Source organism: Rhineura floridana, chromosome 20 (genome assembly GCF_030035675.1).
Source record: "Rhineura floridana isolate rRhiFlo1 chromosome 20, rRhiFlo1.hap2, whole genome shotgun sequence".
NCBI lineage: Eukaryota > Metazoa > Chordata > Lepidosauria > Squamata > Rhineuridae > Rhineura > Rhineura floridana.
In genome coordinates this window covers 16,134,195-16,256,090 of record NC_084499.1, presented here as the reverse complement: position 1 = coordinate 16,256,090, position 121,896 = coordinate 16,134,195, and the positions used below count along the sequence as shown (strand labels likewise).

Sequence of the window (121,896 nt, the reverse complement as noted above, 5' to 3'; positions counted from 1 at the left end):
TCCCGATACGAACCCGCTCGTACACTACGCTCCACATCGAAGGCCGCTCTCCGAGTTCCGACTCAGAGAGAGGCTCGGAGGGTGGTAACAAGAACTAGGGCCTTCTCGGTGGTGGCCCCTGAACTGTGGAATAGTCTCCCTGATGAGGTGCGCTTGGCGCCGACTTTGCTATCTTTTTGGTGCCAAGTAAAACCTTCCTCTTTTCTAAGGCATTTTAATCTAATTTTAATCTTAATTTAGTTTTAAACTTGTTATAACTGATTTTAGATTTTCATTTTTTTCCATATGTGTTCTTGTTTTATTATGATGGGTTTTATTATATGTATTTGTATTTTTGCTGTACACCGCCCAGAGAGCTATGCTAGTCGGGCGGTATAAAAATCTAACAAATAAATAAATAAATAACGCCCATCAGCCCTAGCAAGCATAGTCAATGGCCAGGGGCGATGGGAGTTTATTTATTTGTTTATTCATTGCATTTATATACTGCCCCATAGCTGATGCTCTCTGGGCGGTTTACAACAACGAAAAACATTTTTTTAAAGTATACAAATTTAAACCATTAAAGCCCATAAAAACTGATAAGCAAGTTAAAAACGCACGTTATTCAAATGCTGTTAAAATGCCTGGGAGAAGAGGAAAGTCTTGACCTGGCGCCGAAAAGATAACAGTGGAGTAGCATCTGGAAGGCCCGAAGCTCTCCACATCTGGACTAGATGTAAAAGGAATAGACAGGGGAGCTCCTTTGCCTTTTCTACACTGTTCTCTCTCTCCCTCTCCACCCTCCCTCCCTTGTGTGACAAGCTGTAGGCTGTTGCGCAAAGTTCCCTGTGTGCCAATATGAAAGGTGGGGAGTGTGACGCCCTTCCCTGGCTCTCACTGTCAGGTTCCTACCTGCTTGTGGCTACTGCCTTTCACTAGGCACCACCAGGGACTCCACCTGTCCGGACTGTCTTTTTTTATGGTTTCTCTCTCCGCTCTAGCACAGATCTCACTAGATCCCCCTGCTAGGCAGCACCACCAGTCACGTTCTATAACCAATGTTCCCAGAGACTTTGTCTGAGCCTCTCTCTGTCTGGTTACTTTTGTGACTCCGTGCTTATGCTGTTCCCAACCCCCTTGTATCAATGTAGATAACTCATATAACGGGGTTGCTCTGGATACTTGTGATGTTATTATTCTCCTCTTCACCGCTGCCACCATTTGTTACTGTTGCCCTTCAGCCTTGGTAATTACCTTACCCTCCCTTCTGGTCTGTGAAACCCCAGCCAAGGATCAGGACTTTGGTAAACCAAAATAGTATTTATTAAATAACAGAAATAACAAGATTACTTTTCTAATGGTACTTAAGCATATGGTTTCATCTATTCCTGTGATACTTGACTTATCATTAACTCAAGTGGCCTCGGTGGCACGGAATGCGTTTTACCACCTTCGCTTAGTCGCCCAACTACGCCCCTATCTGGACAGTGATGATCTCGCCTCTGTTGTCCACGCTCTGGTAACTTCTAGATTGGATTACTGTAATGCGCTCTACGTAGGGCTGCCCTTGAAGACTGTTCGGAAACTTCAGCTAGTGCAAAATGCGGCAGCCAGGCTGTTGACAAGGACCGATCGGTCTGCGCATATAACACCTGTCCTGGCTCGCTTGCACTGGCTACCCATTTGTTTCCGAGCTCAATTCAAGGTGCTGGTGTTGACCTATAAAGCCTTACACGGTGTGGGACCGCAATACCTTGTGGAACGCCTCTGCCGCTATGAACCTACCCGCTCACTTCGTTCAGTATCTAAGGCCCTCCTCCGGGTACCAACTCACCAGGCTGCCAGGAGGACTGTTGTGGTGGCCCCCGAATTATGGCACAGCTTACCGGAGGAAATACGCCTGGCGCCTACAGTTCTTTCTTTTAGGCGCCAGGTTAAGACCTGGCTGTACTCTCAGGCATTTTAATGTCAAATGTTTTATGTTTAATGTTTTAGTTTAATGTGTTCCTTTCTGTTACTGATTTTATTCTATATTGTATTTTAATCTCATTTTGTACACCGCCCAGAGAGCTATTAGCTATGGGCGGTCTAGAAATGAAAATAAATAAATAAATAATAAATAAATAAACTAGAACTCCAATTCCCTCTTTCTCCACACTCTCCTAACATCCACCAACTAACACCCACACACCTCCAATCACATTCGCCACCTCAAAACACCTCTCAAACACCTCCAGATTCAACTGTCATCCTTCCATTTATACTCAGCCATCCAAACACTCAGCCAATCATCCAGCATTCTACTGCTCATCTACTCCCCCCTCCTCTTTCATTCCACTTACCATGTATCTTCTATACAAACAGCACTTACCATATTTACATTAATACAGGAACATCACAGGGAGCCATACCATTAATTAACTAGTTAAGTAACTATTTGGGACAGGAGACCTGTCTGCTGGATTACAAATCCCATCATTGCTGACCATTGGCTATGCTGGCTGGGGCTGATGGGAGGGCCACAGGCTCTTCGCCTCTGAATACAGTGCTGTTCAGAATAGAATAAGACCACACACAAAAAATGGCTGACCCCGCCCTAAGGCATACTGAGTTCAATGGAACTCCTGCTGGGAGGAAAAGCCCGATATACATATAATAATAACTTGCTCCCAGTAGGTATGTATAGATTGAAGCTGGTGAGGCATAGTCTGAAGTGCATAGCGATGAGGACCGTGGAAGGGCCTTTTCCGTGGCTGCTCCCCATCTGTGGAACACTCACCTGCCTGAGGTGCGCGTAGCAGCAGCGGCATTGTTTTCTTTTAGGAAACAGGTAGGCTTTGGGATGAGGGGAACTGCTCACACGCTCTGGCAATTAAGCTGTACGTAAATACCTAAAATCAAAAATAATGTATGAAAAGTTTGACGCTGCTTCTTTTATTATGAAGTGCACTGGAATAATTGTGTTTAAGTTCTTGTGTTGTAAGGTGATCATGTGGTTTATTATGTTGTGAACCACCCTGTAGCCTTTTGGTGATGAGCAGCATGTAAATTCCTTAAAAATAAATACATAAATATTACTGGAATGTACCCACAGTGTCCTTTCCAGGTTTTTGGGGTCTTCCCTTGAGCAAAAGCCCTTCGGGGGCACCCTCCCTGAGTAATCCCTCCTCCTCCTCCCATCATGGATGCTGTTACCATTTGTCCTCTGGGCATGATCCACATCATCACCTCTGATGATGAGGGCAAGGCCAACCGAGGCTGCTCCTGTTCCTTCTAACTGCCAGTGCCGCTCTCATTCCTGCAGGCGAGCAGGCAGAGAAAAGCAAGAGGAAAAATTATAGATCTGAAGGCCTGAACAAAAAATCCCTGGAAAAATTCAAGGGAAAAACAGGTTTTGTTCTGTTTTTTGACTGGGAGGGAATAGAGGGAGATAATTTTTTTCAGAAATTATTTTGGGGAAATGGGGATTTTCCAAAATTTTCCTTTTTTTCCAGGCCTTCACATATTTGCATATGGCAAGGACAGGGCCTCTGGGGTTTGACCTTGGGCCTTGGTTCACCAGACAGTGCCAACCTGATCTATCTGCACATGCCTCATTCTATCTGAATGGTTTTTGTAAGAGGAATTCTGGGCTGGGGAGTGGAAATACGGAGAGATTCATTCTGCGTCTGGGAATGCCTGACTGCAGCATAAAGGCTAAGAGGGAAAAGCTGCCTTTCCCAGTTTGGGGCAAGAAAGCGCACAAGCTGCATCATGGGAGAAATAAACAATTTTCAACAAATGTAGGCTGATGTGACATGTGTATTGTATGTTAGAGTTTCCGTTTGCAGCGAAGTGCAGAAATGACTGATATCTTACGACTGGCAGTTGAAAGAATAAAGGTTTATTGCTACAAAGAGGTAAAGTCATACATGCTGAAGCAGCGATGTGGCTTCCGCTCAGGGAGCCTTAACTAAGTAACTGAGAACAAACATAGGAAGAGAAGGGAGGAAGGACAGAAGCAAAACCTCCAAAAGCAACAAACACTTTAGAGGAGGAATCAGCAGAGGGAAGAATAGCTTGCCTTTCTGTCGCCCCCCACTCATTCAGATCACTTGTAACTTGCATTGGTGCCTTACTCCCAACAGCTTAATTCATCACCCAAGAAATCCTGGGGTTCAGACTGTCATCACCGTAGCAGCCCCTAAATTGTGGAACTCTCTGTCTAAAAAGCTGCATCTATCCATCATCTTCATTACACATCTGGCTTCATAACCTGAAGATGCACCTGCCTTCGACTGGGTAAAGTATTTTGGGGGGGGGACTCACCTCTTCTCTTTTTTATTAATCTACACTTGTGCTGCTTTTGTTTAGAATTGTTTCACTTGTCTTTGTAAACTGTACATAAAATGGATTTTAATTTTGGGATTTGACTGCTGTAACCTGCCCTGGGACCGTATGGTGTAGGGCGCGTAAGTAATCTTGGGTTGTATTCAGCGTTAGTCACACTCAGAGTAGACCCATTGAAATGAACGGATGCGACTAAGGCAGGCTCATTAATTTCAGTGGGTCAACTCTGAGTAGAACTAAGTGGGGTGCAGCCCCTTAAAAATAAATAAATATAAAAATATTTCTAAATATAAATAAGAAATCTTATAAATAAATCAATAAATATAAATGAGAAATGTCATAGATATAGATAAGAAACCTTATACACAAATGAAAACAAGAAATCTCATAAACGAGTCAATAAAAACAAGAATCTTAGAAATAAATATAAATAAGAAATAAAAGAAATATTGTGGAAGAAACAGAGCTTCGCCTTCTGTTTGAAGCAAGAAATATTATAAATAAATTCATATAAATAAGAAACATAAGCAAATAAACAGGAGCCCAATATGTGGAGGAGGCAACGGCTCGCGTGACGCAATGGGGAGGGAGGGGTCTGCACATGCTCAGGAGCAGTCTCTCGCCAATATGAACTTCTCCTGCCTCTGCTACTTAAAATAAAAATAAACATGGGAGGAGGGAAGAGAGAGAAATGTTGCACCCTGGAATAAGTCGAGGAGAACGAATATGCCCATGTAAGGGCAGCATGGATGTTCAAAAGGCCGTGAACAGTGCAGCCTTGGGCTGCAACGGGGGGCTGCCTGCCCTGCCGCCGCGGGGAGGACGGCGCTAGTGGTCTCCTAGCAACGGGCCCCGGGCGGGGCGTGGTTTTCCTCCGGCCACGCCCCCTCTTCCTCCTCGGCCTGCATCCATGGGGCCCGAGCCGGGCTCGCGGGCGTCGCTGCAGGAGCTGAAGCCCGGAGGGAGCCCGGAGGCAGGCAGCTGGTACGCTCGCGGGGCTGGGCTCGGGTGCACGTGGGAAGGCGGTTTTGGAGGAGCAGGGCGTGCAAAGGCAGTCGGGGAGGTGGAGCGGGAAAGCCAGCGCCGCACAGCGACTTCAGCATGCCTGGAAGGTGCCTTTTCGCTTAGGAGAGCCAGCGGCGGTGTAGCGTAGTGGTTAGAGTGTCGGCCTAGGACCTGGGAAGCCAGGGTTCGGATCTCCGCCCCCCCCCCGACTCGGCCGTGAAGCTTGCTTGGGTGACCTTGGGCCAGTCGCGGCCTCTCAGCCTAACCTACCTCACAAGGTTGTTGTGAGGATAACAGGGAGAGGGAGGAGAACCGTGTAGGCCGCCTTGCTTTTTCCTCAGAGTAAAGGTGGGATATAAATGCAAGAAATGAAAAAATAATAAATAGGAACATAGGAGGATGCCTTATGCTGAGTTAAGCCGTGGCTCCGTTCAGCTCAATGTTGTTTGCACAGACTGGCAGCGGCTCTTCAGGGTTTCAGGCAGGGAGGCTCTCCCGGCCCTACCTGAAGATTCAGAGAATTGAACTCGAGAGCTTCTACATGCAAGACACATGCCCTGTTGCTGAGCTATGGCTGTTCCCCAAAATGCAGCTCTGCGGTATTTATTTATTTATTGCATTTATACCCCACCTTGTCTCCAAGGAGCTCAAGGTGGCATACAGACATGGTTCTCTCCCCTCCTCATTTAATCCCCACAACAACCCTGTGAGGTAGGTCCAGCTGAGAGGCAGTGACTGGCCCAAGGTCACCAGGTGAGCTTCGTGGCAAAGTGGGGATTTGAACCCAGGCCTCCCAGGTCTTGCAGCCAGGCTCATAGGCGAATAATAGCACTTACTGGTCCTTGTTCACTTCTTTATTTAATGGGTTTCCTGCCTGCCTTTTAGGGCGCATTCCCTTCCTGCCTGCTGTTCTCCCCCTGTGCTGAATGTCAGAATGTCAGCTGCCCTCTTGCTCTCCGTGGAAGGCCAGGCCCACCAGCCTTTACCAGCCAAAGCTCAGTGACAAGGTCCTAGTTTCAACCCCCTGCAGCCTCTCCAGGGAGGGCTGGAAATGTTCCCTCGCCTGAAATCCTGGAGACTCGCTGCCACTCAGTGTACTGTAGACTGTCCTGAGCTAGATAAACCAATGGTCTGACGCAGCCGCTTCCTGTGAGAGGAGCTTGCCTAAGGCTCTCTGACTGAATTCATGGCCTGGGGACACCCTGGTTCTTTGCTCGTCCTCTTGTTACAAGTCTGTACAAGACAGGCCCGTGCCTGCTTGCTCAGAAATCTCTGTTAACCTTTTCGGCGCCTGCTGAAGACCTTCCTCTTTCAACAAGCCTTTTAAGTAGAGACCTTATCCCAGTCTGCATCTATGTTAGAGTTGCTTTTAAAGATATTTTTAAAGCTTTTCTTAAATCTTTTCTTTCTTTTTTTAAATATGTTTTTAAAGCTTTTTTTAAAAATGTTTTTAAAGATGTTTTGTTTTAATATATTTGAAAGTCTGTTTTTAACAATGTTTTCAAATGTTTTTAGTGCTTCTGTTGGCTGCCCTGGGCTTCTCCTGGGAGGAAGGACAGGGTATAAATCAAATTAATAAATAAATCAGCCCCGCTTTGTTCAGAGGTAGGCCTAGATAAAAGGCCCTCTCTTTTTTGGAACTGCAGCCTTGCTGAGAGCTCTTTTGCTTATTTCTCTGTACCAGGTATTCCCTGCTCCTGCCCGGGGAGAGTCCTTGTGCTCGTGTGGGCCAAAACTCTTTGTATCTGCCACCCACAGCGCCCAGCAGTGGAAAAGGGAAAGTCCTCATTGTCGGGGGAGCAAACCCAAGCGGAAGTTTCTCAGACTCGTATGTCATTGATCTTGGTAAGGGATAGGGAGCCACTGGCGGGGGGAAAAGGACGTCTTGATGACAGCAAAATTCAACTTCCTAAGCAGCCTCAGCTTTCCTTTTTAATTTTTATTTATGTGTTTATTAAGGGAGTAGAAAAAGAGAAAGGCCAAACAAGAGATGGATTGATTCCGTAAAGGAAGCCACAGACCTGAACTTTTCAGATCTGAACAGGGTGGTTTACAGCAGATGCTCTTGGAGGTCGCTGAGGGTCGCCATAAGTCGTAATCAACTTGAAGGCACTTAACAACAACAATTTATTTATATATAGCGCTTAATATTTCAAAAATCTCTTAAGAGGTGTTTTAAAGCAAGTTCCTAGTCCTCATGGCAGCGGTGCAGTCAGGTCTTTTTTAGACTCTGGACTTAGAGGATCGTAATGAAATACGAAAGGCCTCATCAGTATTGGTTGCCAGTTCTTTTCCAGGCCCAGTTTAAGGTGCTGACGTTAGTGTTCAAAACCCTAAACGACTTAGGTCCCAAATATCCTTCCCTACAGACCCTCTCAGGTGTGAAGATCAGCAGAGGGGGCCCTTTTGGTAGTTCTGCCACCCTCGGAAGCTGGGGGGGGGGAATGGCCCGAAAGAGGGCCTTCTCTGTGGCAGCCCCTAAGCTGCGGAACTCCCTCCCCACCGAGATGCGTTTGGTAACTCCATTGTACAACTTTTAGAGAATGCTGAAGATGCACCTCTTTACCCTGGCCTTCGACATCTGAGATGTGTATTTTTATGATCCACCCTATTTCTGTAATTTTGTTCAGGTTGTTTTTAACTTTTTAATTATGTGTTTTAAAATTGTTGTAACCCGCCCTGGGACCTTTGGGTGAAGGGCGGGTAGTAGTGGTAGTAGTAATAATGAAATGTGGAAATGGTCTGCCTTCAAGTTGATCCCGACTTATGGCTACCCTACGAATAGGGTGTTCATGGTAAGTGGTATTCAGAGGGGGTTTCCCATTGCCTCCCCCTGAGGCTACTCCTCCCCAGCTGGCTAGGGCCTGCTCAGCTTGCCACAGCTGCAGAAGCCAGCCCCTTCCTTGTCTGCAACTGCCAGCTGGGGGGCAACTGGGCTCGTTGGGACTATGCAGCTTGCCCACAGCTGCACAGGTGGCAGGGCACGTAACTCCTGAGCCACTCACTGTGGGGTGATCTTTAGCTGGTCCTGGACACCCAGGAGACACAAACGGGGATTTGAACTCACAGACTCTGGACTCTCAGCCAGGCTCTCCTCCCCACTGTGCTATACCAGCTGTTAGTAGTAGTAGTAGTAGTAGTAGTAATAATAATAATAAATTAGCATTCTGTCAGGTCCTGCAGACAGCAGTTCTTTAGGCAAGCATCCCCTGAACTTGAACTTCTGATTTTATTTGTTTTAAACTGTTTTAGTTTGTCATGCTTATTAACCGACTTGCTTTATTGTATCTCTTAATTAAGGATGTATTAATGTGCTGATGGAATGGTTATTGTGTATTTTAATAATGTGTGGATTTTATCATTGATACTATAGTTGTAAACACCTACACCTCCAAAGGATAGGCAGCATCTACCCTTTGGAATTCCCTGCCTATTGACATCAGACAGTTGCCTTTGCTCAATGCTTTTTGGCACGTGCTTAAAACTTTTTTTATATAGGCAAGCCTATCCAGACACATAGGTATTGATGTGTTTTAATCTTTTTAGCCGGTTGCTATTTTAATCATTTTTAAAACGTTTTTAATTGCTTGTTTTCACCGTTTTATTGATCATTTTAATGGTTTTTGTAAACTGCTTAGAGTTTTTTTGCAATCAAGCGGTACGAAAATGTTGCTAAATAAAAGAATAAACAAACTGTTCGGATGCTATTTGGGCATATCAGTGACACATAGTTTAATACTAATAAGAATGTGTATGACTCCACCAATATAAAAATATGGCCCGCTGTTGTGACCAGTGACCTGGTTGGCCACTGTGCAAAGAGGATGCTGGAGTAGAGGGGCCTGACCCGGCAGCCAGGCTCATCCTGTGTCCTTCTGTGTCTTTCTGCATTCCAGATGCACACTGCTGGAGAGCGCCTGGCTGGCAGGGGCTGCTGCCGCGGTACGAGCATGCTGCTTTCATCCCTGCAAGCCAGCCCACAAGCCTCTGGGTGTTCGGAGGGGCCAGTGAAACTGGGAACAGGAGTTGCATGCAAGTTTTGGACCTCCGTAAGTATTCATTACTCCTTTTCTTTGCTACTTCGAATAATATTTTGCTTTACTTAGCCATCTTTAGAAAATAACAATGTAAGATACAAAGCTGATAACCAGAACATAAGAAGAGCCTGCTGGATCAGGCCAGTGGCCCATCTAGTCCAGCATCCTGTTCTCACAGTGGCCAGCCAGGTGCCTGGGGGAAGCCCGCAAGCAGGACCCGAGTGCAAGAACACTCTCCCTTCCTGAGGCTTCCGGCAACTGGTTTTCAGAAGCATGCTGCCTCTGACTAGGGTGGCAGAGCACAGCCATCATGGCTAGTAGCCATTGATAGCCCTGTCCTCCATGAATTTGTCTAATCTTCTTTTAAAGCCATCCAAGCTGGTGGCCATTACTGCATCTTGTGGGAGCAAATACCATAGTTTGACTATGCGCTGAGTAAAGAAGTACTTCCTTTTGTCTGTCCTGAATCTTCCAACATTCAGCTTCTTTGAATGTCCACGAGTTCTAGTATTATGAGAGAGGGAGAAGAACTTTTCTCTATCCACTTTCTCAATGCCATGCATAATTTTATACACTTCTATCATGTCTCCTCTGACCCGCCTTTTCTCTAAACTAAAAAGCCCCAAATCCTATTACGCAGTTTTTCCCAGGCCGCTCCTCTGCGTCCCTTCTGATTGTTTTACTTGAGGGTTCAGATAAGGAAATTACTGAGCAAGTGGCAAAATTCCTGAACTTGGCCATCTTGACCAGACCCCATATGATTGTTAATGGCAATTAAACTAACTGAGTTGTTTTTATAATCCAGTATGCTGTAGTTTGTGTTATTAAGTAGTCTTTTATTTCTTAACATCTAATATTATGTTCTGTATTTGTGGTCATTTGGCTGTAAATAAAGATTTGATTGATTGATTGAAAGCTGATAACCTTACAAATGCAGGATAACAGAAGGACCGAGCGATTCAAGAGGTAGTAAAAGCCATATGCTGTACCAGGAATTTTGTTTGTTTGCTTGTTAGAGCATTTATATCCCACCTTTCCTCCAGCTCAAGGTGGCATGCCAAACGGGTTCTCAACCTCCCAGTTTTATCCTCACAACCACCCTGTGAGGTAGGCTAGGCTGAGATGCAGTAACTAGCCCAAGGTCCCAGTGAGCTTCATGGCTAAGTGGAGATTTGAACCTTGATCTCCCAGGTCCCAGGCCAACACTCTAACGGACCACTACGCCACACTGGCTCTTGTAACCCATAACTCCTGCAGTGGTTGACCTACTTATTTCATCTAGCAAAAAAATATATATTGTTCCTTAAATCTGATGTAAAGCTTTAATTTTCCCATTGATGCATACTCCCGTACTTTGTTACACCATTCTTTTCATAGATGGAACTGCAGTTGTTCTCCACTTTCCTGCATATAAAACTCTTTCAGCTGTCAGCAAGTCAGTTCCACAAGCTCTCATCTTACTGAACCCTCTAAATAATTTGGAAAAATACTGCTGGTTGCCATGGCACTTCATAACCCAAAATTCTGTGGGCATGAATCTTAATTCCCCCCCCCAGGTCCCCCCCCCACCTATGATAAAAGTCTCATATTACTTTTTAGTAATTGTAATGTTAAGTCAGGGTAGTTTTTGTTGATCTTACTGATTTTTACCGGTGTAATATAGGAATAATTTTTTAAAAATATTTCTAGTATCTTTCAAACAAGTAGCTGCCAAACATCCAAATTTATTTATTTCCAACATTTGTACACCGCTGTCCAAGGATTTCACAGCACCATGCATAGTTCTCCCTCCCGTTGTATTCTCACAACAAGCCCTGCGAAGTAGGTCAACCTGAGAGACTGTGATTGACCCAAGCTCATCTGGTGAGCTTCATGGCTTAGTAGGGATTGAAATTGAAACTTAGTAGGGATTTAAACCAGGGTTTCCCCAGTCCTAAAACAATACTCTAACCACTATACCACACTGTCTCTCTGTTAGATGATGATGATAATTAAAAAAATCTGTAAAATAACAATAAAAACATCTAGAGGGGTAGCCTGCTGCGGCAGAAACAACAGTGACTCTTGTGTCACCTTAAAGATCTAACAAATTTATTATGGCCTAAGGTTTTGTGGTGTGCAAGCTTTATTCCCGTGGTTTGCGATATGTCTGCGTCAAATATTCATATTGATTTTTACTTGTATTTTATTGCCTCTTTTCTTCCTTACATTGTATTTAATTGCACTACAATTTGAATTCAACGGCATGCAATTTGTAATAAATTATGGTATAAGAAATAAAACAAGTGATAACGTTGCAATGGAAAATCATGCATCATCTAGCATAAGCACATTACAGTTGACACGACAGGCAGAAAAATCATGAAGTGGCCCACCAAGGCCATCTGCGGTTTTCAAGCGGTCTGTGTGGGAAAGGGTTTGAGAAGCCCTTGCCTACCGTCTTCTTCCAATGCATGAAACGTTATTGTGAGTTACAGGGGATGAAGAGATGGAACGATAAACAGTGAGGTCAGAAGAAAATAAAATGCAGAAAGTACAAACACTGATAATTGTGTTGATAACATCTTAGCATTGGTGAGCAAATTAGCACATGCAATGTGATTAAAAAAAAAAAAAAAGTTCCGATCAAGTCCAGAAGTGACAGCTTTGAATCCCATGATGAATTGCAGTTCAGTGGTTTCAAGCTGCAGTTTCTCTTTGACTTTCTTTTGAATAAAAATATCACTATATTAGCCTTGTATTTAAGCCTGGTAGCAAAAGGTGACTAGGGATTCCATGGTTTTCTCCTGCATGCCACACTAAATTCCCTCCTCCCCATTTTTGTGGATTGTATCCAACTAAGAGTTAGACCCATTGAAATTAAAGGACCTAAATTAGTTATGTCCATTAATTTCAATAGGTCTGCTCTGAGTAGGACAATTGTATCTCTCGCTAATTTTCCTGTGTGCAATCCCTAATTTTTCAGTCTTGCAGTTTGTAATTCTTGTTTTCCTTATTAGAAACTGGAACTTGGAAGAGCCCAAATGTGATTGGCACTCCACCATCCCCTCGCACGTATCATACGTCCTCAGCAGCGATTGGGGACCGATTATACATCTTTGGAGGAGGCGATAAAGGGGTGGATCCAGTCAGAGACCAGCAACTTCACGTATTTGATTCAGGTAAACATGATCAAGTTGGAGTGTTGATTTTTCCAAAGTCGAAAGAGTTCCTCTGTCTGAAATAATTGATGGTGTGGCATATTCTGCCCAGTGTTGGCCACCCCATCTAAAAAAAAAAAAGATGTTGTGCATTTGGGAAAGGTGCAGAAAAAAGCACCGAAAATGATGGGGTCTGGAGCAATTTCCCAATGAGGAATGAATACATAATTTTTCATTTATAAAATAGGCATCTGCGGGGAAGTCTGATGCAGGTTTATAAAACTGTGTGGGATTTGGAGAACATTGAAAGCTGCCTTATACTGAGTCAGACCTTTGGTCCATATAGTCAATATTGTCTTCACTGGCTGGCAGCAGCTCTCCAGAGTTTCAGGCAGGGAACATTCCCAGCATGACCTGCAGATGCCTGGAGATTGAACCTGGCACCTTGTGTATGCATTTGCCAGATGCTCTGCCGCTGCAATTCATTGAAAACCAAAACAAGGTTCTAGTTCTCATGGCGCAGAATACATGGACAGAATTAAAGGGGAACACAGAAGGCTGCCTTTTACTGAATCAGACCGTGGGTCTGTCTAGCTCAGTATTGTTGACAGTGGCCGGCAAGGGCTCTCCGGGGTTCTCTGTTCTTTTGGGGAAGGGCCGTAGCTCAGGAGGAGAGCAGCTGCTTTGCGTGCAGAAGGCCCCAGGTTCAACCTTTATGGCATCTCTGGGTAGGGGCAGGAGAGACTCCCTGCCTGAAATCCTGGACAGCGCCTCCCAAGTCAATGTGGACAATCCTGAGCTCGGAAGGCCATGGCTCTGACTCCGTCCAAGGCAGGTCCCAGCATTCCTAGTATGGAGGGGCTTTGAAGGGTTATAATCATGGGGGGGGGAATCTAGAAGAATATCAAGAGGCTGGCTCCCCATTCCTGTCAGCAAGAGGAAAAGCATATGTGGGGGGAGGAGGTCTTGCAGGAGGGGGGTTGCAAAATGAGTTTAAAGAATTACAAGCCGAACCATTGCAATGTGGACTCTTCAGGATTCCAGACAGCCATTTGTACCCTTTTCTAAGATACTCCATTCCATTCCACTTCCTCCCCCCCCACAATAGTCCATCCCCCCTCTCTAAATAGTCAGCCAATATTCTGTGCCTACTGAGCATGCTTGCCTATGGCCATACTACCCTGATCACGCCCAATCTTGTCTGATCTCGGAAGGTAAGCAGGGTCTGGCCTGGTTAGTACTTGGATGGGAGACTGCCTGGGAATACCGGGTGCCGTAGGCTTAGAGGAAGGCAATGGTAAACCACCTCTGAAAACCTCTTACCATGAAAATCCTGTGAATGGAAATGGACTGCCTTCAAGTTGATCCCGATGGCTACCCTAGGGTGTTCATGGAAAGCGGTATTCAGAGGGGGTTTACCATTGCCTCCCTCTGAGGCTAGTCCTCCCCAGCTGGCTAGGGCCTGCTCAGCTTGCCACAGCTGCACAAGCCAGCCCCTTCCTTGTCTGCAACTGCCAGCTGGGGGGCAACTGGGCTCGTTGGGACTATGCAGCTTGCCCACGGCTGACCAGGTGGCAGAGCACATAACCCCTGAGCCACTCACTGTGGGGTGATCTTTAGCTGGCCCTTGACACCCAGGAGACATGAGCGGGGATTTGAACTCACAGTCTCTGGACTCCCAGCTAGGCTTTCCTCCCCAATGTGCTATACCAGCCCTACCCTGTGAATATATATATATTTATATATATATATATAAAAGATCCATAGGGTCACCGTAAGTCGTAATCAACTTGAAGGCATATAACACCAACAACTCTGAGTAAAACTTAGTTGGCTACAACCCTAGGTGTATGTTGGAGCAGGGGCCTTAAGGTTGTTTCTTTATCATCCTGATGCATTTACTCTTGCCATACGTAGCTACGCTGACATGGTTGCAACCAGAGGTTCGCGGCAACCCTCCTGCTCCTCGCCACGGTCACGTTGTGGTGGCCATCAAGAACAGACTGTTCATACACGGTGGTTTGGCTGGTGATACCTTTTACGATGATCTGTTTTCCTTTGACATAAGTAAGTACTCAGCGGTGCCAACTTCGGGAAAGGACTGTTGGCTCTCAGACTTGTCCCTTTTTAAGCCTTTCTTTTTTTAAAAGAAAAAGAAAGTGCAGATCTCTAGCTCCCAAAAGTCACACGTTATAAACCCTTGAGGGCTAGGAAGATGCTGTTTGAGAAAAGAGAGAGGGAATATTTAGAAGCCTGGCGATCTGCAATTTCCATCTGTGAGTGGTGTGCCCGCAGAACTGTGGCAGAGCCTTAGAGCAGGAATGGTGTAGCAGTTAGAGTGTTGGAGTATGAACAAGGAGTCCCGTGTTGAAATCCCCACTCAGTTATAATTATTTATTTTATTTATTTAACAAAATCTATGTACTACTTACCAGAATGAATGGCCTCTAAGCAGTTTACAATAAAGGAAAAAAAGGCATTAAAATGCCAATAAGTTACATTAAAAAAAAAGGTTAAACATAAAATAAGATCAGTAATGATAAAACATTTATACTTATTAAAACCACATGTCAAGATGGCATGTTAAAGTTTCCTGCCTGGGTAGGTTTGCTGGAACAAAAACATGCTTAGCAGATGCTGACAATAATACTGTGAAGGTGCCTGCCTAATATCAATGGGCAGGGAGTTCCAAAGGCACAATCTAGCAGCCTACCTCACAGGGTTATTGTAAGGATAAAATGGGGAGGGAGAAGAGAGAATCATATATGTTGCCTTGAGCTCCTTTGTGGAAAGGGGGGATATGAATGTTAAAAATAAATGATACTAAATAATGCTCAAACCTCCTTTGGCTCCTGCCATTTCCCACCTGCGGTGTCTCAACCCCTACCCCGCCAATCATCTTTGACGCCATGAGGGTTAGAAACTTTTCCTCACCAAATTTTAGACCAATGCAATTGCAGGACTGCTGAATGCGCATGCAGCCCGGCCTGTGTGTTTCAAGCTGTTTGCTTAAACTTTGCACCGGATGAGGATCGATGATGATCCGTTTTGTCTGCTTGCAGCCGAAATGAAATGGGAGCCGCTGTTGGCCACAGGATCTGTCCCAGGAGGGCGGGCAGCCCACTCAGCTGCTGCTTTTCAGGGCCATTTGTACATCTTTGGCGGAATGGACCCAACAGGAGAACTGGACACAATGTACAAATATCACATAGGTGAGTTTTCTGAAGATGTTACTTAGCTTCCATTGGGTAGGTAAGATTGCCGCCACTTTACATGGGCGGCGCTGCTAGCAATTTTGGAATGACAACTCCAACCATATAACGCTTGTGCAAGCTGGTGCCCTCCAGCTGGCTTGGATGCTGGCTGGGGCAGATGGGAGTTGTAGTCCGTCCAAAGCAGCAAACAAGGGCAAAGAGCCTTTCCTTGGCCTCTAGTTATACCAGGTGTGGGGAATGGGTGGCCCTTCCAGTGCTGCTGAACAACAACCCCCATCATCCCTAGTCTGACTGTGCTTGCTGGGGCTGATGGGAGATGTTGTTCAACAACATCTGGATGGACAAATGTTCCCCACACCTCAGTTATGCAGTGTGGCCGCTTTCCCCCCATTGGGATCGTGAATGCTGTCACCCCAGACCCAAGTGAGGGACAGCAGATGAGAGTTCATGCTTTTGCATGCAAACAAAGGTCCCAGGTTCAATCGCTAGAATCTCCTGTTTAAAAAAGAAAAATGGAGAGAGGAATCTTGGGGAACAGATGATGTCAAAGGCCTCTGCCTCCAAACCTGTTGCCAGTTGAGTGTAGACATGCCTAGGCTTGGGACCACAATACCTGACAGAACGCCTCTCCCAACTCAAACCCACCCATACGCTACGCTCAACATCCAAGGCCCTCCTCCGGGTGCCTACTCTGAGGGAAGCTCGGAGGATGGCAACAAGGGGGAGGGCTTTCTCAGTGGTGGCCCCCAAATTATGGAATGTTTTCCCTGACGAGGTGCGCCTGGCGCCAACACTGTTATCTTTTCGGCACCAGGTCAAGACTTTCCTCTTCTCCCAGGCATTTTAGCATGTGTTTTTAAATTGTTTTCTTAAAAGTGTTTTTAAATTGGTATATTTGTTTTTAATGTTTTTAATTGTTGTAAACCGCCCAGAGAGCTTTGGCTATGGGGCAGTATACAAATGTAATTAATAATAATAATAATAAATAGGCTAGATGGGAAAATAGCCTGATAGGGTGTAAGGAAGCTTTTATCAAGACCCTCTGTAGCTTAGTGGAAGAGCGAACGCTGGGCACGCAGAAAGGCCTCACATCGTGTCTGACTCGCTTTTAAAGTCATCTAAGCTGGTGGCCGTCACTACACGCGGTAGTGAAAAATCTCGGAGGGCAAAGGGAATGTCAAAGCTGCTTTTGCACAAAGTCGAACCATGGGCACAACTCGCTCAGAATCGTCTACACTGGCTAGCGGCGTCTTGCCAGGGCTTCAGGCAGGCAGTCTCTCCTGGCTCTGCTTGGGAGATAGATGCCAGGGATTGAAGCAGAGACCTTCTGCATGCAAAGCAGGTGCTCTGCCATTGAGCTGTGGCCTTTCCCTGGAAGGTGCATGTGAGGCTTCGTTCCCAAGCCTTCCCCCTCTCCGTAGAAGCTTCAGGGCCGTGTATTATTTCAGCTCCTGTGTATTTCAGGGACTGACAATTAAGGAAACGGCGACCCCTTAGTTTACAAGCAGCTGGTGCAATTTCTTCTTTTCTGCAAACCATTTTCCCAATGAATTTTTCGTGCTCTTTTTTAAAAAAAATAAAAACCTGTAGCAAAGGGCTATTGGACACGATTGGAGTTCAAGACTCCTGCACCCCCCGCTCGTCTAGATCATTCTATGTGCATCATTCGTTGGAAAGCGCCTTCCAGTGAAGACAACAGCAGGAATGAAGTAGCTGAAGCGTCTGATGCAGACAATCTGTCTAAAAGCTGCCCTGAGGAACACCTGTGCTTAATATTTGGTGGAATGGACATTAAAGGGGAGATCTACAAGGATTGTGCTGTCACCCTTCTTGAGTAAAACATTCTTAACCAATGTAGTTGTGTCATCTTCTACAATCTCGCTGCCCGCACAATCCAAAGTTTGCAGAGGGTTGTATCCAACCATGTAGATCTATTGAAATGGATCCAAGTCCCTTATTTTTGACCAATCTACTCTGAGTAGGCCTAAAAGTGGATACAGCCTGGGCAATCCACATTGCGTGCCAGAGGACTACGAGTGAAGTATCTGCATTTGTGCATAATTCTGCTTCTTGGAAAAGTTTCAGCTTGTCTAGAATATTTGGAAGGGGTGGGTTTCTCCTGATGCTGCAACTAAATGGTCCTCTCCATCTTACAGCCTGGGAAGGTGTAGGGTGACCACTCAAATTTGGAGGGGGTAGGATGAAGGTGACAAATCCACAAATGCATTTCAAAATACTTGCAAGTTTTGAAAGCACTCTTAAGATGGGGAAAATCAACCTTTGCCAACTTTGGTGCTCCCTCTAGGTGTTTTATAGACTACAGCTCTTAGCAGCCCGAGCGGCTTATGGGAACTGAATTCCAAAATATCAGAAGGGCAAAGGCAGGGATCATCTTAGGGTAGATGGCTTGCTGTTCTCCCTCCAGAAGGCAATGCTATCTATCATCTCTTGATGCAAAATGTAGTACTGAAGCAGTCACCCTCGGACAATGAGCTCCCTCAACAGCTGTCAAAAGGCTCTTGGTTCTGACCTTGGTCTGCAGCTTGCAACAGCCCCAGCCACCGTGGTCAAGGATGAGTTGGAGTCGAACTATCCATGGAGGGCTCCATGTTGCACCCTGGCCAAAAATTAAGCCATTTTGCAAATCGAATGAGCTTACTCCAGAATTTCCTCTGCTTTGGATATGGATGGCTGCCATTGGACCCAGAAGTTAAAGAACTCCAGTGTAAGGTTGTAGGCTACATATGCTGGATTGTGGCCTTTCAACTTCTGGGTTTCTTAAATGCCATGGCAAGTACTTGATGCATCTATTCTCCCCACACACAGGACAAGGAGCTGGCACCACTTCTTAGCTAGATGCCTGTAACTTGTGCACCAGGGTGATCTACTGCTTTAAGTGTGGTAAAATGGTAGCCACAAAAAGACTTAAGGCTATTTTGTGAAGCACAGTGTGGATCTAAAGCCTTGGTCCCCTGCTTCTCTCTCGACCGTTTTCCTCTTGCCACCAATAGGTTTTCCCTTCTGAAGGCTCTTCACAATTTGTCAGGCTCCTAGATGCTTGTCTGTTATATTAAAGATGCCCCCCATTCACCCTCCGCTAGTTGAAACCACTGCTTGCATCTTATAAAACTGCATAAGTGTGACACCAGAAAGGAATCTCAGTGTTAAAGGGACTCTGGGCTATGGTTCAGTGACGGGGAGAGACTTCCATCTCAAACACTGGAGACTGGGCAGTCAGTCTGGACAATACTGCACTAGGTGGACCAATGGTCTGACTCGCTGCAAGACATCTTCCTAGGTTAGCAATTGCCCATTTCCATGGATCACAAATACACATTTGTGACCCTCGTGTGATGGGGTGCAGATAGGGAAGTACCAAGAACTCCTACAAAAGGCACATGGGAAGCCACAGATTTTGCCAGTGCAAGATCTGTTCCTAGCCCATAATAGCACAACATTACAAGCCCAGCTGTAACCCCTTACAGTAAGGAGACGGCCTAATCACTGATAGCCCTTCCCTTAGTGAGGAAGAGGTACCATTGTATTTGCTTACATTCAGACATACAGCAGAATGATAGTTAATATCCTACCTAAAAGGGACACTGAGCGGGTTGCTCTTTTGAGTGGTCAGAGAATCCCAGGAATACGTTTAGCTTTATCAAAGACCAAGTTATTCAAGATCACCCCTCCTGCACATCTGGTACATAACAGCTCTTGTATACTCTGAGGCTTGCATCTATTTCTTGCTATCAACTGGTGGGCTATAGTATAACTGGTACTCTCTGCTGTGAGGAAGGAGGCACTCCAGGGGTTAGACTAGGGAGAATGCTGACAGGACCACAGCTCTGCAAGCCCTGCTGTGTTCCTCACAACATTTGCCCAACTATGTACCAATGAGACCCAGATCCAGTGTAAGTAACAAATTTATTGTTGCCACTTGGAGAGTAGAAAAGTTCCACAGAATGCACACAACCCACTTGTTAAATAGAATGGAACACTTCTCCACACCCTTCTCCTTGTCAAGTTTGTTTTCCCCCCTCCCCCTCCCTCCCCCGGACATTTATCAGCTGCTAATGAAAAGCAGTATACAGCCACTTTTGGGCTAGCATTTCCAACTCCACTCAAGTGAAGATTCTGATCGCATTCCAGATCTAGAGTTCAAACAGTTTAAACAAAAGTTCCAAGTCCAATATTTACAGTGTCAACACCTAGGAAACAGGCCTACAATTCATCCTTCTCGCCTGCTTCTTCCTCACCAGGGGGTGGGCCTGCGCTGCCATACAGCTTGCCTACAATTGGCTGCACTATCTCTTCCAGTTCCTTCTTTTGTGCTTTGAAGTCCTCAATGTCTGCATCTTGGTGACTCTCTAGCCATTCAATCTTTTCCTCCACAGCCTTCTCTATTGTGTCCTTGTCTTCAGAGGACAGCTTGCCACCTAGTTTTTCCTTATCCCCGATCTGGTTTTTCAGTGAGTAAGCGTAGCTTTCCAGCTCATTCCTAGCATCGATCCTCTCTTTGAGCTTTTTGTCTTCCTCTGCAAATTTCTCTGCGTCACTGACCATCCTCTCAATATCTTCTGGAGTCAGACGGTTCTGGTCGTTGGTGATGGTGATCTTATTTTTGTTGCCCGTGCCCTTGTCCTCGGCTGTAACACGAAGGATTGCGTTCACGTCGATTTCAAAGGTGACTTCAATCTGAGGGACACCACGGGGAGCAGGAGGGATTCCAGTCAAGTCAAAAGTTCCCAGCAGATGGTTATCCTTTGTGAGAGGGCGCTCTCCTAGGGGGGGGGGGGAAGGAAAGCATTTACACAGAGGTACTCTAGAAATCATGCAGGATTACCAACTTAATTAAAAACAAGACAAATATCTTTCCCTTGCATTTCTGGGAATGATCAGTGGCCAGTGATTCCCCAGCACATTAAATGTACCCCACAAGGGGCTGATGCACACCTTGCTAAATTGAGCTGCCCTGTTGGAGTCACCTTTTACTTGATGCCCAGGAGATGCAATACAATAAAGCTTCCAAGTTCAATTAACACAGGTCATTTACCTTCATAAACCTTGATTGTCACAGTTGGCTGGTTGTCAGAAGCTGTGGAGAAGATCTGCGATTTCTTGGTGGGAACAACAGTGTTCCTTGGGATAAGTTTGGTCATGACTCCACCAACCGTCTCAATGCCCAGGGTCAGAGGGCACACATCAAGCAGCACCACATCACCTAGTAATGAAAGGAGGGTACAGTAATGAAGCATCATCACTGCAGCTGGGTTTGGTATCATCCCTACAATACACACGAACAAGACTTTTCCATGCCAAAGAGATGTCAGACATACTGAGAATAACCCGCTTCTGCCAAATACACCTCATACAGCATTTAAGCCACTCTGACTTACCGATGCCTTCATCTCCAGAAAGTACGCCAGCCTGGACAGCAGCACCATAAGCTACAGCTTCATCAGGATTGATTCCCCGAGAGGGTTCCTTGCCATTGAAGAACTCTTTCACAAGCTGCTGTATCTTGGGGATGCGAGTAGAGCCACCCACAAGCACAATCTCATCAATGTCAGACTTCTTTAGGTCTGCATCCTCTAGGACCTTCTGAACAGGCTTCATAGTAGAGCGGAAGAGATCCTAGAAGCAGAATTAAGAGACCTTCAGTTGATGGAAAGAGCTACCTGCTTATCCAATGGCAAGGCATGACTACTGAACAGTGCGCTAAGGCTACAGGAGGGTCCAGATACCAAGTTATCAGATAACATTCCCACCCTCCAAGATGGCTTTGTGTTCCATCACATGATGCGAGACTGGCTTTTCCACATAGCGCCTCACAGTCTTATTTTGGCCGTAACTCACATGTGCTGCATGTAATCCCATTTCTATAATCTTAGTTCTCCCCCTCATTTTAGTGGCATATACAGCATCTCCCCAAATGGTAGATCCATTTTCTCAGAGAGGATCCAGCTTTAGATTTGAGGTACCTACCATATTCAGTTCTTCAAACTTTGCCCTAGTCAAGGTCTCAGAGAAGTCTTCCCCTTCATAGAAGGATTCAATCTCAATTCTAGACTGATGCTGAGAGGAGAGGGCTCTCTTCGCTTTCTCCACTTCTCGGCGCAGCTTCTGGACTGCTCGGTTGTCTTTCCGAACATCCTTTCCAGTTTTCTTCTTGTACAGCTTTATGAAGTGTTCCATCACACGCTGGTCAAAGTCTTCTCCACCCAGGTGAGTGTCACCATTGGTAGCCACAACTTCGAAGACGCCATTATCAATTGTGAGAAGGGAGACGTCAAAGGTTCCACCACCCAAGTCGAACACAAGGATGTTCTTCTCACCCTCCCTCTTGTCCAGTCCATAAGCAATAGCAGCAGCAGTACTGGAAGAAACAGCAAAGGTTAGAGTTGTTCACTGCATCTGCCCCATGATGCCCACAGTAGAGTGTTCAAAGCCTACTTACGGTTCATTGATGATTCTCATGACGTTCAGTCCTGCAATAGTACCGGCATCCTTCGTGGCCTGACGCTGCGCATCATTAAAGTAAGCTGGCACAGTGACAACAGCATGAGTAACCTGGAACACAAGAATAAGCCTGGTTGCCAAATTTGCACCACCACTGAATACTGTTCCTTTTTTGGAAAACATCATTGTCTGGAAAGCACTTTCCAGGACTATTAGTTGTGGCTTATCTGTGGCCCTCTGGATGCTGGACTTTCATCAGGCTCAGGAAGCATGGTCAAGGGTTAGGGATGATAGAAACTGTAACCCAACACTGGTAAGGCCACAGGTTAGCCACCCCCAACTTGGAGACCAATTTCCCTCTGAACTGTATGTCCTTGAGAAGCCTAAGTACAGACTCTCCATGTACAATTAAGCAGTCAAGCTTGTTAAGATGGATCATGACTCAGTGGTAGAGCACATGCATTGCATGTGGAAGATTCCAGGTTCTATTCAGAAGCACCTCAGGATCAGGAAAAGGCATCCAAGACCTCCTAATCAGAGCAGGCAGTATAAAACTAGACCAAGCACTGGCCTGACTCTGTATAAGGCCGGTTCCTATTAATACATGGCAAGCCACCTAATACTGATGTGCCAGCTTTGTTGCTCATATGCTTCAACTGCAACATCTTACCTTCCTGCCCAAGTAGGCCTCAGCAGTCTCCTTCATCTTAGTCAGAACCATAGCTGAAATTTCTTCCGGGGCAAATGTCTTCATTTGTCCTTCTCCAATATCAACTTGAATATGGGGCTTGGCCTTCTTTTCAATGACCTGTTAAAACAATTGAACACCGTTACAAATCAAAAGCACCCACATCTACAACATTAATATTTGAGCGGAGACATGAGGTTCCATTGAGAAAGTGTAAGGACCAAGGATCTCCCCCACAACAACCATTAAGGAATATGCTGCCCTGGCAGAGGCCAAAACTTATAACAGGTCCAAATACTGTCCCAGATCTGTCTAGGACTGGTAGTTGTACGCAGATGATACTCTGAGAAATATGACACGATGGCACCTGCATTTTAGCACATTGCAAGCTATTGCCATATTTGTAGCCCAGGTATGGGGAACCTTTGGCCCTCCCGCTGCAACTATCATCAGCCCCAGCATGACCAGAGATTATGGGAGTTGTAGTTCAGCCACATCTGGAAAACCAAAGGTTCCTCATTCCCGATCTAGCCCTCTGAACTACAATTTGTGAGCTACCAAGTCAAATGCAGCCCCATCCAGTTGTCAGATGCATAATAACCTATTTGGATTTTGCAGTCTCAAGCAGATGAGGTCATACTGAGCCCCTGGAGAATTGCCATATGGCTTGGGAGCAGAGCTTGGTGAACCACAACTTCTGGGAACTGCAGAAACACTTCATACACAGTGTACTAACCGAGTATTCCAAGGACAGTGTTAAGGCAAGATTTAAATCCCAATTCTGCTATGAATTAATCCCTTAATTCTGCTATGAAGTACATACCTTAAAAGGTAGATATTTGATATCCTGCTGGACAGAAGGATCGTTCCATGTTCTACCAATCAGGCGCTTGGCATCAAACACAGTATTCTCGGGGTTTGAAGTCAGCTGGTTCTTTGCAGCATCACCTATAAGACGTTCCCCCTCTGAGGTAAAGGCCACATAGGAGGGGGTAATTCTGTTACCCTGGTCATTAGCAATTATCTCCACACGTCCATTCTTGAAGACACCAACACTGTGGAAGAAAATACAAGCCATTTTTTGATATGTATATGAGGTCTAGTCCTCTGGGTGTTTCACAAAACAGAAGTATACTCAAACATACAAGCCTATATTAACGCTGTCAAGAAAAACCAAACCTCAGCGTAAGCAGTCAAAACGTGCATAAAACCAGCACAGAGTAGCTAATAGCAATATAAGACTGTCTAAATGAGCAACATATTGTCAGCAGGGTAAGTGCATCAGGCACAGCAAGCTAACAACCTAAACTGTCTGGGTAGCTGTGAAGAGATGCTGCATGGAAGTTTGCATCCTTTGGGCTATCTGGCTTAATGCTGACTTTTTGGCCAATGCTCATGTTTTTAGTTGCACTATTGACACTGAAGCAAGGTGGTGTATCAGTTTGACCTGAGGCTTGTGCCAAATGCACTAAAGGAGTAGTACAATAGCAGTTTGTGTGCACTAGCGCAGCATCATAGTTCAAAATGATGCATCAGATCTTACCAACTTTTTGCACCCTCTACAGCAAACCATAAGCTGTTCAAGACACCCAGAAACTAGCCCATTAAATAAGCTCCCTTCTTCTACATACCAGGAGTACGTGGTTCCCAGATCGATGCCAACCACTGTCCCCACATCTTCCTTTTTATCGTCATCATCAGCCAACACGCTGCCGATGAGCAGCAGACAGACAAGTGCGTACTTCATGCTGTACTCGTGGTAAGTCTTCCCAGCCAGAAAAAAAACCTCTGTGGGAAGGAAAGTCAACCATCAGTTGCAATGCAAGCAACAAAGACATCAGAAAGCCTGCTTAACTGAAATGGCAGCAGTTTCACAAAAGTAGTATTTCCAGTCCCACACATCCCTAGCAAAGCCTGGGAGGGCAAAACATGGCAAGAGGCTACCCAGGCCCCATGCTGCACCAAAAGCACAAGGACAGAAGTCGTGAGAATACTGTAGATGTCAGGCAGTTCAAAGGGAATTGCTTAGATTAGCTCCCACCTTATCTTAAGGAAAGCAGGCCTAGAAAACATTTCTGTCCGTACAGCAAAGGAGTAAGGGGAAATGCACCTGGGTTCACAAAAACCCCACAGGCTTAGAGGCCCAGTATCATCTACCATCAACTGTAATTGGCAACCAGTGATTAGCACAAGGACAGGCCCAACCTTTCCTACCAGCAGGCACTGAGAAAAATCATGGGGTAAGGCACAATGGGAGTGCTCCAGACCTAGACCCAGCATAAAAATGGAAAGCTACCAAGCCCCATAACCTGGCCCAGACAATCCCAGCATTAAAGGCAAAGCAAGCTGGTATCCAGAGGCACAGATATCCCATCTCCCCTCACCCCATCCCCTCGGTTTTTGACAAAGGATATCACTCTGAACCCAGAGACATTTCAAGCAGGGAATTAACATTGCACATGGCAGAGAGCCCACTGCCGTTGCAATCTCATAAGGTAAACCTAACAAGAACTGGGAGATGTGGGGCGCTTGTGTGTGTGTGGAGAGATCAGAAATAATCCCACACACATCCACAAAACAATCACTATTATCCTCTCCCCTCCCCCCCCAAAAAACAGGCAGGTTCTTAACGTACAAACCCACAGCATACAGAAGCACTGGATAAGAGCCTTTTACTTATATAAAAAAAATCCCCTTCCAGATTTCTCTCTCTCTTGAAACCCCCAAATGTGACACAAGCAGATGTCCATATTTCGCCCTATATTTTTATAGGCAATCTCATTCGTATTCATTCAAACCTTCATAGCAATTTCTCATTTATCAAGTTAGCAAGAAAACAAATAGGGATGCACAAGACCTGCCTGGGAGACTACAAAGCGTATACGTCGGACCTAATTAATAATAATAATAATAAGGATGAAGGCCTGGAGAGTTCTAAACCCAAATGGCCCCCACATGCACCAAGAAGCCCCTCCTTACTTTGGGGGCGCCCCCTCCCCCGAACCAGGCCGCACCAAGCCTCACCTCTGTTATGTCAAGATACCCGTCCGCACAAATCGGCCTCGTCTCCCCACGTTATATCCGCCGGGAACAATAAAAAAAAACCCCAACAACTTCTATTCCAACCGGTTTACCCACGATTAGCGCTCAGGCCCAAGCGCCCCTCCGCTCTTATATACCTTCCCGCAGCCTTGCGTGGAGGCCTGCGATTGGCCCTTTCCCCCTCGCTGGAGCTTCCTGATTGGTCGCTTGCCACCAAGCTGGCCGGAGCCGATTGGCCCTGTCTGTTTGTGACGTTGCGCGCCCCGTCGCGCGCCGCACCGTCGCGTCGCTTTCCTTTCCCCCCCCTTTTCCTCCTTTTTTTCCCTGTTCCTACCGCCCATGAGTGTCATTGGGCCGCCCTACCGGTGTCGCGGACCAATTATAGGCCGCAGTATGGGCCAAGCGGAGGGATCCCATTGGCTGGGAGAGGATATCATCTTTTTTTTAAAATCGCTAAGCAGGGCTGGGTCCTCCTGAACGTTTCTATGGTTACGAGGCCTAGGGGCCCGTTATTGACGGGGGCAGAGAAGGGAATGAGCTCCTACGGCTATGGCCGCCAAAAGGTGCCCGTAAACAACACTGAGGGCTGCTACACGTAGGGCGAGGTCGTGGGTAGCCTGCAATCCAATGCATACTTACCTGGAAGTAAGTCCCACAACCCAATGGAGGTTCCTTCTGAGTAGGCAGGTACTGGATTGCCTCTTTAGTCTAGGCCTGGGGAGGCTCAGGTCTAAGTCTCCCCTCAGCCATGAACCTCACATGACCTTATGACACCTTCCATGTGGAAGAAAAGAAGGAACCTGAATGAAAGCCGTCACACACAACTATCATGCACACATGTACATTAATGTGCTGCGCATAGGCTGAGAAGCCGCAATCAGCCTTCACTTTTTATAGATGTGTTTCCATGGCTGTGTAGTCGTCGCATGTATCTACCCATAGGTTTTGTGGTGGGTTTTGCCTACACAGAACTGATTTCATGTGGCGAACCACACAGCCATTTCCCATTGCTGGATCCTCGTTCCTGAATCCTGACTAACCCCCACTGTCTTGTAACTTAAGGGCACTTCCAGGCTCCTGCTATTTTGGGGTGGGATTCAATCATACCAACCAATTCAGATTGCACAATTACAGCTGATTTGGAGGTTTTGCACAACAAACTCCCTCCCTCTCCTCCCCCCATTGGACTTTTTGCAACAAGGAAAGTGACCGGAGAATTTACTGGAAAGTGTGCTATTGCACTTGGTTGACGCAACATTGTGTAATCTCCCTGAAAAAAAATGTGGTGTAGTGGTTAGAGCATTGGATTGGGCCCTGGGGGACCAGGATCCAAATCTCTGCTTGGCCATGAAGCTCACTGGGTGACCTTAGGCCAGTTGCTGTCTCTTAGCCTAACCTACCTCACAGGGTTGTTGGGAGGATAAAATTGGGAGGGGGAGAACCATGTTTGCATGCCACGTTGAGCTCATTTGAGGAAAGGCGGGATATAAATGTAATGATAACAACATACATTTTAAAATGACAATGAATGCTCAGTAAATAGCCAACATTGTCTTATTCTCTTCGCAGATTTATGCAAACAGATGAAGAACGAATAGTCAGTAAACAGGTAGTCTGAAAGTGATCTAACTGCTCCTGCGAGTGGCATCTTCAGCAAAGCAGTGAAACAGCCTGAAGATCTAAGGTAGGGAAACACAACACTGTAGCAGTTTCTCTTGCAACCAGAAAAATAGCATTGCAATTTTCTCCTTAGTCACAGAAGTAGCGGCTGCAACTGTAGGTGTGCACGACTTCAAACAGTAATGGCAAAACCAACATATTTTTAAACTGTAACATTAACACTCACTTCCTGAGGCCTGTCTTTCCTGTAATGCATGAAATTGTCCCCAAGGGTAAGACAATGTTGCCTATAGGTTGCATATGCACTAAACATTTAAAGCACATGACTTCCTCCAAATAATAATGGGAACTGTAGCCTGCCCTTCACAGAGCTACAATGTTCAGCAAACTACAGTTCCCAGAATTCTTTGAACCATGTGCTTTAAATATATGGTGTATGTGCAGCCTATATGTCTCTGCATGCATGTAGATGGGACAAGGAAAATCCCACAAAGATAGTTGGGGGAGGGGAAGCATGGTCAATTGTAGCTTCTTGGTGTGCACACACATATTTTAAAGTGCACGTGTCTTACCCCCAAACACGATTTTAAGTCACATATGATTCATTACATGCAGGCTTTCCATTGACATGTGGGGACACTGTTTACTTGATCCGGAATGTCCAGTTGAAACTCCCTATGAGGAAAAAGGAGTCACCTCATCCATTCAGAGGACACTTTGAGGTGGAACTATTAAAGTTGCAATCATAAATACACTTACTAGTGAGTAAGCCGCATTGGACACCAAGAATGATATCTAACTAGGGTCTCTTCCAGGAGACCTGTTTATTAAGCATTCCTACTGAATTGTTTGCACAAAATTGGGGGGGCAGTTAGACAACTTTAGCTATTTACTGAGCATCCATTCTGATTGTTTGTGGGTAGGCTGCATGATGTTGCATCATGCAATTGTTGTCCCTCAGTTTCCTGTGCATTTCCACATCACTTTACTAATCACAAAAGGTGAGGAAGAGAGTTTGTAGTACAAGAGAGCCAAGCCAACTTTAATTGCGTAATTGTGGGTATGTGATTGAACCCCACTTGAAAATTGCAACAGTCTTGGTAGAACCCTAAATCATACTCAGAACAGACTTACTGAAATCCATGGACTAAGTCATGAGTCATGACTAACTTAAGCCCATTGATTTCAATTAGTCTACTACACTGACTTAAGCGAGATACCACCCAGTAGGACTAATGTCTGAGTAAACATGAATAGGAATGCAAGATGAGTCACCTCGCAGTTTCTTAGAGTTGCACCATATCCTGTCATATAACTTCCTATCATTAATTCAGGCAAAGGATGAGATGCGGTTCTTCAGTTACGTGAACATAAACTCCCTCAACTGGTTTAGCTGCCTTCAGGGAGAACCTGTGAAGACTGTATAATCAACCAAACTGTAGACCCATAAAATGGAGCAAGACATGTCCAAAAAGACAGGTTAGATTTGGGTTAATGTCACTAACACACAGCTTATCCTCCGAGCTGTTGTCAGCGATCTGTAGGATAAAACAGAAGCAGTGCCATTTTTTTAAAAAGGACAGTCTCTTTGCATATCTCTCTCTACAGAATTAGATAGGGTTAGGGACATCATCTTTTTTTGAGGGAAGTCAGAGAATTATAGCTCTGTGGTGATGGATGATCTTTAACAGAGCTGACTCTGTTCTTCCCAAATTACGATTCCCAGAATTCTTTGGAAGAAACTGGTTGAAGCATTTATAAGCTTGTTGTGCTGCTAGTCCTTCCTCAGATTAATTACTTCTGCCCTACCGCACAGGAGAGCTATTTTTTATTCTGAGGTCGATCGCACTGTCACTCAAGGGCAAAGAGCTACAAACAACAGCTGGATGTTACAGCAATTATTTAACACCAAACTACCCGGCTGCTGTGAAATTGTGCTGTGGCAAGAGAACAGCCTTCAGTACTTGCATCTGTGACCTGCGGGTCCAAAGACACCACTGAAGGTGGAGGCTGGTGCCCTTTTGGGATTGGCAGGGCGGAAGGCAGGGAGCCCAACAGTAGGTGGAGCCAGAGCCAATCAGAGCGAGAGCCAGTGACAGGCAAACAGAGCCAACTGTTGGAAGTGGGGCAAGAGCAACTCCTGTTTTGTTTTGTTTGTGCTCCAGAAGGAAGATAGAGCTAGGGTCCTGCAGATGGATAGGCTTTGTTTACCTTTTACCTGTGATGCTCTCTGACTGACTTCCTTCTGTCGCTAGACTGTGACATCTTTAGGGAAGCTAACCTGCCCCTCCTCCTTCTGCCCTTTCCATTCCTTTGTTCTCCAGCTGTTTAGGAGAGAGGAGACATCCCTTTGTCTCTGCTCTCTCTCTAAGCATGGGGCTGACTCCCACACCTGGGCGTTATGCCTCCAACTTAGCTAGTTAGTCAGAACTAGGTATGCCTTTTCTATCTACTATGTATTTCTCTAAATAAAGTAGCTTTTCTTATTTTACTAAGTCTCCAGTCTCAGTGATGCTGTTGCAGGGTAAAAGCCTGCTTTCTCAGGCAAGCGCATGCACACGCTGGCACACTCGCATTTCAACATCTGCTGTTACTCTCTGCTGCTGTGGTGCTGCTTTTAAACGAAATTAAGCAACACAACTACACACAGCGCAACACCAACTAATTCTAGTTTTTGCCCCGTCCTCTTTTCTGCTAGGTTCTAAAGAGCAACACTGAGACTAAGGAGGAGGAAGCTGACAGCCAGGACCACCCTCTGGATTGGTTGCAAGTAAGAAGGCAGGCAGGTGGGGGGTAGCTGAGGGCATACCGAGATTGGTCGGGCAGCATCCCATTTGTCTTAATGCGGCAGCCTCCCCTGAGGCCACAACCCAAACAGCAAACAGTGTGCAAGTCTTTGAGTCCCTCTACAAAAACAAGATCGCAATCATCATACATTAGGCAAGAGGTGGGACAGAGTCGCAATTGGGATCAAATCTGCTGGTAAAGAATAAAAGAACATTCATACACCGGGAACTTGTCACGTGATTGTTTGTAGCGCCTTGCCTAGAACCGACACTGGAAAACAGCAGGATCCTCTTGGACAGGATGGTTGGACAGGGTTTGGAACATGGCCCTATCAGAGAGATTGGCCTGTCATCACAGGATACTCAGAGGAGTAGCAAAACAGGATTACGTTTGATGCCATTTTGTTACCCTTCTTGTCTTTCATGAATGGAGATGGAAATACGGTGCACCCGCCACTGACGCACATTTCTATGTGGAGGGGTAATATTCGGAATGATGCTCCCCAGTCTAATGAATCTGAAGGCATATAATACTTGACTCACACTCTGTATTGACTATTTTGATTACTTTTATTGTATACAAAGGCTTTTTGTACTCTTGTTAGGTTTTGTTCGTTGGTTTATTAGTTATATATATTGTTAAAAATCTAATAAGAAGAAAAAGAAGAAGGAGGAGGCAAACTCTGTTGGGTCAGACCAAAGGCCCACCTAGTCTATTACCCTGTTATCCCACAGTGGCTACTGAAATGTCTCTGGGAAGCCCATAAGGAGGACATGTGTGTAATGTACTACCCCTGTTTCCCAGCAACTGGCATTCAGATGCATGTCTAATCTTTGCTCCCTGGCTGAAACTTTAAAGCAGCCTTCCCCAACCTGGTGCCCTCCAGATGTTTTGGACTGCAACTTCCACTAGCCCCAACCAGTGTGACCGTGCTGAGAGAGGCTGCTGATGGGAGCTGTAGTCCAAAACATGTGGAGGGCATCAGTTTGGCGAAGGCTGCTTTCAGTCATGGCTTGTCAGAGGATATGGTTGGGTAATGACTCTGCAGGTGGGAGAGATTGATTTGGGGTGTGTGTGAGGGGGTGGTGGCTCTACCCACCATCTGCTCTGGCCCTGCCGACTGGCCTTTTAGATGATCAGTCCCTTCCTATGCACATCTTGTCATATTTTCAGCCATTTTGCTTAGTGCCGAATTAATTTAAAAGCCTTAATGATATTGTAAACACAATAACAATTGTAGAATCAATTCAGAGTAATGAGCTGCATTCTTCAAGAGTACTTTGCGTGGAGAGAGAGAGAGAGAGAGTGTTTTTCTGGGCATGCTTTAAACCAGCTTTGCAAAGAATGCAGAATTCTGAGAATACATCACAAAATAATTATTTTTCATTCAGGCTATTTTTCATTCATGATACTGAACCCTGGAGCTGGGAAGATGCCTCTTTTTTCTTTTCTGGATCAAATGCCAATTTGTCTTTCAAGGTGCTAGCTCCTCCTACCAGCCCAACATCTCCAAAAATAGACCTACGCCAGGAGAAAAAAAGGAACACTAACAGGCACTCAGAAAATACTATATAAAGAAGGTGTCAAGATGGGAGCTGTTGAGGGGATGGGGAGGGGGATTGTTCTGTAATTTGAGGGAGAGCAAAAATTGGTGTCGGGATGTGCACAGAGCTATTTGCCAATTTAGGAAGCGGAGTCAGAGAATATACAACTCGCATTCAGTTTCTGCAGCTTTCGATCTCTATTTTAGGTGCTGTAGTTAATTATGTGTAGTCCTTAAATCACAGGTGGAGATGCTGCGACTCAGGGGCCAAATATACAGCCCCCAAACCCTATTCAGCTGGCCCTCAGATCTCCCCCCAGAACTTTCCTCTCCCCACCTCATCTCCATGTCTTGAATGCTTTTTTGCATGGCTAGAATTTACCCTTGAATTGTGATAAGCCTGTTGCTTGTCTGGATGGAGGCTAGAGAGATGGTGTATGTATGTGTGTATGGAGCAACCTCTGATTTTGGCACAGCTAGAATGGAACCAACTGCGCAAAAGTAAGAGTCACATCTGTTGCCCTGCCCACTTGTTGGCTTTGGTCCCATCTACGTTTTGCCTGTGGTCTGCCTTGGTCTCCTGGTTCATCCAAACCAGGAATGAGGTGGTGTCCCCTGACAAGCCATGATTGGGAAGCCAACAACAAACCATGGCTTAAAGTTGGCTAGGAATTGTGGGTTATCCGGCAGCAACAAATCATGGTTTGGATGTAGCAGGGCTTCCTGGTTTATTGATCTCGTTTGGGCTGGGGAGAAGCAAAGCAGGAGCAAATTGGGCTGCATGAGCTAGCACGCTGCTCATTTACAATAAACCATGACAAGCCAGAAAGTCTGACTTGCTGTTATGTGCAAATGTGGACTATGTATGCAGTGACAGCTTGTTGTGCTCTGTGCATCTGGGGCTGTGATTCTGACCAAACATTTATTGAAGGAAGGGCCATAGCTCAGTGGAAGATCATCTGCTCTGCATGCACAAGGTCCCAGAGTCAATCCCTGACATCTCTAGGTGGGGATGGGAGAGAAATTTCTGCCTGAAACCCTGGAGAGCTGCTGCCAGTCAGCGTAGGCAGCACTGAGCTAGATGGACCCGTGGTCTGACATGAGGCAACTTCCTCTCTTCCTAACTCCCTGAAAGTACTAGTTGTTCCTCGGTGGAGCAGACTGACCTAGAAGGTGGCAGACTCTCTTTTGTTAGAGGTTTAAAAGTAGTGGCTGGATGGCCAGCTATCCAGGATGTTGTAGCAGAAGATTTCCTGCATTAGCGGGGGGTTGGACTAGATGATCTTTGAGGTCACTTCCAACTCTATCCTCTTTTTTCTTTCTTTGCAAACTGCCATACAATTATGCACTGCCTCTCCCCCAACCCTTTGCTGTGGAAGAACTCAAGCTGAGGACCCACCAAGTTTTCTGTAGTTTGAATGCATCTTAGCAAGCAAGAATGAGACAGAGAGCCTTTGTAGTTGCCCTGTGATGGGTGTTGCCTTTTTGGCAGACTCACAGCTTATATTTGAAATTTTAATACACACCTGTCTGATCCCTTACAAGATAACCCTTGTCCCCAGGCCCTTGGAAACCCAAAGTAAGAATATAAAATCTTGAAATGTAATCCGTCACCATAGCAACAGATTCTGGAACTTCTGCATATGCTAGCCTTTTCTCACCTATTTCAATTTATTATTTCAGAGTGGTTGCTCTCTCACCCTTCTTGTCTCTGTCCCCTCAAATAATCCCAACTAAAGGGGCCACAGGATGACCGTTTTATTGTTTTTGCTGTGAGATGCTAGGTCTTTGGGATTGGCTACATTATTGATTACCCCCATATATCTGCAAGGAGGAAGCTAGCACCTCAGGGAGCAGGCTGAGTGAGGGCCTTTCTCCCTGAGGTGCTAGTTTTCTCCTTTCTTTCCTTGTTGTGTTTGGGTTATTTTGTTGTTGTTATTAACAGCGGGGAAGCTTACGTGCCTACATGGTGTAGGACCAGGTTATTTGAAAGATAAACTGCACCCACATGAGCCTACCTGGGCCTTACAATCGGATTCAGAAGCCCTATTCTCTGGCTTGTTACTTAGTAAGATCAGACTGGTTAATGGAAAAGAGGATAGGACTGCTGCATTTTTAATACTTATACAGAAGAGAGAATTCAGCAAGTACAGCTTGCATGACAAGCAACAGGGGTGTAGGAGAGTTAGTACGGTGTAGAGCAGCCTTTTCCAACTTTTAGGCCCCCAGATGTTGCTGGATTACAGTTCCCATAATTCCTGACCATTGGCCATGCTGGCTGGGGCTGTTGGGAGTTGTAGTCCAGAAGCATCTGGGGACCCAAAAGTTGGGAAAGGCTGGTGTAGAGGTTAGGGTGTTAGACTAGAAGCTGGGAGACCAGGGTTCAAATCCCCACTCAGCCAGGAAGCTCACTTTGGGCCAGTCACCACAGTCTCACAGCCTAACCTACCTCACAGGACTGTTGTGAGGATACAGTGGGGAGGAGAACCTACCACATACAGCACCTTGGAGGAAAGGTGAGATATAGATGTAATAAGAATTTGTAACATGCCATCATTTTTTAAAGCGCTGTACATATTAAAAACTAAGGCAGTCTCTGCCAGCAGGCTCACAGTCTTAATTATCCACAATACTAAAGGAAGTGGGGATGAGAAGGGAAGGAAAGCAAGCATAGTAAAATTCCAGCATTCCCCTTTCCATCCATCCTGAAATGGAACAGCCCACGCTACCCACCCAACTCAAGAGGATGCCACCACTTCCATAAAGTAATAGACAACCACCTCCCCCAACCCCTACACACACTATATATTTATCCATTTGCATTCTTCTCCTTGGGATTTGATACTGTAGAAGCAAAAAGCCCCTATTGCAAACCACCAACTGTGTCTAGATACCATTCTCCACCCCCCATACTTCCCAGCCACCAGCCAGCCAAGAATCCTTATTATAAAGAAACCTCCGGCACTGAATTTATTTATTTCGTGTATACCCCACCTTTTCCCCCAAGGAGCTCAAGGTGGCGTACATGGCTCTCCCCCTCCACAGTTCAGTCCCACAACAACCCTGTGATGTAGGCTGAGAGGCTGTGGCCCAAGGTGTCACCCAGTCAGCTTCTTCATGGCAGAGTGGGGGATTCGAATCCTGCTCTCCCAGGTCTTAGTCCCGAACTCCAAACACTGCACCGCACTATCTATCGATCTATCTATACATACCTACATTGTTGTGATATGCCTTCAAGTCCATTATGACTTATGGCGACTCCCCTCCTCAAAAGCGCAAGTAATTCCTTCCTCTCTCCCTCCTTCCTCCCTCACACGTGCGCGCACACTCTCTGTCATTGGGACTACATTTCCCAGGCGCACTTGCGCTCCCCTTTCTCCCCTGCATGCGCAGTCGCGAGTGTGCGTGTGAGCGGGTTGGGGGTTGGGTGGCGGCGACGGCTCTTCTGTGGAAGGAGCTCGCGCGGGGCGGCGGCGGCGGGTCCGGAGAGGCGGCGGCGCTGTCACCTCGCAGGTGGGTCCCCTCCGTCAGGCGCGAAGGCCTCTGGCTAGGCCTGCCCTCCTCTCGACCGTCTTTTCTCCCCTTCCCTGCCCCCCTCCAGTGGGCCTCGCGGTGGGGCCGGAGCCGGGGGCCGGCGTGAGGGGGGCTGCCCGAGCTTGGCTGGGGAGGAAGGGAGGCGATACACACTATGGGGGCAGAGCCCGGCCTGAGCAAAAAGGGAGGGCCTGGCCTGCAACGCCCCCCAACCCCTTTATCTCAGGATATCCCTGCCCCACCTTGCCATGTCTGACTCTTTCTCCCCCTCATATTTTGCATTGACATTTCCTTTTCTGTTTCTCCCTTTGGCTACAAAACAACCGCAGCCTAAATTCAGGATGTCGCTGCCTCACCTGGCACCCTCCCCCATACCTTTGCCTGTGTTGTCTCCCCCCCTTTGAACCCCTTCCCCGTTTTGCATTGGTGCCCCCTCCCTTTCTCCCCGCCGTCAGCTGGTCCACACTCTTCCCCCCTTCAGCCTAAAATCGAGGTATTACTACCCTACTTTGTGGTTGCCCTCACCCCCAGTTTTGTTCCCCCCTAACATCCCCCCCAGCCGCAGCGTTTACAGCTTGCATGCGACTTCCCCACCTTTCAGTGTCGGGTCAAACTATTCGCAGAAACACACACATCTTGCATTGACACCCCCTTCTCCACCCCCCTCGAGCCTAAAATCAGGCTAACCCTCCCATATTTTGCATTGACGCTCTGCCTTGCCTTCCTTACAGTTTTCCTTTGCCCTCCTCGCCTTCATCACGTGAACCCCCCATATTTTGCATTGATGCCCCCCATTGCCCTTTTCCCAGAAGTAGCTTAGCCTAGCTTATATGTGTCTTCCCCTCCCCCATATTTTGCATCGGCACCCCTCCTTTCCCTCTCTACACCCTCTTCAGCCTAAATTCAGAATATTATTCTTTTCTCACCCCTTCTTGCTTGCCTCCCTTCATACCTTCCAGTGACACCTCCTTGCTCTTATAGAAGTATCTTAGTTTTCCTCACAGGTGTCTGCACCACCCCAGGTCAGGCAACTCACCTCAAATATTGCATTGACACCCCCCCACCGCATCTACATTCCTGTCAGACTTAGGCATTAATTGGCGCTCCCCTTTCCCCTTCTCACAGAAATTGCACACAGATAGGTGTTACCAGCCCCATCTCCAGGCTGTTTCTCCCCCAAAATTTTGCACGGACGCTCCATCCTTCCGCTTGCGTTGGCCTTGCACCAGGGCATTCTTACTTTCTCTCTTCTCCCCCCTCCCCATTGAGACCCCCCTTGTCCTCACAGAAATAGCCTACTGTGGATCTTCCTCTCCCCCATTATAACTTGCAATAACATCACCCTCCCCCCCCACACCTTTGCAGAAGTGTCTTAGCTTAACCCCCACTCTTTTAAGTCTCAGGTCAGAGTATTCCTTCCCTGCCTTATGTGTTTGTATTTCCATCCCATCTCAACTAGCTTAGCCTGTCCTTCGCCCTCCCCCCCTTGAGCCTAAAGTAAGAATATCTCCCCATGTCAACTGGGTTTGTACTTCCTTCTCCCCCCCCATTGTTCTTTGACATTTCCCTCCCAACCGTCTTGCTGAAGAAAAAGTTTTTCTCCAACCTGATGAAGATGTTGAACTTTTAAGGTTCTGAAGAAAAGGTGTGTGGGGAGAGAAAGGTTAAGCTTAGAAGTCTTCCAAATTGGAGGGTGGGGGGTGAGATGGGTGCTGCTGTAGAGAGAGTCAGATGTGCCACTCCGTGTTAATTTCTTACGCACAGTTTTACACATTTTAGCAGCACTTTGCTCTTACCCAATTCTGTGTCGAAGTCTAATTTTGGAGGTTGGGATTGATTTCTAACACCAAATATATTTCTGTGGGCTCATTCTTAGAGTGTTTCCAATTTAAAGGATCTCAGGCAATAAAGCTCAGAGAGCCCCCCCCTTTTTTTTTTTGGAGATGGGCTCTGTAGTCTGGCCCAGAATCAGGCAGCTTCATAAAATCAGTCCGTGGTAGGTTCAGTGCAGGCAGAAGGAAGTCCTGTTTCACACAGCTTGTGATTAATGTGTGGAATCCAGTGCCACAGCATGTGGTGGTGATGGTAGCCTCTTGCTTAGATATCTTTTGCAAAAGACCATGGGGGAGAAGCTGGGCAATGAGGCAGGGGCTGTATGCTCAGTGGCAGAGCACGTGCTTTGTATACAATGCCCCCCAGATTCAATTCCCTGCATCTCCAGTTGAAAGGATCAGGTAGCAGGTGATGGGGAAGGGCTGTGCCTGAGATCCTTGAGAGCTGCTGCCAGTCAGAGCAGACAGTACAGGCCCCAAATATCTGAAAGACCACGTCATAGGAACATAGGAAGCCGCCTTACACTGGGTAAGACCACCGGTCCATTTAGCTCAGTAATGTCTGCAGCGGTTCTCCAGGGTTAATTGCCCTTTATCTAAAACAAAGTAAGACGACAGTCCTCATGATTCTGAATAGAAGACGCCATTGGGGATTGAACCTGAGGCCACGTGCATGCAAAGCAGATGCTCTTCCTCTGAGTTATGCCCTTCCCTACAGGCGCTCTTGGGTGTTGTGATTGGCAGAAGGGGCTCTCTTGGTAATTCTACCACCCTCAGAAGTTCAGCAGGTTGGGGGTGGGATGAGGGGCTTCTCTGTGGCACCCCCTAAGTTGTGGGATTCCCTCCTCACAGAGGTGCTTCTGGCACCTTCATTATACAGCTTTCGTTGTATGCTGAAGACGCACCTCTTCATCTAGCCTTTGGCATTTGAGATACATATTTTAGGGCCCTCTCTAGTTGTGAATGTAATTGTTTTAATCTTTTAATAGTGTATTCTATATTATGACCCACCTGGGACTTTCTGGTGAATGGTGGACAATAAATATTATTATTATTATTGGTTATTATTATCTGTGTAAGCTTATTTTATATTTTCACATTTTGCTAGCCATGATAGCCAGCAGAAGCCTCCATGTTCAATGGCAGACTATCCCTAAATACTAGATTTTGGAGGTGGGGAGGGTTACAGCTTCCTTCATGCCCTGCTTGTAGGCTTCCTGGAGGTGTCTTGAGTGGCTGCTACTGGAAACAAAATGCTTTGTCTTACACTGCCTTCCTTAATCTTGGACCCACCAGATGTTGCTGGATTTCAGCTTCCATCAGTCCCAGCTAGCATGGCCAATGGTCAGGGATTATTGGAGTTGTAGTCCAGCAACATCTGGAGGGCACCAGATTGGGGAAAGCTCATCTACTACAAGTCTGCATCAAAAACAACAGAATGTTGTGTCACCTTGAAGATTAACAGATTAATTGTGGCATAATCATCATCACATATGGGGTCTTAACATCAGTTCGCATATATTTACAAATATATATTTATAGGTATGTGGGAGGTGGCTATAAAAGCAGTGGCCAAAAGGAAGTAAAATTCAAGAGGCACAGCCCATGACAATTCTGTGCAAAACTCATGTGTGCAGGATAAGCATGAACACTCACAACAGCAGCAGTTGGTGATAACACAATCTTCCCAACTTTGCTGTGCTAATTTAATGCCTGTAAATGGGATAACACTTCATGCATTTGATGAAGTGGGCTCTGCTTCATGGAGGCTGATGCACAATAGGTCGTTTAGGTCTTTAGAGATGAGGCAAAATGGTCTCCTGAGATTTCTCCATCCTGTTTGCAGGCAGTAAAACTGGCAGTACTATTTTGCCAAAAATTCTCAGGGCAGGGAGGAGAAATTACCCCACAGTTTCTTGGGGGCAGAGCTGATCCTTTGTGGCATGGCTTCTTTCTTTTTATTTGCAAATGCTGTGTTGGCAGTGTGGCTCCCGTTTTGCAACACCCACAATGCCATGGATGGTAACATTGCTCCAGGGTTTTTTTGTGTTTTTTTGAGGGGGTGGAGTAGCAGAACTATTTGGAGAAATGGCTCTCTGTTTGGGGTCATAATTGTTCTCTTTTTGTGGGAGAGGGCAAAAAAGTTATCAGAAAAATATACTGTGAAATTTTGGCACAATTCCATTTGAAAGTGCCACTAGAGTGTTGTGGGTTTTTGTTTTGCATATTCTTGGTATTCTAAGCAGGGCATGGAATTATTGCTCCCCGAGAAAAAAGTGGCAAACCTCACACATGCGTACTTGCCAGGAAAGACTGAGAATGGGGAAGAATCCCTGGCTATTTTAAAGTGGTAACTGGTTTGTTTGCATTGAAGAGATCTTGAATACCTATCCATGAAGTGCAAGCTTTCTTAGGCATGTGCTGGCTGGGGCTGATGCGAGTTGTAATCAAGACATCTGGAGGGCACCCGGTTGACGAAGGCTGATAAACAAGATTCCCTGACAGTCTCCCATCCTGACACTGAGGAGACCCAAAACAACTTAGCTTCAGCAAGGTGGTTGCTTCATGTGCCTTCAGACACAGCCCCAAGGACTTTGTGACAAGGGTGGATCTCTGGACCTGAATGATCTTCCATGGGAATATAGAGGAAAGGTGTCACTCCGTGTACATGGTTCATAGTCCCAGCCTATGGTCTGAAGGCACATGAGGCCACCACCTTGCTGAAGCTAAGCAGGTTTGGGTTTGGTCAGTGCCTGGATGGGAGAGCACCTGGGAACATGTATGCCGCCTTGGGTTCCATGGTGAAAGAAAGGTGGGGTATAAATGTAATAAATAAATTAATTAATAGTAAATGTTTAGATTTGGATCCTTTTTGCTCATCACTCTGTTTAGTAAAATGGCAAGTTGTACAGCAGAGACTAAGGGTAATATGGTTAATTGATCTTCTGCCTTACTTGAAGGAGCTGACATATACCACAAAGGAGGTCTTAAACTTAAAGTAGCTACTTCTGTGTTCTGGGCGGTAAGCATTTGTCATGTATTATAAAATTACTGCACCATCAACCACAAAGGCAAATTAGTTACCCTTTATCTACTGGCACATAACATTTGAGTCATGACAGATTTATATCTACTGTCCTCTAGTAGTTACATACCTTAACCTCTCTGAGTAGAATGGAAATGATACTACTAGCTGTGGGTTTATGAGTGTCTTTTTAAAATTGTGTTGAATACGGTTGTGGCAAAATATCCTGTCTTTTCTTTCTCTTGATGGTTGGAGATGGGTTTGTGACTAGCCACTTGCCTAGTCACCTTTGGTAAATACTCATGCAGGTGACCAGCAGGAAACACTTACAAAAATGGCTTCTCTTTTTCTTTTTAGCCACAAAACAATTTGTATAGTCATAGTTATGTATGGCCAGACAAGTGGTGTAAACTTTTGAAGGCTGCAATTCTATACACTTACCTAGGAGTGAGCCTCAGCAAGGCTTAGTTCTGAGTAAGCACATTTAGTATTGCACTGTTAGGCTAGAAGCTTTTTGGGTAACTGGTTGTTGTGAAGACATGTTCTGGTTTTTCCCTCTCCAGTTTAATTTTTGAAGGGGCAACAGTTTATGCTGCTGTAATGAAAATATCACAGTTTGTTCAGCTGCGCTCCGCTGGACCATGTAAAAGAAAAGGAAGAAAATGCAAAGCAAGTTGGAAGGAAATTAGAGCAACATTCCTTTCATTTTATAGCCTTCTCATCCAGCAGTGAACTCGGAGCATTGCAGATAATGAAATTGGGGATGCCTTTGGGGGCAACAAGAGTTGCATCCCTTGGAGTGTTTCTGGATAAAACATTGCTCTGGGCTGTGCAGACACCATGGGCTCAATCCAGCTGAAGCTGAGCACTTTGATTTAAGTAGAAAAGGTCAGCATGTGCTTAAATTCTCCAGTTAAATTTAGTAAGCTTCAACTTGGCTGTATTATTCCGTCTTCACATCCTGTTTTTAAGAGTTTTCTGCTTTCATTTTTAATCCAATCATACGGAAATGCACAGAATCCTAAGCTCGAAACTGTCTGGCTGGAAAAATATTTTCAAATTCCAACACACCGGTATTTGATTTTTAGGTGCCAGAATCAAATATATAGACATCTCTGCGGGAGGACAGATGTTCAGGTTTCTTGAGTGCTGCCTGCAAAGTTTTTAGATGCCCAGGATTTTCTTGGCCCTGCATAACTGATACCAGCATCTTACTATGATGATATTGCTGTCTATTGATGGTATGCTTTTGCTGCTGAAGTTTTTGCTACTCTTTTACTGGGTTTGTTTTATAGGTTATTTTATGGCTTTTATTATAATACATTGTTGTTCCTTTTTTGTGTGCCATGATTTATGCTTTTAATATTTTGTAAGTTGCTTGGAGTTTGTGTCAAGTGACTAATATATTGAATAAATAATAATACTATCCTAGCTTAGGACTCTGGCTGCATTAGCCAAACATCCTCCACACTCTGATATTGGCCTCTTGTGAGTGTGGCCTAGTATACAAACTATAAGCCTTGCCAACAGACAGACAGCTAACAGGGCTTTGGGGGGGGGTTCAGATATGTAGGAGCCAAAGTTCAGGGTGATAGCCACCCTACAAAAGCTAGCTAATTGGGGTGTTTTACATTTTTGTACATTTCTGTGTTTCAGCCTTGCAAATAAGTCTATAAAATTCGCTAGCCTGCTTGCCCCCGTATACCTGTGTTAGTCACTGATGGCAAGCTGACGTTCTGAAAGGGAAAGTACCAGTCCCGCTCCAGCTTGGAAATGTTCTCGCTACCTAATTTTCTTGTGGCAGTTCTTCTATACCACAGGCAGCTAGACTGGCAACTAACTTTTATGACTGATGTACTTAACAGCCTAGTAGTTGGGTGGCACTGGGATTAATAAGAAAGCATTCTTTTATTCAAAAGGTGAATTGTTTTGGTAGCACTCAGTTCGGAATTAATACCAAAAAAAGTCATTTTTTTAATTGCTACGGATATCAGGTATTGAAAAGTGGAGGCGTTATCATTAAATGATTTCAGTTGGAGCAGATGGGTAGGGGATTGTTTCAGTTTATTTTTAAATAATTTATTAACAGAACAACAAGTACAACTTCCACTATCAATAAGACATACAGAGTATATAAGAGAAAATTAACCAGGTAAGTCAAACAAAAAGTAACATGCCAAATCCCAACCCTCCCCTAATTCAATTGATATATTTAGTTGGGAAAGTTATGTTGTATAAGTCCGTTTCAGGTTTTTAAAAGAAAAGCTTCATACAGATGGGCTGGTGCCAACACTGCTTTATCTTAGTCCACTTTGTATTTGACCTGACCTCTTTTGCATCGGTAGATAAATCTTATATTGGCTGCTACGGCCATGTGGCATGAAGCAGAAAGATTCTAGGGGGAAGAAAACCCCATAATTTTCAGAGGGCTTCTTTAAGAAGAAAGGGTGGGGAATACTAATCAACTTTGCTAAAGTCTTGTAGTAAATCATAAACTGTTGCCCAATGCAACCCAACAGGTTATTGTGCCAAAGAGCAATCCCTTAGAATCCTCTGTGATAACCATGACTACAGTGGTGGATGTGCAGGGTTTTCTCTACAGATAATACTGAAAAGTGTCTCCTGGAGGTAAGAGATGTTGGATACCATCCTGGTGCAACTAATGTCTTGAGTTTGAAATGTTAGTGTGCTGTACTCTAGCCAATAAGATTTCAGCAAGGCAGTAGTGAAGAAAGTGCTTGAGAACTGGAAGTGGTGGAAATCTAGTACGTTGTCAGTTGCAGAGAGCAAAAGCACTCTGTGCACACATGGAGCTTCTGTGACCAGGGATGTGTCCTGATGCACTTGGCTGTCTTCTGAATTGCAGACTGTGCATATTTAAAAATAAAATCAGATTGTCTGGTGGTTGTCATCTGGTGGTGTAGTGCAGGGTGGTGATTGTCTTTGCCTTTTGAACACAAAAGAATAAGTGATACAAAAACAAACATTACAGATTTACACACAAATGACTAATAGTTCCTCGCTCCTTTTATTTGCATTGAGCTCATAAGCTGATGCTGGACTAGTTCCGTATTCTTTTTCGAAGAAACCGCCAACACATTTCATACCACTCTTAAAAACGAGTATAATCAATTACTTTTTCCAGCATAATACAAGTACAGCATGTAAACTATTTGTAATATCTGTTGCAGAAACCTGATGAAAGAATATCCACTGTCTTTCATATTGTGGCTGTAGTGATTATTCTTAGGGGATTTTCCACAGCAGACCATTCTCTCAGTTTCTGCGTAGACAACAGTGAAAGTGAGACCGAGGCACACAGTAATCTCTTGACAGTATTTTTTTCTTTTGGGCTTCCCATTTCACTGAATTCAAGTATCACTTTTGTTCACACAGACAATTTCTAAGCACTTCCAAAACAGCATAGGGTTGGTCTTGCAGCTCTGGATTGCAACTGGCAGCATACAGGTAAAAATGGGAGATGGGTAAAGGTAAAAATGCAGTGGAGTGGGAGAAGGCTTAGCTCCTGGGGCCAGAACTCGACTTTCGTTCTTTTTCAGATGCTGAGGCATCACCAGAGGCAGCCTTATGGTGAGGAGCAAAGGTGGCCATCTCAGACAATGGGTTTTGAGCCCTTAGAAAGGTTTTGGTGTGGGAGACTTGGATCTCGTCTAGAGGTGCAAAAAATTTCTATGCTCCCATATGTTTCAGTGAAGCTTTCACAGGAGGACAAGATCCTTCAAAATGAATGGTGATGCAGTAGAGCTTTAGCATACTTCCTGTGCCGTTTCACAATATGAGATGTCCTGGCTCGAAGGACACTATGTTTTGAGATCAAGTGTGGCAAAGTGGTTAAAATGTTGGACTAGGACCTGGGAGACTGGGGTTCAGATCCTCTTTTAGCCATAAAGCGCGCTGGGTGACTTTGGGCCTGTCACAGCCTTTCAGCCTAACCTACCTCACAGGGTTGTAGTGAGGGTAAAATTGAGAAGGGGAGAACTATGTACGCCACCTTGAGCTCATTGGAGGAAAGGTGGGTTATAAATGCAATAATAAATACTTTTCATTTGGGCTTGCTCTTGAGAGCTTCCCAGTATGCTATCCTGGATGTTAGTCAGGGGCGGGGGTTCTGGTTTTTCAGCCTCAAATGGCAAAGTATTTTGAACCAGGTGTGGCCACCAGGATCACATTTACAGGGTTGTATTCAGTGCTTGTCCTACCCAGACTCATTGAAAATAATGGGCATGACTAACTTAGATCCATTAATGTCAGTGGGTTTACTTTGGGTAGAATCTAGTTGGATACAACCCTTAGGCTCCAGCTTCAGGTCTTTTATAATTGGATCCTGAAAAACCTTTTGACGTTATTGCCAGCCTGAAACGTTTCATAATGGGCTGGATTCTTTTTCTAGTTCTCATTGAGGCAGTGGGGAGTGCATGGTGTGGTGTTTTTTCTCTTCAAAGGCTGAGGATTGTATCTGTTAGTTCTACTCATCGTAGACCCATTGAAGTTAATAGACTTGGCTAACTTAGGTCCATTAATTTCAGTGGGTCTACTCTGAATAGGACTTAGCTGGATATGGCCTTATGGCTTCCATGAGGGGACATTGCCAGGCAGATAAATGCGCTTACCTGAAAAACCAGCAAACCATGACAGCTTTGAGCCCCCTTCTCTTGTCTCTGTGCTCTCTTGTAGAAAAGGCTGAACTGACAATGTCGTGTAATTATTTTTGGGGTGTGTGAGGTTTTGAAGCTGTGTTCCCTGGTGTAATTATACTTGCAAACCGCTCCTTTAGTTCAGTCAGCTCTTTCACACCCAACCTGAGACTTGGGCTGCTTTTGAATTTCATGTTTGTTCTCCTTATTATTTAGATTTGTTAGTTGTAGGTTACCTAAAAGGTCTCCAGGCGACTTACATTTAAATACATAAATACATAATGCCATTAAAAATCCCTATAAAGCATTTTCTCATACAGCCCCCTGCAATTCATGTATATGCACATATATAGAAAAACAACCCTTCCCACCCACCCCAGCAGCAGAACAAAATCAGCTCAGGCCATCAAAAACAGGTGAGGTGGGGGAGTCTTTCCCTGGGGTCAAAAAGATGTCAGAGAAGGTGCCATTCATGGCAAAACCAGGTATCTTACCATCCCGCTACCGTTTCTACCTAGATTTCCGTAGACTTTGTAAACAGAACCCAGCAGACGGATATCTCAGTTCCCCAGCTGGCGAGTTCAAGGAACAGGAGAGGGCTGGCTCAGGTAGTTTCCTAAACGGGTTGCACAGGGCCTGTCCAGTCTGCACCATGAATTGCTTTAAGACAGTGCTTCCATTGTGAGCACGGCTATGTAAAACAGCTTGTTGGCAGGTTTCTATAAACAGGGTTACTTTGGAATGGAAGCAGAGTTTTCAGTAACAGCCTGTATTTGTCAGAAGGGGCGTAGCTCCGGATTGGAAGAGACGCTGTATGTAGGTGGAGAGGCCACAGCTCAGTGGTAGAGGGCACATTCTTTGCATACAGAAGGCCAAGGTTCAATCCTTGCCCTCTTTGGTTAAAAAAGGATTTCAGGTAGCAGAGCCTGCCCAACAGACCTTGGAGAGTTGCTGCCTATCAGAGTAGACCGCGCTGTGTTAGCACTTGACATGAGGCACCTTCATATGCTCAACTGCTTAAAATGCCTGACCGTCTTCTCTCCCCATATTTCAATGTGTGTGTATAGCATGGCATTGAAAAGTGTGGGTTTTTTTTCTTTTTCGTATCTAAGTGAATAAAATCATCCCACACAATGTTGTGCAAGTTCTGAGTAAGTTAAATTATCATAAAAATGCGGAATAGTTGTCCTGAGTAAAATTGTTCTTTTGTGACGCACCAAGTTTTGTTTTGTTTTTAAAAACAACACTGCATATAAGCATTTGCATGCTGCTACTATTTCAAAACAGCCTTTATGAAACCTCTTTAGTACATAAGGGTACAGAAGAAAATGGGATACAGTTTTTGATTTATTTCAGTTTATTTCAGGTATTAAAACAGGAATAAATTAAAGTGAAGAAATTGCCATGCCTCAGAAACCTCTGTGTTCACACATATCAGTAAGCCATGGCTTGTTTTTAACCATGGTTTGTGGAACAAACTGGGATCAATCATGCAAACAAGCATAGTAACTGTAGCTTGTTTTACCTAATGTTGGTTTTGCTTTCTAACTGTTCTTGACATGTACCACTGTAGCTGGGAAAGTTTTTTGGCGTGCAGTATCCAAGTTATAGTTATTTTTTTCTTTATTACTTCATTACTTTTCTATCCTGCCTTTCCTGCACGGTGCTCAAGGAGGTGTATATGTTTCTCCCACTTCCCATGATGGTTACGTTGGGTTCAGATGCAACAAGAAACCATGATTAATGCAAGCCAAGATTTGTAAGCCAACTTCAAACCATGTTTTCATATCCTGGTTTATTGATTGCAACCTTGGAGTGGGTTCAGATGTACGAACCACGGTTAAGCTAAACAACCCATAGCTTAACATTGTGTGCAAAAATGTGTAGATTTTTAGAACAGGTTAGTTTACCACTTACTATAATATCTGTATCCTGCTTGCCTATTAAAATAACCAAAGTGTCTTACAATAAAAGAGAATGCAGGATTGACACCACAATAAAAGTATGTGTCCATTTAAACAAACAATAGTTAGAAACTTCAAGAGACAGCCGAGCTGAAATTTCAGCGAAAACACAAAACATCAAGTCACTGATTACAAGCTAGCTTGGATATATATATTTACCATCCATTGCAAACAAGAAGCTTTCATTGGGAGGGGGTTTGGCAGTTGTGGTGCTGCTGTTGATAATGCCCTGTGAGTGTTCTCTGGTGCTGAGCTGAAGCAAATCTTATTCTGTGTTTCCTTCACAGCGAGTAACCAACATTCTGCTGTCCCCCCTTGAAGATGGTGAAGCTGGACATTCACACGTTGGCTCATCACCTCAAGCAGGAACGGCTCTATGTGAACTCCGAAAAGCAGCTGATCCAGAGACTTAATGCTGATGTGCTGAAGACTGCCGAAAAGCTGTACCGCACGGCATGGATTTCCAAACAACAGAGGATTAACTTGGACCGGCTGATCATAACAAGGTAATGGCTAGTAACATTGGAAACTGAGGCCCTAATATCTGAAATTGTATATAATGCTTTGCATGTTGAAACACTGCAGCTACTATGCATTATAAATGTAAGCTTTCAGGTTGCACAGAACTCTTGACCAGGCATAAAGAAAAGGTAGCTTTAAGCTGAGTCAGCTCAAAAAATGCATGCATGAGTCCGAGGACTGTACCACTTCAGAATGCAGGTGTGGAATTGCATTTGCCAGGGTGTCCCCTGTTCAAAAAGAAAACTCTCGTTGCTAGCATGTTGTGGAGAAGGTTTTTTTGGTCTAGCATTCTTCCTGACATACTTGCTTTCTGTGAGCAGGCAGTTTTTACCTGAAGAAGCTTTCAAGTATGATCCTTTTTCTTCAGTCAAAAGTGGTACCTACTCTCTCCCACCCCACTCTCCCGCCTCCAGCGCACATATTTGAATTGGTGCAAGATATATACAAACATAGGAAGCTGTTGGACACAGAGTCAGATAATTAGTTTATCAGTGTATTGTCTACACTGACTGGCAGCTGTCTTTCCCAGCCCTGCCTGGAGATGCTGGGGATTGAACCTAGGACCTTCTGAGTGTAAAGGAGATGCACCTCCACTCTATGAATATGATAGTAAAGCTGATTACAAAAGCAAGGTGTGTGTGTTTTTAAAAAAATGACACACAAAGGAAAGATGTTTCACTATCTTTAACCAGATACAACTTGATAATTGATGGTAGCCTATATAACTGGGACAAAGAAGTGCTTTCCATATATTTATTCATATTGTTCATTTTATTCTATAGAAAATTTAAAATCTGTGTTTATTTAATGTATAATGGCACGTTGTACCTTAACTAGGTTTTTTTTTTTTAAAAGCCTGCTTCTAATGTATTTGTGGCCATTTTTTCTGTCTGCCTTGCAAGAATTTTAAACTTGAATGGCTTGAGTTCATGTTTCTCCATTTGTATGACCAGCATTAATGTGGAATGTGCGAGAAGCCTTAACATTAGAAAATGATAGATAGGAAAGAGAAGAATTAGGGACCGAGAGAGGAGTAGGAATAAGAGACACTTTTTCCTGAAAACATCTAAAGATTTTAAACCTCAGTCAAGGCAACCTGTTTAAATTAGCTTCTGATCTCAGATGTGCTCACACAGCAAAGCAAAAAGTTGGTGTCACATGTACTTTGAATATGTTAACTGAGGCTGCATGCACACCATGCATTTAAAGCACATGCCTTCCCCAAAACAAACCTGGGAAACTGTAGTTTGCCCCTCACAGAGCTACAATTCCCAGCACCCTTAACAAACTAGAGTTCCCAGGATTCTTTGGGGAAGATCATGTGGTTTTCATATATGGCATGTATGCAGCATGTATGATTGTTAGGGGTTAAGGATAAAAACCCTGCATATAATGCATTCCAGTCCCATTGGTCTTGATTAGGGTTAAGCACGTATAATCATTGCTTGGACTGTGTCACTAAGCCATTAGTTATATCATTTTTATATGTTTCCTTGTCCTTTTGGTTTGTGGTTGCTTTACAGCATTAAAATGACAGTAAAAACAATTCCTTGTCAAATAATAACATACATATTTAGCAATACCACAGCAGTCCATTCATTACAGAAATTTATAGCAGATATTCTTAACTGGGGACTAACCAGTGATCGGTGGTCTTCAAGTGCTGTGGGACTCCTAACTTCCATATTCCTTTGCCACTGGCCATGCTGCTAGGTGGGGCTGATGGGAGTTGGAATCGCCAACATTTGAAGGGCCCAAGGTTTCCCAGTCCTGGCCTTAACAGAGCCTCAAAAATCAATCGGGTTTATAGTCTTCTGGAAACTACTGAGAGGACTTAGCTGTGTCATCTTCTTCATTGATGAGACTTAGAGAATGTTCAGGGGTTCCCTGTGTTATGTGTCTGGATGTACTCAACAAAGTTCAGATGATTCTCTTTCCCTTGATTTTGTGGCTGTTCACATGGACAAGCCTTGAGAATCCAGGTTTGGGGTGTTAATGTTTCTAAATAGTTTCAGTATATAGATATTTATATTTTTCCTAGTGCTGAAGCTTCCCCAGCTGAATGCTGCCAGCATGCCAAGGTCTTGGAGGACACGCAGTTTGTGGATGGGTACAAGCAGTTGGGCTTCCAAGAGACAGCCTATGGTGAATTTCTTAATAGGCTGCGTGAAAACCCTCGCCTTATTGCATCCTGCCTGGTTGCAGGAGAGAAGCTCAACCAGGAGAACACACAGAGCGTCATCCATACCGTCTTCACCTCCATCTACGGCAACTGCATCATGCCAGAGGACGAAAGCTACCTCCTCCAAGTCTTGCGCTACTTGGTTGAGTTTGAGCTCAAGGAGAGCGATAACCCCAGGCGGCTTCTCAGGAGAGGCACGTGTGCATTCAGCATTCTGTTCAAACTCTTTTCCGAGGGGCTCTTTTCGGCCAAGCTCTTCCTCACTGCCACTTTGCACGAACCCATCATGCAGCTGCTGGTCGAGGATGAAGACCATCTGGAGACCGACCCCAGCAAACTGATCGACCGCTTCTCACCTGCCCAGCAGGAGAAGCTCTTTGGGGAAAAGGGCACGGAAAAATTCAGGCAAAAAGTCCAGGAGATGGTGGAGTCCAATGAGGCAAAGCTGGTGGCCCTGGTGAACAAGTTCATTGGCTACCTCAAGCAGAACACCTACTGCTTCCCACACAGCTTGCGGTGGATCGTATCCCAGATGTACAAAACGCTCTCGTGTGTGGACAGGCTAGACATTGGGGAAGTGAGAGCCATGTGCACGGACCTTCTCTTGGCTTGCTTCATTTGTCCCGCAGTGGTCAACCCAGAGCAGTGCGGGATTATTTCCGATGCCCCAATCAATGAAGTGGCAAGATTTAACCTGATGCAGGTATAGCATCCTTTGAAATATATATAAGCAAACACACAAGCATGGGCACACATACCTGTGTATTTTCTAATAAGGTGGTGAGCCTGCAAGAAAATAGGAAAAGGGTCTGTGTCATCTGCAGATCTTAAGGGTTGCATTCAACTAAGTTTTAGTCAGAGTAGACCCATTTAAATTGACCTAAGTTAGTCATGGCCATTAATTTCAATGGATCTACTCTGAGTAGGACTAACATTGAACATAGAAGTGATAGGCCTGTGTCTAAAAGGCAACATAACACCAGCTCTTTACAAGGATGGCACCTGTAATGTCACAAATGCATGACAGAACACTGGAAAGCGTTCACCATCTTGAAGAAGACATTGTGAGCTGGGAGGGAGCGGCCTTATTGTATCCTCTTGGGCAAAATTGAGGGAGCCACCAGTCACCCACTACTTGAACTACTACCCTTTGCTACTACGGTCAGAGGGAGGAGGGCTTGTGCCACTCATGAGGTTGCCTGGGTTACTCTTCTCCCTCCAAGGGCAAGTTAGTGTACTGGTCTGCGTTTTGCCGCATTGACCAGCTTTGTAGCTGATTGGTGTTTATACTGCACCATCTGTGCACATGACAGTTTGCCGAGAGTTACTTAGACCAGGGGTTCCCAAGCCGCAGTGGTCCATGAGCTTCACCCAAGTGGCCCACAGCATGTCTGTGAATTTGTGGCTGGAGATGGGAGAGGGCACTTCTATTGCATTAAATGTTCATATTGATTTTTAATTGTATTTTATTGCTTTTTTTATTTCTTATATATTGCATTTGATTGTATGACAATTTGAATTCTATGGCATAAAATGCAATGTATAAGAAATAAGAGAAGCAATAAAAGTTATGTTAAAAGCCATACAACATATAGCACAGCACATTACAGCAGCAGCAACAGGCAGAAAAATTAAGTGGTCTGCCAAGACCGTCAGCAGTTTTCAAGTGGTCTGTGGGGGAAAACAGTTTGGGAAACACTGATTTAGATGACATAGATCCCTGCTGCCAAGGAGATTACAGTCTAAAATAGACAGTGCAGGAATTAGGGAGGGGAAGAGGATATGGTGCCTAAAACCTAGTTACAGTTGGGAATGAGGATGAAGAGGATCAGCCAAAGGCCTCCCCGGGAAGAGATGGTATCATGTTACATGTGTAGGGAAGGAGTTCCATGCATGTGAAGGATGGGCACAATGGAAGGACACTTAGACCTTTCTCCTTCCTCAGCTGGGAGCTAGGCTAGCGATCTAGCTGTGGGTATTCAGGGTTGCCGTCGTTCTAATGAACGCGCAACTTAAAAAACATCAGCACATGTTATTTTGCATTACGTACCCTGCTCTCTTTTGAGGGTTTTTTGTGTGTGTGTTGTGTATGTGGAATTAGCACTGGTGTTGCAGTCTAGAATGCATCGGGTCAGATTTTGGTGGGCAGGGAAGAGCAGGCATGGAAGAGGGAGAGGCATGCGTACAGAGCACTGCCAGCCAGTCGTGTCGTGTCTGGCCCTCTGGTTTGTAACTCTTCACTAGATAAGCAGGCAGTGTTGCAAGTCTGATCCCTGCAGATGTCAGAGCAAGAGGCTTGTCCTTTATTTTTGGAAGAGCCAGATACCCATTGGTGTAATGGTGTGTGTGTTTTCTCCTCCTCCCACTGAGAGTCATTCTTTACTCACATAATTATAGTGCTGGTCTTTGACCATAATAAATGATTGATTCATTTACTCACATAAAGAACTGCAGTTGAGGGGTGCATTGGCCTTCCCAGAGGGGTGCAGTCTTTACATTTGCTTTCATAGCAGCTTTTTGTTTTGTATTGTAGAATTCAGTGTTGACCCATATCTAGCCTACCATACTAAGGGACACTTTTTGATACTGACCTGCTGTCTTCCTCCTTCTGCAAAGTGCTGGTCACACTGCACTTCCTGTCTGTGCATACCCTCTGCAGGAGAAACTGACACATTACACTGGAAGTGCAGCGTGGCCAAGAGACAAATTGGGATTTCTGGCTTGTGTTCAACGAAGTTTTACTCAAAGTAGACCCATTGAAATTAATGTACTCAAGTTAGTCATGCCCATTAGTTTCAGTGGGTCTACGCTGAGTAGGACTAACATCAGGTGCTACCTTGTGTGTTTATATAAATATGGTATAGGTTCAGTGGAGGCTGATGGAAAGATGGCCTGGTTGGTCTTGGTGGGCTTTTGGTTCCTCCCAACTCTAGACCATAAAAGCTGTGATTTTTCCTGCCAGATTTGTTTATTGCCAGATGCTTCTTCTGTGTTTATGTGAAAACTGCACGGAAAACTCTTGAGCTTAATTCTTTGGCACCCATTAAATAGGTATGGAAATAGGCTTATCATCCGGCTGGTATCTGTGGCTTGCAACCATTCTCACAATAGTACAAATAGAAGTAAGAAGCTGCTCTTGCTGCTAAGATGAAGCAAACTCTTTTGAGTTGAGAAGAGATATCCAAAGTTTTCATAAGGGGAGTAGAAACTCTGTAAAGGCATTTTGCTGTGGAATTTTTCCATGCAAAATACTTGTAATGTGTGGAAAGAAAAGATTACTGCTGTCTTTCAAACCTTGGGCAAGCTGAGTAGGAATGGTTCTTTTTAATCCAGTTTTGATTTGGAAGGTGGAGACAATTTTCTCTCTTTGTGGTAGTGTTGTAATCCTGTCTTTAATTTGTTTCCCCGTTGTAGGTTGGGAGACTTCTGCAGCAGCTGGCAATGACTGGATCTGAGGAAGGAGACCCCCGCACAAAGGGCCACCTGGGTAAATTTGACAAAGTAAGAGCCAAGACTATGAAGCCTTTATTTCCGTGCGTGCCGATGTTTTCTCTTTCTTTGTAACTTAGACAAAGGCACCCTCACACACACAAAAAGACTTTTGCCATGTCTGTGAAAAGATTCAAGCAAGCAAATGGCGACCTTAAGGGAAGAGGCAAATGACGCTTTGCGCCAATAGAATCTGGAACAGGCAAGCAAGATAGTTAAGTGTAGAAGAGCTTCAGGGCATTTGCATGAAGAAGTGAGGTCTGGCATTTTTTGTGTTTCATTGTTTGTCTTTTTAACTATTAAAAATGTATAGCTGCTTCTTGCCATGCTGCCTGTTTAAAATCATTATTATTATTATTATTAATTCAATTTCTTACCTGCCCTTTACTTTGCTGAAAACCTTTCTTTGCCACCAGGCGTATGCAGATAATTAAGAAAAACATTTTCCATAATAGTTAGCTCGTTATCTGTTTTATTGTATTATAACTGTTGTGAGTTTTGTGTGGGTTTTTATATTGTAATAGGTGTAAACTGCTTTGATTTTTTTTAAATGAAATTGCAATATACAAATATTTTTATAAATAAGGTCCCAGGTTGAGTTGCAGCAATTCAGAATACAGTATTAAAATCAGTCAAAAGCAAATAGAATCAAGAGAATAGGATGGGTCTGTCTATGTGTGTATGTATTCGTACACAGCTGCCATCTCCTTAGTAGGGGCGTAAAGGTTTCAAGTTGAAACGCCTATACTGAAACGGTTCGCTCTCCCCTGTTTTACCCTTGCAGGGTTGTGTGGCCGCGTTCTTGGATGTTGTCATCAGTGGGCGTGCAGTGGAAACCCCTCCCATGTCCTCAGTAAACCTCTTGGAAGGGCTGAGTAGAACCGTGGTTTACATGACGTACGGCCAGCTCACTGCCCTGGTAAATATCCAAACTCTTGGGGAGGGGGGGTCCAGGAGGAGACGAGCTTGGGTATCTGTGGTGGGCATGCGTTACTTCCTGCTTTTAACAGTACCCATATTTTTAGGTCAGCTTTATGCGGAACGTTATGTCAGGCGACCAGCTGAAGGAAGACCACATGGCCCTGGAAACCCTTCTGTTAACCTTACCCCAGAACAAGCCAGGAAAAAGCAGCAGCCTGGAAATGACCCCATACAACACCCCTCAGCTTTCGCCTGCAACCACGCCAGCCAACAAGAAAAACCGGTTGCCTATAGGTGAGGAAGGCAGAGGATCAGGCTTGGCGTGGCGATGTGTCCTTATGCGGAGTCTCCTTGACTCATGCCAGTCAACGTCACATTGATGGCATGCAGCAACATTTCCCAACCTGGTGTCCTCCTGATGTTTTTGACTACAACCCCCCTTCATCACTGATCAATATTATATTTATTTATTTGATTCCATTTATGAATCGCTTCCTGTAAAGTATCTTTAAGCAGTTTCATAGTATAGACATCAACAATCCCAAACAATTTCAAATCCGATATAGATACAGACTGGAATAAAGGTCTCCATTTTAAAAGGCTTGTTGGAAAAAGAAGGTCTTCAGTAGATGCGAAAAAGGCAATGGAGATGAAACAGGAGGGTGCTGGCTGGAGCTGATGTGGGAGTTATCATCGAAAACATATGGAGGAAACCAGGTTCAGAAAGACTGGTGTGTGGGCTTGTTTGGTTCCAGGACCAAAATGGCAAAAGTCCAATTATTACAGCTTCCTGTTCTTGTCAGTTGTTCTTCTTAGTAGAAGGTGATGAATGGCACACTCTGTTATAGCAAACGTCACATTTTTCTTTGGGGAATTAAGGAAGTGGTTTGGGGCGCAGGCTGTATTAATCCTGTCCCCTCCATAAGCTCGGGATTGTGTATGTGGTCCAATTTAAAAAAAAAAGGTTGAAAGCTGCTTACTTGCATGACTTTTGCATAATTTATTCCACTGGTTAAGGAGAAGGGCAGCAACCCCCTTGGGGACGGGATTCCAACTGCTGTGCCCACTAAACATTTCATTCAGCAACTGTGAATCTGTAAGGTTTGTGGTATAAGGTCTGTGACATTTGTGACAGGCAGAAAGAAGTACTACTTCCCACAGTGCACAGTCAAAGAATGGAATTCACTCCCACAAAAAGTAGGGATGGCCATCAAGCCTGGATTAGACGGATTTGTGGAGGATAAGGCTGTCTATGGCTACTAGCCACAAAGGCTAAGTTCCGCCTCCACTGTTGCTGGGAGAGTGCTGTTGTGCTCAGGTCCTCCTTGTGAGGTTCCCAGAGACGTCTGACTGGCCACTGTGAGAACCAGATGGGTCCTCTTACATTCTTAGTAACTTGCCTCAAATCTCTCTCTCTATAAATGCTCAAGAAACTGGAGTTTTGCACCTAGTATTGCCTTCTGTGGATTTTCTGCACCCATACACAATTGGAACCAGGGATGTGGAGTCGGAGTCAGGAGCAATTTTGGGTGGAGTCGGAGTTGGAGTCAGTAGAAATGTACCGACTCCAACCTCCAAATAAATTTTGATTGACAAGAAGCAATTTTGGGTGGAGTCAGAGTCAGACAGTAGAAAAACAGAGGAGTCGGAGTCGAAGGTTTGGCGTACTGACTCCACAGCCCTGATTGGAACTTGCACACAGCCCTCTGCAAAGCCGCGCCTGACTGGTTGCAAAGCCAGATCTTTCCAGTCTCAGATAATTCCTGGCTGCCATTCCCCCCCCCTCCATTGAACCCTTTGTTATATCTGTGTATTTTACAACTGAACAATGTTTTCTCTCATCCAACGGCTTGACTTCTGTTTCTGTTTTTTAACGCTGCCAACTCAGGACACCAGTTGGCAGCCATCACTGCCTGGGATACGTCTGCTACCAACCTGACAGCTCACATAAACCTAGTAACCCCATTTGGTGGGTAATGGAATCCTTCCTCTTTCTTAATGTCTCTACGAAGCCATGCTTTGCATGCATGTTCGTGTCACACCAGCTGCTCTTTTCAAAAGGCATCTTCTTTTGTTCTGTTTGGGAGCTTGCTTTCTGTTTCCTAAGCTTTTTTTTTATATATATAAATGAAGTGTTGGGAAAGTCCAGTCAGTGCATGAACAAACTCTGCGTTAGAAATCTTGGGGTCTTGTCTAAGTTCTACTCAGAGTAGGCACATTGAAATTAGTGGACCTAAGTTAGGTGTGTTCCTAAATTTCAGTGGGACTACCCTGAGCAGGACTATCGTCGAAGGCAACCCTCGACTTTGAGATTGTTGCAAGGGGGGAAAAGGAACCTGGATTAAAATATTGGGTTGGTATTCTAGAATTCTGAATGGACCTTGCATGTTCACCCATGATCCAAAGAAGTGTCAAAGCATTCCCCAGGCTGTTGTGATTCGTGTGGTTCATTGGAAGCCATTCCCAGGCTCCTTGTAGTTCCCAAGAGCAGCTTTCCTGGTTCATAGGAACACAGGAAGCAGCTTTATACGGAGTCAAACTGTTGGCCCATCCAGCTCAGTATTATCTACACTGATTGGCTGCAGCTGTCCAGGTCTCAGGCGGGTCTGTCTCAGCAATCCCCTGGGGATTAAACCTAGAAGTACCTGCATGCAAAGCAGGTAAGATGCTCTGCCACTAGCCTGGCAAGTGTATTTTTCTCTTTTAGTTTTTTTTTAACTAACGGGGACCTGTTCTCTGTATATCTTTTTTCATTTATTTAGAAAAATGCATGATCAGCGTTTCAGTATCTTAAACATTCTCAAAACAGAATCCACTGGCAAAAGCTGTTTAACTTTTCTGTTGCAATGATCAGCTACTCCTTGGGCCAGTTTATACAACTGACAAATTCAAGCTGTTAACATTTTACCTGGATTGTACTTCTTTAGGCTGCAGATCTGATGGAGTGCATATTTGCACTTTGCCCTATAAAAAATCAAGCAAACGAAAACTCCCTGCATGCAGAAAATTGCCATGTGAGGTGGAAAGGTTCAGCCTAACCTCACAGATGTATTCTCTTTCTACCAGCGGGTATACTCCTCCCCCCCCCCCTAAAAATGGGGAATGTTCAAACATATAACTTACTCCTGCAGCTTGAAATGGTTCACTACAGGAAGAAAGAATACTGCTTAATTCTGCTGGTCTGTGTAAAGTGGCCTTTCGACTGCTCCAAGCTGCTAGCTCTGGAGAGTCACCCTTCTCTTGAAGTCCAGCAGTAGTTGTGTGCTGTTGCTCTATTTTGTGTACTTAGATGTCTGTCCAAAATGTTAACGTTCTGAAAAGTTTCTCTGTGCGCATGTAAAGCATTGCATGTTTTATTCCAACTTTATGCTTATGAGCTGATGAAAAGAGCTTTAAAAAAAAAGCTGAAGAGCCGCTGTCGTTTTTCTGCAAGCACCCCAAAGGTTCAGACTCAGCTGTTTTAGATTCATGCTGGTCCTGTGTCTGCATTTAGATGCTGCCCAAGATCCAGGCCCCTTCCTCTTTGTGACACGGTGATATTCGCATGGAGTTGTTCAAGCATCTGTCTAAGTAGCAGGATCTGAATTGCTGCCAGTGTGACTCCCTCCCCCCCTTACCATGAGAGGATGCCCTTTTAATCATGAATTTGCTGCTGTTGGAGGGATGGGAGACAGCACACTGGCCATTACTCATATCGAGAGCTGATTCTCTCACATTGAGGTGGCTTTACTAAAGTTACTCAGATTTCCTCCCATTTTCTGGGGGATTCCTGTGGGTTTTTCTCCCCATGAGTAGTCTACACACTGGGTGGGATTTCTTTTTTGTCCACTGCAAGGCAGGTTCTTCTAGAACAGTCTCCCCTAACCTGGTGCCGTACAGATATCTCTGGGACTACAAGTCCCATCAGTCCCAGTCAGCACGGCCAAGGTTCAGGGATTATGGGTGGCTGCAGTCCAGCAACATGTGAAAGGTACCAAGTTGGAGAAGGCTGCTGTAGAAGAAAGACTTGGCCAGGGGTAGGAAGCTCCATCCACAGCCTCGTTGGAGCAGGTTTTTCCTGCCTTTGTTGGAGATCTGTAATGGCAGAAATGTTTGATAATGGGTTTTATCTCTGGGGGTGGGTTATCTCCCCTACTGTATTCCCAAAATAAGATTGTAGTGAGATGTAGACTTTAGGAGCAATGTCTGCTTACACACTGTACCATTAAAGCACTTTTCCACTACCACCAAAGAATCCTGGGAACTGTGGTTTGTTAAGTGTGCTGGGAATTGTAATTCTGTGACGGTAAACTATGGTTCCCACAATTCTTTTTTTGGGTGGTGGTGGGAATGTGCTTTAAATGTATCGTGTGTACGCAGCCGATAAAAAAAAAGTCAGATTATTTGGGTAGTGATAATACAAAGGCGTGTGTTTGTGGGGCGGGAGAAAGACGAGTCATCCAAACAGACGCGTTATCTTTTCGGAGAATAAAGAATGAACAAAACAGGCAAGTGGGAATAATTCAATTGCAGCTTAAGTCTCTGGCATTTTTACAAAAGGAGTAGTAAATGCCAAAAGGAGTAGTAAATAAGACACAAGGAAAGCATGGCCACACCTTTCGAATGACTTGAGCGGATGCCCCTGGGCTTTTAGTGATTGCAGGAATTTTGGTTAGTGTATTTTCTCCTGTTGTGCCACCCCACCCTCACCCTGGGCAATACGGTGGCAAGCCCCACCTGCCAAAATTGCTGCTTCTGCACAATTAATGTACAAAGTTCCTGTCCATACGACCATTGGAAGAATCTGTAAGACACAGAAATTACTGTGGTCAGTGGCTTGTAGCCAGAGGTTTTTCCTCGCCCTTCTTGAAGAATTGCAGTATGGTAGCCAGATACTTGCAATATGAAACACACACACACCACACATACTTTTCTCAACAACTGGAGGGTAGCATAGCATAGTCTGCCTGGTGCCAGTCTATCAATGCCATTTTTGCCTTTTCTTCAGCATGCATGCAGTAGACATCACCCTCTTGTATCGAGTTGGCATTTGCCTCTTTGTTTTTTTTAATTGAATGTTAGGAATCCTTCATAAAACATCCCCCCCCCCAATGTTCCAGCTACTCGCAGCAGGAGCCGATCGAATATTCAAGCAGACCAGCATGCGGACCATGATGGATTCTCCCAGGAGACGATACAGGAAGTTCAACCAGAAGAAGTCTTGGTTATTTCTCTTGGGACGGGGCCCCAAATAACTCCAGGAATGATGTCGGAAAATGAGGTATTGAGATTATTGAGATCTGTGTGGGTGGAAGTGGTGCTGTTCAGCACAGGGTGTTGGGCCTCTGATGTGGAGGCTGCTAGCTGCTGTGGAATTCTGAGGACATTAATGGCTTTTTTCACACAGCTAGCACATAACTGGCCCTCATGGATCCAAGTCTTCAGCAGTCATGACATAGTACTTCTTTCACTTGTGTTATGGTTAACTGCCGTTTGTCGTGTTGACTGGACCCACAAACTGGTTAATATTAAAACCAGTTTGGAGTTGGCTTGTTTTAGTAAGTTAATGTTAAGCACAGTTTTGGGTTCAGACAACACAAAAAACTATGGTTAACCAAAAGCAAAAGCTTGCAGACTCTGCCAACCATGTGGGAGGAAGGGAGGGGGAAGCACAGAAGCCTGAGAGGCTCGTTCACATCACCATAAACCTTGGTTTAGTGTGACACATGAACAGCCTTTAAATGTAGGCTCTCTGGGCGAGGTGTCTTATCATTTCTATATTCAGTATGGTACTTGCATATCACTGGAGCTAAGTAAATGTCATGAAGTACCAGTGTTGTACCTACATGGCAAATTGATAACATTAAATCAATTTAATTTAAGTATTTATGCTCTGTTTTAAGACTCTGAACAAATTGGAGAAACATTCCTGACACCAAACAGCAGTTTCTGAAATGTTTGATGGCAAGAAGCCAGAGAGGCTCTAGAGAAGTTAAAAATTCTGGCTTCTATCTAATGCTTGTTCTACTTAGAGTAGACCCCCTGAAGTTAATGGGCATGACTAACTTAGGTTCATCCATCTGAATGGGTCTACTCTGAGTAGAGTTTAGTTGTATAAAGCCCACAATCTTAAGGTGTTTTGACACACGGTAAATCTTCTTGGCTGCCGATTTCAGAAGGAAATTCTGACTTTTGTTTTCTTCCCTTCTCTGTCCAACTTGTCCTAGGTTTTAAACATGCAGCTTGCTGATGGAGGGCAAGGAGATGTCCCTGTTGATGAAACCAAACTCCACGGTAAACCTGATAAAACCTTGCGCTTTTCCCTCTGCAGTGATAATCTGGAAGGAATATCTGAAGGTGAAGGGTCACTTTAGTACCTTGTCTGTCAGGCTATATATAAAAAGAGCTTCTTTTCATTGTAGTTGGTGTTTTATCTCAGCCACTATTGTAACCGCTATGATACCCGCTCATTCCATCGACCAATATGCGTTTGAAAACAACTTTTGGGGTTTTCTTTTTTTCCTTTTTCTTTTTTTGGTCACTTTGCCTAGTGACTTTTGTTTTGTCTTGAATTGCCTTTGTTGCATTTACTGGGTGTATCTTTCTGTTGGCGGGGGTCAGACTTAACAGTGTCATCTCCTTCCCACAGGCCCTTCAAACCGCTCTAATTCCGTGTCCTCCCTGGATTTGGAGGGGGAATCTGTCTCTGAACTCGGTGCAGGCCCCTCAGGAAGCAACGGAGTGGAAGCTCTGCAGCTTCTGGAGCACGAGCAAGGTCAGTGCTTGGAGATGCACGCCGCGCAAAGAGGATGGCCCCTCGCAAAAGATAAACTCAACGGGCTTTTATTTGGTTTGCATATTTATTTACTTAGAAGAATTTTTAGCCCACTCTTCACTGAAAAAAACAAAAAAGAAGGGCTCCCAGAGCGGCTTATAAATATTAATGTTAAGACAGTCCCTGCCCTGAAGTTTACAATCTAAAAATGCATGACACAAAAGGGAAAAGAGATTGGGAAGGTTGAGGAAAAAAGCAAACTCAAGAACTATTTCCACCCTTACTCTAAGAAACCCAGTGCAGCGTACATGATTTTCTTTCCACCCCACCCCACCCATGTTATCCTCACAATAACCCTGTGAGGTAGGTTAGGCTGATAAGAGCGTGACTGGCTTTAATGCTTCATGGCCAAGCAGGGATTTGAATCTGGGCCTAGTCAGACACTGTAAGAAACACACCAGCTCTCTCTCTCTTTAAAATGGCTTTGAACATCAGATGTTATCTAAGTCAGTAGCCATCAGCCTCTTCAGATCTTGGACCTGGTTTTGACCCCAACCAGCAACATGGAACCCAATCTTAACTTCTCATAGGTGTCCATCTTGGTCCTTCTGTTTGGTAGGGAGTTGTCCTGGTCCACCTAAGGTTCAGACACAGCATCCATGCTCATCTGTGACTGCTGAAGGGAGAGATCCCTCTTGTGTGCATGCCTTCGTAATGTTCTCCCTGATGAACTTGTGCCGCTTTAGAGTTCTCATCCTCTAATCTTCTATGATGAGCTTCCGCCGGGCCTTGAAGACCTGGCTCTTCAGGCAGGCTTTTGGGGTGGGTTAGGTTTTGACTGTTATGGTTTTAAATTTTAACGTTTTAATGTATTGTTTTATCTTGTACGTCGCCCAGAGTGGCTGGACAACCAGCCAGATGGGCGACTAATAAATTTAATAAATAATAATAATAAACCTCATCCAGCTGTTTTCCCATGAAAACCTGGCCAAGACATCTGTGCCGTACAGTGGCCATACTTAATGGCTGGATATTCCTAGAACACTAGACCATGGTTAATCTAAACCAAGACTTGTAAACCAACAACAAATGATGGCTTATGAGTGATGTTTATTCCTGGTTAATAAGCCATGATTAAGACCTGGAGACAGAAAATAGGGATAATCGCATTAATGGAAAAACTATTGTAACAGTTGAGAGCCTTAAACGGCAGCCAAGGGGATGATGACTTTATTGAATTATGGTACAACTTTATTATTATGTGAACTCTCAAGATCACACATTGCATCCTCCTGCAACCCACACTCATCTGTAGAGAGATATCCCGGTTGAGAGAGTTACCATGAATTGTTTCATGTACTTAACTTTGAATAGCCTTACTATGGTTTGTTACATGCATCTGGGGGGAGGGGGCGGGAGGGGAGAGGAGGTGGAGGAACTTGCTATAATTTACCTTGTCTGAAAATCAATAAAAACGTTTTTTTTAAAAATAAGCCATGATTAAACTACTTGGCCAGCTTCAGATGATCAAATAAACGACGGTGCGCTGCTAAGCAAGAATAAAGGTACAAGAGCCCTTCAGTCTTCTTTGCATCTGATCGTTCTGCCTGTTGTTTGCCTCTGCTTCCCCCTCCCTTTTTTTCCTCTTTAAAAACACAACTAAACAAAAATGAAGGGTTATAAAGTGTGTTGACCCAAAATGTCATCTTTTTTTTTTTAAAATAGCCACCACTCAGGATAACCTTGACGACAAGCTCCGTAAATTTGAGATCCGTGACATGATGGGGTTAACGGACGACAGGGACATCTCTGAAACTGTCAGCGAGACGTGGAGCACAGACGTTCTGGGGAGCGACTTTGATCCCAATATTGATGAGGACCGCTTGCAGGAAATTGCAGGTAGCCAATCCTGTCGATGCAATGAAAGCAGCGGGCTTTCTGTGAAACAGTGAAGTGCCTGTACTCTGGGTTGTATCCAGTGCTAGAGCTACTCAGAGCAGACCCACTGAAATTAATGAACGTGACTAACTTGTATCCTTGAATATCAGTGGACCTATTTGAGTAAAACTTCATTGGCTACAACCCTCTGTCTCTGGCTGCGTCTTAGGAAACAGGTACATGAAAAGAGCCCTGTGCAATTACCGTCATTCTTTAAGGCCTCAGCCATACATTTACTTAAGTCAGCCGCTGTCTTCCAACTGATCAGAGCTGGGAGATGCCTTTTAATCAGCTACAATTAGTAAGTTAAGAACAAAGAGTGGCTACAGATCATGGGTTGTTGGGAGTGAAACAAAGCAACAATCCCTGGTTTGGACATAATGTCAAGTGAGGGATTGTGGTTTGTTTCCTCCTCGCACTGGCAGGGAAGATCAAAGGAGAACATAAGAACATAAGAAGAGCCTGCTGAATCAGGCCAGTGGCCCATCTAGTCCAGCATCCTGTTCTCACAGTGGCCAACCAGGTGCCTGGGGGAAGCCCGCAAGCAGGACCCGAGTGCAAGAACACTCTCCCCTCCTGAGGCTTCCGGCAACTGGTTTTCAGAAGCATGCTGCCTCTGACTAGGGTGGCAGAGCACAGCCATCATGGCTAGTAGCCATTGATAGCCCTGTCCTCCATGAATTTGTCTAATCTTCTTTTAAAGCCGTCCAAGCTGGTGGCCATTACTGCATCTTGTGGGAGCAAATTCCATAGTTTAACTATGCGCTGAGTAAAGAAGTACTTCCTTTTGTCTGTCCTGAATCTTCCAACATTCAGCTTCTTTGAATGTCCACGAGTTCTAGTATTATGAGAGAGGGAGAAGAACTTTTCTCTATCCACTTTCTCCATGCCATGCATCATTTTATACACTTCTATCATGTCTCCTCTGACCCGCCTTTTCTCTAAACTAAAAAGCCCCAAATGCTGCAACCTTTCCTCGTAAGGGAGTCGCTCCATCCCCTTGATCATTCTGGTTGCCCTCTTCTGAACCTTTTCCAACTCTAGAATATCCTTTTTGAGATGAGGCGACCAGAACTGTACACAGTATTCCAAATGCGGCCGCACCATAGATTTATACAACGGCATTATGATATCGGCTGTTTTATTTTCAATACCTTTCCTAATTATTGCTAGCATGGAATTTGCCTTTTTCACAGCTGCCGCACACTGGGTCGACATTTTCATCGTGCTGTCCACTACAACCCCGAGGTCTCTCTCCTGGTCGGTCACCGCCAGTTCAGACCCCATGAGCGTATATGTGAAATTCAGATTTTTTGCTCCAATATGCATAATTTTACACTTGTTTATATTGAATTGCATTTGCCATTTTTCCGCCCATTCACTCAGTTCGGAGAGGTCTTTTTGGAGCTCTTCGCAATCCCTTTTTGTTTTAACAACCCTGAACAATTTAGTGTCATTAGCAAACTTGGCCACTTCACTGCTCACTCCTAATTCTAGGTCATTAATGAACAAGTTGAAAAGTACAGGTCCCAATACCGATCCTTGAGGGACTCCACTTTCTACAGCCCTCCATTGGGAGAACTGTCCGTTTATTCCTACTCTCTGCTTTCTGCTTCTTAACCAATTTCTTATCCACAAGAGGACCTCTCCTCTTATTCCATGACTGCTAAGCTTCCTCAGAAGCCTTTGGTGAGGTACCTTGTCAAATGCTTTTTGAAAGTCTAAGTACACTATGTCCACTGGATCACCTCTATCTATATGCTTGTTGACACTCTCAAAGAATTCTAATAGGTTACTGAGACAGGACTTTCCCTTGCAGAAGCCATGCTGGCTCTGCTTCAGCAAGGCTTGTTCTTCTATGTGCTTAGTTAATCTAGCTTTACTAATACTTTCTACCAGTTTTCCAGGGACAGAAGTTAAGCTAACTGGCCTGTAATTTCCGGGATCCCCTCTGGATCCCTTTTTGAAGATTGGCGTTACATTTGCCACTTTCCAGTCCTCAGGCATGGAGGAGGACCCAAGGGACAAGTTACATATTTTAGTTAGCAGGAGCCAGCTTAATAACAGGAGCCAGCTTAATAACAGGAGCCAGTTGTGTGGTCACTTCCCTTGCCAGTGACCCACTTTCATCCCATAGATGTTGCTGTGGGAACTGTACAGTTTGGCAACCCACATGGAAGACTTGTCAGCAGTTCATGGGCTGTGACCCATATTATATATGATAACTATTGCAAAGTGAGGCTAGGGGCAGCTTGATGTTTTGCTAGTGGACAGGGTCCCCCTCCAAGTCTGTGTTCATCAGCAGGCAGCCTGAAGATGAATCCTTCCAGTGCTAGGTTGGGGGTGGGGAATAGATGAGGTTGACTTTGGGTACCTCCTTGCCTTTTGACAATTTCAGGGTTACTTCCTCAGGTGCTGCTGCAGAGAATATGCTGGGAAGCTTGCTGTGCTTGCCTGGCTCAGGATCGGTGCTATTCGACCCCTGCACGGGCTCAACCATCTCGGAAACAACCAGTGAGGCTTGGAGCGTTGAAGTGCTACCAAGTGATTCAGGTTAGAATCCTCGATGTAAAGAGACGACATCCTTATGCATTTCCCAGATAAGCAAGGCAGCTGCTGTGAAGGATGCAGCCCTCTCGTTTCTGCTGCTAAGGAAGTTTGAGTCATGTCCTTTCCCTGCCTTCCACTCCCATATCCAGTAGAAACTCCTTGTCGTTAACTTTAAAACTCCCCCTGATGTTTCTCCTCTGTCTTTTGTCCAGATGTTCCTAAAAGCACCTGCCATGGTGCCACTTCTCTTTATGCCTTCATTCCCTTAATCCCCATGCCAATAAGTGTGGCAGTATTGGAACTCCCTGCCCGTTGATGTTAGGCAGGCACCCTCATGGTATCATTTTCAGTGCCTGCTAAAAACTTCTTTGTTCCATCAAGCCTACCCAGGCGTGAGTTTTTAGTAGGTATAAGCATCTTAAAATTACTGGCTTCATTTTATTATTTTTAAATGTAACTTGTTTTTAATGTTTGTTATTGGTATTTTAAATGAATATTTTAGATTGTCTTGTATACCTCTTTGTGGGGGGGTTCTAGCAAGCAGTATATAAATTTTGTACATATTGCTGCAGGTGCCTACATCCATTTCACCTCCCCATCCCCCACTTTATATTGCAGGCAGGGATCTCTCTGTTGCCTATGAATTTCTGTCAGGCACCATGTTAGCTGAGGGTGCCCTTTTTCTAAGCGATACAAGTAATGCCTTTTCTCGCCAGTTCTAGACGTCTGCAGGTGCTCGCTGCATGAAAATGCAATTTGTCCACATGCACACATGTTGTTTTTCATTATGGTGAAGGAGGGTATCCTCAGTTTTGGTTGCTCCTCCCACTCACTCCAGAAAGCAGGGCTATTACAGATCAGACAGCCATGCAGCCGTTGGGCAGCATCCAAGGTTAGACTCCTGCTCAGAGTAGACTCATTAAAATTGATGGACATGACTCACTTAGGTGCATGGATTTCAGTGGATCTGCTCTGAGTATGATAATATCATTTCTGTACTCCAGCCTTGCGTGCTAGGGCAGGGGTTCATTCAGGTGGTCCACAGCGTGTCTGTGGATTTGTGGTTGAAGACGGGAGGCGGCACATCCATTGCGCTAAATGCTCATATTTATTATGTTGTATTTTTACGGCTTATTTTATTTCTTACACTGTACTTCATTGTATTAGTTTGAGTTCTGTAGAATTCAAACTGTAATGTGATAAAACGGCAATACATAAGAAGCGAAAGGAGCATTAAAATGCTGTTTTAAAAAAATCACGCAGCATCTATCAAAATGCTTTACTATTGCTACCGTAGGCAGGAAAAAAACATTATGTAATCCGCCAAGACCTTCAGTAGTTTTCAAGTGGTCAGTGTGTGTGTATGTGTGTGTGTGGGAGATTTGGGAACCGCTGTTCTAGGGAATTCTGACATTCTTCAGGAAGTTCATCCAAGGTTCCTCAGTGAGATGATTATTAGCAGCATGTGGGCTTCCCTGAAAGGCATCTTGCCTGCCAGTACAAATCTGCAATGCGCAGCCATAAGGGAGTGTGGTGAGTACATCTAAGGCAGCCTTCCCCAACCCAGCACCTTCCAGATGCCGTTGGACTACATCTCCCATCATCTCCGACCATGTTGTCTGGGGCTGATGCCCAACAACTTCTGGAGGGCTGCAGTTTCTCCCTCCTTGGGTGTTCATGTGGGGCTGATGATGAGGCCCAAAAGCCCAGCTCAGCACGCCACATGGATTGAGCCCAGTGGAGGCTAGGCGACTGGGGCACTGCCCCACCAACTTCAGTCTGCTCTCATCCAGCCCCCACCTGCCTGCCTTATTTCTTACAAGTAGTCCAGGGGGGACACTGCCTGTCAGTGTCATCGTTAGTTTCCAGGGCTGTAGAACCAAGCAGGGAGGAGGAAGGTGGGGACAAAACTGGGATTAGTTGGTTCGGCCTCCCTGCCTTCTGTTCTGCCCCTCCAGTCTCAGTGGTCTCCGGCCACCACTGAATTTAGCGTGTGCAAACATGTCCCGGAGTCCATAGTCCTCTTGGTAGTTCCACCACCTGCCAACGCTCGGGGGCAGAGGGCATTCCAAGTTGCAGCTCCTAAGTTGTGGGACTCCCTCCCCAGAGAGATTTGTCTGGCAACTTCACTGTACAGTTCTTGGCACGTACCTTGACACCTGAGGAGTATATTTTTAGGACCCACCCTATTTTTTTTATGATGTTGTGTGTTTAGGTTGTTTCAGTTGTTTTTAATGATGTATTTTGAAACTGTTGTAACCTGCCCTTCGGTGAAGGAAGGGTAATAAATTAAAGGCTGCAGTCCACTACTTGTCTGCTTAGAAGTAAGCTCCATTGGGTTCAATGGGACTTACTCCCATGTAAGTGTGTAGTGGATTGCAGCCTAAGATCATTATCATCACTGCATGGCAGAGCTGTATTGGGGTTCCAATCTGATGTGAGAACCCTGAACTTGGTCGAAAGTCTAACAACTGCTGATGTTAACAAGAATACAATATCAAGAAGGTAACCTGTGCATTGTGGGTTCCCCCCCCCTCCCCATTTAGAGGCCCCAGACCTAAAGCAAGAGGAAAGGCTGCAGGAGCTGGAGAGCTGCTCTGGGGTTGGGAGCACCTCTGACGATACCGACGTGAGGGAGGTCAGTTCCCGTCCCAGCACACCAGGCCTCAGTGTCGTGTCAGGTGAGACTTGTTTCCAGAAAGCAACAAATTATTTGAACAGGTGAAACTCCCTTATGCCATGTCAGGCCGCTTGTCCATCAAACTAGTACTGTCTACCCTGAACAGCAGCAGCACCAGTCCAAAAATCTCAGGCTGGGTGGGCTCCCCTAGTCCTGCTACTGGAGATGCCAGATATTTGGGAACTGGGGAAGGGGGCCTTAGCTGAAATGGGCAAGAGTGTGCTTTGCATGTAAAAAGGCCCCAGGTTCAGTCGCTGGTATCTTTCAGTTAAAAGGGTCAGGAAGCATGTTATGAGAAAGGGAGTTCTCCGTGCCTGCTCCGACCCTGGAGAGCCACTACCAATCAGAGTAGGCAATACTGGGCTAGGTGGACAGGTCTGACATGGCATTAAGGCAGTTTCTGATGCTCCCAACTACATGTGTTTCCCGTGTGATTTCTCAGCATCTTTGTAGAATTTGTGGACGAGGCTGTCATCTAGGTGAAGGTCAAGTCATTTTTCTTTGTGCAGTCTGGCTTCACGAACTTGCTTCTCTCCTCTTGCCTTCATATCAAAGGTGGCTCTTGTGGAAGGGGCTCCTCTGCCCCCCACCCCACCATGACAGCCTTTCAAAGCCAGGCTTACTTTCCCAACCATCAGAAGAGCCTTAGCTGGTCTAAGGTACCTGACAGGGCTGGTGCCTGGATAATGAAAAGCCAGTGAACATTCAGGACGGTGGTGGGTGTATATGTTTCCTGCTTTAAAGGAGGAACAGTTCATGCTCTAAGTGGTTGAGAGTTGGCAGAGAAAGAGAACGGAGGGATGGAAGTTGATAACGTGGGAGGAAAGTAAGGAAATGGAGTTAACACCTTCCTTCGTTTTGGTCGGGGTGAGCATGAAAGAGTTAAGCCCAAAGCATTAATTGCAACCTCTCTGCTTCCTAGACTGGTCAAATCCACATATGAGACTTGCACCGGGAGGGGCAAGGGGAACTTGCTCCTCCAGCCCCAATCCTGGTCAGCCTTATCATCCAGCTGTAAAATAAAGGAGGAGCAAAATTGCATCGCTTCAGTTGCCTTCTGGGGATTGCAGATTGTGACCTGGGTGAACAGAAGTCCAAGTTCCAGAGAGAAGGCCCCTCGGCCTGTAAACCTGGCGCACTCGTTGCTGGAACCAACATCCACTGCAGTGCTCTGGTTATAACTGTGCCCAATAGACTTGGTGGTTTCCCTGTTAATGAGTTCTCTTCCTTGTTCTTCTCAAGGCATCAGCGCGACCTCTGAAGACATCCCAAACAAGATTGAGGACCTCCGGTCTGAGTGCAGCTCTGACTTTGGCGGGAAAGATTCAGTCACCAGCCCCGACATGGATGAAACAGGTCATGGTACGCGGAGGCACGGCCAGTGAATTTGCCAGCCTCATTTACAGAGGGCTTCTGAAATCAGATCAAGGGGCTACTGATAACCTATCCTTGCATTAATTTTATTTATTTATTTACTATTACATTTCTATCCCACCTTTCCCCCAGCAAGCTTAAGGTGGCGTACAGACATGATTCTCCCCCTCCTCATTTTATCCTCACAGCAACCTTGTGAGGTAGGTTAGGCTGAGAGGGAGTGACCGGCCCAAGGTCACCCAGTGAGCTTCATGGCTAAGCGGGTATTTGAACCCTGGTCTCCCAGGTCCCAGTCCGGCACTCTAACCACTACACCACACTGCCTGTCATTAGGGCTTTCAGGGCTAAAAAACCCTTTGAAGTGAGAGCCACCGAAGTGACGTTTGAACCTGGCAGGAAACGTCTGATGCAGAAGACCTTTATTTAATTTGGCTCTTTGCTTCCCTTTCCTCGGAAGGAGCAAGAGGAGGATTGCAACTTGTCCTTAGGACTTGTGAGAAGCAGGGGGCTGGGGTACAGGCATGAAACGTGGTGAACTTGCTTTGCTCTGAGTGACGTCAGTCCATCGTGTTATGGGAATGCAAATCCTGTTGCGTGTCAGGAAGTCGGCATGGTGGAGCAGGTGACCTCTGGGAATATCCCCAGGCAAGGGTGGGGAACCTTTCTCAGCCTGAGGGCCTCATTCCCTTCAGGACAACCGTCTGGAGGCCACATGCCAGTAGTGAGACGGGCCAGAGGCAAAAGTGGGCGGAGCAATGAATGTGAATTTTACCTTTGCGCAGTAAGCTAGTTCCTGCACGCACACTCACACACACCCCTCTCTGTGTTTAGCCTGGGGAAGCAAGAGGCACAATCAGAGTTCAAGGACACATTCCAACTAGGCAAACACACTCCAGGAGGGTATAAAGTAAGGACGTGGCCTTGAGAAGAGTCTTGAGGTCCAGAGAGGCTTAGAGGGCCACCTTCAGCCCCCAAGCCTCAGGTTCTCCATCCCTGGCCAAGGGGGTTCATTTAGCCTGTTTGCAAAATATATATATCTGATGCATTCTAACCCACTTCTCCCTGTTTCAGGAGCCAGCCAGCTGACCTCACCCCCTTCCCAGGCAGACTCCTTGCTTGCCATGTTCGACCCCTTGTCTTCTCACGAAGGTAAACTTGCAGGGTGTGGGCTACATTCATATAAACTGCAGCATGACCCCAGTTTCAGTATCGGAACTCTCTCCATAGCCACAAAGCTGTCGTGTGTTTCCTATGACTGCAGAGAGATGTGAAAGAACAGCAGTGGCAGTAGTAGTAGTAGTAGTAAATTTATTACGGTCAAAGACCAGCATATAAATACATAGCATTAAAACAATAGGGTATAATTACAATTCAAACATCCACAAAGCTAAACAAATTCTAGTGCTGCTGCTGCTGCTGCTGCTGCAGTGACACGTCATGCTTTGCTCAGTCTAACGCCGACGTTTTCTCCAGCAGTGGTGAGGCCTAAAGTGCACTATGCAAGACCTTCGCACCCCCCACCAGACCCCCCGATCCTGGAAGGGACCCTAGGAGGCAACGAGGCAAGGCTCCCCAACTTCAGCTCCCACACAGCGATACTCATTGACTCCGAGGCGTTCAGGCAGCGGTACTCCTACCCCGAAAGACTTGTGCGGAGTAGAAGTTCAGATATAGTGCCCTCGGTTCGGCGGCCGATGAGCGATCCTGGCTGGAACAGGCGTGCCGGTAACGAGGAGAGGGAGCTTTCCGCGCCTGGTGGGAGTGTTGGAGGAGCTCCTTTGATTGCAGCCCCTCAGTCCTCTTCCTCGTCTCCCAGCAAAGATTCCTGTCGAGGAGAGGTAAGAGCAGACAAGCGAAGCCTTTAAAGCAGGTTTCTACAGCTAAATAACGCACACGTTTTTAGGTTCCAACAGCATTATCTATCTAAAAGCATTGTGTGTATTGGGGCCATATTCTTATTAGCTTGGATGCCACGGCAACAGTCTCTTGAACTGGAATTGCATGCATGTTGTATTGGGATGTGGTATTGCCTGCAGAATTCAGCTTCCTAAGAATCTCAAGATTTTTTTTCTAAAGCAAATTTGTAGTCCTTATGAAGGTTTTAAAAGCAAGCCTCTATCCCTGATGTGAAGGTATGTTTGAAAGCGTATGGCTAATAGTTTCCTTGCCCCTTTCCGTAACTAGCCAAAGCAGAATAAACTATGCGAAATGTACATGTTCACTTAAGTTGCAATGTTTTAACACAACTAACAGAACTCAGCTTTCCTCATAGAATTCTGTAGGTTTTTGTAGCTCAGGGTAGATACCACTCTGCCTTTTAAACCAGCTCCTCTTCCTGTGGGGAGACGGCAAAGCAGCTGTGAAAAGATAAGGAGTCAATCACCCTTCACCTCTGGGTTCCCCTCCCCCCCAATCCTTCTCTGAGGCTGAGCCAGGGAAAGAGAGGCGCCACCATCCCTTTAGTTCTGTACAGAAGAATCCACTATCCCTCCTTTCCTTCATATGCAAGCCTATTGCAAGACCCACCAGAGCAAGTGTACAAAATGATGCGTGGCATGGGAAAAGTGGATAGAGAAACGTTTCTCTCCCTCTCTCGTAACACTAGAACTCGTGGACATCCAATGAAGCGGAATGTTGGAAGATTCAGGACAGACAAAAGAAAGGACGTCTTCACACAGGCCATAGTTAGACTATGGAGTACACTTTCTCAAGAGGCAGTGATGGCCACCAACTTAGATGACTTTGAAAGAAGATTAGGCAAATTCATGGAGGATAATGCTATCAGTGGCTACTAGGCATGCTGGCTGTGCTCTGCCACCATAGGCAGATGCAATGTGCTTCTGAAAACCAGTTGCCCAAAGCCGCAGGAGGGGAGAGCGCTCTTGTGCTCGGGTCCTGCTTGCGGGCTTCCCATGGGCATCTATTTGAGCACTGTGAGAACAGGATGCTGGGCTAGATGGGCTACTGGCCTGAGCCAGCAGGCTGTTCTTACGTTTTTAAGAACTGCACAAGCTGAGCCTCTTGGCTGGCCAGGGGAGACTTGGCTCTTTCTCCCACTGGATATGGGGTTGTGTGCCAACAATCTCTTTGCATAACAAGAGAGAGAGAGAGACCATGATTTGTGCAGAGGGCTAAGTTGCAGTGGCTGCACATGTCGTGAAGCATTAGGGGAAGGATATCTTTAAAGTAGCCAGTGCTCTCAAGCAAGCCTGGGGAGCCTGTGGCCTTCCATATATTGTTGGACTACAACTCCTATCATCCCTGACCATTGGCTGTGCTGGCTGGGACCAATGGGAGTTGGTGTCCCACAACATCTAGAAGGCCACAGGTTGCCCACCCCTGATCTCACGTATTTAATTTAAATTTGCTAATGTGCAATTTGTATTTGAACAGATTACTTGGTTGAAAACTATTTTTTTAAATAAACCTTAACATCTTGCTTGTGGGAACCAGCCTCCAATCAAATGTTAACGTTACTTAAACTTAAAATGTTTTAAATTTGTTTTCCCTGGAGAGTTGCAAACACAGCAGAATCTGATGAGCAGAATGAAAACAGTGGGTTGGATCTAGTCATAAGTTGAACTTGGCTTCCTTTGAAATCAATGGGAAAAGTTGGGGTTGTATCCAACTAAGAGCCAGTGTGGTGTAGTGGGTAGAGTGTGTGACTGGGACCTTGGCAGGCCAAGGATCAAATCGCTGCTCAGCTATTTATTTATTGTATTTATATACCACCCCATAGCCAAAGCTGTCTGGGCGGTTTACAATAACTAAAAACATGAAGCTCACTGGGTGACCTTGGGACAGTTGCTGTCTCTCAGCTTAACCTACCTCACAGGGTTGTTGTGAGGATAAAATGAGGAGGGGGAGGGCCATGTTTGTTCTCCACCTTCAGCCCCTTGGAGGAAAAGTGGGATGTAAATGAAATAAATAAATAAAACAATATTCTACTTGGCGTAGACCTGTTGTAATTAATCCTAAATTAGTTATGTTTATTAATTTCAGTGGGTCTTCTGTGAGTAGCACTAGCATTGGATACATCCTATTATTATTACTATTTCCCCCCTTTCCTCCAAGGAGCTTGACGTGGCGTACATGGTTCTCCTTCCCATTTTATCCTCACAACAACCCTATGAGGTCGGTTAGGCTAAGAGACAGTGACTGGCCGAAGGCCACCTGTATGAGTTTCATGGCTGAATGTATACATTGGATACAACCCTTACTCATGACTTTGTTCCCATTGATTTCGATGGGACTGTTCAGCCCACTTAGTCAGGACCCAACCCAGTGCATCTCTCCCTCTCCAGGTCGAGGATCGAAAAGACAGCGATGATGAGAAATCTGACCGGAACAAGCCGTGGTGGAGAAAGCGATTTGTTTCAGCCATGCCCAAAGGTGAGGTTTTACATCTGACTTCTTTGTGTATAATTTAGTTATAATTGTTTTATTCTTGAATCGTAGAGCTGGAAAGGGATCTCAAAGGGCATCTAGTCCAACCCTCTACCAATGCAGGAAATTCACTAGTACAGTAGTCCTCCTCCCTTTTCACTCCCAGGACTCACCTTTAACCCAAATGTGCATTTGAGGATCCGTTTCTTTTCTTTTTTACCATGTATTTGTATTTATTTATTTTAAAGTGTTTATAAACTGCTTTATATTTTTAAAATCTACAAGTGGTGTGCATATAATTTTTTTTAAAAAACCATTAAAATGCAGCCTAACAACCCATAAAATAGCGGTATAAAGGAACATAAAGCAGGAATGTGCATAGTGGCAGTCCCGATGCTGTGACCCATCTTCAATCAGGAAGTAACTCAGTAGTAGGTCCTGATCAACCTGTTGAAGACTAGTGCACTAGTCTATTGCCAAAAAAGAGCAATCATTATTATTTGTATAAAAATTGGACTTGTGCACGGTTTCAAGTGATATTTGCTACAGAAAACAAAATAACTTCAGTCATGTAGAGGGTTTGTGTGCATTTGAAAAATTGGTTGTCTTTTCTCTGAAAACAGCTAAGTTTGTTTAGTTTGCTGCTCCTGTCTTGCCTGTCTTGCATTATAGCCTTCTTGCAAGAAGACAAATATTTTGATACCTGTATACAGCCCTGATTTACTGCAATATTGCTGAAAACATGCATACTGCAAGCTTTTTTCATACAAATGCTAAAATTCGTCTTTTGCATCCCTGGGGAAGGTTCATAGCTCAGTTCTTAGATCATCTGCTTTGCGTTCTGAAGGTCCCAGGTCCAGTCCCTAATGGCATCTCAAGACAGGGCTGGGAGAGATTCCCTGTCTCAAAACCCAGAGAGCTGCTGCCAGTCAGTGTATACAGTACTGAGCTAGATGGGCCAGTGGTCTAGCAGCTTTCTATGGTATCCCCCCCCTCGAACCATCCTCCTTTCTTCCATTATTGTGGGGTATAACTCTCTTTTTGATACACATGTGGAACCGAGCTGTCATGATTCATTGAAGTTCCTGTTTTGAATTAAGATATTGCTCAATCTGACTTTTTCCCACTCTCTCCCACATTTCCAGCTCCAATCCCATTTAGGAAAAGAGAAAAGGAGAAGGACAAAGAGGATTTTGTGCCAGATAGATACAACTCCGTTCAAGGTTAGTAGCTGCTGCTGTTTTTGACTCCTGTGTGCCAATTGCTGTTACTCCTCATGAACATGCTTATTTCCTGGGTTTGCTTCCAAGTCTTTTTAAATTTAATTGGACTTAAGTAGTGAGCGTTATAATTCTCTTGACTTTAAATAAATAAATAGTTCTTGAGGATCCTTAACCATCCTGATCCAAGGGTACAGAATAGGATTTACCATTTTTTTCTATCTGAGGAGAGTCACCTGGGGGCCATTTAATAGGACTGTTTTCACTGCAGGCTTTAGCGTGCGTGCGCTTGTGATTCTCTGTAGAAAGAGAAATGGCATTTGCTAACACAGGGATGAGGCTGTGGTTGTTTCCTTATGTGTGGGGCACTTGTAAGCTATTGGCTTTTTTTGCATTGCATGCAATTCCTATCTCCAGCCGAAGTTGGTACAATCCAGGGAATGCTGTACCACTTACTTCTGACGACCCTAAACTAGCCTTTATGTTTGTTCCACATAATACTCATTCCACACTTCTAAGAAATCAATCTTTTATTGTAGCAGCACCTACACTTTGGAACTCCCTGCCTATTGACATCAGGCAGGCACATTCGCTATACTCTTTCCAGTGCCTGCTGGAAACATTTTTGCTTAGGCAAGCCTATCTAGGCATGTAGAAGCTGAGATTAAGCCTTGGTCTTTTTAGCTTACTGTTGATTTTAATTAACTTTTGAATGCTTTTAAGTACCTGTTTTGAGCTGTCTTAATGTTTTTTGTAAACTGCTTAGAAGCTTCAGTACAATCAAACAGTATGTAAATTTTGTTAAATAACCAAATAAGCCTAATATGCTTCACCTGGAATATGTTAGTATCAAGCCTAGCAGTCTGTTTTAGAAGCTGAAGTTGTATCTTGAAATTTGGGTCTCCCTCGTCAAGAATTTAACTGAGTTTTCTTTTGTTTGCTGCTCTTGCAGGCTGGCTGGGGTGTGCTTCTTTGAGTATGCTTTCATAGTTAGCACCATTTTCAAGAGCCATTTTCAGTGTTTCTGGTAGCCGAATGTGAGCCCCAACTGTTATGAAATGGGTTCAGAGCATTGTTTCAGAATTTGGCCATCCTTAGAGCCAGCATCTCTAAAACTGAGCTCTGTCTATTCGCTGATCAGTTTCCCATGGCTTTTAAACAGCTGGGGTAGGGCGAGGAATTGAGTTTAATTCCTTGGTTTAGAAACCGATTTTAAGATGGTGAGTTTTCTAATTGCAAGAAAGTTACTAGTATATGTATAGATATGTAAAGCAGGGATACGGGGGACCTCTGATCTTCCAGATGTTTGTTTCTACAAATTTATGTACTGCTTAATCATAAGGCGGGGGCAGGGAGGAGAACCAAAGCGGTGGACAGCAAGAAAAGTATAAATATATACAATGAATATTGGAATAAAATTTCACAAAGCAATAAAGTAGTGAACAATGGTGGTTGTGGCTGGCAGGAGTCGAACAAAATCTAAAGGGCCGCAGGTCCCCCATTCCTGTGCCGTGGAGACAAAAGGAGGGAGCCTCAGATGTTGTTGAACTCCAGGTCCCATCTGCCCCACCAGCACAGCCAATGGTTAAGGGAGGATGGGAGTTGTAGTCCTCCTGCATCTGGCAGTCTGCTGCTTCCTCATTCCTGTTTTAAATACATATGTGTGTGATGACCTTATGCCATAAGACAGGTCCACCAGATGCTGGACTCCAACTCCTAACATCACCCACCACTGGCCGTGGCTGACGTGAGTTGGGACCCCAGCCCACATCTGGAGGGCCCCGGGTCCTTGACTCCTAATTTGGAGAAGAGAAACGCTTAAATGGGACATCAACTGATATGAAGAGTTTCAAAGTTTGTTGTAAACCGCCCAGAGAGCTTTGTCTATGGGGCGGTATATAAACGCAATAAATAAGTAAATAAAGTGCAAGTTTGCATCGGAAATATTCCGTAATTCATCTGTTTGACTGTTAACCACTTTGAGTGTCTGTAGCTATGGGGTATAACAATAATATAATTAAAAAATACTTTTTCCTCAATTCTTGTTTCTGCAGCCATCTTCCCCACACATCTGATTGAGGGGAAAGTGACATGGCCTCTCTGCAGGCTGGGTGAGACCCTGGTGGCACATTTTGTGTTCTCTCATACGCAGTTATGTTGGTAGCTGCTGCATGGCCCCACCTGCCGCATGACGCCTTTGGTATTTAAACTGCCTACATGACATGCAGACGACCCTCCTCACCCTCCACCATGTTAATTCCTCTGGGTTTTTTTCCTGCCATTTCAGATGACTCTGGCCCTAGGCTGAGCGCTCAGGCCCAGGCAGCAGAAGACATCCTGGACAAGTACAGGAATGCAATTAAGCGGACCAGCCCCAACGAGGGGGCTGTTGTGAGCTATGACAGTACAGGTGAGGGTTTTCTCTGGCCCCGGTGCTGGGGGAGGGAAGGAGAGAAAGAGTATGGCTGCCCACCCGCTGATAATGCAAGAACTCTAACTCATTTGGTGGGATGGGTTTAGATGCCATCGGCGATGGCGAGAGCATCCATGACTCTCCGCGGGACGACGCCTTGCAGAACATGTCTGCGGATGACCTCCCAGATTCTGCCAGTCAAGCGGCTCAGCCCCAGGATTCTGCTTTCTCCTACAGGTGACTGAACCGTGTGGGTGTGTCCCTGAGAGATGTTAGCTGCCATAGTCCTTGGGAGGGAGGCTAGAGCCAAACACCGTCTAGGGTTCTGCATTTTGGAAAGAAAGCCCCCTGCTTCCTGTGTAGTGGCTAGTGTGTCAGGAATAGTCCTGCTGTGCCATATATCCCCCCTTTCCTGATGGGTTCTTGCAGAGGATTTGGGGTCAGACCTTATAAACTGTATTCCAGCAAAATGGCTAAAAAAATAACCTTCCTGATTGAGGAAGTGGGGGGGGGGAGAGAGTAGATTTTTATTAAACTGAGAATTTCTGTGTGAGGCACTGGACTCCACTGATGCTATCTCCCCTACCCCCCCCTTTTAAAAGCCAGTGATATGAAATGTATTGAATATATAGACATGCTGATGGATTTATACCCTGCCTCCCAATGCAAAACCAAGGCAGAAATGAAAGTATTTTCCTTCCCTGCAGAGATGCAAAGAAGAAACTGCGGCTCGCCCTGTGTTCAGCAGATTCCGTGGCCTTCCCCATGTTGTCCCACTCGACACAGAACGGCTTGCCAGACCACACGGACCCTGAAGGTAAAGGCCTTTTGACTTCCCCATCCCTGAGTGTTTTCCAGACATCTGATGGCTGAAGCACACTTGCCTCCTCTGAATCAAACCGAGAGGTGCATATTACTCTTAACACCACTTCAACATAAAATTTCTGGAAATCTTGAAGCTGGGATTGGGAAAATTGTTTTTTTTTTCTGGGGTGGGGGGGAAATGGAATTTTTGGGGAAAGATGGGATGATGGGAGTTTTAGTCCAGCAATCAGGGGGACAACAGTTTGGGGAAGTGTGTGTGAGAGGGAGGGGGAGGGCCCCCAATTAATTAGTCTAGTTGATGCCAGCTATGGAAGATGGCAGGGAGGACAGAGGGGGAGTCCACCCTTCAACCCAGAGGACCCCATCTGTGAAGGGAGCATTGTTTGCACCAATTTTTCTGTGGTGTTTGCACCCAGATCATGCTCAGTTGAGGCAGCCATCCCTGAGATGCCACGGTACTCCTTTATTCAATCTTCCTTTCCCCCTTCCTCTCTCTCTGCCATCTTGACCAGACAACGAAATTGTCTGCTTCCTAAAAGTCCAGCTTGCTGAAGCCATCAATCTTCAGGACAAGAACCTGATGGCCCAGCTCCAGGAGACCATGCGCTGCGTCGGCCGCTTTGACAACCGGACCTGCCGCAAACTGTTGGCCTCGATCGCTGAGGATTACAGGTATATCTCTGGTGTCTTTCGTTGGTTTGGGCCCATTTAAGAACATAAAAACAGCCCTGCTGGATCAGGCAAGGGCCCGTCTAGCACAGCACTCTGTTCTCACAGTGGCCAGCAAGAGGCTCCAGTGGGAAGCCCGCAAGGGCAGCGTTTTGTTTCTGTCTCGCTTCTTGTGGGGCAAGGGCATTAGAGCCACCAAATAAGACTCTTTGACATCCTAGAGCAGCTTTCCCCAATATCCGGTACCCTCCAGATGTTTGGGGCTGCAAATCACATTTTCCCAGACTCAGTTAAAAAAATAAAATGACCCAGCACCAAAGGAATACATCACATTAAGCTCAAGTTAGGGTGGGCCAGCAGATACGATATATATTATTTTTTATTTTATTTTACTTTTTAAAATTGATATCCTGCTTTTCGCTATCTAGGTCTCAAAGCGGATTACAGCGTTAAAAAATGTACAATACACAACATTTAAAAACATAAATTAACCCTCAGAAATTTTAAAATTTCAAAAATTTAAAGGGATGAGAATATTTTTTCAGTTTTGAAAATGTAAGCTGTGAACAGACCACTGAGCGCCTTCTTGCTCTCAGTTTTGGGTAGGTGGGGGCTCCATGCTTTGCTATGGGGAAACCTTTGCAGCTGTGCAGTTGGGGAGAGATTACAAACACACACACAGCGGTGGCACACTTCCTCCAAATCAGTTGTTCACTCCTGGTTTTCTTGGAATGCCGTGGAGTAACTTTATGTCCCCTTCAAGGCAGGCGCAGAGAGTGACAGCACGAGAAAGGGCCTTCTTAGTGGTGGCTCCCTGTTTAATGGTGTGCAGTCCCAGGAACACATGCCTGGAGCCATCACTGTTTGTTTTTAGGCACCAAACAACAAAAAAAGAACCCTGGTCCATACGTCCTCCGAGAATCTGTCTGGAAAAGTGTGCTTTATAAACATATGAAGCTGCCTGATGCTGAGACCACTGGCCTGTCTAGTTCAGTATGGCCTGCTTTGACTGGCAGCAGCTTTCCAATGGCTGAGATTCTGCTACCCAAGATCCCTTTTAATTAGAGATGCTGGGGGCTAAAATGGGGGTATTCTGTATGCAAAGTATGTGCACTGTCATTGGAGCTGTACATCCTCTCTCCTCCTCCTCCTCCCCAACCCCAGGAAAAGGGCTCCGTATATTGCGTATCTGACGCGGTGCCGCCAAGGCCTCCAGACCACCCAGGCCCACCTGGAAAGGCTGTTGCAAAGAGTCCTGCGAGACAAAGAAGTGGCCAACCGATACTTCACCACGGTGTGTGTGCGGCTGTTGCTGGAGAGCAAAGAGTCAAAGATCAGGGAGTTCATTCAAGGTACGCATATCTGGCATTCTGTGGGAGAGCTAGAGCAGAGTGCACAGTGTTGGGCCAAGGGGATTTGGGTTCAAATCCCCACTCAGCCACAAAGCTCTATTGGGTGACTTTAGACCGTTCATTTTAGCCCAGGGAATGGTCCGTGTCTTGTTAAGATAAAAGGGTGAGGGGCAAGCTCCTCTTTGGAGGAACAGTGGGATAAAAATTCAATAAGCTGAAAGGGAGGGTGAATTGAGAAATGCTTTTGTCTAGTTTAACAACTTTGGTTGACGAAGACAGATGTTTGCCTATATGTCACATGTAGAAAAGCACTTTATGCTCTAGCTCTAAGGAAGCTCCGAAAAGACAGAATTAGTGCAGTGTAGCAGGTTGCGTCTGAGAGGTTTAAGAGTGTCTACATTGGGTTTCACTCTACTGCGCCATTATACTTTATTTTAAATTTTTCCTTATTGCATTGTTTATTTTTGCTTTATTTACTGGAAATTTTTGCAACGTATTTTAAAGCTGTCAAGCCCAATTTGCTGGTGATGCATAAGGTGATTTAGTCCACCATTGGCTGCATTTGGGTGAGCTGCTGTGATGTCACAGAGGGGGCTTCTAGCCCTCTCTGTGCCATCAAGCCACTTATTGCAGGTCTTGGTGTTTGTGTAGAGTAGAGATGTGAAGGCCCAGAAAAAAACCAGAAAAAATTGGGATGGAAACCAGGTTTTCCCTGAACTTTTCTTATTTCCCCCCCCCCCCCGGGCCTTCGCATCCCTATTGTGGACCCATTTCCCCCTGGAAGTGTTCTTTGCTTACTTTCCTTTGCAACGTGTGCGTGCACTTTGCAGACAGAATGGCGGCACACGTTGCACTGTAAGGTTCGATTTGCCATGACTCCCCTGGAGGAAAACCTGGGGATGGTAATTTTGGGGTGGCTTCTAAGAATTTCCGTGTGCGGGGGGAAAGGCATGCTCCTCCCTCCCTCCCCCCCAGCTCTGCAGTTCCCCACTCTCCCTCCCCAAAGATTTCCAGAAGCTGACGGCAGCAGATGACAAAACCGCCCAGGTGGAGGACTTCCTCCAGTTCCTCTATGGGGCGATGGCCCAGGATGTCATCTGGCAGAACGCCAGCGAGGAACAGCTCCAGGACGCCCAGCTGGCCATCGAGCGCAGCGTCATGAACCGCATCTTCAAGCTGGCCTTTTACCCGAACCAAGACGGAGACATTCTGCGCGACCAGTGAGTGCCACCTAGCGGTTGGTTGCGGCTGCTTTTGTTCGGGCTCGAGCAATAGCCGGAGAGGGCAAACAAAAAAAACACACCTCTCCCTTGCGTGTCTGCTCTGCTTCTGCGCTGGCCCACGTTGGCCTCTGGCTGCTTGTTTTAAAAATTTCCCGATTCTGCTCTCTAGTTCTCACGTGTTGATTAATGTCTTGCTTTGCACAAAGTTGTTCAGTTTGTACACTTGTTCTGAACTTGACACTGGATCTTTTGTTAGGGCTGGAAGCTTTACTGCAGAGGTGGGGAAGCTCTTTCCAGCCTGAGGGCTGCTTTCCCTTCTGGGCAACCTTCCGGAGGCCACTTGCCAAGGGTGGGTGGAGCAGTGAATGTAAATCACCCCTTTGTATAGCAGGATAGCTTTTACACCCACACACCCCTCCATTCAGACAAGGGAGAGGCATTATCAGAGTTCAAGGACTCATTTCACCCTAGCAGAAAAACTCTCAGAGGGTGCAAAGCAGGGCCAGTGAGGGGTGTGGCCTGAGGAGAGTTCTAGGGGCCAGACAGAGTCCTGGAGGGCCGCGGTTGCCCCCTGAGGTTCCCCACTCTTTCTGTATCAAATCAAATCTTTTATAGAGCTTTAAACATAGATTATATGGTTGTTGTTGGTTTTATTAAAATCCCCTTCCTTGATTTGGGGTAGGGTCAAAGTCTCTGGGTTTGAGATTCAAAGCCACTGCCCTGCAGATGGTCAGTCTCTTCTGTGCCACATCTGATGAAAAAGAGACCAATACGGATATTCCGATCTGCCTCTGACACTAGCTGATTTGTCTTTAAATGGCAAGTTATTACATCCTTCCGTCAGAAACCTCAACAAGTTACTTTCACTGAGGCTTTGCAGTGTGTACATTTATATTTAAATATAAGAAGCCTTATAGTTAATCAGTTGACAGCCCAGACTCTTTTGTAGGATATATGTTTGCAAGGGGTGGTGCTGAACATACATAAGGAAGCCCCCATTACTAAGAGTGTTCACTACTCAGCACCCCAGATTCTGCCTCTTATACCAGTTGAATTGTTCCTTTTCCCACCCACCCCTTTAGGCTTCTCCATGATCACATCCAGAGGTTATCCAAAGTGGTGACTGCGAACCATAAAGCACTTCAGATACCTGAGGTAACCTACTCCAAAGACCTTGGCACAGGGTATGGCCTCTGAGACAGCAAAAATGTGTGCTGAGCTGTATTCCTTCTGACTGAAGGTGGAAGCTCATGTGATGGAATGCTCCTGTTGTGGCCTGCACACACTAAACCAGTTTGCATATATATTGGGGTGGGGGGAAGGAAGACCCTTCCCCCAAAACACGCGAGTTGCCTCTGTGGAAGTAATTTTCTGCATGGTTGAACATTCTGTTGTGGGGCTGTAGCTGAGTGGTACAGCATCCGCCTTGCACACAGAAGGTCCCAGGTTCAGTCCCCGACAGCATCTCCAGGTAGGGCTGGGAGAGATCTGCCTTGAAACCCTGGAGAGCCACTGCCAGTCAGTGTAGACAATACTGAGCTAGATGGACCAAGAATCTGACTGAGCACAAGGCAACTTCATGTGAGCTCTTTCAGAGCTTGTGGGTCAAATCTGCCTGAAGAGCACCCAGTAACTCAGGCCTAGTTCTGACTGAGTTGGTAAATGTATGAGAGGGTTGTACCACTTTATATTTATTGGTGTAAGTTCTTCCTCCACTACAGTGAGGTCAGAAAGTGGTATAACCCCACCCGCTCTGGTCCTGGCTTTACCCGCTTCATCCTCTTGGCCTAGGCTTGTTGGGGGAGCATCTCACTCTTGGTTGGGTAACTAGTCTCAACTATCCCACGTGCCCTATTCTAGAGTGGGGTGTGTGGGTGGAAGCTTCATTGTCATCTGTGTGCCAGTTTCCTATCTTATTTTGTACTAGCAGCCCTGTACTCTGTTATTCAGGAATTCTAAGAAGAAATCAGTGCAGTTTTGAAATTGGGACTTAAAATCAGTGCGGTTTTGAAAGATTCAGTCGCCATCTTGATTCAAAATGGTGTCCAATCGTATCCAAACACAGACAGAAACCTGCCACTTGATCTCAAGGGCCATCATGTAAAATTTGGTTACGATAGCTTAAGAGGTGTCCAAATGCATAGCAAAACTTTCCAAGATATATATATATATGTAGTATAACAAATGTTACATTGTTAAAGCTCATTCAAAGCACTTCACGTGCATGCTGTAGTCGTAATCTTTCCAACAATCCAATAAGATAAGTCAGTGTTGTCATTTCCCCATATTGCAGAGAGTGTTGGGCTTGTCTAAGGCCTTGTGGTGAATTCATGGCCAAAGTGAAATTTGAATGGGGGACTTCACTACTGAAGCCCTCTAGTCTAGTCTCTCAAGTCATAGGTGTATTAATGGACTTGCATATTTAACACATATACAGTGTATGTACATATTGTTGGATGCGCTGGGTTCATCCCAGAGTGCAGAATGTGGAATAATGGGCTCAAGTTACAGGAAGCTAGATTTCGGCTGAACATCAGGAAAGGCTTCCTAACTGTTAGAGCAGTACAATAATGGAACCAATGGCCTAGGGAGGTGGTGGGCTCTCCTACGCTGGAGGCCTTCAAGAAGCATCTGGACAGCCACCTGTCGGGGATGCTTTAAGTTGGATCCCTGTATCGAACAGGGGGTTGGACTCAATGTCCTTTTAGGCCCTTTCCAACTATTCTGTGATTCTGTCATGCTTTTATGTAGGTTTTTTTCTTAGTTGCTGTACTTGTTTGAGTTGGTTTATGTAGAAGCAAATCTCCTCCTTTCCTTGTAGGTCTATCTCCGCGAAGCACCGTGGCCTTCAGCACAATCCGAAATCTGCACCATCAGCGCCTACAAGACCCCCCGGGACAAGCTGCAGTGTGTCTTGCGGATGTGCTCCACTATCATGAACTTGCTGAGTCTGGCCAACGAAGACTCGGTCCCCGGGGCTGATGACTTCGTCCCTGTTCTTGTTTTTGTTCTCATCAAGGTAAGGGGGTGCTCCTGCCCAGAGGTAACTTCCGGCGTCAGCTCCCCTTGAAATGATGGACTGAAGCAAGTCAGGCTGCAGACCAATTTTGAATATCTCCACTACATGGAAAAAGTCTTTGCAAGTTTTTTCCCCTAAGGAAACCAACATAGTTAGGAGCAAGCTTGGCTTGAGCCATTCTCCCTGATCTGCTAGTTTATTTGCATTGGAGCAGTAACGTGGCTGAAGTGGGATAGTCTGTTCTGCCACACCATTCTGAGTGAAAGGGGTGCAGCTCGTTCTTCTGTGCCTGCTCAAAATCGAGCATATTTGCCCTCCCACCAGCAGGTGGCAGGTCTGTGCCCAAGAATAGTAAGGGTGGACAGGCATGTTGTGACTTCAGAGGTGGCTCTCCACACCCAAGAACCATGCAAAGATCATGCAAGGTTTAATGGTAGAAGGAAATCTTCTCCAGTGAGGATGGAAAAGGAGACCCTGTTTTTGGCAGGTCTCCAGTACATTGCAGAGGTTATTGAAACAAATCACCTTCCCTGTTGAAGCTTCAGGCGGCAGCGTTCAGAGTTCAGCTGTATTTCTAAATGAGATTTTTGCCTGCTTTCTAAGTTGCTATAACTGGTGACTAACCTAGTGCCCTCCAGATGTTGCTGGACTACAGCTTCCATTGTATTTGATGACGATGATGAATTTATATACAACTTAATGCTAAAATAGGCTTCTCTAGGCAGTTTACAAGAATAAAAGCCAGTTCCACAAGCATTAATATATCAATATCCACAATTAAAATATGCAGTACAACAATCCCATTAAAACAAGGCAGGAATTAAAATAGGCGACTCAGATCCAAAGATCAAGGATATGCCTGTGTAACCAGGGTTGCATACACACCATACATTTAAAGCACACGAATTTCCTCAAAGAACCCTGGGAATTGTAGATTGTTAAGGGTGCTGGGAATTGCAGCTCTGTGAAGGGGAACTGCAGCTCCCAGGATTCTTTGGGGGAAACCATGCGCTTTAAATACGTGGTGTGTGTACAAATCCCCAGTGTGTCTTCAAAAGCAGGCGGAGTGCCAGTACAGATGGGGCTCCTCATGTTTCAGTAGGGAGCGCATTCCATAACGTGGGTGCCTAGTGGGGGGAAAAAAACATGCTGGCCAGGGCTGATGGGAATTGGAGTCCAAGAACTTGTGGAGGGCCACAGGGTTAGCTGCACTCCTGACATACACCACCTTCTCTCCCCAGGCCAACCCGCCCTGCTTGTTGTCCACTGTCCAGTACATCAGTAGCTTCTACGCCAACTGCTTAACTGGAGAAGAATCCTACTGGTGGATGCAGTTCACGGCGGCGGTGGAGTTCATTAAGACAATAGACGAGCGCAAGTAAACCAGCCCAGTGTCTCTGCTAGGAACAGAACTGCCCACAGAGAAGACCTCTACGAATGTATGTCACCTGTTCCCTGTTCCTTCCAGGCTACAGGAAAACGAGAAGGGCGGGGGAAAGACTCCCGTGTATAATATTGTACAGAATCCAAGCATTTTAAAAAAAAAAACTTTACTAATCAGACTAATTCCAATAGGGTGATTTGGGGTTGTTATTTTGGTCTCCCTTTTTTTTCTTTTCAAATCCTCTTCCCCATAGAAACTAGCACTGTGTCATGTCACAATTAAAATTAAAAAGGGACCACATTGCTAAGGTATCCAGGCCTTTCTCCTGCCTCAACCTCCACACATCAACATCTTTTTCTAACAGTTAATTTTCTTTTTTTTTTAAATAGTCTTTTTTAAAAAAAAAAAAATTGGGGAGGAATAAATAAGGGTAAGCACTTTCTAATGATCCTCATTTACCTAACACATTTTCTTGGTGAGAGGGAAGCCACCAGCCACATGGAACTGTTTGCAGCAAGTGAAGGGGCAAACTTGAATCATGAAAGAACAATGTAAATAGATAACAGTAATTACACTTTAACAAACCTCTGCCATAGTTGGCCTTGCTAAGCCTGCCTTTCTGCAGCAAGCAGGTGACCCCTTTTTATCCAGGTAAATTCTGTGACCCTCAGTGGAATTTTAGCTACATTGGGGGGCGGGGGGGAGAGAAAGGACTGAAGACTCGGTATTTATTAAAATGTAAATGCTTAGCAAATGTTTACTAAAAACTGGAAATGATTCATAGGGCTTTTCTCATTTGCATCTTTCTAATTTTGAATGGGGCATTAGAGTATTCATCTGTTGCACAAAAGAGGTGAGGGTTAGGGGGTTTATAAAGGGATTGTTTGAAGATAAATTCTAATATAAAAAAAAGAAACATCAATACCGTTGGTTTGTTTGTTTTTTTGATTTGCTTTCCTTCCTATTTTGAAATACTGTGTATATTGTACAAACCCCGAACGGAATTTTCCCCTATGAAACCAGAAACTGTAATATATATTTTGATTATTCATATTAAAAACATATGCCAAGGGTTTAGATGAAGTCTTTGTTATGTGTTCTTTGAGTCATCATTCTCTCTATCATTTGTAGGCTTAGCTCTTTTTACCTAATGCAACACTCTTCTTTATTTCAGTAAAAAATCAAAACAAGTATACACACAGGGGGTTTAATAATATCCAAATCATAGGGCTTTTATAAAAACAGCCCAATCAGAACTAAGGTCACATCCACACCATACATTTAAAGCACATGGCTTCTCCACAACGAATCATGGGAGCTGTCTTTTACCCCTTATAAGGCTACAGTTCCTATGATTCTTTGGGAGAAGCCAACTGCTTTAAACTGGTGGTGTGGGTATGGCCTCAGTGCATACAAAATGCTGACTGACTTGGAGGGGGAATGAAATGGAGAGGGGGGAATGGAGTATCTGTGAAGAGGGCATGGCTGGCACCCTGAACAGCAGGACTCTGCAGGTGTCATAACTCATGTGGTTTATTTTATATAGAGGGAAGGGCGAGGCAGATGGAAGTAGGCCTGACCAGAGGGAAAATATGCAATTTTCTGTGTGCTTTAGGCTTAGTTGTAGCAAGTGAGGGTTGAGCCTGGGATTCCAAAGGCTTCATGGAAAAGGTGAGTGTGCAGAGGGTTGTATGTTAGTAAGTAATGAGGTGTGGTCTTTTAAGAGGCATTCTGGGAGACAGTTGCAGAAATAGAACTTAAAAACTCCCTGGCTATGGTCTGAAGGCACATGAGGCCAGCTCCCTGCTGAAGCTAAGCAGGGTCAGGTCTGGTCAGTGCCTGGATGGGTGACCACCTGGGAACCATATGTAAGCCACCTTGAGTTTCTATGATGAAAAGAAAGCCGGGGTATAAATGTAATAAATAAATAAATGCTGCAAGCTTCAGTCAAGCCAGTAAACCTTGACTGTTCTTTATAGCACAGGAACAAAAATGTTTAAATGAGAACTCTGGAAATAGGGTTATGAACCCTTTGCTGGAGGAGACAAGGGGATATATACAGGCAGGGATTCATAGATCTCTCCACAAATAACAGAATGCAAAAGAAGTGTTCAGAAGCATGGAAAGTGCTACAGGGTGGAGCTATAAATCATACAACACAGCCAGCTCTGAGGATGTTTCACGCCAGCATCAGTGTGTGATAGCCACATTGTAGAGAAGCCGCAATAAGCAGATGCAAAATGGCCAACGAATTTTCTGAAGTCCTCCAGGGCCTTTTATTACCTGGCAAATGAGGTTGCTTGCAATAGATCTGACAAAATGGGCAAATCTGCTTAATGTGTCAAGAGTAGAGCATTTACCAAGACTCGGTTTTGGTTCATAAAAAAGAATTTTGATGATTTTCATTTCAAAAATGTGTGTGCGGAGTCTTGAATATGCATGACAAAAATAAGAATTATGGGGCAGGGATGTGGGGAGCCACTTTTTTCTTTTGGCCAGATCAAAAAGTGGCCAACCCTCCACAGGCCACATTTGATAGGTAGGCAGGTTCACTTACCTGTCAATCACCTGAAGTCCTATGATATCGGGTGGATCTGATCCTGCCAGAAAACAGTGGGGCTTGCATACAGTGCTGAATTTATACAGTGCTGAATGCAAGCCCTGATGGAAAGGAACAGTCAGGATGGCACTCTTAAGCTGGGAGCTCCAAAACAACAGGGCTTGCTGAAAGCATTGAAAGCAAGCCCTGCTACCAAGGAACAGTTGGGAGGGCAAGGCTTAGAGTGCACTCCTCCTGGATCCTTGGCAGCTGCAGCTTTACCTGTTCTGCACTTGAGACGTGACATCAAGTGAGAGATGTGGGCGTGGTCCACCAAAAACAGCCACACAGACCAAATTGTGTAGGCTGGTGAGCTTCATTTGGTTGGCGTACACACTGTAAGTTCCCCATCCCCTGTTAAAGGGTAAAGAATTTAAAAATGAAATTCAAGAGACTACAAAAGAATAATCTCATACTTTTATTTTCTGCTCTCTCCCCCTGTCCGCAAATATTTAACAGCAAAGTGAAGCAAAGCAGGATCCATTCCCTGAAGATTAACACCATCTCAGGTTCATGGCTTGTGCTGAGCTTCCAGAACGTTCCTGCCATCGTGTTGGGTACAGGTATTTTGCTTTTTGGGTAAAAGTCCGAAGCAGACTGTGTAGTTAACTGTTAACAGGTACCTCCCTTCAGCAGGAGCCAGTCTTCTCTGTTCGCTTCCTGATTAAGGGCCGCACTTTCCCTGCTCACGGTGTCCAATTAAATGCAGATCGGCTAGAGTAAGGTGCACAACCTTCAAAGGGGGGGACGACAAACCAGAGATATGGAGTTATGAAAAGATGGGAAATGGTGGGGAGGGAGAATGGAATGAAGTAGTCTGAGAAAGGGCATGGCTGGCTAGCTGAAACGCTCACCAATTGCATTCCACACTGACATTTTACGGCTGGCTCCACTTGCACATTACATAATCTTAAACATATCAGTCTTACATTTTTAAAACAATTTTTCTTGTTTCACATTGGCTTTAATACATCCCCACCTTCCCAATGTACCTTCCCAATGCCTTAACATTTGGAGACCCTCCTTGGTGTAGGAGGAGAGAATGGTGAGTACAGGAAGCAGGATGGGGGGGTGTCAGAGAGGTGTGTGGACAGGTGTACTTGTAAAGCCAGGGTGGGGAACCTTTGGCCCTCCAGCTGTTGCTGAATTACAACTCCCATCAGCCTCAGCAAGCATGACTAATAGCCAGGGATGATGGGAGTTGTAGCTTACCCACCCGTTTTAGAGATATTTGCAAACCTAAACTAAGTGGCTCTCTGTACTGCAATCTGAAACAGAGGCCAAGTGGTTTGGGGTGTGCCATGTGGCTTGCCGTCCATACCTTCCTGTTTTCTGGGTCCAGGTAGTCTAAGACTCCTTCCGGGAACACCATTCGAACCAGGCCCTTCAACTCTTGCGGATAAATGTACGTCAGGTACTTCGCTTTCGATAAGCCAACTCCTTCCCTCTTTCAAAAACAGGAACATGAAAAAGTGCTTAAAACTCTGGTGCTTTGGTGTATTTTTAATCATCGCCCTTGAATTTGGGCTACCCTGATTTTTGAGTGATGGCTGCAGCTGTTGCTCAAAGAGCCAGGGTTCGCCATGAAAAGCGTGACCCTCGTGAACGCTGGGCAGTTAAGCCACTGGTATCTGGCACAGAACTGAGTATCCTAAAAATAATCCTTAAAAAAAAAAGTTTCTAGCCCTTATGATGAAAAAATGCTTGCTCTCACCAAGCTTTTGTAGATGAGTTTGTATGCCTTATGCCATCTACTCCAATCGCAATCCTCAGTAGCTGCTTGGACTACCACCCAGAGGGGAATCCTGTAAGAGAGGCAGAGTTTGTGTATGTATGTATGTCTATCATATATGTAACAAAATGTTGCCGCACAGCCTCCCTTTCTGTTCCACCAGCTACACTCCCTTGCAACATAACATTTCATTCTCTCAGCCCTGTTTTCCACCTTTCAAACTGACACTCCACATTTCCATTGTGACTGAGCATTTTCAGACCTCAGGGTTGGGCAGGGTTGCATTTTTTAATAATAATTGTTTGTTGTCTGCAAACCTTGTTGATACCTCGCTGTTGTTTCTCCTGTGGGCCCTATCTTGACTCCTTTTTGGCTATTGGAAGATTGCAACTCTATTATAAAATCTCACATATTACTCTTATCCCTTTTTATTGCCAAGAGCCATATTCACCCTTGCCAAATCCTCCAGGGGCCACATAGCAGCAGCCATGGGCAGAGGTCAATGTGACTAATCTCTCATGCACACGTGCATGAACGCACACTAATATATGCAACCACACAGACCCCCTCCTCATGATTCCTGTGGAGATTGGCTTAAGAAGTTGGCCATTTCCTCCACTCTGTTTGTAAAATAATAAATCTGATGACAGCAGAGGGGTCAATGTGCATCCCAATCAAGATCCTGGCTTCTGCCTATCCCAGCTTGTGACTGTGTATATAGCTTTTTGTATCAAAATCATAAGATGTAGATCTTATCATTTTGATACGAAAAATATATCTTTGTATGTTTTTCAGTGCTTGAATTCACACATTTTTATAGTGCTTCAATTATGATAGCTTAATTCTTCAGAAAGTTTTATCATTTGATATATATTCCATCTGGGAGAGCCAGTGTGGTATAGTGGTTAAGGTGTTGGACTACGAGCCGGGAGACCAGGGTTCAAATCCCCACACAGCCATGCAGCTCACTGGGTGACCTTGGGCCAGTCACTGCCTCTCAGCCTCAGAGGAAGGCAATGCTAAACCCCCTCTGAATACCGCTTACCATGAAAACACTATTCATAGGGTCTCCATAAGTCGAGTGTGACTTGAAGGCAGCACATTTACATTTATATATTCCATCTCTTGTGAAGTGTGTTGTGAGGGTTTGTACCCTAAAAGGCAGGATATCAGTATAGTGAAGGAAGGAAGAAAGGCATTTATTTTGGTGTCATCCCTGGTGAAAAGCAACCACTTAAAAATGGGCTGGGCATCTAAACAATTGCTGGGGTGGTGTGTGTGTTTAACAAATCCTAGCTCGGCACCTTGAGATTTTCTCCTTTCTCTGGACACTCCCAGAAATTCACGCTGCACAATTCACATTGCACAATTATAATCTATTAGGATGTCTTATGAAATAAACCCCCCAAAAGATCAGGGTTTTTTGCAGTAAGGAAAGCAATAAGAAAATGCTCTAGAGGAGGGTTCCCAAACTGTGGTCCACAGGCCACCAGCGGTCTGCAGGCTTAATTCAGGTGGTCCACGTGGATTTGTGGTTGAAGACGGGAGAAGGCACATCCATTGCACTATTCTATTCTAGAGAACAGAAGTTTTAATAGAATAGAAATATAATGTTTCTGATAATAATATGATAAAATGCAACAGAAAATCCAGTAGTTGGTAATAATCTGAATTCTACAGACTGACAATTGCTACAACAGCAGAAAAATAATTTAAGTGGTCTGCCAAGACCTGCAGTCATTTTCAAGCAGCCCTTGGAGGGGAAATGTTGGGCAGCCACTGTGCTAGGAAGTGCAGATGCTTCCGTTAACATGACGTCATGTAACTTCTCCCTAACAAATCAGAACGAATGCTCATTAAATAGCCAGCGTCGTCTAATCTCCCTGCAAACATCAGGATGAATGCTCCATACGCAGGTCATCTGGAAGCACCCCCGCTCTTTTGGGCGTCATCAGTGTTGTTCTTGCACACTCACACACACCCCTCTCCCCCCACACACACTTCTTATTACTTACCCCAGTTGCTGGCAGTGCTGTTCCAAGTTGTCTGTAGGGACTGCGGACCGAGAGGCAATCTCACTGCTGCAGGGGAACTCAAAACCCATCCATCCTTCACGTGTTTTCCCAAAATTCTGACCTTGTTGGCCTGGGGCCTGGATAATATGACGTTTGCATTCCTGGAGGGACATCTAGTGGCCAAACTGCCTTAATGCCACAGGGCTCCCAGTTTGCATGATGGCCTGACCTCTGTGACCATCGGCCGGGGTTGCCTGCCCATCACCCTTTTTCATTTTTTTTTAAAGTAAGACTTTAGCCCTCTTAGAAATAATGGTATGGAGTGAAATGCACAGATGCCATTCTGTACTATTGATGTGAAATGAGCCAGCCCAGCTGCTCCGGCCTGTCAATGTTATTAGCTAGTGAGTGAGTCAGAGCTGTGATTGATAAATTAGTTGTTCGGACACCAGCAGGCAATAGGAATCCCTGGGGTCCTAAAGAGCTGCTGTTTTCCTTTCCCTTTTAGTGCACTTTTCTTGCTTCTGTATGTTTTTTTTATAGTCCTTGGAATCGCCATAGATGCAACCAGGATGCATCTTTCCTGTGATAGGTTCGCTTGAGATCAGGTAGTGCTTAGAAGATTTTCTGCAAATGCTATTACACAACAAGTGTGGGGGAATGTTAAAGAATCCCTCTCCCCCCAAAAAAGGCAAATGTGAAAACTTTTCAAAGAGGCTTAGGCAAAAACCAGGTACTCATGAAGAATTAGTGAACCCAGTACAAGGGTATACATTTATACTCAAGTAAATCATTGGGTTTAGTGGGGCTCACTTCCAGATAAGTGGGTACAGGATGGCAACCTAGGCTTTGGTTTAGGGTTGACCTTGGGGAAAAACAGGGTTCTTGTGGCAGACAGAAATTCAACAAATCAAGCCTTTTCTACTATGGAGCTACATTATGAGGAAAGCTTCAACATGACTCCTGTCTAATTTTGTGTTATGCCCCGCCCCCCGGTGTCAGCCATGTTGTTATGCCACGCCCTTGTGGCAGCCATTTTGTGACTGGTGCCCCCAGCACCCTCTCAAAATTTGAACTGTGCCCTCTGATACAAAAAAGGTTGGCACTCCCTGGTTTAGGGCAATGCATTGCTCAAGGCAGTGCTGTTCAGTAAGGACTGCCCCCTTCTTAACTTTACTACGATTGCACGCTCTTGTGCTGATGCTTGGCAACATCAAAGGACAGATGTGGAATCTAAACTGTTGGTCCATCTCGCTTAGCATTGTCCACACTAGAGATGGGGAACCTTTTTTTTTCAACCCGAGGGCCACGTTTCCTTCTGGGCACCCTTTTGAGGGCCACATACCAATTACAAGTGACCTGAACTGGGGAGGGGGGGCAGATAGACAGAAAGGCCATATATTCTTCCCTTTGCTGATTCCTCCTCTAAAGTGTTTGCTGCTTTTGCAGGCTTTGCTTTCTCCTCCCTTCCTCCTTTTCCTGTCCTTGTTCTCAGTTAATTAGTAATGGCTCCCTGAGTGGAAGCCGCATGGCTGCTTCAGCATGTATGATTTTACCTCTATGTAGCCATAAACCTTATGTTTATTATTTCAACTACCCACCTCAACAGACCAGCTACAGCTGCATTCCGCTGCAATCTCTCTCTCTCTCTCTCTCTCTGTACATACATGGAAACTCTAAACAGGTTGAGAATGGACATGGACTGCCTCCAAGTCGATCCTGACTTATGGCGACCCTATGAATAGGGTTTTCGTGGTAAGTGGTACGTGTTAATTATTTTCATTGGATGTACTCTAACCCTTTTCTCTCCCCCAGCTCTGGAGTTCAGCTCTGGGATCCCAGGAACTGTAGTTTACCCCTCACAGAGCTACAATTCCCAGCACCCTCAACAAACTACAGTTCCCAGAATTCTTTGAAGGACGCCATGATGTGCATTAAATGTATGGTGTGTATGCAGCCTCTGTGTGTGTGTGATTTGCCATCTCATCCCATACCGGGCAGCTGGAAGGATGAGCCCTCTGTGACCTTTGCATTTTGCAAAATGCTGGGCTGTGGCATGAAGTCACTGCCACCACCGCCATTTCTACTGTCAAGTCCCTGCCGTGTGATTGACCTTGAATCTCGTTCGTTCGCTGCCGGCATTTTTCATCCCCTGGAAGATGGCGTTTGGGGACCTTTCCATCATTAAGTGGATTTACAGCAATTTCCGTATGTGTTTTCTCCAAGGGATTGTGTTATGAGAGGCACATTAAATCTCCATTAATACCTCATTATCCCACTGATAAGATTACCATGATAATGAGGCAGAAATTCTAATTGTCTCACTTCTTATTGTGTCTTTCATTAAATCACATACCTGGAAACGTGAATAGGATTTGGGGGGGGGAGGTGTTCTTGAGCCAACAGGCCCCTTGGGAAGACTCACAAACCCACATACCACTTTAGGTGTTTTGAGGGGAAGAGAATTTGCAGAGGGGTTGCAGTAGTGTAGTGGCAAATTCAGAAGTGCAAGGTCCTTCATGTTAGTCACAGCCACACCCCCTCTTTTTTTTGCTGCCAGCTTGAGAATGACATCCTTGTTAATGACTTCCACAACAATAGGAGACAACAAATATGAAAGAGGAGACTGTTAGCTGCTGAGAAGAGTCTTCTCAGTGGCTGACTCACTTCCTTTCATTGTGATTGGCTTCAGTTAGCAGGAAAGGCCAAGGAAGCATGTTAGAAGACTCTTTTCAGTGGCTAACACACTCCCCTTTCATACTGACTAGCTTGTAGGATATTGGAGACATAGGGACCCTGCTGGGACCCTGGTCCCAAAAACGTAAGGGGTCTAAGACATACACCCCACAGCCTGGACAACTACAATCCTGGAGGGGGGGGGCTCTCCCATAGAGCACTGGAGGATTTTCGAGGCTTCCTTCTTTAATAGCTCATAGTAACATAGGAAGTTGCCTTATACTAATTCAGACCATTGGTCCATCTCGCTCAGGATTGTCTGCACTGACTGACAGCGGCTGTCTTGAGTTTCAAGTAGGGAGTCTCTTCCAATCCTGCCCGGAGATGTCGGCGATTGAACCTGGGAGCTGCACGCAAGGCAGACACTCTGCCACGGAGTGAAATCCTTTTTCCTATGCGTTTCGTAGGGGTAGTTTACACATCCGAGAGCTTTTAGTAACGGCTCCCTGAGTGGAAGTGCTCCCTGAGTATTTGAACAAGCGGCCCTTGGGCTGAAAAGTTTCCACACCCCTTCATTACTTTATCAGGCGTCCGTCTACGTGTGTTCTTAGTCATGACTCTGAAACGCATAATGCGCAAGACAGCCCTGGTGGTTGAGCTGCCTGCCTTTTGGCTTTCCAGCCACAGATGGTTCTCTTTTCCTCCTTTCTCAATAAAGGCCATGCCAGCCCTGCTGTGTGGCCTTTGGCAGGTGCTCTGATTGACAGCGGCAGCTCCGGAGCTGGCAGGAGGCCACAACGGCGCGGAGGTCAGCCATTATTCACCGCCACCCTGCCGAAAGCTCCCCATCGGCCTAATAATGAGGCCTGCCATTAGTGGCTCGTCTCCCACCGGCTCAGGCAGCTACAATGGCAGAGCCCTTGCTGGGGCAATGACTGGATTCGGGACAGGACAGCTTGACCCCATGACAGATTCCAGAGCCCTGGAGTTCAGCAGGCTGCTGGGAACATTGTCCAAAAGCCAAAACGAGGCGGGGTTGAAACAGCTTCCAGGCAACAGACGTGTTTAAAGCCGTCCTTCCAAACCAGGCCGTGCAACCGTTGAGCGTGGCCCAACTTTTCAAAAGCCGTGGCCCCGCAGGTGGAAGACCTGTGACCTTATGCAGATTTGTGCTTTGTTTTTTTCCATGCTTTCATGTTTCATGCTTTTATTTACCCAGGCGTACAGTTTTTAATTGGGGGGGGTAGTTAGATGCATCAGTGGCCTTTGTGGTGCTCATCCTTTAAGTCAGGGGTTCCCAAACTGTGGTCTGTGGACCCACCAGTGGTGTGCCAGCTTCATTCAGGTGGTCCGCGGCATGTCTGTGAAGAACAGCAGGAGCAGCAGCTGTGAACAGCGTGCGCAGTGCATTAAATACTCATATTGATTTTTAATTGTATATTCCATCTATTTTTGTAATTTTTAAATTTTTATTGTTGGATTTATACTGTATTCTGTGGAATTAAAATTATAATGCAATAACATGCAATTTAGGAAGCAAAAGAAACAACAAAAATATAATTAAAACCCATGCAGCATCTAGCGCAGTGCATCACAATTGCTGCAACAAGCAGGAAAAGAATATTGTTAAGTGGTCCCTAGACCCTCAGCGATTTTCAAGCAGTCCACGGGTGCACACTATAAGGATGGGAGTGGGGATTTGATTTAGTTCACATTTAAAGCCGAATGTATCAAATCCACACTTTCCGAAACAATCTGAGAACCGAATCACAGCCGTCCGTTGAAATTCGCGCTTATCCTAACGTTGCAATGCAGTTCGCCAACCAAGCAATGTTTACGAAAATGCGTATCGTAGCGGAAAGTGTGCACAAAATGAGTATATTGCTGAAAATAACATAAAAATGCTAGGATAAATGGTTAGTCAAAAAAGTGCATAGAAAAACGTATTAGGAGAAATCTGCACTGAAATGCTGAAGAATTTTCATGAGGATTTTTTTTTAAATTGCGAGGGGCTAACGTGATGCGGAGAATGGAATTTAAGATTGGAAAGAAGAGAGCGCCAAAATCTACTGGGATTTTTTCATCCCTAGCGGAGTGTGTTGTCAGCTGTAGAAGCACAAGGGCCAGTAGGTGGCGCTGTGCAGGGAGGTTGCACGCAGGAAAAGAAAGTGAGATGTTGTTTTTAAACGTCTCCCGCCAACATGGCGTCCTGGCTGTCTGTTAGTTTCACACGGTGTCAGAAGTGGAGACTATTTATATCCCCTACAGTGTTCGGGGCCGGGCAGTGTTTATCCTTGCTACAATTAACAAACAAAGGAAAGGTTTGGAATTAAGAGAGCCTACAATAATCTATAAGGCTGAGCCCAAGTCACCTATAACCCCTTCAACTGCAGTCATGGCCGTCCCAATCCCAGTCTAGGTGTGGGGAAGAAATTTGAATTAGTTCGCATTTCGAGGTGAATCTATCTTATCAAATTTGCACTTTCAGAAAATTTTGCGATGCAGTTCTCCAACCAAACAATGTTTGCAGAAATGCATATATTAGGCCTGGGGATGTGTGCATAAAAAGGAAAATTTTAGTGAAGGCAGCACACCAAAAATACATTATATTAGGGGAAATTGCTGGCAAAAATGGGTATATGAATCAAAATGCCATACACAAATGTGTTTAGCAGGAGAAATTTCCTGCACTAAAATGCTGAAGAATTTTCAGGAGTATTTTCTTTTTTAAAAAAATTGTGAATTGCTGCAGAAATGTGCAGAACTGAATTTAAGACTGGAAAAATGAGAGAACGGAAATTGACCGTTCCTTTCATCCCTACTCCAGACTATTTCCAAGGTGCACACCCAGCAGAATTTGATTTCCAGCACCCTGAAGCCTGGCCACTTTGGATAAGCAGATTCCAAAGGTCCTCCCGGACATCTAGCCTGGATCAGCAGTTGCAGAAACAAGTAAACACTCTTTTTGTAGTATATTATGGGCCCAGCAGAAGAGAATACGTATAATCCTTTCAAGGAGTCTCACAGAAGAAGCCCAGGTGAAATAGTTTGAAACCATCAAAGACAACCTAGTTAAGCACTTCCTGCCTCCTCCTTGCAATGTTTGAGCAAGCCCAATTCCACTCCCACCAGCAAGGGCAAGAAGTATCTTACATCATCACAGCCCTGTAAGCTCTGATCCAACACTGGATATTATGGGAAAATGAGTGAGGAACTAGGGGGGTGCAGAGACTGGTACAAAGGCTCAGAGACGGTCACCTGTCTTGAGATGTTGCAAAATGACCCTGATCTCCCCGTTGGAGACAGCCAAGTCACAGGTAGGACTTGTTCCTTTTAAATATATTGTGGGATGGATATTTTAGTTTTTGTTAGTTGCTGTTTTTGTCTGATTTTCATGCCTTTGTTTTATTTTTTGCTGTGTATGTTGCTCTGAGGCATTTGATTGCAAACGCCTGTGCTGCCCAGAGTGAGAGTCTGGGTTGTCATGTTTTTGTATGTTTCAAAGATGCCCAATACCACTCAGTATGAGAAACTGAACTGGTATCGAGTATGGCCCTACTTGGGTGAGAGGGGGAGAGAGTGGTTGCGTTGGCTGCTATGTATTTTTGTAGGCTAAGCATTTATTCCTTGTTGTGGTTTAGAAGGAGATAAGTTATCTGTATGGTTTGTGGGAATGCATCAGAGTCGGATTTAGACATGGAGGACTGTTAAGGACATATTTGGGAGGGATTGTGTGGCTCCTGGTATAGTTGTTTTAATTAATTAACTAATGATGCTGTTTTGGAAGTTTGTATTTTGTATTTGATTCTTAACTCATAATGTTTATGTTTAAGATAATACTTTTATTTTTCTGTTAATTATGCTGTTTGGAATGTGTCTTTTATATTTGGTCTGAATTTGTCATGTTTTCTTTTAATATTTTATGATGTTTTGTTCAGTGTTTTAATCTAGGTTGTAAACCACTTTGAGATTTGTTTCCCAAATAATATAAAGCAGTACAGAAATTATTTAAATAAATAAACAAATAAACATGAGACATAATAATAATTAATAATAACAATATATTGGTATAAGATTTTTTGCACGTTATGAATGGATAATTCTCTTTACTTGAGAGTTGTTTTTTTCCCTGTTGTTTATGACCATCGTACTTTGTTTTGCTGTCTCTGGGCCTCTCCAGATGTGCATTCATGATGATCTGCACTCATGAGGCTTTTGGGGTGGTCATATGCGATCTCATTTTCGATACTGTTTGTGCCTGCAAAAGTTTCACGGTGGACAAATTTATTCATTTCCAATCTGTGCATATCCCATAACTTCCTGCTAAAATCCCGTAACTTTCCATGCGACAAATGTTCCTGTGTGTGTTCCGTATTTCTTGCACTTTAGCCCAAGAGTGTGACCCTCCAGATGGCAATATAGTGATTGCATTGGAGAAGCATAGCAGGACAACTAATAAAGCAGAATAAATCCACCCTCTATGACACTATTATTGTGTCAAGCACATGTTGCAGAATACTGTTTGGGGCAGCCCACTCTGTAACATTATTCTGCTTTTTCTTTTGTATGTTTTAATATAGTAATTAAAAGCTGTGTAATGCAATACCATAATGTTTGCAACCCTCCCGCCTCTTTGAGAAGCTCTTTGTTTCTTCGCATTTAATAATCCTCACAACACACCTGTGAGGTTGGCAAAGCCAGGAGAAAGAGAAAGAGAAAGAGAGAGAGAGAGAGAGAGAGGTGTCACTCAGTGAACTTCACAGTCAAGCAGGGATTGGAACTTGGGCCTCCCTAATCTGTTCAGTTCTACGCTCTATCCGCCATGCCGATATGAAACACAGTGCATTTCAGAATGCATTCCTCTCCAATAGATCAGTTTCTGCAGGAACTCATGTGCCAAACAGGCCCAGCCTGACATTTAACTGCTTGAGGCGAAGGATAAGATAGTGTGTCCTTTCCCCTTCCACATACAGGAGGTGATTGGACTAGTAGAGTAGAGGTTAGCCCAGTAGGGCAACTGGGGCAGTGCCCCACCAACTTCAGTCTGCCCTTATCCCCTTCTTGCCTGCCTTCTTTCTCACAACCAGACGAAGGGGTGGCCTTGCCATAGCAGCGATACCCTCTTTAGTTTCTAGTGTTGCCCTTGTAGAACTCAGCAGGGAGGAGGAAGATGGGGGCACAACTGGGATTAGTTGGCTTGGCCTGTCGTTGGCCTCTCTACCTTCTGTTCCTCCAGTCTCTTTTTTTTTTTACAATAATTTTTATTCAAATTTTCATAAAACATACAAAACAAAATCATAAAACATTCAAAGACAAAAAACAAAACAAAACAAAAATGATTAAACAAAAAAATAAAATGTTGACTTCCCATTTGTCGCAAATCAAATCAGTTATAGGTCTACAATATATAACAATCCAGTCTCTTAAATTATATTATAAGATCACTTTCCTCCAGTAGTTATCTTAATTAATCATCAAATCTCATAAACATTACTTTATTCTTTCCACAAAAAGTCAAAGAGAGGTTTCAATTCTTTAAGAAATATATCTATCAATTTTTCTCCAAATAAACATGTCGATTAATCCATCTCGTTAATAATAATAATAATCTTATTGTCATAACCATAGTCCAAATAAACATATCAATTAATCCATCTCATCAAAATCTGTTAGGTCCAATAATTTCAATAGCCATTATTCCATTATCCATATTAATTCCATCTTCAATAGTCCTGTTAAGTCCAGTAATTTCAGTGTCCAATCTTCCATTATCAGTATTCCATAATAATCTTGCTGTCATAGCCATAGTCATATAATAAGAGTCTGATGGGAATTTCCTCTATCCCAAATATTTTCTTGCCATCAATTCTGAATAAGTTGCTGAAATATTGTTGTAAAGTCATATCTCTGTTCTTCTTTTTTACAAAATGCACTGGCTCATCTCTTGAGAGTTTTTCCATTGTCACATGGCTGCAGTTAATTCCATAGATTTTCTCTATATCAAGCTCCATCACGTCATTCCAGTCCAGAAGATTATCCAAGCCATTGATAACTTTATCTCTAATATCTTCATTAATTTCTTCAGAGATAACGTTAAATTCCAAACAGTAGATTTTATTTCTAATATCCATAAACTCCAGATCTTTTTCCAATTCCACATTTGTTCCAATCTCCAGGGCTTGTATCTTCCCTTTATTTTTTCTTTTCTCATCTCTGATCTCATTCTCCTCTCTCACAGGATCCCCTATTTCTTTAAGCTCCTGCGTCATTTTGCTCAGTTCAATTTTCAGCTCCTTACTGCCCTGTCGCAGGGTTTGTTTCGTTATCTCAATCTCATCCATTATTTTCTGAAACATAATTACTTCCAGATTCTCAGCCACTTTCTTGATTGCCATTTTTAAAACCACGAAAACAAAACAAAACAAAAATAAAGAAGAACCACTTCTTATTTCAGCAACAATTGAGTTAATATTCCAGGCTTGATGACATCACAGTATAAACAGAGCAGCCTGCCTTATCTCTCTATGTTCAAGAATACAAAGCAAATTTAGTTTCCAGCATCAAAACAGTTAGTGGCGTCGTGAAGAAGCAGATTCGTCAAAATAAAATAGACCAAAAAGAGAATAGTCCCAGACAATATAATGTTCCTCGGAATAGAAATCCCTCTTCTGTTTATATCTTTAGAATGCACTTCCAGGACAGCTTTTTGCAATAGAAACAGAGATAAGCTGTTAATTTCGTGAATAACAGAGAAGAGTTATAGCTCACCCAGAAGTTCTTTAAAGCTGATTCATTTGACAAATCTCTTTTTGCTGCAACAATTTAAACCAAGTAAAAAAAATAATAGAAAGAAGGGTGCTTGCCTGTTAGTCCGTTTTCTCTTTGAAGAAGAGATAAACGTATCGCATTAATCAGATAGAGCTTGTTCGGAAGTCCGTCCGGCATTGCTGGCTGGACCTTTTCTCATAAATTAATGAAATCCAGTCCTCCCAACAAAAACAGGCTTTTGAGGTTGATCTCTACGTTTCTCCCTGCCCGGGAGAAATTTCATCAGTCAAAAAAAAAATGTTCTGACTGATTTATATCTGAATAAGCTTCTTTTGAGGCGGGAGCCCGTCTCAAAAGCAGGCACAAGCGAAGTCACCCTTCCCGGAAGTCCGTTCCTCCAGTCTCGATGGTCTCTGGCCACCACCGGACTGGTAGATGAATCTTACGTCAGTGCTGGCAAGAGGAGAGCATCCCCTGCCTCACCTGAGGGCAACAGCTCACACGGTCCCATAGTTCAGGGGCAGAGCAGTTGCTTTGCATGCAGAAGGTCCCAAGTTCAATCCCTGGCGTCTCCAAGTTTTTGTTACGTGCCTTCAGGCCGACTATGACTTAAGGCAACCCTATGAATCAGCTATCTCGAACAGCATCTGTCGTGAACCACCCTGTTCAGACCTTGTAAGTTCAGGTCTGTGGCTTCCTTTATGGAATCAATCCATCTCTTGTTTGGTCTTCCTCTTTTTCTACTCCCTTCTGTTTGTCCCAGTATTATTATTTTTTCTAATAAATCATGTCTTCTCATGATGTGTTCAAAGTATGATAACCTCAGTTTCATCATTTTAGCTTCTAGTGACAGTTCTGGTTTAATTTGTTCTAACACCCAATTATTTGTCTTTTTCGCAGTCCATGGTATGCGCAAAGCTCTCCTCCAACACCACATTTCAAATGAGTTGATTTTTCTCTTATCCGCTTTTTTCACTGTCCAACTTTCACATCCATACACAGAGATCGGGAATAATATGGTCTGAATGATCCTGACTTCAGTGTTCAGTGACACATCTTTGCAATTGAGGACCTTTTCTGGTTCTCTCACAGCTGCCCTCCCCAGTCCTAGCCTTCTTCTGATTTCTTGACGATTGTCTCCATTTTGGTTAATGACTGTGCCGAGGTATTGATAAGTAGGACTAGGAAAAAGCTCCTGCCTTGAACCCCTGGGGACCCTCTGCCTGTCAGAGTAGGCAGCCCTGAGCGAGATGGGCCGATGGGCCGACTCCGCATAAAGCAGCATTGCCTGCCTAAGCCGTCTGCGTGCCTCTCCCCTGCTTAACAGTTCGAGGGACCTGTGTGCATTGCAGCAGATTCTGGGCGTTGTTCGAGGGCGTGGCCATGCCTCTTTGGGCCTCCGCCATAGCTCTGGGGCAGTTATAAGCACACCCTAGAGCAGATGTGGGCCCTCCAGAGGTTGCTGGACTCCAGCTCCCATCAGCCCTGGCCAGCATGGCTAATGGTCAAGGATTATGGTAGCTGCAGTCCAGCAACCTCCAGAGGGCTGCAATTGTCCCATCGCTGGCCTGAAACGTATCCAAGGTTCTTGAGCGGCTGCACATTACAGGGGAAGGCTTGTCGTCAGTGAGTCTTTCGGAGATGCATGTGGACCATCGCTGATCTGGCTCAGCTCCCAAAGAACTCCAAGACTTCATTAAACATAGGCCTGGTTCACACATAACACTAAGCCATGGTTTGCTTAGCAAACCACAAGCTCGCTACGAGTTGTCCCAGAGACAGTCGGGCTAACCAGAGCCTGCTTCTGCAAACTTTAGTTTGTTTTCTAGGCGTTCTTGCCAAGTGCTGCTTTTTCTGTTTTGCAGCTGTTCTTTATAGCCCAGTGAGTGGGTGGGGTGGCCAAACAAACCGTGGTTAAGGAAGGAAGCTGCATTCACACAGAACACTAAGCTATAAGCCAACAACAACAGTTTGTAAGCTAGAATGTGGTTTGTGGTCAGCACGATTTGCGCATGACGCTAAGCCATGGTTTAATGAAACATAGTTTAGAATTTAATATGCCATAGTTTGGCTTTAGGAACAAATCAGACCATAGTCTTTGAAGGCCACCGCCCTTACCCCCTGCTGGATCTCAGATGCATGGTGCTTTCCACCCCCACCTGTGCCCAAACCCACGGCTGCACCTGTACAGCACAGGTGTAGTTTGACGGATGCATCTCCTCTTCTGGCTTCCTTTTTCTTTGCCAGCCGTGCAGCCACTTAACCAAATCACATGCAGATTCATTGGGTTGGGGTTAATCAACATTCATTCATGTTTCCAAGTTTAAATGGAGCATTTGTTTAATTATGTGCAAGTAGCAATACATTCTGGCCATTATCTAAATCACTATTTTATTTCCTGGATGTGGTTTCACAATGCCCAGCTTTCACACTCCAGCCTCTGCATCATTAACAGAGAAGAGTTAATGAATATAAAAGCATAAAGGCTAATTACACTTTAATTTACAATCATGATCTCATTTTGGGACTGGAAGAAATCTGTTTTGAAAAACAGCTTCTTTAAAAAAAAAAAAAAAAACACGCCCCGGTTTTAAAGACCTGGTGGTGAGGACTGGAGTATGTTTGGAACCCCACCAAATCAGAACACAGGGAAGAGACTGTAACTCAGTGGAAGAACACCTGCTTTGCATGCAGAAGGTCCACGCTTTGGTCCTTGGCATCTCCAGGTGGTGCTGGGAATGTTGCCTGCCTGAGACCCTGAAGAGCCCTTGCCAGTCAGGGTAGACAATACAATGGCCTGACTCAGTATTTAATCCATCTCTTTATTCAGAACTATGAGGACTAGAACCTTACGTTGTTGGTATGGGAAGGGGGACATAGCTCAGTGGTAGAGCACCTGCTTTGCATGCAGGAGGTCCCAGGTTCAATCCCCGGCATCCCCAGGTAGGCATGGGAATGCCCTCCATCGGAAATCCTGGAGAGCTGCTGCCAGTCCATGTAGATAATATTGAGCTAGATGGACGTGGTATAAGGCAGATTCCTCCATTCCTAAGAATGTGCCTCTTGTTTGGAGGGCCTGAGCCAATCAGTGTAAACAACATTGACCTAGATGGACCACTGTCCTGACTGGGCATGTGCTTGAAACCTTGGAGTGCCTCTGCCAGTCAGTGTCGACAGTACTGAGCTAGATGGATCAGTGGGACCCACTTGGTATAAAGCACCTATACATAAATTAGTTTCCACGTGACAACAATACAAATAGAGCAGATTCCTTGCCGCCATATAAGGCACCTTACTATGTTCCTATAGGTACACAGAAATTAGCATCAGCAAATTTTGCGCAGATTGATACCTCCTTTGGTCCGCTGTTTTGGTGATGTGAAAGTGGCAGCAGATGGTAGGAAAGTCTTGAGGCTCTGAAAAGCTGCTGATAGTCGCAGTGCACCAGGGATGGGAGACCTGTGGCCTTCCGGATTTCGTTGCACGTCAATTCCCAACAGGCCCAGCCAGGAGCGTAGCCAATCAACAGGCCCAGCTGTTAATTCGGACTTTATGAACAGGTATGCGAAGACGAAACGAAAGTGACAGCATAACACATTTTTGCAAGGTAGCGCTCCAGTGGGTCAAAGTGGCCTGCTTGGAAAATCACTGCTCAGGGCTCTCAGTTACCCGTCTTTTTCTTCTCCCCAACAGACTATGGCAGTTCTTAGTCTATGTTTTATGTGGGTCCACCACATGATCACTGACATGAATTCAAAACCGAATGGGAAAGCCCATTCCATCGTGGTCCAGTTGCTGATCAATGTTAAAGAATCACTCGAGTTTTTAGGTTTTTCCCATGGACGATTTGAAAATTGCCAGTGGTCTTGCTGGACCACTGAACGATTTATCTGCCTGTTGTAGTAACTGTAATGTGCTGTTCTAGATGCTGTGTGGTTTCTGTTGTTCCTTTTATTTCTTGGATTGAACTACATTGTACAGTAAAACCTCAGTTAACAAAGCTGATGGTTCCCGGACATTACTTCTTTCACAGAATCTTTGGTACCAGAGGTAGGAATAATATGGAAAGAATCGGGATAGGTTCCCACACCACAAAAAAGAAAAGCAGTTCAACATATTTCAGCAATTTTTATTTAAAACCAACAATACGCATATCTGAAATGAAACAACCATAGGTCAAGTAAGCCTTGCTTACGGACCACTTGAAGGCTTCTTCCAAAATGCATCCAGGGATGCCTGCCTTGCCTTTTTTCTTTTATCATGTAGCATCTTGCTATAGCAATCTAAAGCTCTGAGCACAGTCCTGTCCGTATACTCGAGCAGGCAGGCAAGGGGCAGCTGCCACCACCCCCGTGCTTGGTCTCTCTCTTTCTCTCTCTGCCATCCTCCCCTGCGCTCGAGCAGACACGTCTGCAGTAAACAGTGCTTCCAGGGCACCCAAAGCGCTGTTTACTGTGGAGGTGCCTCCACCGCCTGGTAAGGAGCCCCATTCCAGCCACGCGTGGGAAAGCTGCCTGCAGCAGCCGCAATCCAGTAGGCAAGGAGCCACATTCTGACTATGTCGGAGTGTGTGCCTACCTTCACTCCCTGCACCCCCAAAAAAGAATGTGTTAACAAGAGCTTGTTTCTTGGAGGATTTGTTAAGTGAGGTATTAACTGTATTACAATTTGCATTCCATAGCATTCATAGCGTAATACAATAAGATGCAATATTAAAAATAAATCAAGAAATAATAAGACAATGAAAAATCAGTATAAATATTTAATGTGGACATGCTGCGAACCACCTGAATGAAGCTTGCTGACCACTGGTGGTCCACGGACCACGGTTTGGGACCCGCTGGGCTAGTTCTTCTTGGGGTGTGGGGTGGGGGAAGCTGGCTTTGGATGACTCTTTCTTCTGGCTCGCTGTCTGCTATCTGCTCCGCTTCGCCTGCTTTGCCCGAGCCGAAGGCTTCAGGCCCACCCACTTCCCTTGGATGGTGACTATGACTTTCCTTAAGCTAACATGCAGAGAAACATAGAACAAATATAAAGCTAGATGGACTGGAGGGAGATTGTTGTTGTTACGCGCCTTCTATGGCAACCCTATGAATCAGCGACCTCCAATAGCATTTGTCGTGGACCACCCTGTTCAGATCTTGTAAATTCAGGTCTGTGGCTTCCTTTATGGAATCAATCCATCTCTTGTTTGGCCTTCCTCTTTTTCTACTCCCTTCTGTTTTCCCCAGCATTATTGGCATTATTCCCAGCATCATTGGAGGGAGATAGCAGGGATAGAAAGACAACGTTGGCTTTGTCAATGCTACTAGCTCATATGTTTATTTATTTATTTATTATTTGATTTATATCCCGCCCTTCCTCCCAGCAGGAGCTTTTCTGTTGGTTCGTATCACCGTTAATCATAAATGAGCTTATGCAAATATATATCACCTTGCTTTAGATTACTTTATGAGTTAAAGTGCTTTAAGTTGCTCTGATTTCGAGTGTTTTATTTTTTGTCAGTTCTAGAATTATGCTAAGCTTTGAACGTCGTTAAGCTGGTGTGTTCGTTTCAGTTACAACTTTGAGTTTGTGTTTTTTTTCCGTTGGATCTGTTTTACAGACTCTTGGTTCCATTGGGTTACTACCGAGCAGACTGAACCGTGGCTGAGGGACCCAATGGAGGTTAATGCATCGGCCAGGATTTGGCATGACATGCACTGACCCCGGTTGGATCTCCTGATGAACACTAGTAACATCTGGAGGGCCACAGAGGCAGACAATACTAGGGCCGTTTCATACATTTCCAAAGGCTCACACAACACCTCCCAACTTGGTTAGGTGAGTCTCTAATGCAGTCATTTCCAAATTCTGCACGGAGATATTTGCATGATGTGAGAGCGTTTACCACCAGGCTGCAAAAAATATAAATTTTAGGCATCCTACAAAGTAGCTCCCCATGAAGGAGGCTGCCCGCCGCTGCTGATTTGCTGTGATGTTCTGACATGGCAGCAAAACGTGTGTCCTATGTTCCTGCTGTGTTTTTGACTTCCTCTAATTACTCTCCATTTTCAGGTAAATCTCTCAGCATTAGTTGCAGTCAGATGATTCAGTCACCCCGCAAGGCAGACAGGCATAATCATTTCCTCACCCTGGGAGGAGGGTGTTTGTTGGGCCCCTGTTTGAGTCCTTGCTCCAGGCTTGCTTCCTTCCAGTCAGCCTGGATCAGTGGCTCCTGCGAAACACAGATGTTTGCCAAGTTTCTAGTGCTTACTGTTGCAGAAAATAAAAGTTTATGGGTGGTTTAAAAAAAAGAAAAGAAAAGAAGAGCAGGCACCAAGAGCAGTGTCAGGATCCGTGCCCTGGCTATACCTTTGGATCCTTCACTTTGTATGGAGCAGGCCTCTGCTGAGTCCTAACAATTATTCCATCTTTTTCTGATGCTCAGGCTGAGTGATGTTGCTTATGTAACCCAAAACGGCACCACCCACACACAAGACCTCCAAGCTAGATTACTGCAATGCGCTGTACGTGGGGCTGCCTTTGAAGACGGTTCTGAAACTGCAGCTTGTGCAAAATGCAGCAGCCAGGTTGGTAACAGGGACCAGACAGACATATAAAACCGATTCTGGCCCGCTTCCATTGGCTGCCTGTATGTTTCTGAGCCCAATTCAAGGTGCTGGTCTTAACCTATAAAGCCTTACACGGCTTGGGACCACAATACCTGATGGAACTCCTCTCCCAAGACGAATCTACCCGTACACTACACTCAACATCAAAGGTCTTCCTCCGGGTGCCTACTCGGAGGGAAGCTGGGAGTCTGGCAACAAGGGAGAAGGCCTTCTCAGTGGTGGCCCCCAAATTATGGAATGATATTTATGACGAGGTGCGCCGGGCGCCAACACTGTTATCTTTTCGACGCCAGGTTAAGACTTTCCTCTTCTCCCAGGCATTTTAGCATGTGTTTTTAAATTGCTTTTTAAAAATGTGCTTTTAAATGTGTATATTTGTTTTTAATGTTTTTAATTGTTGTAAACCACCCAGAGAGCTTCAGCTATGAGGCAGTACACAAATGCAATAAATAAATAAATAAATAATCACAGGCCAGGGACACATTCCAGGCAAGCAAAAACGCTCAAGAGCGCTCGCTTATTCCCCGTTGCTGAGGATCAGATTTTAACGTAGCGTATTTCTGCAGCTATTTTTGAAATCGAGCTTTTTAATTAAAAAACCCGGCCTCTAAAACATCGATTGTAAGAATGATAACTTATCGATAGTTCCTTTTAATATATTGGTATTTCCTTTAAAAATATTGATATTAGTATCGATTTGGATACAGAATGAACTCAAATCAATGCCAGCCTGTTAGGTTGACGGAATGCTTTCAAACAGGCACCGGTTGATGGATCCCTTCCCTGTTGCAGACGGGAGGTGGAGCATATCCTTGGCACTGTCCATGTTTTTTTCCATTGACTCAATTGGACATAAGAAGAGCCTGGCTGCTGGATCCAGGCAGTGGCCCATCTAGTCCAGCATCCTGTTCTCACAGTGGCCAGCCAGATGCACCAGTGGGAATCCCACAAGTATGGCCTGAGTGCAAGAGCCGGCTCTCCCCTTGTGAGTCCCAGAAAGTGATATTCAGGGTCACACTCCCTCTGACAGCGGAGGCAGAACATAGCCATGGTAGCTAGTAGCCACTGACTGCCTTGAATGTGTCGGATCCTCTTTTTAAAGCCATCCAAGCTGGTGGCCATCACTACCTCTTGTGGGAGCGAATTCCATAGTTGTAAACTAGAAAAGGTCGTCGAATGCAAAGATGCATCACTGAACACCAAGGTCAGGATCATTCAGACCATGGTATTCCTGATCTCTATGTATGGAGGCTAAAGGTGGACAGTGAAAAAAAAGAAGAGATAAGAGAAAAATCAACTCATTTGAAATGTGGTGCTGGAGGAGAGCTTTGCGCATACCATGGACCACGAAAGAGAAATAATTGGGTGTTAGAACAAACTAAACCAGAACTATCTCTAGAAGCTAAAATGATGAAACTGAGGTTATCATACTTTGGACACATCATGAGAAGACATGATTCATTAGAAAAGATAATAATGCTGGGGAAAACAGAAGGGAGGAGAAAAAGAGGAAGGCCAAACAAGAGATGGATTGATTCCAGAAAGATCTGAACAGGGTGGTTCACGACAGATGCTATTGGAGGTTGCTGATTCATAGGGTCTCCATAAGTTGTAATCGATTTGAAGGCACATAACAACAACAGAACAAATTAAACCAGAACTATCACTAGAAGCTAAAATTATGGAACTGAGGTTATCATAATTTGGACACATGATTTGGACACATGATTCACTGGAAGAGACAAAAATGCTGGGGAAAACAGAAGGAAGTAGAAAAAGAGGAAGGCCAAACAAGAGATGGATTGATTGAGGTCGCTGATTCAGAGGTCGTCATAAGTCAAAATTCACTTGGAAGGCACATAACAAAAAAAGTTCTTTCTTTTGTCTGTCCCGAATCTTCCAACGTTCAGCCTCATCAGATGTCCCTGAGCTCTAGCGTTAAGAGAGAAGGTGAAAAGCTTCTAGGGTCCCAGGCAATGTGCCTCCGAATGCCAGTTGTGGGGATGCCCATGAGCAGCGCCTGAACACAACAGCACTGTCCCCATCTGCGATTCACAGGCACTGGCATTCAGAGGCTTACGATCTCTGATAGTGGAGGAGGAGTATAGCCATCTTGGCTAACAGCCATTGACAGACTTACCCTCCATTAATTTGTCTAATCTGCTTTTAAAGCCATCCAAGTTGGTGACCATCACCACCTGTTGTGGGAGCGAATTCCACAGCTTAAGGACGCGCTTTGTAAAGAAGCGCTTTCCTTTGCTCATTGGCCCTCCATGTCCTCTAGATGGCACGAGTGAGCTATTTTAAAGCCTGCACGCTGACAATAGTCTGAAAAGGCAAGTCTTCCTCTGCAGAGCACAGTCAACAGGAAAGCAAAGCAATTTGTACGTTTGGTGACATGAGGACAAGCATGGGGCTGTTCTAGCCCTGTGCTAGCAAGCAAGAGATGAGGCAAATCTGAGCATCCAAAGGCATGAGATGCTCACAATTACAGGCTTGTTGTAAAGATTACTGAGATGATATCTGTGAAGCACATCTATCTATATCTAATACAGGCTGTGTTTGCACATCACAGCAAGCTATGGTTAATGGTCTTACCGTAAATGCGCAGACTGTTCCCGCTGAGCTCCTCCCTTTTAATGAGCGGGAGCAGCAATCATGATTCTTGGCTTAGCAGAAGGAGTGGGGAACATTTTTCTAGCCGGAGGGTTGAGTTCTTTTGGGGGGAACCTTCTGGGAGAACATCAGCCTAGCATGCAGAAGGTCCCAGGTGCAATTCCCAGGTTGGGAAAGGCTCCTTGTCTGAAACCCAGGAGAGCCACTGCCAGCCAGTGCAAGCAGGACTGAGCTAATTTTATTCATTCATTTAGTTGTTGTTATGTGCCTCCAAGTTGACTACAACTTATGGCAACCTATGAATCAGCGACCTCCAAGAGCATCTGTCATGAACCATCCTGTTCAGATCTTGTAAGTTCAGGTCTGTGGCTTCCTTTATGGAATCAATCCATCTCTTGTTTGGCCTTCCTCTTCTACTACTCCCTTCTGTTCTTCCCAGCATTATTGTCTTTTCTAATGAATCTTGTCTTCTCATGTTGTGTCCAAAGTATGATAACCTCAGTTTCATCATTTTAGCTTCTAGTGATAGTTCTGGTTTAATTCATTCTAACACCCAATTATTTGTCTTTTTTGCAGTCCATGGTATGCGCAAAGCTCTCCTTCAACACCACATTTCAAATGAGTTGATTTTTCTCTTACCCACTTTTTTCACTGTCCAACTTTCACATCCATGCATAGAGATCGGGAATACCATGGTCTGAATGATCCTGACTTTGGTGTTCAGTGATACATCTTTGCATTTGAGGACCTTTTCTAGTTCTCTCATAGCTGCCCTCCCCAGTCCTAGCCTTCTTCTGATTTATCGGCTATTGTCTCCATTTTGGTTAATGCCTGTGCCAAGGTACTGATAATCCTTGACAAGTTCAATGTCCTCATTGTCAACTGTAAAGTTACTACATTTATATCCCAACAACTTTGAAAAGCAATTCCAATACAGATGCAGATTGGGATTAGTAATTGTTTACATACATGATATCTTTCAGAAGGGAGAGAGAAGGGCTACTTTTCAAGCAGTAATATTGATTGGGATTAGATCTTAAAAGTCTTGTTGGTGCCACTACACTAAAGGTCCTCTTCCTAGGTTGTGCGGAACGGACCTCCTGGTGAGATGGTATCTGCAGGAGGCCCTCACCTGCAGAGTGCAGGGATCGACTGGGTCTTTAAGGGGTAAGATGATCTTGTAGGTATCCTGGTCCCAAGCTGCGTGGGGCTTTGTACCCCAAAACTGGGGCTGTGAGTTGCCTACAGCAAAGCATTTCCCTTGGCCACACCTGGAGGGGAAGGAGTTGATCTGCCGATCAGTTGTGAAATCTCTTTGAAGCAAATTAAAAAACAAAACAAAACAAAACGCAAACAGGCACTCAAGCCGCTCCCACTAGGTTTTACAGGAAAAAGGGGTGGGTTTGACTAGTGTCGTGGGGCCCCGTTTTCAGAAAAGAGAGGTGGAGATGCATTGGAACCGGCAGAACAGTGAGTGTGTCTCTACTCTAGAACCTTGAACTTGGCCTGGTCGCTAATGGGAAGCCACAGCAATTCTTTCAGCAGTGGAGGAACATGTTGTTGGTACCCCAGTGGGCGGTCGTGCGGCGGCATTTTGCACCAGCTGCAGCTTCCGGACCAACCTCAAGGGCAGTCCCCATAGGGTGCATTACAGTAATCCAGCTAGAGGTTACCAGCGCATGGACAACAGTGGTCAGACTATCCCGGTCCAGAAATGTCCGCAGCTGAGCTAGACAGACTGTCTGCTTTGGTAAAAGGCACCTTTGTTTTCTCCTATGGACGTGGCTTTAGCTGTGCAAATGTGGGAGGTTTCTACGCACATACTCCCCCCCCCCTTTCATAAGAATCTAAGAAGAGCCAGACTGGATCAGGCCAAAGGGGGCCCACCTAGTCTAGCATCCTGTTCTTACAGTGGTCAGCCAGATGCCTCAATGGGAAGCCCGGAAGCAGGACCTGAGCGAGATAGCACTCTCCCCTCCTATGGTTTCTAGCAACAGGCATTCAGAAGCATCCTGCCTGTGACGGTAGAGGTGGAACATAGTCATCGGGGTTAATTGCTATTGGTGGACATATCCATCCTCCGTCTGGGCAAACGAGGCGTTAGCCCACTTCAAGGACACATTCCAGCCAGTAAAAAGCATTTAAGGGGTGGGGGACGTGGGGCTGATGAGAGTTGTGGCCCGGAGAGAGTCCCAAAAGGCCAGCAAGCAAAGGGCTAAAGGGCCACATTAAGCCCTAAACTTCCCTGTCACTAGCTTAACATTACACCCAAATCAGGGAACTTGGTTTTGTTTCACTCAAACCAACCATGGTTGGTAAGCCAAGAACAAACCATAGCTTCAGATTATAGTTTGTAGGCAGCAAAAAAAACCACGGTTCAGATGTAACTCTCAGCCAAAGACTATGGTCTGTTGCTCCTCGTTAGCAGGAAGGAGTGAAATAGGAGTGATCTGCACATTCAAGGTAAATGATTTATGGCTCACTGTGACATACAAATGCAAGTATTGTGTGTGTGTAAATCCACACACACAATTAATTTACCAGGGCTGCATATACACCATACGTTTAAAGCACATACTCCCCCCCCCAAAGAATCCTGGGAACTGTAGTTTACCCCTCGCAGAGGTACAATTCCCGGTATCCTTAACAAACGACCAGTGGCAGTTGGTGGCTCTATGTCAGTGGGGCAGTAGAATCTGCTCTGGGTTTTAGTCCAAACTTTCAAGGAGCTGTCCAACAATCTTGGACAGTTCCCTGAAAGTTCAGACTAAAACCTGGAGTGGATACCACTACCCCACTGATATGGAGCCACCAGCCACCATGGCAAACTACAGCTCCCAGGATTCTTTGATGCTGAGGAAATGTGCTTTAAATGTTGTTTAAATAATGAATCATGGTTGCTGTAGGAGAACCAAAAAAATCTGAATAGAACACTGTCAGCGAGAGTGAAACAAACGAAAACAGTAAAATTAAAAGTTTTCATATGCTGGGAGGAACATCTTAACAGGTTTCCAAAACGAGGACTTTAAAGGTAAATGTGCATATATGCACATTATTACATATTTTGGAAAGTTGTTTGTTCGCTATGCGTTTCGACACCTCTTAAAACCAAATTTTACATGATAGTTCTTGAGAACAAGCGGTAGGTTTCTGTCTGGATACGATTGGATGCCATTTTGAATCAAGATGGCCGACTGAACCTTTCAAAACTTCACTGGTTTTACCACTGATTAAAAACTGTCCTGTTTTGGTTTCTTAGAATTGCCAAGCAACGCCAGGTACAAGGCTCCTAGTATGCAACCTGTAATTGCTTACATACATGATATCTTTCAGAAGGGAGAGAGAAGGCTGCTTTTCAAGCAATAATATTGACTTCCTTGACCATTATTTAACTCCTTCTAGCCACAGGAAGAGACAGAAGGCCATGCAGAGAATCTCTCCTCTCTCCTGAAATCTCCGGTACATCCCTTCCTTGTGCTTTATGAGGGCTTTTTTCCTGACAGACACCCTCCACCAGCAATTTAGCTGTCCAGGATCCCAGGAGGTCTTAGACACATTACTTTTTTGGGAGGAGGGTCCTAGCAGGGTCCCTATGTGTTCAGTGTCCTTTCTTTCTGATTGGAGCCAACCAGAAGGAAAAGAGGCGAGTCAGCCACTGACTCTTCTCAGTAGCTAACACACTTCCCTTTAGTCTTAGTATGGCAACCAAGAAGGGAAACTCAGCAAAGGAAGTTCCTTACGTTACAGCATCTTAATACATTTTCCCATGAACGTGCACAGAAAATAGATCTAGCTGAAAGGCAACACATGGAGATCTGCATTCAGGTGCTGGTTTTGACCTATAAAGCCTTACACGGTGTGGGACCGCAATATCAATACGGTTATCCCTGGATATAAACTATATCGGAAGGACAGGGAAGGACGTATTGGTGGCAGAGTCGCTCTATACGTGAAAGAAGGCATTGAATCCAGCAAGCTCGAAACCCCAAAAGAGGCAGACTCCTCCACAGAATCGTTGTGGGTGGTGATACCGTGCCCCAGGAGGGACTTAATACTGGGAACGATCTATCGTCCCCCTGATCAAAATGCTCAGGGAGACCTTGAGATGAGATATGAAATTGAGGAAGCATCCAAACTAGGAAATGTGGTAGTAATGGGTGACTTCAACTACCCGGACATAGACTGGCTGCATATGTGTTCCAGTCATGACAAAGAAGCAAAGTTTCTAGATATTCTAAATGACTATTCCCTAGATCAGTTGGTCATGGAACTGACCAGAGGGACGGCAACCCTGGACTTAATCCTCAGTGGGGACCCGGACCTGGTGCGAGATGTAAGTGTTGTTGAACCGATTGGGAGCAGTGACCACAGTGCTATTAAATTAAACATACATGTAACTGGCCAATTGCCAAGAAAATCCAACACAGTCACATTTGACTTCAAAAGAGGAAACTTCACAAAAATGAGGGGATTGGTCAAAAGAAAGCTGAAAAACAAAGTCCAGAGGGTCACATCACTCGAAAATGCTTGGAAGTTGTTTAAAAACACTATATTAGAAGCTCAACTGGAGTGCATACCGCAGATCAGAAAAGGTACCGCCAGGGCCAAGAAGATGCCAGCATGGTTAACGAGCAAAGTCAAGGAAGCTCTTAGAGGCAAAAAGTCTTCCTTCAGAAAATGGAAGTCTTGTCCGAATGAAGAAAATAAAAAAGAACACAAACTCTGGCAAAAGAAATGCAAGAAGACAATAAGGGATGCTAAAAAAGAATTTGAGGAGCACATTGCTAAGAACATAAAAACCAACAACAAAAAATTCTATAAATACATTCAAATCAGGAGACCATCTAGGGAGACAATTGGACCCTTGAATGATAAGGGAGTCAAAGGTGTACTAAAGAACGATCAGGAGATTGCAGAGAAGCTAAATGAATTCTTTGCATCTGTCTTCACAGTGGAAGATATAGGGCAGATCCCTGAACCTGAACTAACATTTGCAGGAAGGGATCCTGAGGAACTAAGACAAATAGTGGTAACGAGAGAGGAAGTTCTAAGCTTAATGGACAATATAAAAACTGACAAATCACCGGGCCCGGATGGCATGCACCCGAGAGTTCTCAAAGAACTCAAAGGTGAAATTGCTGATCTGCTAACTAAAATATGTAACTTGTCCCTCGGGTCCTCCTCCGTGCCTGAGGACTGGAAAGTGGCAAATGTAACGCCAATCTTCAAAAAGGGATCCAGAGGGGATCCCAGAAATTACAGGCCAGTTAGCTTAACTTCTGTCCCTGGAAAACTGGTAGAAAGTATTATTAAAGCTAGATTAACTAAGCACATAGAAGAACAAGCCTTGCTGAAGCAGAGCCAGCATGGCTTCTGCAAGGGAAAGTCCTGTCTCAGTAGCCTATTAGAATTCTTTGAGAGTGTCAACAAGCATATAGATAGAGGTGATCCAGTGGACATAGTGTACTTAGACTTTCAAAAAGCGTTTGACAAGGTACCTCACCAAAGGCTTCTGAGGAAGCTTAGCAGTCATGGAATAAGAGGAGAGGTCCTCTTGTGGATAAGGAATTGGTTAAGAAGCAGAAAGCAGAGAGTAGGAATAAACGGACAGTTCTCCCAATGGAGGGCTGTAGAAAGTGGAGTCCCTCAAGGATCGGTATTGGGACCTGTACTTTTCAACTTGTTCATTAATGACCTAGAATTAGGAGTGAGCAGTGAAGTGGCCAAGTTTGCTGACGACACTAAATTGTTCAGGGTTGTTAAAACAAAAAGGGATTGCAAAGAGCTCCAAAAAGACCTCTCCAAACTGAGTGAATGGGCGGAAAAATGGCAAATGCAATTCAATATAAACAAGTGTAAAATTATGCATATTGGAGCAAAAAATCTTAATTTCACATATACGCGCTCATGGGGTGTGAACTGGCAGTGACCGACCAGGAGAGAGACCTCGGGGTTGTAGTGGACAGCACGATGAAAATGTCGACCCAGTGTGCGGCAGCTGTGAAAAAGGCAAATTCCATGCTAGCAATAATTAGGAAAGGTATTGAAAATAAAACAGCTGATATCATAATGCCGTTGTATAAATCTATGGTGCGGCCGCATTTGGAATACTGTGTACAGTTCTGGTCGCCTCATCTCAAAAAGGATATTCTAGAGTTGGAAAAGGTTCAGAAGAGGGCAACCAGAATGATCAAGGGGATGGAGCGACTCCCTTACGAGGAAAGGTTGCAGCATTTGGGGCTTTTTAGTTTAGAGAAAAGGCGGGTCAGAGGAGACATGATAGAAGTGTATAAAATTATGCATGGCATTGAGAAAGTGGATAGAGAAAAGTTCTTCTCCCTCTCTCATAATACTAGAACTCGTGGACATTCAAAGAAGCTGAATGTTGGAAGATTCAGGACAGACAAAAGGAAGTACTTCTTTACTCAGCGCATAGTTAAACTATGGAATTTGCTCCCACAAGATGCAGTAATGGCCACCAGCTTGGATGGCTTTAAAAAAAGATTAGACAAATTCATGGATGACAGGGCTATCAATGGCTACTAGCCGTGATGGCTGTGCTCTGCCACCCTAGTCAGAGGCAGCATGCTTCTGAAAACCTGTTGCCGGAAACCTCAGGAGGGGAGAGTGTTCTTGCACTCGGGTCCTGCTTGCGGGCTTCCCCCAGGCACCTGGTTGGCCACTGTGAGAACAGGATGCTGGACTAGATGGGCCACTGGCCTGATCCAGCAGGCTCTTCTTATGTTCTTATGTTCTTATCTGATGGAACGCCTCTCTCGCTATGAACCTACCCGTTCACTTCGTTCAGTATCTAAGGCCCTCCTCCGGGTACCAACCCATCAGGATGTCCGGAGGATTGTTATTAGATCCAGGGCCTTTTCTGTGATGGCCCCCGAACTATGGAACAGCTTACCTGAGGAGATACGCCTGACGCCTACGGTACTTTCTTTTAGACGCCAGGTTAAGGCCTGGTTATACTCCCAGGCATTTTAACGTTCATGTTTTATATTCAATGTTTTTTACTCTACCTTGTTGTGACCTTGTATGTTTTATTGTAACTTTGTATTTTAACTCTGCTGTTCACCGCCCAGAGAGCTATTCGCTATGGGCGGTCTATAAATAAAATAAAATAAATAAATAATAATAATAAATAAATTCATGGTTGCGATGCATCCCTAAAGGAAAATGCTCCAAACAAAGTAAGAGACTGAAAGCTCATTTTATTGTATAATACTGTATAATTCCATTACACTACTGCCTTCCACAAACTCCCCATACTCCACAGCCAGTGTGGTGTAGTGGTTAGGGAATTGGACTGGGACCTGAGAGACCAGGGTTTGATTTGATTTTAATATTTCTACCCCGCCTTCCGGCCAAAAGGCCCTCAAGGCGGCTTACAAAAAAATATAAAAATACACCAATAAAACATCAATAATATATCAATAAAACATCAATAACACATCAATAAAACAATAAACAAGAAAAACAATACAATTTGTAATACAATTCAAAGTTAACACAAACTTCATATCCCCACTCAGCCATGAAGCTCACTGGGTGACCTTGGGCAAGTCACTGCCTCTCAGGCTAACCTACCTCACAGGTTTGTTTTGAGGATAAAATGGAGAGAGGAAAACCATATACACCACTCTGAGCTCCTTGGACGAAAGGTGATATGCCAGTGTAATAAACAATAGTAATAATAATAGCAATACTTTCAATCTGATTTACTTCACACAGTCTTAAGGTCTAGAAACTTGAGCTAAGAAACAAAACAAAACCCCAGCCTGAGGGATTCTCAAGAACACTGAGTTCTGGCACTCAAATATACATTCAGCCCTAACTTTGAAGAAACGCGGCCGTGCTTGAAGATTCTGAAGCACAATGTAGGTGCTGTTATGATGATTACGTTTTATGCTCCTAGGGGGTTAAGGATGGTGCCAACTCGCCCACAGCAGTCAATTGCTGGTTTGTCCTACAAACATGAAAGGCTTTTATTAGTTCACTCTTTCCTACCTGCTCTCTTTCTCTCTCTCTCTGGCAGAAGTATGTGTCCTCCTGCTTTCCAAAGGCTACTCCTAAGAAGTGGCCGGCCAGCCATCTGCCTAGGTGGAATTTCAAAAGCTCAGCATTTGTGTTGCCCTCCTGAGACTCTGCTGAGCGCACTTTGCAAGCATGTGTCTCCTCTTGACTAATGTGCTGAGCCCAGCAACGGAAGGTCGGTCTGCTCCCTAGGGGCGTCGTTCCCCAAACTTCTGAACACTGAGACACACTGTTCTTTTCCTCTTAAATATATATATATCTATATGTTGAAAAATGGCCTCTCTCAAATGCTGAAGACGTAAGTATCAACATCAGCAAATTATGAAGCATATGGTGTCCATCCTCAAGTACGTCTATGTATATTTTTATTTAGCTATTTAATAGCTTGCTAGCCTGCTTTGCTATGCCTAGGTATTCAAAGACACCCACGATAAATGAAATGTTATAATGAAATTGGAGTGGAAAGCAAGTGTAACATTTTAACTGTTTTACCTTTTAAAGCTCTATTTATTTTAAGACTAGTTACATCTTTTATTTGTTAATTTTGTTACATTTGATTGTGGTTATTGACACTGTATGAAAGTCATTGCATGTTTCAGTGTTTTGTGTTTAGTTCTGCTCTGCAATGGTCTCTGGACGAAGCAATCTACCTTTTAAACAAGCAAGTACAACAATAACAAGTCCTTTAAATGGAGATGCAAAGGACTGAACGTGGGGCGCTCTGCTCTAAGCATTGAGCTATGGCCCTTATGTTTGTACTGAATGCTTAGAGCATCTTGCCTTGCATGCAGAAGGCCCCTGGTTCAGTGCCCGCTATCTACAGGCAGGGCTGGAAAAGACTCCCTTTATGAACCCCTGGAGACCTGCTTCCAGCCAGCGTAGCCAGTAATGAGCTCGATGGGCCAGCGGTCCAAGGTTTCTATGTTCCTACGAGGACACATTCCCTCCCTTGCTTCCATTCCTAAACAATTCTGAAAGATTTGGCTCTGTAATGTCTCTCGCAAGGTTTTGCAATCGTCTTTCTGGCAGCAGTTAAGAGATTTCCAGCTCCTCCCTTATGCTTTTTGATTTGTACGTTTGTTGAAATCATTTAAAAGAACAATGAGAGGTACAAGCAGGGTTTTGTTTTCTGTTATTTCCAATGCCCCCCTCCCCGAGTTGCAAATGGTAAAATGTTTTGCTCTTACATTACTTTGAGAATGTGCATGGTTATTCATTGCTTACTCTTGGAGCTGAACCAGAGAAGAGAAATCTGCCACTGCCTTAATCTGCCCCCAAGACCAGTAGAGGTCTAGGATAAAATGTGGCATAGTGGTTTATTTATTTATTTATTTATTGCATTTGTATACCGCCCCATAGCCGAAGCTGTCTGAGCGGTTTACAACAATTAAAAACATTAAAAACAAGTATACAAATTTAAAAACACATTTTTAAAAAGCAATTTAAAAATACCTGCTAAAATGCCTGGGAGAAGAAAGTCTTGACCTGGTGCTGAAAACATAACAGTGTTGGCACCAGGCACACCTTGTCAAAGAGATCATTCCATAAGTTCAGGTGTTGGACTAGGACCTGAGAGACATGGGGTCAAATCCCCACTTGGCCATGAAGGTCACTGGGTGACGCTGGGCCAGTCACTGTCTCTCAGCCTAACCTATCTCTCAGCCTAACCTACCTCAGAGGATTGTTGTGAAGATTATCAATGGCTACTAGCCATGATGGCTGTGCTCTGCCACCCTAGTCAGAGGCGGTATGCTTCTGAAAACCAGTTGCCGGAAGCCTCGGGAGGGGAGAGTGTTCTTGCACTCATATCCTGCTTGCAGGCTTCCCCCAGGCACCTGGTTGGCCACTGTGAGAACAGGATGCTGGACTAGATGGGCCACTGGCCTGATCCAGCAGGCTCTTCTTTTGTTCTTATGTTCTTATGTTCTTAAATGAGAAGGTGTTTATGCCACCTCAAGCTTTTTTTGGGAAAGTTAGGACATAAATGTAACATACTATGTATCTGGAAAGTTGTTTGTTCGCTATGCATTTGAACACCTCTTAAGATATCTTAACCAAATTTTGTGTGATGGTTCCCAAGATAAAGGAAGAGTTTTTTGTTTATCTTTGGATACAATGAGATGCCTTTTTGAATCAATGTGATGGACCACACCTTTCAAAACGGCACTGATTTTGACTACTGGTTTTAAAACTGCACTGCTTTTGTAGATTTCTTGGAATTCCCGAGCAACACTGGGTATGAGGCTGCTAGTAATAAAAAAACAAATAAATAAATAAGTGGTGAGGAAAATAAACTTTGCACAGGCTCCAGGAGAAGCTTATTGTTTGGATTGGTGCCTGAAAAGTAGGTCCAAGTGCAAAGCACTAGTGAACAACACTGGCTCAAAAATTTACAGCTTGCACCTGCCCTTCGCTTGAGAGGCCTACTTTGCCTGTGTCTCCATATTGATGCGAGAGGTTCTGTTCGTCACCTCGAAGAACCTCGAGACAGTTTGTCATCTGGGCTGTCACTTCGTGACGGGGCCTGTGTCGCTAATGAACATATCAAGCCGTCTGAGTGTTTGTGCTGCCTAATTGAAAGAGCCCGCAATTGGGATTTTTTTTTTTTTTAAATGTGGCTTAGTTGGCAACACTCGGGACAAGAGAGAACAGCAAGAGAAACAATAAATAAAACGATAATCAGCAGGGCTGTGGCTTTTAATTGATTGACCTGTTAGATCCATGAAGGGTTTTTTTAAAAGCTTTCAATCCACTAAAAAGGTGCCCCTAATTCAATCAGACAGCAGATTTCCAGTGGAGGCTGGACGGGGTGGTGCCCCACTGACCTCAGCTTGCCTTCAGCTGGCCCTCACCTGCCTGCCATCTCAGTGCAGGGGGTGGTAGCCTTGCTTGTCATTTTGCTTAGTGTCAGCGTTGCCCCTTGTGGAACTCAGCAGGGAAGTGGATGGGGGGCAGAACTAGAATCAATTGGATCCACCTGCCATTGGCTCTGGCTCCACCTCCTGTTGGGCTCCCTGCCTTCCGCCCTACCAGGAGTCTCCACGGGCAGTAGCCACTGCTGCTACAAATGCCAGG

At 44.9% G+C, this 121,896-nt stretch overlaps 3 protein-coding genes, 2 long non-coding RNA genes and 1 pseudogene across 13 annotated transcripts in view; 5 read left to right on the top strand and 1 right to left on the bottom strand.

The window, feature by feature from the left end:
* Positions 1-4,988: 4,988 nt before the first annotated feature.
* Positions 4,989-17,561, top strand: RABEPK (Rab9 effector protein with kelch motifs). 2 transcript variants are annotated; one of them, XM_061604554.1, is made up of 7 exons: positions 4,989-5,295; positions 7,001-7,161; positions 9,213-9,365; positions 12,353-12,514; positions 14,411-14,560; positions 15,556-15,705; positions 17,299-17,561. In XM_061604554.1, exons 1-7 carry the CDS (start codon positions 5,222-5,224, stop codon positions 17,544-17,546), a joined length of 1,098 nt encoding a protein of 365 aa, XP_061460538.1. In that variant the 5' UTR covers positions 4,989-5,221; the 3' UTR covers positions 17,547-17,561. The 2 variants fall into 2 exon arrangements, with proteins under 2 accessions (XP_061460538.1, XP_061460539.1); XM_061604555.1 differs by lacking the exon at positions 4,989-5,295 and adding an exon at positions 5,327-5,423.
* On the top strand, positions 13,657-13,775 carry LOC133374064 (5S ribosomal RNA; annotated as a pseudogene).
* A 2,054-nt stretch (positions 17,562-19,615) lies between the features above and the next one.
* Positions 19,616-26,016, bottom strand: HSPA5 (heat shock protein family A (Hsp70) member 5). Its single transcript, XM_061604553.1, has 9 exons — positions 25,880-26,016; positions 24,487-24,643; positions 23,679-23,910; positions 22,838-22,975; positions 22,166-22,278; positions 21,694-22,084; positions 21,105-21,342; positions 20,762-20,929; positions 19,616-20,489 (listed from the first exon to the last, which is right to left on the bottom strand). Exons 2-9 carry the CDS (start codon positions 24,600-24,602, stop codon positions 19,930-19,932), a joined length of 1,956 nt encoding a protein of 651 aa, XP_061460537.1. The 5' UTR covers positions 24,603-24,643; positions 25,880-26,016; the 3' UTR covers positions 19,616-19,929.
* Positions 26,017-26,419: 403 nt separating this feature from the next.
* LOC133373704 (uncharacterized) lies at positions 26,420-30,724 on the top strand. The gene is made up of 3 exons (XR_009759738.1): positions 26,420-26,542; positions 27,467-27,581; positions 30,216-30,724. It is a non-coding gene; the product is annotated as an uncharacterized LOC133373704 (long non-coding RNA).
* Positions 30,725-35,176: 4,452 nt separating this feature from the next.
* On the top strand, positions 35,177-86,835 carry GAPVD1 (GTPase activating protein and VPS9 domains 1). Of its 7 annotated transcripts, none has more exons than XM_061603738.1 (27): positions 35,177-35,360; positions 47,145-47,363; positions 49,421-50,264; positions 52,976-53,062; positions 53,835-53,969; positions 54,076-54,265; positions 55,860-55,940; positions 59,071-59,231; positions 60,178-60,307; positions 60,600-60,725; positions 62,451-62,624; positions 65,076-65,216; positions 67,760-67,894; positions 69,136-69,249; positions 70,339-70,416; positions 70,741-71,105; positions 73,572-73,659; positions 74,799-74,876; positions 77,161-77,283; positions 77,394-77,523; positions 77,994-78,103; positions 78,624-78,783; positions 79,945-80,132; positions 81,139-81,352; positions 82,438-82,510; positions 84,177-84,374; positions 85,616-86,835. In XM_061603738.1, the coding sequence occupies exons 2-27, from the start codon at positions 47,179-47,181 to the stop codon at positions 85,754-85,756; spliced, it is 4,449 nt and encodes a 1,482-aa protein (XP_061459722.1). In that variant the 5' UTR covers positions 35,177-35,360; positions 47,145-47,178; the 3' UTR covers positions 85,757-86,835. The 7 variants fall into 7 exon arrangements, with proteins under 7 accessions (XP_061459722.1, XP_061459723.1, XP_061459721.1 ...); XM_061603739.1 differs by having other exon boundaries at positions 35,178-35,360; positions 60,178-60,244; positions 69,136-69,255; XM_061603737.1 differs by having other exon boundaries at positions 35,178-35,360; positions 69,136-69,255; positions 70,744-71,105.
* A 10,735-nt stretch (positions 86,836-97,570) lies between these two features.
* Positions 97,571-121,896, top strand: part of LOC133373796 (uncharacterized) — a 93,059-nt gene continuing 68,733 nt past the window's right edge. For both annotated transcript variants that reach the window (XR_009759755.1, XR_009759754.1), the window contains exon 1: positions 97,571-98,097. This is a non-coding gene — a long non-coding RNA (uncharacterized LOC133373796). The remainder of the gene's footprint in view (positions 98,098-121,896) is intronic.

Excerpts from the sequence above, each read along its gene's own strand:
- GAPVD1 (XM_061603736.1), top strand. The coding sequence starts at position 47,179 with ATGGTGAAGCTGGACATTCACACGTTGGCTCATCACCTCAAGCAGGAA. Across the intron at positions 53,063-53,834 it reads ACCTGGGTAAATTTGACAAA|GGTTGTGTGGCCGCGTTCTT; the intron begins GTAAGAGCCAAG and ends TTACCCTTGCAG. Across the intron at positions 67,895-69,135 it reads AGGCCTCAGTGTCGTGTCAG|GCATCAGCGCGACCTCTGAA; the intron begins GTGAGACTTGTT and ends GTTCTTCTCAAG.
- HSPA5 (XM_061604553.1), bottom strand. The coding sequence starts at position 24,602 with ATGAAGTACGCACTTGTCTGTCTGCTGCTCATCGGCAGCGTGTTGGCT. Across the intron at positions 22,279-22,837 it reads AGGCCTACTTGGGCAGGAAG|GTTACTCATGCTGTTGTCAC; the intron begins GTAAGATGTTGC and ends CTTGTGTTCCAG. Across the intron at positions 20,490-20,761 it reads GACAATCAAGGTTTATGAAG|GAGAGCGCCCTCTCACAAAG; the intron begins GTAAATGACCTG and ends CCCCCCCCCTAG.
- RABEPK (XM_061604554.1), top strand. The coding sequence starts at position 5,222 with ATGGGGCCCGAGCCGGGCTCGCGGGCGTCGCTGCAGGAGCTGAAGCCC. Across the intron at positions 14,561-15,555 it reads TCTGTTTTCCTTTGACATAA|CCGAAATGAAATGGGAGCCG; the intron begins GTAAGTACTCAG and ends GTCTGCTTGCAG. Across the intron at positions 15,706-17,298 it reads AATGTACAAATATCACATAG|CAAAGGGCTATTGGACACGA; the intron begins GTGAGTTTTCTG and ends AAAAACCTGTAG.